General features: G+C 35.9%; 3 protein-coding genes across 8 annotated transcripts; 1 reads left to right on the top strand and 2 right to left on the bottom strand.

The window, feature by feature from the left end:
• Positions 1 to 27,553: 27,553 nt before the first annotated feature.
• LOC136029580 (uncharacterized) lies at positions 27,554 to 45,930 on the bottom strand. Its single transcript, XM_065708075.1, has 4 exons — positions 44,289 to 45,930; positions 43,807 to 44,009; positions 42,902 to 43,233; positions 27,554 to 27,837 (listed from the first exon to the last, which is right to left on the bottom strand). Exons 1-3 carry the CDS (start codon positions 45,352 to 45,354, stop codon positions 43,168 to 43,170), a joined length of 1,335 nt encoding a protein of 444 aa, XP_065564147.1. The 5' UTR covers positions 45,355 to 45,930; the 3' UTR covers positions 27,554 to 27,837; positions 42,902 to 43,167.
• LOC136029581 (uncharacterized) lies at positions 39,753 to 119,229 on the top strand. Of its 6 annotated transcripts, none has more exons than XR_010618080.1 (4): positions 39,879 to 39,995; positions 41,472 to 41,563; positions 72,565 to 72,745; positions 118,565 to 118,588. XR_010618080.1 is itself a non-coding variant. In XM_065708076.1 (2 exons), exon 1 carries the CDS (start codon positions 115,573 to 115,575, stop codon positions 116,503 to 116,505), a length of 933 nt encoding a protein of 310 aa, XP_065564148.1. In that variant the 5' UTR covers positions 113,940 to 115,572; the 3' UTR covers positions 116,506 to 117,126; positions 118,966 to 119,229. The 6 variants fall into 6 exon arrangements, 1 of the variants encoding a protein (XP_065564148.1); XR_010618079.1 differs by lacking the exon at positions 118,565 to 118,588 and adding an exon at positions 111,107 to 111,962 and having other exon boundaries at positions 39,880 to 39,995; XR_010618078.1 differs by lacking the exon at positions 118,565 to 118,588 and adding an exon at positions 118,966 to 119,229 and having other exon boundaries at positions 39,883 to 39,995.
• LOC136029583 (uncharacterized) lies at positions 96,424 to 121,239 on the bottom strand. The gene is made up of 4 exons (XM_065708077.1): positions 120,792 to 121,239; positions 117,826 to 117,964; positions 113,280 to 113,514; positions 96,424 to 96,714 (listed from the first exon to the last, which is right to left on the bottom strand). Exons 2-4 carry the CDS (start codon positions 117,938 to 117,940, stop codon positions 96,531 to 96,533), a joined length of 534 nt encoding a protein of 177 aa, XP_065564149.1. The 5' UTR covers positions 117,941 to 117,964; positions 120,792 to 121,239; the 3' UTR covers positions 96,424 to 96,530.
• Positions 121,240 to 140,200: the final 18,961 nt, after the last annotated feature.

The following is a 140,200-nucleotide window of genomic DNA, read 5'->3' on the forward strand; positions in this document are numbered from 1 at the left end:
AATTGTATTTATTATTGTTGGTGGTGGTTTAATTTGTTTTTAGTTTAGTGTTTTTCTTTTTATCTTTTGCTAAGGACGCCTAGTTTGGATACAAGCGAAATATCTGTGTTGATTTAGTTTTTCCTCTCTATTGGCCGTAGTCTCATTTGAGGTTTTTTTGTGGAGTCTTATCTCTCTTTGTTGTTTATTGTCTTATCTGACCAGTTCGGCTTAAAAACTTTCATAAGAACCTCTTAAGCTCCTGGAACATAACTTACAGCCCTAGCCCCTGTACTCTTGGAGGTAGCTTCAACCCTAGAGGTATTGTTATTTGTTTTAAGGACTACTTTGAACAAAACGTTTATCCAAGAATTTCGATCCAATTTGTTTGACAAGAAGACGGTTTCGGTGGCTGCCCTGCATCAAATTTAAATCTTAATAGAAAATTATAACTTTCTGTTTCAAGTCAAATGAGGATCCTCAAATGCTTATACAACCACCTTTTCCATATAAACCCTATATGCTCTTGGGGCAAAGCCTAAGACCCTTGCCCCTAGGCTCTAAGGGGTTGTTTAAACAGTGAAGGATTTAAGATATGATATTTAGTCTGTTCTGAACAAAATTGCTATTTAAAAATTTCTATCGGAAATATTTGCTGAAAATTGCAATGGTTGGGGGGGGGGAGGGGGATTGTCACTTTTGACAGTTGAAAATGATACCAAGGTTTCGCGTTTCCAATCAAATGAGACACCTTCGAAGCTTATATGACCACTCTTCCAAAGATTAATGCTAAATTTATTAGCACTAAGTCTTAAACGCTAATATTGGGCAGCTAGCATAACCTCTAGTCATTTCCCTGAGGGCTGTGGTATTGTTGTCATATCTTCAGACATGAAAACTGAGATTTCCAAATATACTGATAAAAATGTCTATCATAAACTTTTGATCGGATATAAATGATGAAATTTTGGCCTGGGAAGGGGGGATAGTTTTCCTCCAATCACTCTTGACTTTTAAAAAGAGCACTAAAAATTCCAATTTAATGAGCACCTTAGGAAATTATATGACAGCATTTACATCTCAATTTACTCCGGCACACACATAGCAGCTAAGTCTTCCTTCCCTTAATGATTTGATATGACGTATAAGTTTTTTGGCGACCCCCTCAAGGCGCAGCTGTTATTAATTTTTTTCAAGACGTAGGTGCATTTTACGTAATAGGGCTCGATTTCTAATATATGCAGGTGTCCGCTACATGATAGAGAGTGATAAAGTCTGCTAGTGAAGCGGGGAAGTTTCGGAGGTATAAAAAATGATCAGTGTCTAATATTTACAGGTGAGAATGAAGTAATCTTACATGACTTGTTTTGAGTCCGGTAGCCCTTTATAGTCCAGCAAAAATATGTTTTGAAGGTCAGCAGAAACGTGAGTTGTTAGATTTTAAGGCTCACTCACCTCAGTATTGAAAAAGAATTCAGTGTGTCAACATTGAGGATATTACTCTTTAGTAATTAATGCTTTTACCCTATTGGATATTGAAGGCACTAGTAATGGAAAAATGAAGGCTAGAGTTCCTAACATAGCAGCAGAAATTACAAGGAATTGCCGGCTAACCATAGAATGGGACAAGAATCCCCTAGAATGGGAGTGAATCAGTATCTCCATAATACACTTGAACTTGCATCCCCTCCGGCCTTTGGTGCTTATATATATCGTAATAAAATTGCAACGTGATTTTCTTGGATATTTCTAAAATGGCACTACCAGCGGCAATGTTTTTATTTAAAACAAAGCTTCTTCTTGAAATTTGGATCTTTGATAATTCAGGCACATTCCTTTGGGTCGGTTACAACATCACAACGACTCCTATTGTGCACATTTTACCGAAGGCAGAATTTAAAATAATTTTAAACGTCTGTTTTTAAACCCTCGTTTGTGCCTCAGAGTGTCTACCGACAGATTTGTCAAAAAACGTCTTCATGTAAGGCTTCTGATCGAATTGGAGGACCTTATGAATATTTTTGACCTTGAAACTGTTGGCCGGCAGCCACCGCAAAAAAACGTGAGATACAACCATATTCAGTTCAAGATGGAGGTCAGCAATTAGCTTTTGTTTTGAAGGTATCCAGTATATAGCCCCATCCTCTACCAAAGAAATATTATAGGGACTCAATGAGTCCCTAAGGACCGGTCTATTTATGCACGGAAAACAAAATTATTTTCAGTATCAGTTTCAAAAAACCATCCTTTCCGTCTTTCTCCTACAACAGAGGCAATGTTGGAGAAACTTTGATCACAAGGATTGTTCTGCCATTTGTAATTCCGACATGGCAAATAGCAGTGAGAAATTGCCAAGAAAGTTCATCTCCATAAAAACCACATTCGACTTTTCACTGGTGCGTTGTCTAGTCAGATCGGTTTCCAGGACACGATCTTGTGAAAAACATACCCTCCCCGCATGGATCTCTACAAAAAGTGCTGATCCACGTCGGTGTTCAGACCTATTTCTAGATTGCTGATCTTAAAAACGAAATCCATCACCAGATGAGGAGTTGAAAATAATAATCCAAATCCAAACCAAATTCCTCGTAAATTTTGTATTTTTTATAGACAATATCCAGAACAGTCAACACATCACTTACAAGGTATGATTTACAGTAATCCTCTCCATTTTTACAACAAACCCTTGGCCCAAATGTTTTTTTTTTTAGCAAAGTCTCTGTCGGCAGTGGTGCATTGACAATCGTAAAATGAATCATAAAACGCTTCGAAGGGTGGCAATTTTTCCTCATGCAGCTTTGAGGCGGAGGTGTAGTAACCATACGGGTATATGCCCGTACTCATTAATAAATCATACATTTTATCATCTGGAAAGTTCTGTTTCCAAGAAAGTCAAGCATATCACCGTACTGGGTCTATTTGAATATTTTTAAAATTGTATTCCGTCAAGAGAAATGCTTAATAAAAATTCAAAACTGTGCTAAGGCGTTATAGACATTAGATGCCAAGCTGATCCATTAAATAATATATTAAAAAGGTAGTCAAATCTGTCATCTTTGACAAATCACTATGCAAAAAGCTGTGAAAGATTTGGTATTAGAGGACAACCTTAAAAGACTTTTTAAAAAGACCAACCAAAAGAGAGCTATTTCAGACGAACACTCCCCTATTCCACCACCTATTATTGGCCCTTAAAGTGATGGTTAGCACTGTCAAAGCTGTGCTAAGACGTTATAGACGTGAGATGCCAAGTTGATCCACTAAATAATATATTAAAAAGGTAGCCAAGTCCGCCATCTTTGACAAATCACTATGCAAAAAGCTATGGAAGAATTTGGTATTAAGATGACAACCCTAAAAGACTGTTTTCAAAGACCAACAAAAAGAGAGCTATTGCAGATGAACACTCCCCTTTTCCAACACCTAGAATTGGCTCTTAAAGTGATAGTTAGCACTTGAATTTGACAAAAAAGATCTTTGAAGGCAAGTGTTCAGTCGTGAGTTAGAAAAACTGGCAGTGTAATATTTTCAGTTCCCTACGGTGCGAAACATACGATACGTATGTCTGTGAAACATATGATACACAGCGCTCCTCTGAGCACATTAAGACCAGCCCAATCAAGTAGAAGGATGAACAGTGGCCTACTTTCACAAACCGTGGAAGACTTCGTAAAAAGACTGATGATAGAAATCGAGCCGTTTTTCTTCTAGACAACCGCAATAGCCACTTAGACGTAATTTGGTCAACCTATGTAAGAGAGTTGGCAGCAAAATGCTTACCTTTCGACCCTATTGGTCACTCAAGACGCAAACTTTGGTTGGTGGAGACTTCGAACCAATTTAGTAGGAGCTAAAAAAATAATGAAATATTGGCTTTGCATGAATCTAGGTAAACACATGTTTATTTACTAGGTGATAGAGCTCTCTTGTGATCCATATTTGAAAAATATATTCCCATGAAATGAAATTTTATTAGTCATATCAACCATTATGTATCCTTTGATTCGTGATATTTTCACAAATTGTCTTTCTTTCCTTGTTTAATTACTGGTAGACCCCTCTTATATGGGAGATTAGCTGATGAATCTATTTTAGAATTACTAGATCTAGATACCAATATTTTTACTGCTAAAAGTCAAGTTTAGTTTTCCAGAGTTGCTTAAACCATTTCCAAGGGCATATTGAACACTAACAACAGGTTTGAAAACGATTTGAGAGGTGGAACTAGAATATTGATTGACACACAAGAAAAAGGTGAACTTAAGGACAAGCAGATAGCAAAGAAAATGATGAGCAAGGGTGATTATAAATTCTAAGAAATTGTTAGATAACTTCATACAACTCAAGACTCCAAGATTGTCTCTTCAAAAAGGTGCTGGGAGCACCTGACGAGTTTCGTAACAAATGATGAATTACATGAAAGAGGTCAAAAACTGGCCACGTATTCGAATGTAATCTTTTGTCCCACAACAGTCGTTAAAACTCAGTCTCAAATTTCTAGTTTAGTGATTGTAATCATTTATTAGCTTGGCTGACTGCATTTTTGTACTTTTATGTTAAATTTGATGTCCATTTGGTCCATATTTGAACAAATAACAGCTGTCTAAAGAATAACAAATATGAACGATGGGCCGAAGAAACTGAAGAGCAAACCAAGTATCCTTCGAAGTCAAAAATCAGTCAAATACGTTCCTGAGCCTAGCTTCCCAAAAGCAGCTGTCCGGGATAATCCCGGTCTCCCCGGCAAAATCTCCCTCAACAAAGTTTTGAAGTTTTATCTTAGAACCAGTAACCCTACGAGTTGCTGTAATCGTAGTGGTAGTAGTATGCACATAGCACCTTTCCGTTAATTCCACCTCAACATACCTTGAAAGTTCAAACTTCATAATCAAAGCCGTTCCTGAGATATTGCTTTTACATCCCCTGAAATTTATTATAGTTAGAGACTTATGAAGTGGAAATTTATCAAGACCCACTCAGGTACAGACACTATTACCATCTCACAAACCAAATTCACCTATTTCACACTCTAGTATACCACTTGTGAGTTGGTTTTAGTGTCTGTGTCAAACTGAATCTTGATAAATTCCCACTTCATATGTCTGTAACTCTAAAAAAAATCCGATTTATCTCTCTCAGGCTTTAGTAAAAACCCAATTCACCTATTTCCGACTCTAGTGTTCCACTTGTGTCAGGGTAGTAGTGTCTGTGTCCGACTGAATATCGGTAAATTCTCACTTCCTGTGTCTCTAACTCTAAAAAAATCCGATTCATCTCTCTGAGACTTTGGCAAAAGCTTATTTGAACTATTTCATACTCTAAAATACTATATCTAGCATATCACGTCGGCAAAATGGAGTATTTATCTTTTTGAGCCATAAATATGCTTCAAAAAAACGTATGTTCATCGAGCTTTGTGCAAAACAGAGTACGAAACATTTTGAAGCACTGGTTTGATTCAAAAAAGAGTATCTTCATAAAACTTTGTGCAAAACAGATTAATAAACATTTTGAACCAGCTTTTTTGAAAATTTTAGGTCCAAAAATTCTCCACAAAAAAAGTCAACAAAAAATTATATCCACAAAATTTTAAATCCAAAAAAATCTGGGTTTGAAAAATTTGAAGTCTAAAAACTTTTAAGTCTATAAAAGTCTAAGTTCAAAAAATTCGGAGTGCCAAAAAAATTCTAACTCCAAAACATTGAGGGAGGGGATACAAAAATTGGGGCAAATAGTTATGAGAGGGGATAAGGGTGGCCTCTTGGAGGTGGGATATTGATGATCATAAGTTCCCACTAAAAAATACTATAGCAATTGGTTTATTGGGGATTATAAATTTGCCGCTTTACTTTGCCCAAGCGCGTGTCACAAGAAAAAAGGGGGAGCAGATTTGTCACTTTTCGATTCATTAAAATTCAGTTCGTATTATAAAATGTGTCTGGTTTACTTTATCTTTTTAATCATACGCAGACAGGTATACGTAAATGAGATGCCGGCTGGATTATGCTATTGATGTATATCTTGTACTTTGTTTGTGTAAGTAGGTCATTGCTCTTATTTTGTGCTAATACGGTTATAAAAATTATATAAGCATGTTACATAGAGGGTCTATAGCCATGGAATAAATTATGTATCTGTATGACTGTCGCCCCTAACATTACTAATAGATTTAGAACTTTCCTTCCGAAAGTTATATGTATATTTGCCACCAGGCTCAGGGGGGTTGAGTTGTCCCCAGAGTTTTTCTAATACGATTTGGTCTTTAATAGGCAACGAAGAAGCACTTCCTAACTGAAGAGTGATATGGGCACAATGTATAATTATTATTATTTTTTTTGACCAAGGCACTTGTTCTAGGAGGAGTTTTTATAGTAAGTTGAATAGCGGCTAATTAGATTTGAAATTGAAAGGGCTAGTATCCTTCTTCGTAGTAAAAAGTGATTGCAGAGCAACTGTCCCCATGCTCATCAAATTCCTGAACGCATCAAATCGAAATTTTGAAATAGCCATTTTGCTCAGAATAGTTGAAAGGTTCAGAAATTAAGTCTTTGAGGATGAACCACTCCCCCCCCAAAGCCCTTAGGTCAAGGGTTGTAAGTTATGCCTTGGGAGCATATAAGGCTTATGTACAGGGATGGTCGTAAAAACCTTGGAGGGAGCTTATTGGACTGGTAATCAGAAGTTTTAGCGTCCTTTTTAATAATCAAAGTGATCGGAGGACAGCCCTTCCCCTTATTGTATTTTCCAAAATACGTCTGACGAAATTTTGAGATAGCAACATGTTCAAAAAATAGTCCAAATACCAGAAACTTTGAAAGGGGCTCATTCTGTTGGAAATTCCATGTTCTTTTGCCCTTTATAATAGTATAAAGTGACTGGAGGGAAACCCGTTACTCCCCACATCACCTAACATCTCTCCAAATACATTCAATCAAATTTGAGATAGCTATTTTGTTCAGTGTAGTTGAAAGGTCCAGTAATTATGTCTTTGAAGACAAGTGTTGCAAGTTGTAACCCGGGGGCATATAAGTTTTTTATGGATTGGGTGGTTCCATCAACTACGGCGGTGGATCACTATTAAGCGGGAGTGATCCGGCTTAATAGTAAGTTTCATCAAGTTTAGTCTTACCCATCAAAAGTTACGAGCCTGAAAAATTTGCCTTATTTTAGAAAAAAGGGGAAACACCCCTAAAAAGTCACAGAATCTTAACGAAAGTCACACCATCAGATTCAGCGTATCAGAGAACCCGGCAGTAGAAGTTTCAAGGTCCTATCTATAGAAATGTAGGATTTTTAATTTTTTGCCACAAGACAGATCACAGATGCGTGTTTATTTGTTTGTTTTTTTTCGCAGGGGTGATCGTATCGACTGAGTTGGCCTAGAATGTCATGAAAGGGCTCATTCTAACGGAAATTAAAAGTTCTAGTGCCCTTATTAAGTGACCAAAAAAATTGAAGGGTACCTAGGCCCCCTCCCACACTCATTTTCCCCTCACTTGCCAGATTGAAATTCTGAGATAGCCATTTTATTCAGCATAGTCGAAAAACCTAATAAGTATGTCTTTTGAGACGACTTACTCCCCCACAGTCCTTTTGGGAGGGGCTGCATGTTAAAACTTTGACATATTGGGAAGTGTAAAGACGCTCTGAGGGAGATTTTTTTGGTTGAGGGGAGGGGTTTACGCGGGGGAGACTATCCATGGAGGAATTTTTCATAGGGGAAGAGAATTTCCATGAACGGGCGCAGGATTTTTTAGCATTAAAAAAAAGCAATAAGAAAATAAATATGAAAATCATTAATTAATCAAACCATCATATCTCGAACCCCGAAGTCATTCAAACATTGCGTGAACACGGACTTTAAGCAGAGGGAATGGCGTCTATGAAACTTAAGGTGATGTCTAAGGTTTAATTCTTTTCGGAGGTTGAATGACAAAAAAGGAGATCTCAAAATACGTTCTTTCTACTTAAACACAACTTTATATTATAGTTTCTGACACCTCGCCAATGCTATGACTCCTGGAACAAAACATTTACTCAATCTATTGGTGATTTACTTTGTCCAAAAACAAAAAAACTAACCAACTCTAATTTTGTTATTTCTAAAAATACAGAATGCGCCAAGAAAAGCTTTTGCGACTTGACCAAAGAACGTTAAACCTTTTATATGTTTATATAGCAAGAACTATTATTTGGTAAGACCAACTGGTTCTGCTTCTATAAAAGAAGCTGAAAAGGAAACTTTACTAGAAAATACAGTAGCCTACTACTTCATTGTGTTAATGCTACAATTTACAATCTTTAAGTAATTACTTTCTTGAAGAACATTTTCCTATCATTAAATGCATATAAACAGGAAGGAAACACAAAAAGGTAGATAGAATAGTGCAAGTGTGCTACACCGTATCCCCTAAAGATAAGCATGAACGGTAATTTTTTTACAATGTCACTCTCCATAAGAGACAAGGAGAAATTTCTCCAAACTACGAACATTTTAAGCCTGCTAGCATCTGAGCCATAAACTCCGACCGTTTTTGGGCCAAGTCTCAATGGCTGTAGATTTCAAGCCATCAAATTTCAAGCGAGGTCAGGTGCTTCCATTGAGCAATTTGTTTTATAACTCAGAATTAGTAAGCCTCTAGGACTATGTACTTCATATCATCTTGGCCCAAGGAGCTTGTCAAAGAGATTTCCATGCATTAGCAGTCGGTCTACCTTTTTGGTGGAAATTTGCAGTAAGAATAGTAATGAAGGGACCGCGAGCCCACTTTCTGCCTACAGTCATAGAGATATTTGAAAACTTTCTGTTAAAAATACGTCATTGGGTATAGACTATGTGCTACTTGGTCTTGGCCTGTTTTTATCATCAGTTAAGGTTTAGCTTGTTCCTCTAACGAGTCAGTCAGGATTTACCCAATTTCTGCACTATACCACAGCTAAAATCTTTTAGAAAGGAAGCATAATCCAATTTTCTTTCTTCAATATGCATTATAACAACGAAGGCCTCTCCCGCTGTATTTTCAAATGCGCAGCTCAGAATGATTGTTTGAACGAAAAAAACATGAAGAAATGCTCCATTTTCGGATGTCTAGATTTTGTATTTATTCCAAAGAAAATATTATGACAATGGGGCCAGGAAAACACTGAATACCTATTAAACCTTAAAATTTAAGCCAAATCACAATTGATTGCTAAAAGAATAAAACATTCCACGAAAAAGGGAGAATATAACTCAAAGGAAATTCTCTATTAATTCCATGCAGAATTTAACGCTAGTAAATGGTCTATCTAACAATTTTCCTGGATTTTCTTGATTTAGGGATAAGGAGATTGAGTTAAAGGACCCCCACTTTGAGTTCACCTGCCTAAAAATGAGAAAAAAAGAGCTATTCTTTCTTAGATTCCAGTTAGTAAAGACACCTTGAGATGTTGATAGAGATATCTATATTAAATAATGATATCTGAGAGAGATAAGGATTTCTTTTGCACTAAATGTGTTTACTAAAACTTCTTTTGTTAATCTGTGTGCTAAATGAACTTGTGGTTCCAGATCTAAAATGTTTATTGCCTTGAATCCCTAGATAACTCCAGGCCTTCTTAGAGAAAAAATAACCTTGGAAAAAAAACATCTTGCAAGTCAAGGAAGTCATCGACAAGTGCAACTACTACTTGCCTGACAATTTTCAAACACTGTAGGATTATTTAGTGTTACTTGATTTGGAAGGATCAATACCTTTATTATTTTCAAAAATTCTCATATTGCGGAGTGATTATTCACAAAACTTGTCAAGTATTTGACTCTATCCCCAAAGTTTCATCAATGTCTTCGTCTTTCCCTTCAAGTTTGATGGGTGAGGGTTTGACTGTTTAGGGTAACCTTAATGATCCACTGGAATTTACCTATTTTACAAATAAAAAAAACAAACAATAAACAAAAAAAAACAATTGCTTCTTAAGTAAACATAATTTTTTCTAAGCGATATTTCAAGTTGTATCTTGGTCCAACTTGCTTGAAATTGATGGCCATGGTGCCTGTTACTATGATTGAGGAAACTAAATTTGTCAATCAAACATTTCGCGGTAACGAATTGCAAGTAAGGAGCGACCTGGCTCAATAGTAACCGAAACTCTAAAAACGGAACTTTGATCCCAATAAATACACAAAGTCCCAAGTCCAAAGTCCAAAAGTTCAAAAGAATTGGATTTTTATGCCGATTTCAAATATATAAGTTTCATTAAGTTTATTTTTACCTACCAAAGGTTACGAGCCTGAGAAAATTTGCCTTATTTCTAAAAAAGAAAAATACCCCATAAAAGTCGTAGAATCCTTATCAAAATTACACCATCAGATTCAGCCTATCCTAGGACCTTATTGTAGAGTTTTCTGTCTTCTATCTGCAAAAATGTGTAATTTTTTAATTTTTTGCCAGAAGATAGATCAGGGATGCGTGCTAGTTTATTTTCCCCCCAGGGGTGATCGTATCGACCCAGTGATCCTAGAATACCGTAAGAGGGATCATTGAAACGGAAATTAAGATTTTCTACTTACCCTTTTAAGTGACCGAAAATATTGGAAGGCAACTGCCCCCTCCCCACCCCTTTTTTACCCCAAAATTGTCCGATTACAATTTTGAGATAGCCATTTTGATCATCATAGTTGAAAGTCCCAATAACTATGCCTTTGGATATAACATGATCCCATGGTCACAGGGAAAAGGTCTTTAAGTTTTAAGAATTGACAGTTGTTTACGGATAGCATTTGTTATTGGGAATCATGCATACGTTTTAGGGTGGGAAGACGAATTTTCTGCTGTTTTTTTTTCACGGGTGAATTTTTCCATCAAGAAGGAAGTTTCCAGGGGGTGAACTTGTTAAAAGAAATTATACACTCTAGAAATTTGCAAGAATTTCTATATAAAATTATTTTTGCATTTCTTGCTTTCTCATGTCCATCTCAATTTTACGAGTGGAGTTGTTAAGGGTAATTGCCTAGGTAAATTTTCACCGGGATTGCATTGTCTGGAGGATATATCCGTGGGTAGGGTATTTCTCGGTGAAGTTGGGGCCAGATTTCCAGGGATTATTTAAAAAACAATCAGAAACTGAATAAAAAAATTGTTTTTTTCAACTGAAAATAAGGAGCAACATTAAAAATTAAAACTATCAGAAATTATTACGTATATGAAGGGGGTTGCCAACCCTTCAACACCTCATTCTTTACACTAAGTTTAAATTTTGCCCTAATTCTTTAAGAACGACTTCTGAAACACATATTCGTTTAATTGGAACAATAAAAAGCTTTTTATACAAAACTGCTAAAACAGAATCCGCGTAAAAAGCGAGGTGTTGAGGAGGAGGCAACCCCTTCATACATGTAATGATTTCTGTTCGTTTTAAGTTTTAATGTTGCTTCTAACTTTCATTTGAAAAAACTTGTTTTTTATTTAATTCTTAAAAAGAGTCAGCGTCTTTCGGTTCTGATTATTTACCAACCGTGGTGGTAAAATCCGTTTTTTTTTCAATCGTCTCACCTATCACAAGATTTTTTAATATGTCTTTTGAGAATTAAATTTTTCTAGTTCACACTACCGAGGTCAAGCAATTGTTTTACCTAAGGATGGAACTAAGAAATTTTCCCAGTTCACACAACCGAGGTCGAGTAATTGTTTCACAAAGGATGGAACTCAGAGTGATCAAGCAAAAATTGACCTATGACATTATATTTTGTATTTAGCAAAATTTTGAAAAGTGTATCCTTTACTCGTTAACTTTTCTTTTTAGAAATTAAAGAATTTTTATAGTTTTTCAGTTTTGCTTCTGAGTATGGCATTGGACTGAGCATGCTTAAGTTACTCTTTTTAAATTTTTTATATTCGTCTTTCGATTCAGGTCTGATTTCTGCTTATATATATATATATATATATATATATATATATATATATATATATATATATATATATATATATATATATATATATATATATATATATATATATATACAGCCACTTGCACAACCAAACACATACAAACAGCCACACATGCACACACACACACACATGTACACACATATACACACACACACACTCACACACACAGAAATGTACTGAAACACACAAATACACACGCACACACATAAAGACACTAAAAATTGTTTTGGAAAAGATGTGTTCGTTCCACACCACCCAAGAGGTCAAGGCAAGTGGCGCGTCTTTTTTAAAGAGGTTCCCCCATAAGGCCTCATCCTCTGTGTCATGTAATATAATAATTAAAAACTATTATATAAAAAACTATTATAGTTTTGTGACTTTCCAGTGTTCTTTGTTCGTCTTCTTCTCTTCTTTCGTTTCTTCTTTTTTTTCGGCTGGTCTGTTGGCAGTTGTAGTCGTTGAGCCGCTGTCATGGACCGAAATATAACAGTCTGGTACATTCCTTGGGTCAAAATATAAGCCGGTCATCTCCGTCAAGTCTCTGCAGAATGTGTGGAGCGTTTTGGACTCTATGAGTGCAGCTTTTACCTGTGACGCTGAGAAGTATGATTTGTCTCTCGTGCTTCTCTTCAAGCTCATCCTTGGCTTTTTCATGAATTTCTTTTACTTCTGCTATGGTCCACGATTCCCCATTAGGTTTTTTACCACATGCTCCTTTTTTGCCAAGAGATGTTTTTCAGGGTATTCAAAAGACCTGTGGCAATTTGGACACACCTTCCAAAAGCATCTTCGCTTTTCTTCTCCTTTGCTGGTGGTGCTGTCGGATTGATCGTGCAAGATTTCTGGGGGTTATTTTCAGGTACGGTCAATGATGGCTGGGGGGTAGGCTGATTCGGTTGGGGGGCAAACGCCGATCCGGTTGCAAGCAAAATCGGTTCGGTTATGGACAAGGGGGGTTGGGGGGGGGGTTATTGAAGGCAATATTAATCCAGGGGCAGCCAAGGCAGGTTCAGCAGCAGGCAAGGTTGGTCCAGGGGCAGACAAGGTCACTTCAGGGGAAGGCAAGGGCAGTCCATGGGCAGGCAAGGTCGTTATAGAGGGTTCTTGGCGAACAATGTTATTAATCTCTCTGGTCATCTAAAAAGGGAAACTAGTGTCAGTTAATTAATAGTATCTTTGAATTATAATGAATTTCTGGTGATTGGCTATTAAAATTATCATTTAAAGTTGTTTTCTCAGAATTCCCCCCCCCCGCCTCTGAATATTCTTGACCAATATTGGACATACAAAAAAATTTCTAAGGACTTGTGTTGAATCGGCACGATTCAAATTCTGGAATCGGCACGATCCCAGAATTTTTAGTAACATATGATTGCCTTATTTTGTAGGAATTATTGCTTTCTGTCAATTAATAACAATGCATTGTAAAAATTGGAACCGTGAGGGTAGGCCAGGTAATATTGTGATCGTTTCTCTTCTAAACTAGCTAAATTAACAATGAAAGAGTAATTTAGTACAATCTTTTCAAATGCGCCACGTTGACAATTGTATCCTAACCCCACTCCTAATACTAGGAATAGGCACCAGGCTGTAAAAAAAAAGAATATTTGCTTATCTTTTTGCTTATTTTAATTGTATATATATTTTTTTCAAACTATTATCAGATTAATGAACATACCATTTAATAATAACCAGGACCGTATCCAGGATTTCTTTTCGAAGTTTGTTTATTCAATATAATTAGGGGGGAGTATAAAAATCTAAAAAAACTAAAAAAAATTTACTAATTTTTATTACGCTTCTTAAGAGTCGGACAAACGTGTCGGGTATGGTTTTGATACTAATACACTTTACAGTTCGTGGTAACAAACTGTAAGGCGCGACCCGGCTCAATAGTAACCGAAACTAAAAAAATAGAATTTTGATACCAATAGATACATCAAAAGAATTAGATTTTAAGCTGATTTTTAATATGACTTTAAATGATAAGTTTTATCAAGTTTAGTTCTACCCATCAAAAGTTACAAGCCTGAGAAAATTTGCCTTATTTTCGAAAAACAATGAAACATCCACTAAAAAGTCATATAATGTTAATAAAAATCATGCCATCAGATTCAGCATACGAAAAAACCCTACTGCAGAGGTTTCAAGCTCCTACTTGTAAAAAGGTGGAACTTTGCATTTTTTGCCAGAAGAAAGATCACGGATACATGTTTATTTCTTTTTTTTTCTTTTTCGTCAATACGTCACTATTTACGCCAAAATATATTTAGTAATTTCAACAGAGTTATTTATTCTAATTCAACGGCCTTTGAGATTTAGGGGTCATTCATAAAGAAATGGAATAACATCTTAACTTCAGCGTAAAGAGCTAGGTAAAGTAAAGAGCAGCATTATAACTTAATACGAACAGAAATTATTACGCATATGAGGGGTTTACCTCCTCGTAATACCTAGCTCTTTACGCTAAAGTATTTTCAACTATTTATTCTACGGCCTTTATGATTACGCATATGAGGGGTTTACCTCCCCGTAATACCTCTCTCTTTGCGCTAAAGTATTTTTAGTATATTTGTTTTTTGGAGGGATTTGAAGGGAGGGAGAGGGAGCTACGTGGTATGGTCTTTCAATGGAGGTATTTGTCTTGGGGGTAGACTGAAAACTGATTTTCAGAGAAAATCAGTGAAAAATTCACTGAAAACTGAAGACTGATAAAAACTGATTTTTAAAATCAGTGAAAAAATAAATATGAAAAAGTTTTTTCAACTGCAAGTAAAGAGCAGCATTAAAACTTAATACGAACAGAAATTAACACATACCAACACTATAAGCCCAAAACCCTTTTGGCTCATCTGAAAACTAAGTTCCTAGCAGTATTTGCCACCCCAAAGAAATTTCCTAGTGGGGTTAATGATGGTCTGCCTTTTCATTCCTACCCCCCCACCCCCTACCTCATTCAACATTTATCTGAAGCCTTATGAAGAACAAGCAGTTTGTCCATTAAAATGTACTTTTTAGGAATTTACCCCACCCCCACCTAAACACACCTCGACACTTGCGTCCCTTCCTAACACCTGGATATAGCCGTAGGCTATTTACTTAACTACTATTTTTGAAATTAGGCTGTTTCCAGAGTTGCCACCTCTAGTGCTAATCAAACAGTTCGTGGTAACGAACTGTAGTAAGGAGCGACCCGGCTCAATAGTAAACGAAACTCTAAAAACGGAATTTGATGCTAAAAGATACATCAAAAGAATCAAATTTTCATGCTGATTCTAGATGTATAAGTTTCATCAAATTTAATCTTTGTCATCAAAAGTTACGAGCCTGAGAAAATTTGCCTTATTTTGGAAAATAGGGGAAAACACCCCCTAAAAGTCATAGAATCTTAACGAAAATCACACCATCGTGTTCAGCGTATAAGAGAACCCTATAGCAAAAATTTCAAACTCCTATCTACAAAAATGTGGAATTTCGTATTTTTTGCCAGAAGACAGATCACGGGTGCGTGTTTATTTGTTTTTTTTTGTTTTTTTTTTCCCAGGGGTCATCGTATCGACCAAGTGGTCCTAGAATCTCGCAAGAGGGCTCGTTCTAACGGAAATAAAAAGTTCTAGTGCCCTTTTTAAGTGACCAAAAAAATTGGAGGGTACCTAGGCCCCCTCCCACGCTCATTTTTTTCCAAAAGTCAACGGATCCAAATTTTGAGATAGCCATTTTGTTCCGCATAGTAGAAAACTATATTAACTATGTCTTTGGAATGACTCACTCCCCCACAGTCCCTGGGGGAGGGGCTGCAAGTTACAAACTTTGTCCAGTGTTTACATACAGTAATGGTTATTGGGAAGTGTACAGACGTTTTCAGGGGGATTTTTTTGGTTTGGGGTGGGGTTGAGGGGAGGAGGCTATGTGGGAGGATCTTCTCTTGGAGGAACATGTCATGGGGGAAGAGAAATTCGATGAAAAGGGCGCGGGATTTTCTAGTATTACTATAAAAAAACAATGAAAATATAAACACGAAAAAGTTTTTCAACTGAAAGTAAAGAGTAGCATTAAAACTTAAAACTAACAGAGATTATTACGCATATGAGGGGTACTAAAAATACTTTAGCATAAAGAGCGAGGTAATTAGGAGGAGATAAATACCTTGCTCTTTATGCTAAATGTTTTTAGTAATTTCAACTATTCATTCCACGGCCTTTCTGATTCAGGGGTCATTCTTAAAAGAATTGGGACAAAACTTAAGATTTAGTGCAAAAGGCGAGGTATTAACGAGGGGACAAACCCCCACATATACATAATAAAAAATATAAGAGCATAAAAGTTTGTTACGTAAGTTAATTCTTAAGTTACGTATATTTTTTACTACTAAAAACTTTCGTTAAAAATTAAAAGTTCTAGTTGCCTTTTTAAGTAACCGAAAAATTGGAGGGCAACTAGGCCTCCTTCCCCACCCCTTATTTCTCAAAATCGTCTGATCAAAACTAAGAGAAAGCCATTTAGCCAAAAAAAATTAATATGCAAATTTCATTTTACTAATTAAAGTGCGGAGAGACAAAATCAAAAATGCATTAATTCAAAAACGTTCAGAAATTAAATAAAAAAAACTAGTTTTTTAAACAGAAAGTAAGGAGCGATATTAAAACTTAAAACGGACAGAAATTACTCCGTATATGAAATGGGTTGTCCCCTCCGCAATCCCTTGCTCTTTACACTAAAGTTTGATTCTTTGCCACAATTCTACTTTTTAAAACAATTAAAAACTTTAGCGTAAAGAGCAAGGGATTGCGGAGGGGACAACCCATTTCATATACGGAGTAATTTCTGTCCGTTTTAAGTTTTAATATCGCTCCTTACTTTCTGTTTAAAAAACTAGTTTTTTTATTTAATTAATAAAAAAACGACAAACAGTTATTCACAACGGTTCCTAATATGTTCCAGATTAGCATTTATGAAAATATACCGCCTTGGAAACTTCCGATTTACCACCATACGTCGATATCAGATATAGACCCCAGGGCCTTATCATAAAGATAACAGATGAAGCTAGTTAATCCCAAAATTGTTCTATACTTCCTATTTAACAGGATTTGTTCAGGTTGAATTTTTGTCTCCATATTAAGAACTCCAATACAAACAGAAATTAACACATACCAACACTATAAACCGTAAGCCCTTTCCGAGATAGCAAGAAGTCAATTAACTAGAATTTCACCGCAATTCCTGTTATTTGAGTAGAATTTTGAGCCATATCAATGTTTTTTTTTAATTTAGGAAATGTATTTGCATATTTTTAAAACCTTATAAAATGGAATTGAGCAAAGCTATGATTGGGGGGAGGGAGAGATGTTGAGGGATGGAGGGAGGGCTACGTCGTATGATCTTTTAATGGAGGAATTTGTCATAGGTGAAGAGAATTTTAATGAAGGGGGTGCTTGATTTTCTAGCATTATTTTAAAAATCAAGGAAAAAATAAACATGAAAAGTTTTTTTTTCAACTGAAAGTAAAGAGCAGCATTAAAACTTAATAGGAACATAAATTAACACATATCAATACTAATCAATATTACTGATTAAACACTAACTAATTAAAAAAGAAATTTCCTAGTGGGGTTAATGATGGTCTGCCTTTTCATTCCTACCCACCCCCCCTTACCTCATTCAACATTTATCTGAAGCCTTATAAAGAATAAGTAGTTTGTCCATTAGAATGTACTTTTTAGGAATCTACCCACCCTTAGTGCTAATTAATAAAAATGACAAACAGTTATTCACAACGGTTCCTAATATGTTCCAGATTTGCATTTATGAAAATATACCGCCTTCGAAACTTCCGATTTACCACCATACGTCGATATCAGATGTAGACCCCAGGGTCTTATCATAAAGATAACAGGCGAAGCTAGTTAATCCCAAAATTGTTCTATGCTTCCTATTCAACAACATTGCTCAGGTAAAATTTTTGTCTCCGTATTACGAACTCCAACACGAACAGAAATTAGCACATACCAACACTATAAACCCTACGCCCAACACCTAAACCCTTTCCGAGATAGCAAGATGTCAATTAACTAGAATTTTACCGCAATTTCTGTTATTTGAATAGAATTTTGAGCCATATCAATGTTTTTTTTTTCAATTTAGGAAATGTATTTGCATATCTTTAAAACCTTATAAAGTGGAATTGAGCAAAGTTATGATTGGGGGAGGGGGAGGGGCGACGTGGTCTGATCTTTCAATGGAGGAATTTGTCATGGGGGAAGATAATTTCAATGAAGGGGGCGCATGATATTCCAGTATTATCTTAAAAATCAATGAAAGAATAAATATGAAGTTTTTTCAACTGAAAGTAAAGAGCAGAATTAAAAATTAATATGAACAGAAATTATTACGCATTTGAGGGGTTTACCTCCTCGTAATACCTCGCTCTTTACGCTAAAGTATTTTTAGTATATTTGGTTGGGGGGGAGTTGAAAGGAGGGGGAGACGACTGAGTGGTATGATCTTTCAATGGAAGAATTTGTAATGGGGGAGGAGAATTTCAATAAAGAGGTGCTTGATTTTCTAGCATTATTTAAAAAATCAATGAAAAAATGAATATGAAGTGTTTTCAACTGAAAGTAAAGAGCAGCATTAAAACTTAATACGAACAGAAATTATTGCTCATATGAGGGGTTTATTTCCTCGTAATACCTCGCTCTTTACACTAAAGTATTTTTAGTATACTTGTTGGGGGAGGGGGCTACGTGGTATGATCTTTCAATGGAGGAATTTCTCACGGGGGAAGAGATTTTCAATGAAGGGGGCGCATGATTTTCTAGTATTATTGAAAAAATCATTGAAAAAATAAATATGAACAGTTTTTTCAACTGAAAGTAAAGAGCAGCATTAAAACTTAATACGAACAGAAATTATTACGCATATGAGGGGTTTACCTCCTCGTAATATTTCGCTCTTTGCGCTAAAGTATTTTAAGTATATTTGGTTTGGGGGGAGTTGAAGGGAGGGGAAGGGGGATACGTGGTATGATCTTTCAATTATCTACACTATACCAACCTATAACACTATAAACCCTAAACACAACACCTAAACCCTTTCCAAGATAGCAAGAAGTCGAATTAATTAGAATTTTACCGCAATTCCTGTTATTCGAGTAGAATTTTGAGCAATATCAGTGTTTTTTTTTTAATTTAGGAAATGTATATGCATATCTTTAAAACCTTATAAAATGGAATTGAGCAAAGTTATGAAGCTGAAATCTTCAGAAAAGCAATTTTGCAATATTTCACTTTTATAACACACATTATTTTAAAGGTCATAAAAGGTCAGGGCCCTCTAGAAGGAGTGGAGGTAGTTGCTTCAAAATACATTCCCAGGACATAGTTTAGTCTGTAGATTCATCACTGAAAGTTTCATTTTCATAACCTAAACCCTTTTTGAGATAGCAAGAATTCAATTAACTAGAATTTTACTATAAAACGGATTAAATAGGGGAACTATGTTTATGTTAATGTTAAAGAGGGGGTTATTGACGAGGGAAGAATCCCCTCATATACGTTAATTCGTAAGTTACGTATTTTTATTACCAATAAAAACTTTTTTTTAAATTAAAAATTCTAGTGGCCTTTTTAAATGACAAAAAAATTTGAGGGTTTGATCATTTTTTGGTTAGACAAATTTTTGTAAAATAATGCCTCGGCTATTGTAATAGACTCAGAATTTGTGGGCCCATTAAACTGAAATTTTGAGACAAGGCAATTCCAGCTTATACATATCGGCGAGTGTTCTGAACATTTAGCTTTTGAGTTTTGGTTCGCAAGATATAAGGTTTATTCAGAAAGCTAGCTATGAATTTCAGCGAAAAACAAATAACAATTCTTGTTATTTGAGTAGAATTTTGAGCCATATCAATGTATTTTTTTCAAAATTTAGGAAATATATTTGTATATCTTTAAAATCTTATAATACGGCATTCAGCAAAGCTATGAAGCTGAAAAAAAAAAAAATTTTTTTTTGATTTTATTTAAGCAGAAGATCTATCTTGCTAGGTTTCACTTTTATAACACACATATTTTTTAAGGTCATCAAAGGTCAGGGCCCTCTAGAGGGAGAAAGAGTAGAAGTAAGTACTTCAAAATACATTCCCAGGACAAACTTTAGTCTGTAGATTCATACCTGAAAGTTTCATTTTCATAATCTAAACCCTTTCTGAGATAGAAAGAAGTCAATTAACTAAAATTTTACTATGGAACGGATTAAATAGGGGAACTATCTTTATGTTAATGTTAAAGAGTGAGTTATTGACGAGGAAGGAATCCCCTCATATACATTAATTTGTAAGTTACGTATTTTTATTACCAATAAAAACTTTTTTTTTAATTAAAAGTTCTGGTGGCCTTTTAAATGACAAAAAAAATTGAGGGTTTGACCATTTTTTGGTGAGACATTTTTTTGTAAAATAATGCCTCGGCTATAATTGTAATAGACTCAGAATTTGTGGGCCAATTAAACTGAAATTTCGAGAGAAGGCGATTCCAGCTTATACGTATCGGCTTGTGTTCTGAACATTTGATACTGATTATTAATTGGTTTGAAACCTACCCTCTGAATATTAATTGGCGGCTTGGACAAATGGTTATTTTAATCAGTTCAATGATTATTTTAATCAGTTAAATATGCATATCCTATACTTCCTCTTCCTGGAATAGCCTGGGATAGCTTGATATCTTCCTTCTCATGGGAAAAGCTTGAACGATGATTCAAAGAATGGGAACTAAGATCCTCCAGAGCCATTGCTGCCCCATAGGGCTTCAAATTGACGCTTCAGTTGCTAAATGGGAAAGGCTTGAACGAAAAAGACAAAATGGAGAAACTGCTCAGAAAATGTGATAGCAAATAAATGAACAACAAAAATGAATACAGCATAAAAACTAAGTTAGAATGGTATATGATTTGCAAGCATACCAAGGAAAATTGATTGATTTAGGGAGGGGGGGGAATTTGTGGGATGGGGGGAGGTAATTTCTCCATCCCCCTTAAAATTATATCAAAGGCAAAAATTGCAAAAGGATCCAGTATCCTTGGGCATGTCTGGGAAAATATGCTGGCAAATCCCCCCCCCCCCTAGTGTAAAATATTCTCTTAAAAGGAAGCAAAAGGATCCAGGGCCCTCTAAAACATTCCTAGAGCCTTCTGGGGAAATTTGCTTAGGAATGCTGGCAAATCCCCCCCTCCCAGTGTAAAATATTCCCTTAAAAGGATGCAAAAGGATTCAGAATCCTCTAAAACATCCTAACGACTTCTGGGGCCTGTCTGGGGAAATTTTCTTAGGAATGCCAGCAAATCCCTCCCCCCCCTCAGTGTGAAATATTCCCTTAAAAGGGCCCACTAAAATGGTCCTAGTGCCAGCTGGGGCCTGTCTAGGGAAATTTCCTTAGGAATGCTAGCAAATCCATGCCCCCCCACCTCAGTGTAAAATATTCCCTTAAAAGGATCTAGGGCCCTCTAAAATGGTCATGGGGCCTGTCTGTGGAAATTTGTTTGGGAATTCTGGCCAATCCCTCAGGGACTGACAAATCAATATGCAAAAAACTGTGGAAGAATTTGGTATTAAGAGGACAACCTTAAAATACTGTTTTCAAAGACCAACCAAAAGAGAGCTATTGCAGACGAACACTCTCCTTTTCCATCACCTAGTATTGGCTCTTAAAGTGATGGTTAGTACTTTAATTTGACAAAAAAAGACCATTCAAGGCAAGTGTTCAGTCATGAGTTAGAAAAATTGGCAGTCGAATATTTTCAGTTCCCTACGGTACACTTTGTGAAACATACGATACAAAGCGCTCCTCCGAGCACATTAAGACCAGCCCAATCTAGTAGAAGGATGAACAGTGGCCTACTTTTACAAACGGTGGAAGACTTTGTAAAAAGACGGATGATAGAAATGGAGCCGTTTTTCTTCTAGACAACCGCAATAGCCACTTAGACGTAGTTTGGTCAACCTATGTAAAAGAGTTGACACCAAAATGCTTACCTTTCGACCCTATTGGTCACTCAAGACGCAAACTTTGAGCGGTGGAGGCTTCGAACCTATTTAGTAGGAATTAAAAAATGAAGTATTGGCTTTATCTGAATCTAGGTAAACACATATATATTTGCAAGATGGTAAAGCTCTCTTGTGATATATGTTTGAAAAATATTTCCCCTTGAAATAAAATTTTATTAGTCAGGCCTACCGCTATATATCCTTTGATTCGCGATATTTTCACGAAAGTGTCTTTCTTCCCTTCTTTAATTACTGGTAGACCACTCTTAAATGGGGGATTAGCTGATGAATCTACTTCAGAATCGCTAGATCTAGATAACAATATTTTCACTGCTAAAAATCAAGTTTTGTTTCTCCAGAATTGCTTAAGTCATTCCCAAGGGCATATGGAACACTGACAAAAGGTATAGAAACCATTTCAAAGATAGAACTAGAATAGTGATTGACACACAAGAAAAGGGTGAAGGACAAGCAGATAGCAAAGAAAAGGATAAGCAAGCGTGATTATAAATTAAAAAAAAAAAAAACGGTTAGACAACAGTCTCAAATCTCTAGTTTAGTGTTTGTAGTCATTTATTAACTTGGCTGACTGCATCTTTTTGCTTTAATATTCAATTCGATGCCCATCTGGTCCATATATGAATAAATCAGAGCTATATTTAATGTATTCAAATTCACCCCTAGGAATGTCCAAAGTTTCCCCACTATGTGGGGTGACCTAGGACAGTGAGCAAAAATGAAAAAAAAAGATGTTACGACGTTTTTAAAGAAGGAAAAATATGAACAATGGACCAAAGAAACTTCAGGACAAACCAAGTAGTTGGACCCTTTGATGTGACCAATCGGTCAAATATGTTCCTGAGCACAGCTTCCCAAGAGCAGCTGAACGGGATAATCCCGGTCTCCCCTACAAAATCCCCCTCAACATAGCCTGGAAATTTATCTTAACACAAGCATTCCTACTAGTTGTTGTAATCGTAGTAATAGCAGTATGCACATATCATCTTTTGGTTAATTCCATCTCAACATACCTTGAAAGTTCCAACTTAATAATCTAAGCCGTTTCTGAGATATTGCTGGTATATTCCCTGAAATTCTTTATAGAGTTAGAGACATATGAGGTGGGAATTTATCAAGATTAACTCAGGTACAGACACTACTACCATCTAACAAACCTAATTCACCTATTTCACACTCTAGTATACCACTTGTAAGTTGGTTGTAGTGTCTGTGTCAGACTGAATCTTGACAAATTCCCACTTCAAATGTCTGTAACTCTAAAAAGGATCTGATTCGTCTCTCTCAGACTTTAGTAAAAGCCTAATTCACCTATTTCAGACTCTGGTATACCACTTGTGTCAGGGTAATAGTGTCTGTGTCTGACTGAATCTCGATAACTTCCCACTTCATGTGTCTCTAACTCTAAAAAATCCAATTCATCTCTCGGAAACTTCGGCAAAAACCTAATTCAACTATTTCAGACTCTAGCATACCACATCTAGCATATCATTTCCTTTCCGTCTAAAAGTTATACGGATATTTCCCCCCAGGTTCTGGGGGGTTGAGTCATCACCAGAGTTTTTCTAAAACAATTTGGTCTTTCATAGGCGACGCAGAAGCGCTTCCTGAGTAAAGAGTGATATGGGCACAATGTATTATTGTTAATTTTTTTTAGACCAAGGCACTTTTTATAGAAGGAGTTGTTGCAAAAAAAGTTGAAAAGTGGCTCATTTGATTGGGAATTGAACGGGCTATTACCTTTTTTCATAGTCACAAGTGATTGGAGAGCAACTCTCCCCATGCTCATCAAATTCACGATCACATCCAATGGAAATTTTGAAAAAGCCATTTTGCTCGGAATAGTTGAAAGGTTAGGAAATTATGTCTTTAAGAATGAACTCCCCCCCAGAACAGTCAGTAAAAGGGTTGTAAGTTATGTCCTAGGAGCATATAAGGCTTTTGTACAGGGATGGTCGTATAAACCTCGGAGGTAGCTTATTGGATTGGTAATAAGAAGTTTTAGTGTCCTTTTTAATAGTCAGAGTGATTGGAGGGCAGCTGGCCTCCATTTCGTATTTTCCAAAATATATCTGACAAAATTTTGAGATAGTAATATGTTCAAAAAATAGTCTAAAGACCGGAAACTTTGAAAGGGGCTTATTCGGTTGAAAACTCTAGGTTCTGTTGCCCTTTATAATAGTAAAAAATGATTGGAGGGCAACCAGTTCCTCCCCAAAACATCTATCGTTTCCCCAAATACATTCAATCAAAATGTGAGATAGCTATTTTGTTCAGCGCAGTTGAAAGTTCCAGTAGTAATGACATTGAAGACAAGGGTTACAAGTTGTAACCTGGGGGTATATAAGGTCTTTACGGATTGGGTGGTTCTGTAAACTACGGAGGGGGCTCACTAGATTGGAAATTGAAAGTCATAGTGTCCTTTTAGTAGTCAAAAATGATTGGAGGGCGATCCCCCCTCGCCAATTATTTTTCCAGATTACATCAAATTTGAAAGAAAGCCACTTTGTTAATAATATTTGAAAGGTCTGTTAGTTAAGTCTTTGGGAATGAAACCCCCCCTCTCCCTCAGATTGCCTTCGGGGAAAAGATTGTAAGGTGTATCATAAGCTCGTTATTTCTATGAGGTTATTATGGAAAAGGTAATCGTACAAAGTTCGGGTGTGGCTAATTCAAATGGAAGTCGTAAGTCCTAGTGTCATTTTTAAGAGTCAAATTGATAGGACGGCAGATAGCTCCACCTAACATTTTCATTTCCCTAGGTAAAGAAACGAAACGAAAAGATATGGCATGCAAGTTTTCAAAAGGGCATATCAGCAAATATCATAAGGTAGAGTCGCTCTATTGAAGGTAAAAATATCATTGAAACTTTTAAAGGAGCTAATTAAATCAAGATTAAAGTGTCTACTGCCCCTTTTAGTGTAGAAAGAGATTTTGGGGAAAAGCAGTCCTCCTCCCAAGTAAATTCATTTTCCAAACACTTAATATCAAAAAGTTGAGACAGCCATTTTGTTCAGCATAGTAGAACAGTCAAGCACCTATGTCTCAAGGGATGGTAGACATGTAAAATCTCCCCTCCTCACAATTATGCAGTTGGCTCATAATGCTTTAAAATTAAATTTTGCTTTAAAACTAAATCAAAAGGCACTGTGTATATGGTTGTCAATAAAAACCTTAGCAGTATATCAAAATCGAGTGGGGGCATTAATTTGAAACTTTCGGGGCTAGTACTATTACTACTTCTGCTCTTATAATTTAGATAAAGCAAAAGAGTGTAAGTGTATACAGGTTTTACAAGACGATAAAATGACATTAGTTTTAGAATGACATTTTCGGGAACGACATTAAGTTCTATTTTCCAGGTCAACCTGAGAAGGTATAAAATGAAATTAAACCATACTATTTTTGTCAGGATTAAAAAGTGCTGAAAAAGATTCTCAAAAAGACTACAAATAGTAAGCAAAGCCTTAAATTCCTGTAAAAAATGGAAAGATATAAAATATTATTTTTTTCCATGGGAAGTACTACTTCAATAAAAACATGGACCTAAAAAACTTTTTCCAAGAAATAGTTTTTTGAAAGAAAAGTAAAGAGCTCCACTAAGCCAAAAATGAGCAGAAACAAAGTCGAAATAAACTTTCAAGCAAATCACCATCAATAAATAAATGAAACCTAAAACAAACAATAATTACAATAAACAATCTATTCAAACTAAAAACAAACAACAGTGAGTAGGGCTTGTAACCCCCGTGCCTTCTCAAGACCTGAACATAATTCGTATTTTGCTTAAAACAAAATACATTTAAAATGCTTTTCCTTTTCTTAATTTAATAAATAAATAATTGTTAAAACTTTAAGGAATAAATATCAGTATATGTATATAGAACTGACGATCCATGGTCGTTTTTTTTTCAATAAAGTGCAAAATATATTCAGAACTTGAGAAGGCATGGGGGTTTTCAGCCCTTCTCATGTTAATTTTTGCTTGTTTTGAGTTCGACTCGATTGTTTATTATAATTTCTGTTCGTTTTGAGTCATTTTTTTATTGATAGTGATTTGTGGTGGTTTTACGTATGAAAAGTTATCTGACTTTATTTCTGCTCATTTTTAACGTAATGGAGTTTTTTACTTTTTTTGAAAAACATACAGTGTGGAAAAACTTTTAAATTAATTTTGAACAAAATGGCTATCTCAAAAATTCTATCTGATGCTTTTGGGTAGAGGAGAATGTGAGAAGGCTGAGTTCAGATTTAACCGGCATTCGCTAGCTAGCCTTTTCAATGCAATAGCTCTCACTCACATTCTGTATATTTCACCCTTTTGGAAACTGTTAACTACTACTGACAAAAACAAAGAATAAGCTCGATCTTCTTCCGTTTTGCAATATATTTAGTCCCCCTTCCACCCTGGAAAAGCTACTAAAAAATTGTCCGTCAGTTTAAAATTGCTGACCCGAATATTGCAGTGGCTAGAGTAATAGCTAAACACTATAAAAAAGTGAATATGACTGCCCAGGAATGGTATTCTGTACTACTTCAGTAGTCTGAGCCTCTTTTTTATGTTATTGCTGTTTGTTTTCCTTTTTCTCTCTCTCTTTTGCTCCATCTTGTTCAAAACTGTATTTTTGTATGTCTGTGTCATAACCTTATATCGTGCAGTAATTTTTAAATTAATCACTAATTTATGGTTTATTTTCATGCTTATGATTCCTGTTTGCCGAAGTTTAACCATCTCTGGGCATCAGTATTGGCCCAGTAGTTAAGATGCTTTTGTTGTGTTTTTTTTTAAGTGTTTGTTTTCGCGCTCATTGTTTATTTCTTCTCTTTTTTTTCTTTTGTTTATTGCCCATTCTTCTGCTTTCTTTGTAAGACGGATTTTCCAATAAATAATAACAATAATATTAAGGCCTTAAGTACTTAGTGGCTTTAGCCATAAGGGAGGTTGGGATATTGTTTTTTATTATGGATGATTGATCACTGAAGGAGGACAGTGCCCCCCTTCAATGTCCTTTGATGGTACTTCTTTCTTCTGAAAACAATCTTCAAATATGATTTAAAGAAAAGTTCTATAATTCAAGCAGAATTATTCCCCCTGACCTAGATGACCTGTTGCAATTCCCTCTCCCTCAGAGAGAAAATCTATAATAATTCTCATTTTTTTTAATTGGACGAATTTGCTCTGGTCAAAAGAATAAGACCAGTGCTTGGGCTTTGGCAGACGTTCAGTGAGCCTAGTAAATAAATCAACATACACAACGAGAAATAAACTCGGCTGCGTCTGCTTAATTCCAGGAGATTGAGCGCCTCCTCAATGATTCTCGACTTAAGAACTTTCTTGCAAAAAAAATAAAGTTTTGTTGTTATGCTTGGTTTGATAAACAATTGCTTTCTCTAGAAAATAGGTTTGAATTCAGAACCAGCAATTGTTTACATTGTGGGATATTGTGCAGCACATAATTGCCACATTTTATTTGCAGGCAAATCAATTAAACTCTGTGGACACACCAAACTATCCACACGAATCTATGAAGCAAAAAAAAAAAAATCATCAAACTTTGATAGCAAAACAACTCAAGCAATAAAAAATAGGTTTAATAAGTATGTGATATACCATTTATTTGCTCAAATATATATAATAAGAAAAAATCATGACAAACGAAAAAATAGGTCGGAGTAAAAATATTCACAAGTTTATGACCCGTTTTTTTACTGAGGTAGCCTGGTTTCTTTATTGGCACACCTGAAGCTGGATTTGAAGGAATGAACATCTGAGATACCATGCTCGACCTTGATCTACCTCTTTGAGATCCACCACTGGCTCCAAGTTTTAATTTAGGATAGTCAAACCCACTTGATCCAGCGAATGAACTGTAAGATACACTAAGTTTAGCGGATTAAATTCTGACGAAACAGTTTTTCAATTTTTCATAATTGAAAATATATTGGAAGCCCGAAGATAAATTTGTGCTCCAGAAAGTGCGTTTAGCTATTAAAAACCTTAAAATAGTACGTAGGAAGTATTTCCCTAATATTATCATCAAGTGAAAAGAATAATGAAATATTTGCTTGATTCTAGTAAACAAATTTTACAAAATAAACACTTGTTGGTGTGACTGAGTGGTTTACACTAGTGAAATGACACATCAATAGTTGCAGAATTTACCAAGCAAAGTTTTTACTTTGGATTTGAAATCTTCTTAACTTTGCTCCAGTAGCTACTGTCAGAATTAATTATCTGCAATAAATAAAAATTAATATTGACAAATGGGGTGAAAAACCAGTACGTATTTCGACTGAATATGTGATGCATTATTTATGCTGAATAGGTGAAGTTATTTCAAGTGTGTCTTTCAAATTTTTGATTTCGTTATCCTTTAGTGAATTTCTAAGTCCTGTGGTAGCACAGAGGATTTGGTCTTAGCTTCATAATACGGGACTCAAAGGTCAGAACACAGCTGTAGCAATTCCCAAAGGGCCAACAAAAGGACTATAACAGTCAAGAAGCGTCGCTAATCTGATACAACATAACAATTCATGAGGTCGTAATTAAAATAATTTAAATTACGAGATAGTGAGCCTAGTAACTACCCTGCCAAAATTTAGTTTCAAATAAACCGGGTCTAGCTAGAATTATTATAAACAGCAAGTCACATGGCAAACATACCCGCCCATTTAAATGCCATGATAGGTGTACAGCATGCTCTGCTTAATCAAACAGTTCATGGTAACGAACTGTAGTAAGGAGCGACCCGGCTTAATAGTAAGTTTCATCAAGTTTTGTCTTACCCATCAAAAGTTGCAAACCTGAGAAAATTTGCCTTATTTTCGAAAATAGAGCGAAACACCCTTTAAAAGTCAGAGAATCTTAACGAAAGTCAAACCATCAGATTCAGCGTATCCGAAAGTCCGGCAGTAGAAGTTTCAAGCTCCTATCTATAAAAATGTAGGATTTTGTATTTTTTGCCACAAGACAGATCACGGATGCGTATTTACTTGTTTGTTTTTTTCCCCAGGGGTGATCTTATCGACCCAGTGGTCCTAGAACGTCACAAGAGGGCTCATTCTAACGGATATTAAAAGTTGTAGTGCTCTTTTCAAGTGACCAAAATAATTAGAGGGCACCTTGGCCCCCTCCCGCGCTCATTTTTTCCCAATAGTTAAAAAATCCGAATTCTGAGATAGCCATTTTATTCAGCATAGTCGAAAAGCCTAATAACTATGTCTTCGGAGACGACTTACTCCCCCACAGTCCCCTTGGGAGGGGCTGCAAGTTACAAACTTTGACCAGTGTTTACATATAGTAATGGTTATTGGGTAGTGTAAAGACGCTCTAAGGGGGATTTTTTCGGTTGGGGGAGGGGTTTACACGGGGGAAACTATCCATGGAGGTATTTTTCATGGGGGAAGACAATTTTCATGAAGGGGCGAAGGATTTTTTAGCATTAAAAAAAACAATGAGAAAATAAATATGAAAAAGTTTTTTAAACTGAAAGTAAGGAGCAGCATTAAAAGTTAAAACGTACAGAAATTATTACGCATACGAGGGGTTCACCTCCTCCTACTAACTCACTCTTTACGCTAAAGTAATTTATTAATTTCAACTATTTATTCTACGGCCTTTGTGATTCAGGGGTCATTCTTAAGGAATTGAGACAAAATTTAAGCTTTAGTGTAAAGAGCAAGGAATTGACGAGGAGGCGTACCCTTTCATAAATGTAATAAAAACATACGAATATAGAATTTCGTTACTTAAGCTAATTCGTAAGTTACACATATTTTTACTAATAAAAACGTTCGTAAAAAAAGTTCTAGTTGCCTTTTTCAGTAACCAAAAAATTGGAGGGTAACTACGTCTACTCCCCTGCTGCTTTTTTGTCAAAATCGTCCGATCTAAACTCTGAGAAAGCCATTTAGCCAAAAAAAATAATTAATACGCGAATTTTGTTTTAATTGTTCATGTACGGAGAGCCAAAATAAAAACATGCATTAATTCAAAATCGTTCGGAAATCAAATAAAAAAACAAATGTTTTTAATTGAAAGTAAGGAGTGACATTAAAATTTAAAACGAACAGAAATTAGTTCGTATATGGAAGGGGCTGTTCCCTTCTCAACGCCCCGCTCTTTACTCTAAAGTTTTTTGCTGTTTTAAAAAGTAGAGTTGAGAGAAAGAATCAAACTTTAGCGGAAAGAGCGGGGTGGTGAGGAGGGAACAGCCCCTTTCATATACGGAGTAATTTTTTTTCGTTTTAAGTTTTAATGTCGCTCTTACTTTCAGTTAAAAACACTTGTTTTTTTTTATTTATTCCTAAGAAGGATAATCAACCATAGAGTGTGACATTTGTAAAAATTGGATTTGTGGTAAATCTCTCGACCTATCTCCTGCTGAATATAGAAACTGTTAAGCAAAGTGATGTAGTTCTTTAATTGTAACTGGTCTTGCCCAGATTACAAAGTCAATCCTTCCTCTCCTCCAGCTGTGACAGAGCTATGATAGCAAAATTAGCGTCTATTATGGATAATTCCTTGAGGATTTTCCAGTGAAATCTCAAGGAATTTGCCACAGCCATTCAGTTGTGTCAAACCCTTTCCAAGACAAAAACACATTTTCAAAGTGACTTTATCTCCAGGTCAGTGATTCTGCGAACAGAGTTTCGTAGATTGAAAATCCCTTCAGTCAGGATGCTTCGTATTAACTGATCAGGACCTAGTTGGATCCGCAGTGTCTACAGAAATATCAAACTTGCTTATACCCCTTTAACTAAAACTGATTATTGTACGAAACACACGTTCTGAGCGTCAGCCTTTTGAAGACATTTTAACATTGTGGCGTACGGATTTCCTTCTCCCCCATCTCTGATGAAGGACTCAAGCTTGTGGAATGTACATCAGCGCGCATATTGAACGGGAAAAAAACTTTTGAATAGCTAACAACCCTATATTTACCCACCCCCTCATCTCTCTTTCTCTGTACTATCAAAAAATTTAGAAAATATTTTCTAGAAGAATTCCTTAAAACTAAATTGAGTTTCTGTTTCTATGGTTATAGCCCAAAGGAGGATCGTGAAAAGCTCAAAGTTCTAGCAGAGGAGTTGAAACACTGACAAGCAAAAGGAGAAGTGGATTTAGTAAAGTGTCCAGGGGCGTGGTACCAAAATGCCATAAGACTTGAGATCCCTTCCTTACCGTGATGCTCACGAAATTGAAAATTCCAACTATTGTTTACCGAATGAAAAGGGGTGATGTCATCACAGCTATCAAGCATCTGAAAGCCAATCCTAGCTTACAACCTTCGCTTAGCCTTCCCTTACAACCCCACAGAAACACCCAGAAAATAACCAAGCAAACTACCAACAGATGACAACGGTATCACTTCTTTTCATCCGCGTTCCCCCACTTCGGAACTCATTAATTAATCAAACCATCATATCTCGAACCCTGAAGTCATTCAGACATGGCGTGAACACGGACTTTAAGCAGAAGGAATGCACTCTAGATTGGGACGCCCCCAAGTCCTCAGCCTAACTCTGAATTTAACACTGGCAGGTGTATCAAAAGGAACTATCTTTTCACATCTGCATAATGGAACTTAAGGTGATGTCTATGTTTTAACTCTTTTCAGAGGTTGAATGACCAAAAAAAAAATACCTCAGAAGTTCTACTTAAACGGAACTTTATATTGTAGTTTTTGACACCTCGCCAATGCTATGACTCCTGGAACATAACGTTTACTCAGTCTATTGGTGATTTACTTTGTCCCAAAACATAATACAAACCAACTCTAATGTTGTTATTTCTAAAATACAGAATGTGCCAAGAGAAGCTTTTGCGACTTGACCAAAGAACGTTAAGCCTTATATATGTTTATTTAGAAAGAAGTATTATTTGGTAAGACCAACTGGTTCTGCTTCTATAAAAGAAGTTGAAAAGGAAACTTTACAAGAAAATACAGTAGCCTACTACTTCATTGTGTTAACACTACCATTTACAATCTTTGAGTAATTACTTTCTTGAAGAACATTTTCCTATCATTAAATGCATATAAACAGGAAGGAAACACAAAAAGGTAGATAGAATAGTGCATGTGTGCTACACCGTATCCCCTAAAGATAAGCATGAACGGTAATGTTTTTTAATATCACTCTCCATAAGAGACAAGGAGAAATTTCTCCAAACTACGAACATTTTAAGCCTGCTAGCATCTGAGCCATAAACTCCGACGGTTTTTGGGCCAAGTCATAATGGCTGTAGATTTCAAGCCATCAAATTTCAAGCGAAGTAAGGTGCTTCCATTGAGCAATTTGTTTGGTAACTCAGAACTAGTAAGCCTCTAGGACTATGTACATCATATCATCTTGGCCCAAGGAGCTTGTCAAATAGATTTCCAGGCATTAGCAGTTGGTTTACCTTTTTGGTGGAAATTTGCAGTAAGAATAGTAATGAAGGGACCACGAGCCCATTGACTATGTGCTACTTGGTCTTGGCCTGTTTTTATCATCAGTTAAGATTTAGCTTATTCCTCTAACGAGTCAGTCAGGATTTACCCAATTTTTGCACTATACCACAGCTAAAATCTTTTTTACACGAAATTAAAAGGGAAGGATAATCAGATTTGCTTTCTTCAATATGCACTATAACAACGAAGGTCTCTCCCGCTGCATTTTCAAAATGTGCAGCTCAAAACAATTATTTGAACGAAAAAAACACGAAGAAAGGCTCGATTTTCCGATGTAGATTTTGTATTTATTCCAAAGAAAATATTATGAAAATTGGGCCAGAAAAACACTGAATACCTATGAAACTTTAAGATTTCAGCCAAATCACAATTCAAAGCTGGTACCTAACTGCTTGCTAAAAGAATAAAACATTCGACAAAAAGGGAGACTACAACTCAAAGAAAATTCTCTATTAATTCCATGCAGAATTTAACGCTAGTGAATGGTATACCTAACAATTTTTCTTGATTTAGGGCTAAGGAGATTGAGCCAGAGGACCCCCACTTTGAGTTCACCTTTCTTAAAATAAGGAAAAAAATAGCTATTCTTTCATTGATCCCAGTTATTAATGACACCTTGAGATGTTTGTAAGAGATATCTATATCAAATATTGACATCTGAGAGAGATATGAATTTTGTTTGCAATTTGACTTTTATATGTTTACTAAAACTTCTTTTGTTAATCTGTGTGCTAAATGAACTAGCGGTTCCTCATCTAATATGTTTATTGCCTTGAATCCCTAGATAACCCCAGGCCTTCTTAGAGAAAAATAAACTTGAAAAAAAAACATCTTGCAAGTCAAGGAAGTCATCGACAAGTGCAACTACTACTTGCCTGACACTTTTCAAACACTGTAGGATTATTTAGTGTTGCTTGATTTGGAAGGATAAATGCCTTTATTATTTTCAAAAATTCTCAAATTACGGAGTGAATATTCAGAAAACTAGCCATGCATTTAACTCTATCCCCAAAGTTTCATTTCTGTCTTCGTCTTTCCCTTCAAGCTTGATGGCTAAGGGTTCGACTGTTTAGGGTAAACTTAATGATCTACAGGATTTTATCTATTTTACAAATGTAAAAAAACAAACAAACAATTGCTTCTTAACTAAGCATAATTTTTTCTAAGCCATATTTCAAGGTGTATCTTGGTCCAACTTGCTTGAAATCGATGGCCATGGTGCCTGTTACTAAGATTGAGATAACCAAAATTGTCAATCAAACACCTCGCGGTAGCGAACTGTAAGTAAGGAGCGACCCGGCTCAGTAGTAACCGAAACTCTAAAAACGAAACTTTGATACCAATAAATACATCAAAAGAATTGGATTTTTATGCCGATTTCAAATAGATAAGTATCCTTAAGTTTAGTTTTACCCACCAAAGGTTACAAGCCTGAGAAAATTTGCCTTATTTCTTAAAAAGAAAAGCACCCCCTAAAAGTCATTGAATCTTAATCAAAATTACACAATCAGATTCAACGCATCAGAGGACCTTATTGCAGAGTTTTCAGATCAGAAAGAAAGATCAGGGATGCGTGTTTACTTGTTGCCTTTTTCCCAAGAGGTGATCGTATCGACCCAGTGATCCTAGAATACCGTGAGAGAGCTCATTGAAACGGAAATTAAAATTTTCCAGTAGCCATTTTAAATGACTGAAAATATTGGAGGGCAACTGCCCCCTCCCCATCCCGTTTTTACCTCAAATTCGTCCAGTTACAATTTTTAGATAGCCATTTTGATCATCATAGTTGTAAGGCCCAACAACTATGCCTTTGGATATAACATGACCCCATGGTCACAGGGGAAAGGTCTTTAAGTTCTAAAATTTGCCCATTGTTTACGGATAGTATTTGTTAATGGGAAGCATGCGTACGTTTTAGGGTGGGGAGACGAATTTTCTGCTTTTTTTTTCACGGGGAATTTTCCATCAAGAGGTAAGTTTCCAGGGGGTGAACTTGTTAAAGGAAATTATACACTGGGGAAATTTGCAAGAATTCCTATACAAAAATGTTTTTATTTTTCTTGCTTTCTCATCTCCATCTCAATTTTACGAGTGGAGTTGTTAAGGGTAATTGCCTGGATAAATTTTCACAGGGATTGCAGTATCTGGAGGATACATCCGTAGGGAGGGTATTTCTCAGTTAAGGTGGGGCCAGATTTCTAGGGATTATTTAAAAAACAATCAGGAATTAAATGAGAAAAATTGCTTTTTTTTCAACTGAAAATAAGGAGCAACATTAAAACTTGAAACTAACAGAAATTATTACTTATATGAAGGGGGTTGCCTCCTCTTCAACGTCTAATTATTTACACTTAGTTTAAATTTTGCCCTAATTTTTTAAGAAAGACTTCTGAAACACTTATATTCGTTTAATTGGAACAATAAGAAGCTTTTTTTTTACAAAGGTACTAAAAAGGAATCCACGTAATAAGCGAGGCGTTAAGGAGGAGGCAACCCCTTGATACACGTCACGATTTCTGTTCGTTTTAAGTTATAATGTTGCTTCTAACTTTCATTTGATTTTTAAAAAGGGTCAGTGTCTTTTGGTTCTGATTATTTACCAGCCGTGGGGATAAAATACGTTTTTTTTAAACGTCTCACCTATCACAAGGTTTTTTAATGTCTTTTGAGAATGGAAATTTTCCAGTTCACACAACCGAGGTCAAGCAATTGTTTTACAAAGGATGGAACTCAGAGTGATTAAGCAAAAATTGACCTATGACATTATATTTTGTATTTAGCAAAATTTTGAAATATGTCTCCTTTACTCGTTAACTTTACTTTTTAGAAATTAAAGAATTTTTTCATAGTTTTTCAGTTTTGCTTCTGAGTATAGCATTGAACTGAGCATGCTTAAGTTACTCTTTTAAATTTTTTTAAATTTTCTACATTCGTCTTTCGATTCAGGTCTGATTTCTGCTGCTATATTTTTGGACATCCAATTATTTTTTGATCCATTGAACCACAAAATTTTATTTTCTAAATTATATTTTTACGGTATAATGCTGGTTTTTTATTGCCTTAAGTATTCTAACTTACGAGATTTTACTTGGGTATCTTCACAATGAAATTTTCTTATTCACACTTGAACATAAGTATTGTTTTAATTTTTATATTTAAAACAGCGTTTAGGATTACGCAAATATTTTGAATTTTTACGAAAGAAAGTAAACGAAAAAAAATATATCTATTAGATTTTTTAAAATTCATTTGACCTACATTCCCCTAAATTTTGTCAATAGATGCCCTTGTTTACTACAATGTTCTATATTTCAGAGTGAATAGTGACATCTTTCCTCCCCAACGACTGAAAAATACAAATTCCTTGTCAAACAAATCGTGGTAACGAACTGTAGTAAGGAGCGATCCGGCTCAAGAGTAACCAAAGCTCTAAAAAATTGAATTTTGATATCAATAGCTGCATCAAAAGAATCGCATTTTAATGCTGATTTATATAAGTTTCATTAGTCTTGCCCCTCAAAAGTAACGAGCCTGAGAAAATTTGTCTTGTTTAGGAAAATAGGGGGAAACACCCCCTAAAAGTCGTAGGATCTTAACGAAAATGACACAATCAGATTCAGCGTATCAGAGACCCCTACTGTATAAGTTTCAAGCTCCGATCTACAAAAATGTGGAGTTTTGTATTTATTGCCAGAAGACAAATCACGGGTGCGTTTTTATTTATTTATTTTTTTTTTCCCAGGGGTCATCGTATCGACCAAGTGGTCCTAGAATGTCGCAAGAGGGCTCATTCTAACGGAAATGAAAAGTTCTAGTGCCCTTTTCAAGTGACCAAAAAATTGGAGGGCATCTAGGCCCCCTCCCACGCTCATTCTTTTCCCAAAGTCAACGGATCAAAATTTCGAGATAGCCATTTTGTTCAGCATAGTCGAAAACCATAATAACTATGTCTTTGGGGATGACTTACTCCCCCACAGTCCCTGGGGGAGGGGCTGCAAGTTACAAACTCCGACCAGTGTTTACATATAATTATGGTTATTGGGAAGTGTACAGACGTTTTCAGGGAGATTTTTTTTGGTTTTGGGGGTAGGGTTGAGGGGAGGGGGCTATGTGGGAGGATCTTTCCTTGGAGAAATATGTCATGGGGGAAGAAAAATTCAATGAAAAGGGCGCAAGGCGAATCTGGTCACGTTAGAAAAAAACGTCAAATTCAGAGCTTAATATAGAATGCTGGGTGTTCGGAACCTCTCTATTATGGAGCATAATTTGAAAATAACACAACTATACGAGCGATAAAACATATATACCACAACCATAACTCAACTAACGAAAGAACTGCTAAGAGATAACAAAACTATAAAGCGAAAACAGGTGAAAACTAACGGGAAAATAAACGAACTAAAAGGTGGAAGGGGCCCAGAGAAAAAATATAATCCTTTTCCAATTTTGAGCCTAACTTTCGCAAAGGAGAAATAATGTCAGAAGCCCCGAAATACCGAATTATTTTCTTTTCAAACAGTTCGTGGTAACGAACTGTAGTAAGGAGCGACCCGGCTCAATAGTAACCAAAAGTCTAAAAAATGGAATTTTTATACCAATAGCTACGAGCCGGCTCAATAGTAACCAAAACTCTAAAAAATTGAATTTTGATATCAATAGCTACATCAAAAGAATCGCATTTTAATGCTGATTTTAAATATATAAGTTTTATTAGTCTTACCCATCAAAAGTTACGAGCCTGAGAAAATCTGCCTTGTTTAGGAAAATAGGGGGAAACACCCCTTAAAAGTCGTAGGATCTTAACGAAAATGAAGTTTAGTCTTATTATATTTCATATATAATATATGAAATTTCTTGATGATGTTTCATCAAGGTTAGTCTTACCCATTAAAAGTTACGAGCCTGAGAAAATTTGCGTTATTTTAGAAAATAGGGGGAAACGCCCCCTAAAAGTCATAGAATCTTTCAAGCTCCTATCTACAAAAATGTGGAATTTTATATTTTTTGCCAGAAGGCACATCACGGATGCGTGTTTATTTGTTTGTTTTTTTCCCCCAGGGGTGATCGTATCGACCCAGTTGTCCTAGAATGTTGCGAGAGGGCTCATTCTAATGGAAATGAAAAGTTCCACTGCCCTTTTTAAGTGACCAAAAAAATTGGAGGGCACCTAGGCCCCCTCCCACGCTAATTATTCAACGGAATTCTGAGATAGCCATTTTATTCAGCTTAGTCGAAAAACTTTATAATTATATCTTTGGGGACGACCTACTCCCCCACAGTCCTCGTGGGAGGGGTTACAAGTTCAAAACTTTGACCAGTGCTTACATATAGTAATGGTTATTGGAAAGTGTACAGCCGTTTTCAGGAGGATTTTTTGGTTGGAGGCAGGGGTTGAGAAGAGGGGGATATGCTGGGGGAGCATTCCATCGAGGAATTTGTCATGGGGGTAGAAATTTTCCATGAAGGGAGCGCAGGATTTACTAGCATTACTTAAAAAAAAAAATGAAAAAGTTTTTTTTTCATCTAGAAGTAAGCAGCAGCATTAAAACTTAAAACGACCAGAAATTATTACCCATATGAGGGGCTCACCTCCTCCTAATACCTCACTTTTTACGCTTAAGTATTTTTAGTAATTGAAACTATTTATTCTGCGGCTTTTGTGATTCAGGGGTCATTCTTAATGAATTGGGACAAAATTTAAGCTAGAGCGAGGTACGGACGAGGGGGCGAACCCCCTCATATATGTAATAAAAACATAAGAATACAAAAGTTCTTTACGTAAGCTAATTTACAAGTTACGTATATCTTTAACTTATAAAAAGATTCGTAAAAAATTAAAAGTTCTAGTTGCCTTTTTAATTAACCGAAAATCGGAGGGCAACTAGGCTTCCTCCCCCGCTCTTTTTTCTCAAAATCACTCGATCAAAATTATGAAAAAGCCATTTAGCCAAAAAAATAAATATACAAATTTCGTTTCTGCGAAGAGCCAAAATCAAAACATGCATTGATTCAAAAACGTTCAGAAATTAAATAAAAAAAAACAAGTTTTTTAAATGAAAGTAAGGAGCGACATTAAAACTTAAAACGAACAGAAATTACTCCGTATATGAAAGGGGCTTTTCCTTCTCAACGCCCCGCTCTTTACGCTAAAGATTTTTTACTGTTTTAAAATGAAGAGTTAAGAGAAAGAGTCACACTTTAGCGTAAAGAGCGGGGCGTTGAGAAGGAAAAGCCCCTTTCATATACGGAGTAATTTCTGTTCGTTTTAAGTTTTAATGTCGCTCCTTACTTTCATTTGAAAAACTTGTTTTTTTTATTTAATTAACGTTATACTTCGATAGTGTACCGATCACTGGCACCTAAAAATACAGTTTTGTCATTAAATGAAGCTAGGCTATTTTCGCCTATAGTCCATAAAAACTCAAGGAGAAATAAAGAATTTCATAAATTCTTCCTAGTTTTGCAAGTACTTCTATGTTGAAAAATTCTTGACAATTGGCAAAACTTTACCATAAATTGTTGCAGAATTCGGCCTCTACTGCTTTTCTGTAGTATTTACCAGTAACGACCGAAAATTATCTGAAAACCTTTTAGTATCTTACTATAGTTTTCCATTAATAGTAATGATAATAAACAAAAATACAATAAGGTACCAGAGAAAAGGAAGCCAGCCAGTAGCAGACTCCTACTTATCAAATAATTTAGCTTGTATTTTGTTAAACAAATTTTTAAATTTAATGATTCCATAGACCCATTTCTAAGATTTTATTCACTAATAATGAAAAAAATCGATAGATTGAAAGGCCACAATCCTAAAATCACCGTGTGACCACGGCAAAATTATAGATAGGCTGCCCATCTTAGAAAATGTCTTTGTTATTTTCACTCTTTGATATTTTCACTCTTTGATATTTTCACTCTTATGCACTATTTTGAATAGAATCAAATATCATATTTTCAATTAGCCTAGATTACTTGAGCTAAATGAAAGTATTTATTTAAAGTAAATTAAGTGTGTTTTCCCTGTCGATCCGAACAGTACGGAAAACCAATGTGCATCCGCCATAGCACGTATAGCACTTGGTTTGCTTCTAATTTGTCTGGAAGGGGTATTTATGAGGATTCTCTTTTTCCCTCACCGTCTCAGAATGAATTCGGTATCCCAAAAGGGTGAGTTCTAGGGCCATCTATGTTCTTAATTTATGTTAATAATCTTATTTTTACGCTTATGAGCCAAAAACAAATAGTTTGCTGTGGTCTATATCTGCCCAACTCTTTCCATATCCACAAACTGGAATGTCTTTCACCCAGTTTTTAAATTCAAGTTACGTTTGGCAGTACTGTTAGTACAGAACCAGAGATCTGCATTAATTTTACCAGATTAATTCTGAGGTTTGATGTTAGTTCCCTGGCACTGCATATAGCTACGTATGAACTCTCAATTTTCTTGCAAAATTCTCTGACATGCGCCGAGCTTTCAGAGCTAAATCTTTCATGCGGTTCTCTCAGTAGACACAGTGATCATTATGTACAGTTCTTGAGTATTTTGCTTGATAAGAATCTCTCGTTCAGGTATTATATTAGTCAAAATTAAAATGAATTTATCTTGGAATCCTTATTACGCTCAAACATATTTATCTTGGGTGGATACTAAAATTCTATTTCAAAGTTTATTTCAACATCATGTCACATATTGCCCCATTATATGGATGTTAACATTTTCTTCTGTTTTGACACACCTCTCTAGATAAATAGCAAGAAACCTTATCATTGATAAAAATAATCCCATTAAGGGACCGTTGCTCGATTTGAATTCACTTTATATTGTTTTATGTGTGTGTCTTTGGTTTTTCTTCAATTGCCCTGTGAGGTTCCTGCAGCCCTTAAAACTAGATCCACTTTTGTCTCCGACCTTTCTAAATACTATCTTCGTAATCATGATAATATTCGGGTTCAATTCAGTCCATGAGTCAGATTAGATTTCAACTTCTGAATGTCAGTCAGTCTGGCTGGAGTACTTTACCTGATTTGGCTAGAAAGTGTCATTCGTTTGGTGCCTGAAAAGGATTTTAAAAACATTTCTCATCTTAGAGTAATTATCTTATTTTTTTTTCTATCTTTTCTTTTTAACATCCATATGTAGTTGATATCTCTGCTCAAAGCTGGAATTGTGTGTTGTTTTGTTTACTTGGCAAATTATTTTCCTCCCGTTTGGTTTTTGGAGTACTTCAAAAATTATTTTCCTGAATGAATGATAAGTTTATTTTTTCTATTCTTTCCCAAGAAATATCCATTTTGTTTACTTTAGTGGGAGAAATTCGTACTTGCAAACATTTTTGAACCAAATAGGGATATAATCCAAAAGTGGCACTTAACTAGTCCAGAATTAAGCGCTGGATTTTAAATTATTTTCTGTTAATTTCCAGATTGGACCGGAGAAGCTTTATTACATGTCTTAATTTACTTACTTTTAGTTTTCCTGTTCAGTTTCTGTCTTAAATTCCTCATTTTATTTTAATTGTTCAAGTCCACATTGCTTTAAACTGTCATTGCTTTGATTCTATTTTATTTTGTTTAAAAAACACAGTCCCATATGTACAAAACTGATTGCAGGGTTGACAGTTGCCATTTAGGCAAAGACGGCATCCAAACTGTTTTTATCAAAATCCTTTAGTCCGCAAAAAAATCCTTTAGTTGCTCGTTGTTTTAATCCTGTTTAATAATTTTTCTTTTTCTTGAAGACACAATATTGATTATTCAAGCAAATCATCCGGACTGTAAAATTCTTCTGCAAATTCTACTTGCCTTACACCCATTTTCTTAATTTTTCTTATTACTAATCTGAAATTTTATGGGATTTCGAAAATATTTATATTTATCTAAGCGTAGTTTTTGCTTTTTTATGATTTTTGTGTTATTCTTTAATACCTCATTGGTCAATGAAAGATGCTAAAAGAAAAAAACTAAGAAGACACACTCGTTCTCCTCCGCTTTTTCCACGCCAACGTTTAAAATCACCTCTTTTACTTGTGGCTTTTCTTTTTAAAGCTTGACTGGCATTTCCATAGTCTTGTGCATTTGGTGACAGACCCGAAGAAGTTGCCGACTGCTATTCTTGGTCACTGTCTGAGTCATGGAAGGTAAATATCGTTTTTGATTTGTTAGTCTTGGAGTTAGCCATTGAGATTCTCCTCTTTTCTCTTTCAGCCATTATTAGTAAAACAGAAAAGAATATATAAAGAGCTATTGGTGACAAGGACCACTCGATCCTTGCCAAGTAGTTAGCAGACTAGACTTAAATTCTGTGTCGATAACAACAGGGAGCCAAGCCTTGATGTCAACAGCACATAGGCAGTTTTAGGGAAGAGACACTTGCCCTGGGCAAAAATTTCAGAAGGGAAATTTTTTTTAATAAATGATATAACGGTTATAAATAGCGTGTGCATTCGCAAGAACTCAGTGGAAAGCAAAAATGGCTTAAACCAGCGGGTCAGTTTATGAGAGATCGGGTGGGGCATATTTGTCATTTCTTCCGATTTTTATTAAACACAAACAAATGTTTTTGGGGGGGACTCTCCCCATCCCACAAACAAACTTTTTTCCTTCTTTCCTTCAGATTCTTGATGAGCTTTTGGAAATAATCCGACTTCCTTCAAGTGAACCTGTCGTTATGGGAAACTTCAACCTTAATTTATGAGACCGGAGGTCATCCTAGTCCTTGGATTTTCTTTCAACAATGCTCGCTTGTGGAACATTGCCTTTTGCATGAATTCCAACTCGCATAACTAACACTAACGCTTCTTTGCTTGATCATATTTTTTCAACGTTGACCTTGGTGCAAAATTCTGTATTGACGAGTGATATCTACCATTTTTCTGTTTTTTCCATGTATGATTTTTCCGATTGGTTGCCTAGGAGGAGCCAAAGAGCTGATTTCCTCTTTAAAATTTAATGATCAGGGTTTGCATATTATTAGGTCACGGTTGGCGGGGTGTTCGTGGAATATTTATGAAAATTAATCTGATATAGATTCTTCGTTTAATTCGTTTTATAATTCCTTGAAACAAGTTACCTTAGATAAATGTGATGCACCCAGTCAAATCCGTCATTGAAAAGAACAGCCCTTTGAATCCTTGGAAGACTCCTGAACTCCTTAAAAGTTGAAGGAAGAAAAATAATCTTTAGAAGGCTTGGAGGTCCTCTAAGCCATTTTCGCGTGATTCTTGGCTTCGACTTTTCAAAGCTTATAGAAGAGTTTAAAATTTACTTCGCCAAAATTGTCTGCGTGCAGTAAAGACATTAGGAAAACATGGCAAGAAATCAATTCTGTTATCAGGCCATCTTTTCTTCCGCCTTCTGTCCCTTCATGTGTTGTGATTGATGGCAAAAATTAAGAGGGAGAGCTAAAAGTTCAAGATGCGTTTAATTCCTATTTTGCTAATATCGGCTCTTCTTCTCTACCTGATTTTAGGACTTACCTTGGACCGCCTTTTCCTAAATCCATGGCATTTGAACTTGCCTCTGAAGCTAAAATAGACAGGATTGTCAATGGTTTGAGCCTTAGCGACGTTCTCTTCTGTGAGGGCTTCCGAAATATCCGTGTTAAGACCATGCTTCTCTGAAATTGCTCTGAGGATTGCCTGAAGTCGGACCTGCCTAAGTCCCTCGGGATAAAGATCCTTAACTCACTTCAGTAGGCCCAGATCAGTCATGTTAAGATTGCAGTGTCGTATTAGAGAAAGAGTCACCGTTTTGAAATCAGTAGGCTAGATGCATCTAGGGGACTTATTATGAGAACGCGGTTGAGAGCCTAGAAAGAAAGAAAAGGGTCAATTAAATACCAAGTTAAGTTTAGAGCCTAAAAGATAAGATAATATTTATTTTCAAAAGACTATCACAAGCTATAGAGCCAAATTCGCTTTATATGTCAGTAAAAAAAAAAAAAAAAAAAAAAAAAAAAAAAAAAAAAAAAAAAAAAAAAAAAAAAAAAAAAAAAAAAAAAAAAAAATCAGTACATTAAGTCAAACATTTAAAATTAAAAAGAAATTAAAAAGGCAAGATCATCAAAGATAAAGGGCAAATCAGTAAGCTTGAAAATTAAATTACAAGAACATTATAATAAATCAAAAATAAAAACGGTAAAAGAGAAAGGGGGAATTTGGAAAGTACATAATCACAAATTATTATCCAGAATAAAGGGGATAAAACTTTTACGAAACTCTCTCTGTAACAGCACGGATCGGAGAGTAAGTTGGGATTGCTAAGGAGGCTGACCGGGGGAGTCGGAGTCTAATGGGATTGTGAAAATCAGGGAGTAAGTAAGAAAAGGGTCAAATAAGACTGTTTAAGAAGCCTATATTACATAATGGAAAATAAAACTTACGTCATTGACCACCCTTTTCCTCGTTGCCACGTCCATGAATTTAATTTTCATGGTCATTGACTCCTCCTCTTCTTCGTCTGAATATTCAATGGCTTCTGAAGCAGAACACTTTTGGACTTCTTCGGAACAGCTCTGTAGTAAATTTCTGCTTGCGGCAATCCTCTTGAATTCGTAGGCTTCGCAATGATTTTTTGAAGTTATTTCTGAAATAGACAGAATGGTTAGGAAAATCCTTCAGGAGGAACTAGACACTTATATAGTTTTTACAAACTAGAGGTAGACATTCTAACGAAAAACAGCCCTGCAATTTAATTCAGTTCTGGAGGAGGTAAGAGCGGCTAAGAGCCTCAAGAAAATGGCAGCTTGTTCCCTGAATTAAATTTACAATAAGTTCATCATCAATTTTTGACTATGGTAAGTGGTGAGCTCACCTGGAAAGAAAATTTAAATTATGAAAATTATATAGAATGAGCGAAACTTACCTGAGTGACAAAGATATTCGTGCATCATTTGGCACTGCTCCTGAGTTTTATTCGTCGCTCTTCTGTTTATAGCTGTTATGAGGTGGCGGACAGTTGTTTGGGTGGGGACACTAACCCCCAGCCTCATGCCGTTTGGGAAAATCTTCCTCAGAAACTTGTTCATTATTTTCGAAACATTCTGTAGCTTTCTTCCCTTCTGTGACACCAAGAAGTTTTTTGGGCCCGCCGCACCAGACTTGAGCAGAGCCGGCCGAGCAAATTCGAGGTACTCCAGAAAAGTCTTCTCTTCCTCAAGGCTGATTGCTACTCCAGCAGACTTTAAACTTGTAGTTTTGTGCTTTTCTACAAGGATAACGTACACTCCTTCATCCTCTACTAACTGACGATTCATCAATTCCTCGATAGTCATATTTTCCGGGACGCCAGGCCGATGACCAAACATGAACGACACCTGGAAGCAAAGGTAGGCCGTCAAGTTTGGTATGTCTTCGTTAAGTAATTGATTTCTCGACAAACGCCAGAGGATAGGAAGCATGAAATTTGCGACGCCATCCTTCATATTTCTGTAATCTTCATTATTAAATGAGTGGGTACTGAAAGCCCGCTGCTGTTCCTTCTGACTCTTTTCAGCAGTGGCGAGGGAGCACTGTCTTTTGTCTAAGTAAATCAGGGCCTTCACGACGGAGTTGACATATTGTATATCCAAGTTCTTCGGTCCCTCTTTACCGCGTGTGCTGATGAAAGCGACGAATTTTCTGAAGCCCTGGGCGTATTTGTTTCTCGAGCTTCCCTGCATTCTACACTCAGCCAATTTTTCAAAGAATAATTCCACTCTTTGGGCTGAGTTGAAATTCTCCCACTTGTATTTTGTGCCCTCCAGCACAAAGAAGACAATCTTTTGCGCACATCCAAATGGATTTGTAAACTTCTTTGTCTGTAGGTCTCCGCACATTGAAGCCCATTTCTTGAGATCTTCCAGTAACTTCACTTCGTACGCCATCTTTTGGGCTTCCTCTTGAGATTTGGTATTAGTATGGTATACGTAGTAGAAACCCAAATCCTGCATCTTTTTCCTTATGTCAGACTGCCAATTGAAGAAGGTTACCTCTTTCTTGGAGGAGGTTATTAACAGCTGTGTGTGCTCTTCAGGCTCGGACTCGGATTCTGAAGATTCCTGTACAGTTTCTATTGGGTCGTAAACACTACCCTCCTCGTCACTATCTATGATGTCCTCGGGGTCCGATTCAATATTTGTCCATCAAACCTTCTGATGGGGTCGAGAAGGCACCATCAGTAGCTCGCTGGAGAAAAGGTCTCTCTTTGGCATCGCAGAGGTTGATGGCTCAGGGGCTGACGGTGGAGCAACAGGAGTTACTGGTCTAATGGAGACAGTTGGAGCTGCTGGCTCAGGTTCATGGATTTGAATTGCACAGTCCCGTGCATCTCTGGCGTAAAAATACACGCCGGTCATCTCCGTCAAGGCTCTGCTGAATGCGGGGAGTGTTTTGGATGTTATGAGTGCAGCTTTTAGCTGTGAAGACGAGAAGTAGGATTTATCTCTCGCCGTCTCTTCAAGCTCATCCTTGGCTTTTTCATGAATGTCTTTTGCCTCTGTTACGCTATACGAGTCTCCATTAGGTTTTTTTTAACACAGGCTCCTCTTTTTAACAAAAGATATTTTCCTTAGGACACCTGCGTTATCATTTGACAGATGTACCGCCCCAGTCAAACTCCCCATCCGGCACTGTCCTCAGCACGGATCGAGAGCGCCACCCGCAGGTGGACTCCCTTGACACCACAAACAAGTCCCCAAAGGGCCTTGCCTCCGCTTCACTGAGTAAGTGAAGCGACCATGAAAGTAGTGGTATTTCATTGCCGACGTTACCATCTCCCACTTATGCTACACCTCTCATGTCACTCCACAATACCGAACTAGAGTCAAGCTCAACAGGGTCTTCTTTCCCCGCAGACGTTACCAGGCCCGTTCCCCTGGCAGTGGGTTCGCTAGACAGTAGATAGGGACAGTGGGAATCTCGTTAATCCATTCGTGCGCGTCACTAATTAGATGACGAGGCATTTGGCTATTAAACATATGTATTCAGTTTCCCCATCTTTGGGTGGGGGATCTACCCTTACAAAAAGGATGAGGTGCCAAAAATGAACACCTCATAAAACATAAATAAATAAATACACTTAAAAGAACTCTTCGTTGCCACTTAATTTATAACCTTCTATGCGGGATTCTTCATCTTGGTTCGCATGGCTCTGGTCTATCTGACTTTGTTGCTCTATTAACTTCATTGGCAGGTAAGACAGGTATTCAGAAGAGGGAAACAGGTAATCAGGGATAAAGGTATGGTGTACTGACTTCGTTGACTCTCTCGGCACAATTCAGTGATATCAGGTACTTTGGAGAGGGTAAAGCAGGAGCAGGTAGAACACGAACAACAGGAACTGGAGAGGCAGAATAGGTAAAACAGGACCAGAGGGAAACAGCGTTGACTCAGGTACCTTTGGGTGGTGGGGTTTTTCGGGGTAAGCAGCTGGGATGGGGTTAATCAGGAACTATATGAGTAACACTAATACAGTAGGGAATTCACTATAGAGGGTTAAGCTGCTACAACAGAAATCTTCAATGATGGTTGATGCTTCTTCGTTGGGTATGAGGGGGTATGCTGCAGGGGTTGGTTAAACTGGAACTATATGGGTACTACTAAGGGAAGTTCACCTCTTCGGTTGTGAGGGGGGGCAGACTGCTATGCTGGATCATGGGGAAATGTTGGGTCGGGAGCATTGGATCTTCTGGTATTACTAGGTGGTGTGATTCTTCGGACTGATGAGTTCCACGCCCACCAAATGGTAACATCTTCGTGTAGGACGACTCTGGATAGAAACCCAAGCTGACGGGGGTTAAAGTATACTCCTAGTGCCTTATAGCACTTAGGACTTATCTGGCCTCGTCTGGCGAAGGTTATAGCTTCACATTTTACTGTCTCAAGGTTATGTAATTCTTTGATGGTATCGATCAGCCCGGGGGCTAATCTATACTTATCCAGTTTATCGTTGTGAAGCCTATCCAGGTCGTACCCCTCGGCTCTAACCTGGGCGTCGAATATAACCCCATCCTTGCCTTTTATTGCAAGGATATCAGGTCTCCAACGTCCCATGGCTCGTTTGGTGCCGGGGGTTAGGGTGGTGAAGGATGGCTCCTTAATCACTCGGAACCCTTCTTGGTCTAACCATTTGGCGGCTATGTCTCTAATTCGGTCATGCCTTTTGACGCGATTCGGATGGGTGCGTATGCAGCCCATCGAGACGTGATTCGCTGTCTCTGGAACGAGGCAGCCGGCTCGACAGGTCCTTGGCATATCTTGACCCCTTGCAGTTCGGCTACGGGTCGGAATCGCATTGATTCTGTGGTGGATCATTCTAATGTATCTTCTGCTATCAAGGTCGGCAGGAGGTTTATCCACCCAGTTTTGAGATAACGGAAAGGACCCGAAGCCTTTAAGGGCCGCTCCGTCAATAGATTTGTATAGTTGACTTGAGTGGTATTTATCATAGTGGGCCTTCGACATAGCATAAGTTTCGCTGACGTTCAATAGTTTCCTTAGGTAATTGCGGTGTCGGTCCATTTCGTCAGTTCTACATACCGCTAAGAAGGGGTGTGGTGGTTCAAAACAGGACACTTTTTGGATGGACCTGGCGATTCTACTGGCTCTAATTCGAGGAATTGAGAGCCTGAGTTCTGGGACGCCAAGGCCGCCGTCGCAGACTCTGGCGTGTAAGTACGCGTTAGGGACATCGTGTGGGAGGTCCAAGAACGCTCTCACAGATGATCTAACGGACTTATCGAGCGCGGCAAGTGAACCTGCTGAGAAGGGACTTAGGGTTAGCGTATGTATGAACCTTGGAATGATGAACTGTTTTAGACAAGTAAGGCGTTGATATGGGGTTAAGGGAGCCTTCTTAATCTTGACGAGTAACAGGTTGAGGTCACTATGGGTTGCTGGGTTCTTCACCCCGTATAGAGCTATATCAACACCTAGGTAGGAGACATCCTGGTCAGCTCTCAGAGTCTTCACAGGGATGTTATCCACTGTAACAAAGGGGGTAGTTGAAAATTTGGTCATTTTTAATTTAGGACTAGCCTCAATGCCTACTGACGTGCTTTTAGTGCTATTTATGTCAAGTCCCCGTCTCTTTTTAGTACATTCACTATAATGTCCGCTGATTTTTGTAGACCGACCTTGGAGGACGATGCGATTACTAGGTCGTCCGCATAAGCGATGGCCGGAATCAGGGTTTCATTGATAGTGAAGCCGACCCCGTGAGGAATGGCTCTCAGAGCTTCGTCCACCACGAGGTTGAAGAGGATGGGGCTAAGCGGGTCACCTTGCTTTACACCCCTCGTTAGTTTAGTAGGCGTCTCTTCCCTGCCGTTCGGGAGCTCAAGGATTGAGGTGGTTCCTCGGTACGTCGACTCTATATACTCGAGGAAGAAAGGCGGAAGGCCTTGAGCTTTACAAGCCCGGATAATAGAATGGTGGCTCACTGAGTCGAATGCCTTTCGGACATCCAAACTCAGTAGGTACACCGACTTATAGGATGCTTTGGCCTTTCTCAATATACTATTGATAATTATAGTATTAACAATAGATCCATCGACTTGAGAGAATGCCGTTTGGGCAGGGGAGATATCTACAACTTTGGAGAGGCGGGTAGCGATGATTCTGTGTAGCCATCTTTGCAACATTGGGGCTATAGAAATAGGTCTAAAGTCAGCAGGGTCAGTAGCTCCGTCAGATTTGGGGAGAAAGACAGTTCGTGATTTAAGGAAGGGCTTGGGTGTGGTTCTTAGGAAAAAAATGGCTGTGAACAGTATAGAGAGAACCTCATATCCAAAATGGATGCAGTCGACAATCCTCAGCCCGTCCGGTCCCGGAGATGGGTCTCCGGATGGGCGAAGTTTAACTATTTCGGCTACTTCGATCGGAAGCCATAAGGTGGACACGTCTAGTTTATTTCCGATATGAGGGAGAGGTTCTGTGTCTGGTGGCGAGGGACGCTCAAAGACGCCGGTCCAGAACTGCTTAAAAGCATGGTTGTCTACCGGGCCTGGTTTCTTATTCATATCAAGGATAGCGTCGGCGGCGATGGAAGGATTTTTCTTCCATAACCGTTGAATTCTGGCGTATTGCTGTCGCCTATAGGCGCGCTTGGCCTTCCGACTCTGGTGCCCGTCAAGCCTCATTGGGCCCTCTGATCGACTGACCCCTTTAGGCTTGGTGGGCTTGAAGAAGTATTCTACCAGGATCTCATTTATTGTTGTAATACCCTCGCTGGGTTTATTCGACAGGCATAGATTGATTAAATCATGCAATTTTGCATCTAGGGCCGCATTCTTGGCTAAAGTTCTTTCATTAGCAGATCTAAAGAAATCATTGAAAGACTCTATTGGGGAATTGGCCGGGACAGGGGGTATAATATCAGACGGTGAAGGAGATCTGAGCTGTTTTGGGTGAAGGGGGCTAGATTCTGGGGTATCAGTAGGTAGGACATAAGGGTCATCTTCATTGTTCTTCGTGGGGATTTCAGCTATGGTGCGAGTTTCTACCATATGGCTCTCATTACTTAGGGTGTCATTATTCTGCCGGGACTGGCTTCTGGTTTTTCTTATATTATCAGGGATAGGTCGTCTGATGGGCCCGGGCTTTCATTTCAGGGGCAGGTATGATTGGTCCAGGGGCAGGCAAGGTAATTTCAGGGGCAGGTAAGATTAGTCCAGGGGCAGGCAAGGTCATTTCAGGAGCAGGCAAGATTGGTCCAGGGGCAGGCAAGGTCATTTCGGGGGCAGGCAAGGTTGGTCCAGGTGCAGGCAAGGTCATTTCGGAGCCAGGCAGGGGCAGGCAAGGTCGTTTCGGATAGTTGATGGCAAATAATATTCTTAATCGTTCTGGTCATCTAAAAAGAGAAAATAGTGTCACAATGGGGAGAAGGATTTTTTTGGTGGGAGGATGTTAAGGGGGAACTAAGTGGGGGGATCTTTAAATGGAGGAATTTGTCATAGGGGAATAGGAATTTGAATAAAGGGGGACAATTTTTTCTAGTATTATTTAGGAAAATAACGAAAAATAAATATTTTTAAGTGACCAAAAAATTGGGGGGCAACAAGGCCCCCTTCCACGCTACTTTTTTCCAAAAGTCACCAAATCGAATTTTGAGATAGCAATTTTGTTCAACGTGGTCGAAACATCTAATCACTATGTCTTTGGAAACTATTTGAGCCCCCATAGTCCCTGGGAAGGGCTACAAGTTGTTAAATTTACCCATTGTTCATATATAGTATTTGTTACTGGTACATATATATACTTTTTCATGGAATTGTTTTTTGATGGGAGGCGAGGGGAATGGGTTACGTGGGAAGATTGCTTTTCGAGGCTTTTTTTAAATTATTCTTTTTTGTTGAGGGGAGGGGGGGATAAAAACGAATAGAAATTATTATCTCTATAAAGGGGCTCATCCCCTTGTCAATACCTCGCTGATAACGCTTAAACATTTTTAGTAATCTCAATAGAACTATTTATTCTAATTTAAAGGGCCATTGTGATTTAGTGGTTATTCTTAATAAAATGGAAGAAAATTTGAACTTTAGCGTAAAGAACAAGGTATTGACAAGGGGGCGAGCCCCTTCATATTATGTATATGAGGAAGTTCGCTCCCTCGTCAATCAAAAGGGATTATTAAAATTATCAATTGAAATTGTCTTTTTATAATTTTTGACCCCCCCCCCTCCGAATATTCTTGACAAATATTGGATACCAAAAGCAATCTATAGGCCCTTGCATACAAACAGCACTGCATGTATTTAAATGTATGCAAAGCACTTGCATATATTTTTGTGATTTAGTGGTTATTCTTGATAAAATGGAACAAAACTTAAACTTTAGCGTAAATAGCAAGGTATTGACAAGGGGGCGAACCCCTTTATGTTATGTATATGAGGAAGTTCGCTCCCTCGTCAATACGAGGGATTATTAAAATTATCAATTGAAATTGTTTTTTTATAATTTTGACCCCCCCCCCCCGGATATTCTTGACTAATATTTGGTACCAAAAAAAATCTATAGGCCCTTGCATACAAACAGCACTGCATGTATGTAAATGTATGCACAGAACTTGCATACATTTTTTGTGATTTAGTGGTTATTCTTAATAAAATGGAACAGAACTTTAACTTTACCGTAAATAGCAAGGTATTGACAAGGGGGTGAGCCCCTTTGAAGGAGAGCGAAGCGAGGGAGCGAAGAAGTTCGCTCCCTCGCCAACACAAGGGATTATTAAAATTATCAATTGAATTTTTTTTATAATTTTTTACCCCCTCCCCCCCTCCGAATATTCTTGACTAATATTGGATACCAAAAAATATATAGGCCCTTGCATACAAACAGCCCCGTATTTGTATGTAAATGCCACAGCACTTGCATACATTTTTGTGATTTAGTGGTTATTCTTAATAAAATGGAACAAAACTTCAACCTTAGCGTAAATAGCAAGGTATTGACAAGTGGGTGAGCCCCTTTATATTATGTATATGAGGAAGTTCGCTCCCTCTTCAATACGAGGGATTATTAAAATTATCAATCGAAGTTGTTTTTTACACACAAAAAATCTAAAGGCCCTTAAAAAAAAAAAAACAGCACTGCATGTATGTAAATGTATGCACAGCACTTGCATACATTTTTGTGATTTAGTGGTTATTCTTAATAAAATGGAACAAAACTAAAACCTTAGCGTAAGTAGTAAGGTATTGACAAGGCGGTGAGCCCCTTTATATTATGTATACGAGGAAGTTCGCTCCCTCGTCAATACGAGGGATTATTAAAATTCTTGAATAAAAGGCACCTTTTGAGGCACATAAAAATTCCCTAAAGCAGTCCCAAGGGGGCGTGGAATAGCTCTAGGGCCCTGGGGTTGCTATAGGGGAAAGCAGGACCATTCAGAAGGACCCTACTGCAGTCCCAGGGAACTCAAAAGGGCCCTAGAGTGTTCCCAGGCATCCCTGGGATCGCTCTAGGGTCCTAGGGATGATTTAGGGGAGCCGCTTTAGGGGCCCCCTATTGGGCTCCAGGGCCCTGGGGCTGCTTTAGGGGAGCGGTCCCCTAAAGCACCAGAGGGCCAAGAGTGGCTTTAGGGCCCTGGGGCTGATTTAGAGGAACCGCTTTAGGGGCCCCCTAGGGCCCTTGGGATGATTTAGGGGAACCGCTTTAGGGGCTCCTAGTGGGCTCCAGGGCACTAGGGCTGCTTTAGAGGAGCGGCCCCCTAAATCAGTGGGGGGACTAGAATGGCTCTAGGGCCCTGGGTTGCTTTAGGAGAAACTAGGACCATTCATAAGGACTCTACTGCGGTCCCAGGGAACTCAAAAGGGCCCTAGAGTGGTCCCAGGGATGCCTGCGATCGCTCTAGGGTCCTGGGGATGATTTAGGGGAACCACTTTAGGGACCCCCTAGTGGCCTCCAGGAACCTGGGGCTGCTTTAGGGGAGCGGTCCCCTAAAGCAGTGGGGGACCTAGAATGGCTCTAGGGCCCTAGGTTGATTTGGGGAAACCGCTTTAGGGGCCCCCTAAGGCCATGGGGATGATCTCGGGGAACCACTTTAGGGGCCCCCTAGTGGGCTCCAGGGCCCTGGAACTGCTTTAGGGGAAGCTAGGACTACTCTAGGAGCACTTGAATGGTCCCTGGGCACACAAACATTCCCTAAAGCGGTCCCAAGGGGCCCTAGAATGGCTCCAGGGCCCTGGGATTGCTTTAGGGGAAACTGGGACCATTCAGAAGGACCTAAAAAGGGCCCTAGAGTTGTCCCAGGGATGCCTGGGATCGCTGTAGGGCCCTGGGGATGATTTAGGGGAACCACTTTAGGGGCCCCCTAGTGGGCTCCAGGGCCCTGGAGCTACTTTTGGGGAAACTAGGACCATTCAGAAGGACCCTACTGAGGTCCCAGGGAACTCAAAAGGGCCCTGGAGTGGTCCCAGGGATGCCTGGGATCACTCTAGGGTCCTGGGGATGATTTAGGGGAACCGCTTTAGGGGCTTCCTAGTGGCCCCTACTAGGACCATTCAGAAGGATCCTACTGCGGTCCCAGGGAACTCAAAAGTGCCCTAGAGTGGTCCCAGGGATGCCTGGGATCGCTCTAAGGCCCTGGGGATGAATTAGAGGAACCGCTTTAAGGGCCCCCCAGTGGGCTCCGGGCCCTGGGGCTGCTTTAGGGGAAACTAGGACCACTCTAGGAGCACTTGAGTGGTCCCTGGGCACACAAAATTCCTTGTATCGGTCCAAAGGGGGCCTAGAATGGCTTCAGGGCCCTGGGATTGCTATAGGGGAATCTAGGACCATTCAGAAGGACCCTACTGCGGTCCCAGGGAACTCAAAAGGGCCCTAGAGTGGTTCCGGGGATGTCTGGGATCGTTCTAAGGTCCTGGGGATGATTTAGGGGAACCGCTTTAGGGGCCCCCTAGTGGGCTCCAGGGCCCTGGGGCTTCTTTAGGGGTAACTAAGTTCATCCTAGGAGCACTTGAGTGGTCCCTGAGCACACGCGAATTCCCTAAAGCGGTCTCAAGGGGGCCTAGAATAGCTCCAGAGCCCTGGTATCGCTTTAAGGGAAACTAGGACCATTCAAAAGGACCCTTACTACGGTCGCAGGGAACTCAAAAGGGCCCTAGTGGTCCCAGGGATGCCTGGGATCACTCTAGGGTTCTGGGGATGATTTAAGGGAACCGCCTAAGGGACCCCTAGTGCGGTCCCTGGCCCCCCGAATTGGTCCTAGACCATTCTCAGGGTGACCTAAGATGACCTAGAGCTATCTTAGGGGCCCAAAAACCGCTCTAGGAGCACTCGAGTGTTCCCTGGGCGTACAAAAATTCCCTAAAGCGGTCCCAAGGGGGCCTAGAATGGCTCGAGGGGCCTGGGATTGCTTTAGAGGAATCTACTACCTTTCAGAAGGTCCCTACTGCGGTCCCACGGAAATCAAAAGGGCCCTAGAATGGTGGAAGGGTGTAAACACCACTGAGCTCCTCGCCGAGCGATTTGGTGGCCAACGCGCTCCGGGTGACCCACAAGACTGGGGACCCTGCGGTCAACTCTATTCCCAAGAAACATTGATGGATCTGAGCCCTAGAAGAAAAGAAGTAACGGCTACAGCGTCCCCGGCAAGCGACGCGGCCCCCGTATTGGCGCGAGTGTCGAGAAGTAAGCTAGCCAACCATACTACGGCGTTCCCGGCAGGAAACGCGACTTTGAATATGGCGGCGAAGTCGAAAAATCCTTTCAACGCCATAAATCTAGAAAAACCACAGTCATTAAACAGGCAAAATCCAGAATAAATGTTGGATGCTGGAATGTAAGATCCGTTAAACAAGAAGCCACACAAGCTTTTCTTGTCCATGAGATGGAGAAGTACAACATAGACATACTTTGCATATTCGAGACCAGAATCTCCGGTTCTGGCTCTATAGTTATAACGGCTCCTGAAACACTACATCAGTTCCACTTTTTCTATTCTGGAGTAGAAGATAATTCAGGACTCCCCAGAGTTGGTTTCATCATGAACCAAAGAACCAGAAACACTATCCTAGAATAGGAACCAGTCTCCTGTAGACTTGCTAAAATCAGACTAAAAGGAAACCCTGGAAATGTGTCAATAATTTCTACCTATGCCCCCACCCGTGACGCTACTGAAACGACCAAGGATGATTTCTACAGCAAACTGCACCAGTTGTCTTCTTCTATAGCCGCACGTGATTACTTGATTGCTGCTGGAGACTTCAACGCAAGAGTTGGTCCGTCTGACCAGACCACAGGACAAATCCAGGGAAAATTTGGACAGGATCACAGATGCGAGAATTGAAGAAGTGCGGCAGGCCCTCAACTTGGAACTAACTAACCGGTTTGACGCCCTCAGCTCTGATGAAAACCTAACCCCCGATAAGAGATGGGAGACCTTTAAAACCGTGATGACAGAGACTGCCGATGAGATCCTAGGCCGAGCAAAAATCAAACGACAACACTGGATAACCGCTAGGACCCTGTCAATAGTCGGTGAGCGAAGACAAAAGATGGGCGGCCCTAAAGAAGAAACAAAGGAGTTACACAGACAGGTAAAACGCTCTGTTCGGCTGGACCGCCGCCAAATGTGGGAAGATACTGCCGAATCATTAGAGAAAGCAGCACGCTTACATGACACCCACAAGCTTTACCAGATCCTGAAGGAATCCGTTGGTAAGAAAGCTGCTGTCTCAGAAATAATCAAAAACAGATGAGGAAAAATCATTAGTTGTCAGAAGGAACGTTCAGAAAGATGGAAGGATCACTTTCAGTTCCTCCTCAACCCATCCCCTTCATCTGCTCATGATGCCTTCCCACCTTCCGTCTCTAAAGAGCCTTAAGATATCGAGCTAGATACACCGACCAGAGCCAAAATACTAAAAGCGATCAAGACCCTAAGAAACCACAAAGCCCCTGGTGAAGACGGCCTCCCCCCGGAACTATACAAACGATGCCCTGAGGTCACTGCTGAAAAGCTCCATGGCATTCTCGAAGAAGTGTGGAGGACCAACACTTTTCCAAAAGATTGGAAGACATCAGTCATCCTTCCTTTCTATAAGAAAGGAGACAAAACCGAATGCAAAAATTACCGCGGAATAAGTCTCATAGACATTGCCGTCAAAACATTTGGGATCATACTCTTGAACCGCTTCAAAGGAGCAAGGGAGAAAAGAACTCGAGGAAATCAAGCCGGCTTTCGACCAGGTAGAGGCTGTACTGATAATATCTTCGCCTTTAGCCTCATTATCCAGCAGTTTGAAAGGTACAAAATACCCCTGATCTTGATGTTCCTGGACTTCATTGCCGCCTTCGACTCTGTCACTCGCCAGAAACTTTGGAAGATCCTAGAGAATGACGGAATGCCGTTGAAGTTTGTTGAACTCATGAAGGCATACTATGAAGCGTCAGTGGGCCGAGTTAGAGTCTATGGCGATGAAACCGAAGAATTTCTGGTTGAGTTCGGAGTAAAACAAGGGTGTGTCCTCTGTCTGACTCTGTTCAATTATTGCATCGATTGGGTGCTTGAAAATGCTCTATCGTCTTATCCAGGAGCGCAGATTGGACAGAATCTCTCGCTGACTGACCTCGATTATGCGGATGATTTTGGCCTCTTGTCAGACCCTGTAGAAGCCCAAAACATGCTTGACAGCGTTGTAGCTTGGGCAGACCTGATCGGCTTGAAAGTCAGCACAGTGAAAACGAAATTCACGGCTATTAACCACAACACAGGACCATTCCCACTAACTGTCAACTAAGTCCAGCTGGAAAAATTCAACTGTTTCACATACCTAGGCTCCCAGCTTTGTACTGACGGATCTTCCGACGCTGATATCCAACAGAGAATATAGAAAGCGCAGACAATCTTTTCCTCTCTTCGGAAACCCTTATGGAATAGCCGCGAAATCAGTGTCCGGACGAAAGTTCGAATTTACATGGCACTAGTCCGTACCGTTCTCCTTTACGGGTGCGAAACATGGTCGGTAAAACTGCAGCAAGAGAATACACATAAGATGTTTGAGCATACTTGTCTGCGAAGAATTCTCAGAGTACAGCTACGTGACCGTATCTCCAACGCGAATATACGTCGAATGTGCAATGTTCAGAGAGATGTTGTGCTCACTATTAAAGAACGCCGTTTGAAATGGTTGGGCCATGTATTACAGAAACTGCCAGAGTACCTGCCTCGCCAAATACTTCTAGTTGAGCCTATTAGCTGCTGGAAGAAATGCCAAGGAGGACAGAGAAAGAACTGATTAAACCTGGCCAAGTCAGACCTTGAACCGATTGGGGGTTTCAGAAAATTCGGTCACAGATGGTCAATATAGTGGCTCGCTTTTGCAGAGGAGCTGGCACAAGATCGAACAACATGGTCCAAGAAGGTCTCTAAGATCATCGATGCCGGGCGAGGTGGAAACGCCTGATTCCCTCCACAAATACAAGCACAAGTAAGTACTTTTTAGCTAAAGAAAATGAAACCTGAAAAGAATTTGAACTGGGGCAATCTGAATTGGCCTTTACAAGAATTGAAGGGTTCTGGCACTATTGAGTAATAGCATTGTCTCAATGAATTAAAATAAAATTAAAATACAAAAACAATAGGAGTACAGAAGTGGAAAAACATATTTAGATCTCAAAAAGACCTCAAAGGCTTCAAATACATCACTAGGAACTTTTACCCTGAAGATTTACTCAGATACGCTGGATGTCATTACTTCTCTTTTTTTAAACCAACTTGAATTTTCAGTCTTATCATTCCTCACTCTTTAATCTGGCATCAAATTAGTATCCATCAAAATTAGCTAGACCTTGGTAAATTTTACCAAATAAAAAAATAATTTTCAATAGAATGCATTACCTCAGTTGTTTGTAGCTCTACTTGAACTTACTCCTCTTTTCCTTCAACAGGGGTTTGCAATATAGTCTCAAGCAACAACACCCCTCCTATGACATGTCTTAGACCCAAAATTTGGCCGTTAATAGCGCAAAAATGGCTGCATTACCTGGCAAGGAGACAAGGGTAGCATCTAAAAAAAATAGATGAGGTATTTCACAAACATTTTGAGTTTAAATTTGGCAGCATTATTAAAAAGAATAGCTGCAAGAAGGTTCCAAACTTGGACAGCGAGTGGAACCTTTCAGGAAAGGAGGGCTGAAAACGTATGAACCTATTTTTTACACCCTTTTTTAGTGTAGTTGTCAATATTATCCTGGTAGATTCCAGCTTTGTTTGTCAACAAGATCATTAATTCTTTGACCACAAAAAGGTAAGAAACCATTTTTTACTGCTTTTGACATCAGTGTTATAATAATTGAACTAAAGGAGTATCTGTGTTGCCGTATTAGTGTTGAATGGTAACATAAAGGGTAAAATGGAAAAATTTTTGTTCAGTTTTTCTGGCACTTTCAATTAGAGCAAAGCAATAAAAAAATTTCTAAAGTAGTAGAATAAGAATAAAGAGAAATAAATTCAGACAATTTTATAAAACTAGAAGCAGAATAAGGAAAAATTATACTGGTTACTCCTTATTTCTTTTACTGTGTTGCACAAAGAGAGTTGCATTTGTATCATTTTTCATACCAACAGAATACTTGCATGTAGAAAATTTTTTTGACAGTTGTCATCAAAACAACAGTTTTCAGAGAAACATGACACTTCGTAGTAATTTCTCCTTCAGAGAATGTAAAAAGCATTAAATGTGTATATTTTTCTATTTTTCTTTAGTTCTTCCTTGTTCAGTCTGACTAAAAAATGTACATAATTTTAATTAGTTTCATTTTTCATGTAATTCAAATTCTCCAATGCCCTTTAGTTCTAAAATATTTGGACAATGTCTGCTGGACTTGCAGGCAAAATGGGGGACTGAAGCTACCTGGACTCAAAGGTGAACAAGGAACCTAAGCTTAGTAGGCAACCCACCAAGAGTCTCAAAGGGGCAACTGAGTTTTAGGATTAACACATGACTAACAAGTCCCCTTGACTTGAAGGAAAACAGAGAAACCTTAATTTTTTACACTGTTTGAGTTTATAGCAGAGGTAAATGGTGGGAATAACTATGACTCTTGGCAGGAGTAACTCAAATACTTGTGTATTTGCCTTTGTAGAGGTTTTACTTGAATTAAGGATTTATTGGATAAATCCTTAATTCAACATTTAGTTCCAAAACATCTCTCAGATGAGCAAAAAGAAAACCAAAAACAGATTGCCACTGATTTGCTAGTGTTCTGAATCTGATATATTTTTTTTTAATCAATTGTAACTGGTGACAAGACTTAGGTATATGGCTAAAATCCCAAAACAATGGTACGATGGAGGACACATGATTCACCACAACCCAAAAAAGCTTATCAACTGAAGATTAATTTGACTGTTTCCTTTGACTACAAAGGTGTTGTTCATCTTGGGAATGCTCCAAAAGGACGGAACATAAAGGAATACTATATTGATTCTTCTATACCATTTGTAAGATGCTGTATGAAGAAATAGAGCAGAGTTTAAGGAGTCTGGTACTTGGAAATTCATTACAATAAAACACCAACCCATTTAACCCACGTTGTGTAGCAGTTTTGGCCAAACATAATATCCCAGTTGTTTTTCAGCCTCCTCCTCCCCCCCCCCCAATTCACTGGACCTAGCTCCATTTGATTTTTTTGTTCCCAAAGATAAAAATGGCAATTAAGGGTAAACGTTTTCAAGATGTAGATGAAATAAAACAGAGCAGCCACAAGCAGTTTCTAAAAATGACGTCAAGGTGTGTAGACTCAGGAGGAGCATATTTTGAAGGAGATTGAATGTAAATAACTTTATCTAATTAAAAGTGTGAAAGTCTGTTTCAACAGGCTTGTACTCTACAAATCAAATAAACTACTTTGCCACAGTTGATTTAACTAGCCTTGCTCAACAACTTTGTGATGTAGCCCAGTAAACAGATACTGATCTCCAATTTTAACAAGGGCTGTGGTCAAATATGGCTCTGAAGCATAGGCACCACAAAAAGCAGATGAAGATTTACTAGATGTTTTCCAGAGAAATTGTCTATGGATTGTTCTGGGTACCTGGCTGACTGATCGTATTACAAACATTAGGCTGTATGAAAAGTGTGGTTCAGTCCCACTTTCTAGGGCTATAATGAAAGAAAGGTTAAGATGGTTGGGACACATTCTACAGATAAAGGTTGACAGATTGCCAAATATTGTTCTTTTCAGCCAACCATCTAGGGCTAAATAGAAAGGAGGTTGTCCTTGTCTGGCATGGGAGAATATCATAAAAAAAGATTTAAAGGACATGGGAACTTCTAGGGAGGGTGTAAAGAGGGAGACTTTGAACAAATTGGAATGGAGGAGAAGCAAGCGTAGCTGTGTTGGGGTGAGTTGTAAGGAGGGCAGCTTGGTATTGGAGTGAGTTGTAAGTAGTATAGAAATAGTAGCAATGGTTACTACTGCGACAGTATATCTTGTCTCCAATTTAACAGGGTCAAATATGAACCTAGACAATATAGCTATCCAACTTTTTTTTATATACCTTGGACTATTCAGAACATCTTTAGGCATCAATTTAGGATTTCTTCTCTCCATAAGGAAGAAAAATTGAAAACACAACACAATTCTTGTTTCATAATAGACACAAAAATTGTCCTCAGCAGGTTTGCTACTTATGAACCACTTGCAATCAATCTTTTTTACTTTTTTTTAAATAAATGAATGCTTATAATAATATTTTCACAGACTGGCACTTTTCTCTTTTACTCCTTGTTGCTCTCTAGTAAAGATGCCATTCAATTAATTTAAGAAAAAAATTGGTCTCTGGGAAATTCATTCAATTAAGAAAAAAAGTGGAAAAGGGCAAATAAAAGTGGTTTATACCTTGAGAATCTAGGCTACTATTTTTGTGAATATCATGAAATGGGGAATTTTTTTTAAAGGTTTTCTTCTGGAAAGTAGAAATTTAGTTGTTGAGCTAGAGAATTGAAACTTTCAGGGATGTGTATACAGGCTAAAGTATATCCCGGGAAGTTATTTTGAGATCTTTTATTGCAAGAAATTTTTCAAAAATTTCTCACAAATATATTAAAAATAAGAATGCTAAAATACCTTATAACTTCATCAAAAGCTCCTTTCAGATCCTGGAAAGCTGTTCCGGCTTCCAGGGGAATTGTTATGTCACTCGTAATTACCTTTCCATGTGTCATCCAGTATTTTAAAGAATAATTAATGTGGAGTTCAAATATTGAGAAGAATGTTCATTTTAATGAGAATATAAATATGTGGGAGGTTGTGAGAAAATTAATACAATCTTTTCCCGTTAAATTCAAATAGGCTAGGAAAAAACAAGCCGTATCCAGGAGGGCTAAAGGGTATGTACCCCCTGTCCAAAACCTTTCTCAGACTCGTAAAAACGTAACAAAACGAATATAAACAAGTATTTCATGCCTTTCATAGTTTTTGTTTTATAAAGATTCCTCAAAAAAACTGTAATACCCCTTCCCCCTTGGAAATTTCCTGGATACCTGGACACCCTATGAAAGAGATTTAGAAATGTGAAAAATACCAGTTTTCAAATTTTAAGGGGTGTGTAACATTTCTAAATTTTCTATATTGGTAAAACGCAAACAACTGGGAGAAGGAATTGTTGAAACACAAATATTCAATCAACAAAGTCATAATTTGTACCAAAGGCCCAAGAATTTTGATTCTGCCTTGGCCCAACACGTGCACAATAACCCTCACCACTTCATTTTGTTTGAAAACACTTCCATTATTCAGAGGTCCTTGTCGAAATATTTGCTTGATTTTCGTCTTCATATTTTGCTACTGGCTGATAAAATTCTCATTTTCTCAACTATTTGATTTTTTTCATTAATTATATATTATCCTTTCCTGGTTTCTAAAAAAAAAATTGAGCTTTAAATATTATAGGAATGTGTTGAAGCTTGTCTTAAGTTTAATATGGTTCTTTACTTTCCTTTGTAAAACTTCTTTTCTGGATAGTTGTGTTGTAATTAATGTTTATTAAGGGCTTATTTTTGGTTTATTTTGATAATTTTATATAAATATTTATAAAACTATGGTATAAATTAAAAAAAAAAAGTGTTTTTAACTGAAAGTAAGGAGCAACATTAAAACTTAAAATGAATAGAAATTACTCCACATATGAAAGGGCCTTTTCTTCCTCAACACCCCGCTCTTTACGCTAAAGTTTTTTACTGTTTTAAAAAGTAAAGTTAACAGCAAGTGTCAAACTTTAGCATAAAAAGCGGGGTGTTGAGGAGGAAAAACCCCTTTCATATACAGAGTAATTTCTGTATAAGCATCTATATTGAGCATCTCAGACATAAGATCTTTCTACATATCAAGTTTCATTAAGATCCGACCACCCATTTGCAAGATAAAGATACCTCAATTTTCACGTCTTCCAAGATTTCCGGTTTTCCCATCCAACTTCCCTCAATGTCCCTGGATTTGGTTGGGATTTAAGATTAGCTCTGAAGCACAAGATCCTTCTAAATGTCAAACTTCATTAAGATCTGATCACCCATTTGTAAGTTACAAATACATCTTTCTAATTTTTTCAAATGCGTTATATAGAGGAAGGGGGAAGGGGTATAGTTAGGGATCTCAAAATAACTTCCTGGGATATACTTTAACCTGTAGACACATCCCTGAAAGTTTCAATTCTCTAGCCCAACAACTTTCCAAGATAGCAAGAAGTCAATGGACTAGAATTTTACCAAAATTTTATACTTGTCCTTATCTTTATTAACAAGCATTTTATTCTTAACTTGATCACTAGCATCATGTTATTAGCCTACAAAAGATTGAGAATAGTTGAATAAATAAATTATTTAAAAAAGGCTTAAAAATATGGAAAACAAGGTATGGAAACATGACTAATAGAAACTTTATAGATGCTATACAATAAAAATTTTACTCTTATTGAATTTTTTTTTGCATTTTTGAATAGGCTATAATAAAGGCTTATATCTGACTCTATTAGGGGAAGGTTTTTTCTCACCATAGCCAGCATTGCATTTGGAAAAGATATTGGTTGAAGAATAAAGAACCTTTGGCTTTTGTTAATTTAGTGTTTGCTTCAGATCAGCCTACAGGAAAGTTCAACCCAGGCTTTATAGCTCTAGGTAAACGTTAAGCATAGCAGCTCTCCAGAAGGAGACACACTAGAACAAAACAAGACATTTTTAGATTGATAATATTATGATATTTTTTATGGTTTTGTTTTCATTTCTGAAAATCCATTAACAACCCCTCCCCCTCTCATTAATGGTCTCAATTAGCCCTGGACTATACAAAAAATATTAAAAACATTTATATTTTGACTTTTTAATATACATCATATTTAAAATTATCATGTTTCTATCAGTAATCATGAACATATAGATAATTTAACATCATATTTTTTCATCTAATATTCAGAACAATCACTCAGGCTAAACTGGATATCTCAGAGTCCACACAGAATAACCAGTTTTACAATAGATCAGTCAATGCAAAGAACAAAATCAAATATAGTATTAGAGTTAGACATGTGTCCATCGAGGTTACATTGCAACATAAACCATGTAGCTGAACCCTTGTGATGTTGATCTCTTGTGCAACTAAATACTAATAAAACTGAACCCATATGCAGTTCAACCCTATTTAACTGAATCTTTGTGCAAGTCAACCAGTTCTACAACCTATGTTTAATGGAACCCTAATGTGACACAACTCATATCTCAGATCCATAGAGCTGAACTGTATTCATTTCAACCTCAGTGTAATTCAACTCCCATGAAACTTAATTCCTCAATTTCGACCTTAATTCAACACAACCCTCATTTTATTCAATCCCTGTCTAAACCTAAACCTGTCTGACTCAATCCCCATACAATAAACCACATTCAGGTCTACTCCCCTCAAATCAACAATAGAACCAGAAGATGAAATTTAGCTGATTTTGTCAAAGATGACAAAAATAAAATTTAACAAAATGTTCTTTATTTATTGGCCAGTCCTTTTTTATTTATTTCATTTTATGCTGCTTCAACAAGAAACTATCCCTTCTCTCCTCTAAATACAATAGTATATCTGTTGGTTTTATAGCCTATACTTGAAAATTAGCAAAACCATTTAGCCCAAGGCCTAAGCCTACATGAAAGATCATAGTTGCAGCAATAGGTTCAGTTAAATGGGGTTGAGTTGCATAGGCAGTTCAATTTCATGGGGGGAGGGTCAGTTCCATGGGGCTTTAGTTAAAGGGGGTTGAGTTGCATTGAGGTCCAATTAAATGAGGCTACATTGAACAAGGATTCAGTTACATGCACCCTACCCATCAGGGTTGGGGAGCGCATTCTCAAGGTAACAACTATTGTGTTGAAAAGGGGCATAAAATAAGAAATTTAAAGGTAAAATTTTATTTCATTTTGTATGTAGCCTAACCTATGGCTATGTAAATGGGGGGGGGGGGGTGAATTGCCAAACATGCAAGCAAAACCAAACAAAGTGAACAAGATCAGAGGTAAACAGGGAGATTTTCCCATTTCTGAGCTATGAATCAGATAAAAAACTGGACCAATACCTTTTTATTCTCTTGCTGGATGTTATAGCCTAATGGCTCTGCTTGAAAATTCAACTTTAAGCCCTTTAGTGAACATTCAAGATGCCAATTATGTCCTATTAGAGGATGAATTTTGACATGTGTCATTCTTGCTTCTATCCATGTAGGCTACCCAAAAACTGAATAAAATGGGACAAAAATAAGAACCAGTAAACATAAGAAATATATTTGGGATATACATAAGTACATTAGGGGAGTGGGGTTAAGCTTAATGTAGCTGTAGTCAAAATATGTTAACTAAAAATATTTTGCAAATTGAAAAGAAAAAAAGAGGTTGTTTCTATACCTTTTCTAGCTAAAACAAGAGGGTAGGGCATCAATTTTAATCTCTATAAAGGGGTTTAAATTTAATCCCTGAGCATTCTAAAGTGATAGTTATATTTAGAAAGTGCATAAGAAAGGTAGGCTATTGGGTGGTTTTTCCCCTAGTTCATAACTCATCAACAGAGTATGCACCAAATTAGCAATCTAAAAATGAATCTTTTTTTTATCATGCCTGCTTCTGGATAGCCACAATTATTAGCTTCTACCCAACTCTACAACAAATTTCCGGTTCTGTTTGATCCTTGAAGAGGGTTAAATAGAGAACTGATTAAATGAAAACCCTGATAGAAAAGCTGTTTATTTACTTTGCCACTTGGCTGGCAAAAGTATTCTTACATAAAGAGTTTATTACCATTGGGGACAAGACTTCCAACCTTGGGTGGTGAAATATCAGCTGAATGCCAGATCTATCATACACCAGAACTTTCCCATTGTCAGATGTAGCCAATAATACATTGAAGAGACTTGTGACAAACAATTGACTTGAGTTTCTCTTCTTTTGAAGAACGACCAATATCCTCAAATAACAAACCCATAGTTACGATTCTTCTTTAGCCCAACTGCATTGAAATATTTGCTCTTGTTTATTTCTTATTCCTTCTTCTTCTTCTTATTCAGCAGACGGGCTTTTCAGTTGATACTATTTAGCCCTTTTCCTTTTGGCTCACTCTGTGAGATCGACAGAGCTATGGAGCTGGTTAATCTTATATGATTTGTATCTGCTCAGATTTCTTGAAGTATATCTTTTGATACCAGTAGTTGAATTATAAGAGAGTATATATTGATCTCTGTGCTCTGCGGGAGAGTATGGTCAGCAAGACTCTTGGCTGTTAGTGGAATTTTGTGGTGTTTGAAGCATTCTAACATTTTACATCGCAGGGTATACTGTGCAGACGTCAGCATATTACATTCAAATAGGCAGTGATCTATTGTTTCATTCTTAACATTACATGACCTGCAAAGGGGGGACGAGGGAACTTCGCCACTTGAATTAGGGATCTGATATGAAAATGCCTGAAAATTTAGCCCATTTGAACCTGACCGAATCCTATGATAAATCTTGGAAAGGTGCTTACTTGGGAAGGGTGATGGGGTAGGATTCTTATTATTTATCAGTACCTCTGTAAATCTCCAGCGGTAAATATATCTAATGGGAATTGGTCTCCCACTTGGCTGGTCAATATTTAAAGCATTTTTTGCTATTTCATCTGCCTTATGGTTACCTATTATACCCGAGTGGCTTGGAATATACTGTATATGAGTTAAAATACCTTTTGAAGCAAAAATATCAATAATCCTAAGACAAAGAAATGTGTCAATATCCATCTTATTTTGAGAAGCTGACGAAAGAAGCTCAAGGCTTGACAAAGAATCAGAATAAATTATAATATTTTTAATATTAACTTTCATATATTCATTAACCATGAGGAAATCTAATGCCATGATTATGGCATTTAGCTCGGCAGACATTACAGATGAATTATCTTGTGATCTCTCTCCTAAAGCGATATTATGGGTTGGGAAGAATGCTCCGCTTGCCACTTTCTCATTCATTTTGGACCCATCTACAAAAATTTGGAAATGGTTTTTATAAGCAACATTATTTAGTTCGGCAAATTTTTTCTGAATAAAAGAAATGGAGGTAAGTTCTTTGGTCCACTTTGAGAAGTCAGTCTTTATTATGGGGGTTGACCAACTCCAAGGGGGGGTTTGGGGGAATGTGGGTGCAATAGATTTTACTGGCACTGGGAACTTCTTCTGGATATTTGCATATTCATTTGCAACGCCTCTAAACATAGATGGATTTCTTAACCAGTTATGCAGGGTATGAGAATCATTGGCTTCAATTTTTGTAAGGTACTTAATTAGTAGAGAGCTGCTTCTATCATTTATTGGTGATAGTCCACTCTCAGTAAGCAGAAACTTAGTTTTTGTTGGTTTCCTAAGACCAAATATAAGACGAATTATATCATTTTGTGTCGTTTCGATTTTTTTGCATGTGGGTCTTAGCACAAGCACCATAAACTATGAGGCCATAATCAATATGGGGTCTTATATATGATTTATAAAATTGGAGTAGTGTTTTCTCATTACAGCCCCAAGGTGTGGCTAGTAGCCTTTTAATTATTCTTATTTTTCTATAGCACTTTTTTATTGTATTTGTGATGTGGAGGTGGAAATTTAGTTTTTGGTCAAGTATGAGCCCTAGGTAATTAATTTGATTGTCCTCTGGGATAAGTATTCCATTTAATGTTAGCCTAGCATCATAATGATTTCGCTTATGGTGGAATTGGATAATTTTTGACTTTGTGGGTGCAGTAGGTAAAATGGACTTTTGGGAGAACTTTTCAAATTGGAAAAGTGCATTTTGCAACTTTGAATGCGCAATCTCGAAGGTATTGCCAGTTGCCCATAATACCAGATCGTCAGCGTACTGTAGATTGGTATGTGGGAGGTTCATGTCCCACAGAAAAAGTGAAAATAGGAGGCAGCTCAGGACTGCACCCTGTGGAAGGCCTTTGGTTATTGAAGTTTTGGGTGAAGAGGCTGAACCTACACAAACAATGAAACTTCGGTTTTCTATAAAGGATTATGTGAAGGATACGAATTTGGGGGGTAGTCCAAGGTTTGTAAGTTTAACTAATAGAATCTGGTGGTCAACATTATCATAAACTCCTTCAAAATCTAGGAATGCAGCAGTTAAGACATTATTTTTTGATAGGGAGTCATTTATTGCATTTGTTAACACTATGAAAGCATCTGTTGATGAGTGGTGTTTCCTGAAGCCAGTTTGAGTATGAGGTATCAGATTATTCTTCTCAACAAACCAAAGCAGCCGATGGTAAATCATTTTCTCCATTAATTTTCCCAGCACTGGGGTAATCATTATGGGTCTATATGACTGAGGGTCATGTTTAGGTTTATTTTTCTTTAAAATTGGTATGAGAGATGAACATTTCCAGTTATTAGGGAATGTGGATGTAGCCCATGCATGGCTATAGCAATTTAGGAGCTCCTGTTTGTACAAAGGGGAAAGATTCTTTATCCATATAGGGTGTATATTATCATAGCTACTTGTGGCATTGGCCTTGATATGCTGAATTGCATTATTCAATTCATGTATTGAGAAGGGATGGTTTATATATTCTGAACCTGGTCGGGGCTGGTAAATAGGATTTGTCATGATTTGTGTGGTGATATTTTGGTTTTTTGATGTTAGCTTTTTTGAGAAAAGGGAGGCAAATAATTTTGTCTTATCAATGTCATTATCATAGTGGGAATTCTCATGTATTAGTTCATACATAAGAGGGTTGGAGGATGTTTTTTTCCCACAGATTTTGCTTATAAGTCTATGTATTCTTGGCTCAGATGTTTCTCTGGAAAGATTATTTGCAAAATTATTCCAATAATTATATTTGGCATTAGTTATTGTTCTCTTGAGGTTAGCCTCTGCTTGTAATTTACTTAAATATGTGTCAGGGGATGGTTTTCTTAGGTGTGCTATCCTAGTTGCATTTTTTATTCTCCACATAATTTGGCAATCTTTTGTCCACCATGCTTTAGGGGTGTGTTTAGGGATGGTTTTCCTAGGTGAAGTTCTGGGGATAGCTTGATTAGCTGCATTTGCTAATATTGATGTCATAGCTTCAGCACACGTGTCAGCAGTTACAACTGAGGTATGAGATTTCTGGGTTAAACTTAGAACTTCTTCATTAAGCTTATTTCTAAACATGGTCCAATTTGCTTTGGTGTTGACATATTTAGGGATATGTGGGAGAATATTGGCTGGTTCATTTAAGGAGGATACTATTGCAAAATGGTCAGTGCATAGATTTTCAATTTTCTTAATATAAATTTTATTTAGTATATTTATTGAAACAATTTGTAGGTCAATAGTTGAAAATTTACCACTTTTGGGGTTAAAATATGTATTTAGATTAGGAGGGGTAGCAATTGCTAAATCGGCATTATTTGAAATCAATCTTTCAATGAGCTTACCAGCTTTATTTGCTGGCTTATCCCCCCACAGAAGACTGTGGGCATTAAAATCCCCGCAGATGATTATGTTTTTTAGCATATTAGAATTAGTAATATAAGTGAAAAAATCCATGGCATCTGTAGTCTGGCCATTGGGGTTATAAAGTCTTAATATGTATGTTTTTGTATTATTTATCCAGACAATGATGCCAATAACATCAACATCATTTGAAAAATCTGGGAAATTAATACCGCAAAATTTAATATTATTATTTAAAATTATAGCTATGCCACCTCCTTTTCTCTGAGAAGACCTATCCTTTCTCAGGATAGTATATCCTGGAAACTTTGTTTGTTGGTTATTAGTCAAATGGGTTTCTTGAAGGCAAGCAATATCAATGGAATTTTTATTCATAAAAGATTCCTTTCACTAAAAAATTCACTTTTCTTTGATTTCTTCAAGAAAAGGTTTATTTGGTTATGACAAAATAAAGGCCATAGTACGTGAACGGACGATCTTCAAACTGGAAACTTTTTAGCAAGGATTTTTTTCTTACATAAGGAATCTGCTTCATAGACACAAGACAGGTTTTCTTTTTGGCTGTGAAAAGTTGATATTTCGAAAAATAGTGGTATGACATGGCGCACTGATCTTTCTTCAGCAGCACGCTTTAGCTGACGCCAATTTTTTTTTTTTTTTACTACGAAACAATTTCAAATCTCTTCAAGAAATCTTCGTGACATGTTGGTCCAATCCTAATGAACAGAAGGGTCTAACAAAGCCCCTTACAACTTCCATGCATTATGTAACGATACACGTTAATTTCTATGTAAAAGTCCTTATTTATTAATTTTTATACTCATTCGCCATTTAAAAGACTTGAAATTAACCAAGTGGCTGAGTTTGTTTTATGAAAACTGCTTTTTTGTTAAGTTTTGATATTCAGCCACCAATTGAAACGATTTGGAATTTACCTTGTAGCTGAATTTTTTCTATGCAAAAGTGCTTTTTTATTAATTTTTGAAACTCAGTCACTAATTAAAATATTTGGAATTTACCAAGTAGCTAAGTTTGTTCTTTGCAGAAGTACTTTTTATTAGTTTTTGCCACTCCGTCACGAATTAAAAGACTTGGAATTTACCAAGTATCTGAGTTTGTTCTATGCAAAAGTGCTTGTTATTAATTTTGATACTCCATCACCAATTAGAGGATTTGGAATTTACCAAGTACCTGAGTTTGTTCCATGCAAAGTGCATTTTTTAATTAATTTTGATACTCAGTCACCAATTAACAGGCTTGGAATCTATCAAGCAGCTAAGTATGTTCTATGTAAAAGTTATTCTTTGATAATTTTTCAACATGATTTTTTTTTACAGTTAGAGAGATATGAATGGGTATTTTTCAAAATGATGCGGGTTTTTTAGTTAGAGGTATATAAGTTGAAGTTTTTCAAATATCAGAGGCAGGTGAAAAGGAATTTTTCAAAATTCAAACTCATAAACAGAAAATTAAAAGATTTTTACGAAAGTCAGAAAAGAAAGAATAGGAATAACTTTTCAAAAGTCAGCAACATGTGGACCAGATTTTTTTTTTAAGTTGAAAAACACAAAAAGAATTTCTTCAGGAAACTCAAATGTAAATAATATTTGAATAAGATTTTCAAAAGCTAGAGACGAATCAACAAGATTTTTCAACAATTGGACACACGTGAATGGGCTTTTCTTCCGACAAAGTTGGCGAACCGGATTTATTTTCTTAAAAGTTATGAGCATATGAATTGGAGATTTATCATGATTCAGAAGCAGATGAACAGGAATTTTATCAAAAGTTGGACACGTAAACAGAATCTTCAGGTTTTTACCAAGTCCAGAAAAACAAGAACGAGAAATAATTCTTAAGTTAAAAAACAAATCTTTTTCAAAACACATTTTTTCAAAAATCAAAGGCTCATGAATTATGTTTTTTCCGAGATGTAGTGAGATATGAGTTGTTTTTTTTCCAGAGAAATGATAAATGAACCATATTTTCCGGTATAGTTATATATGGTCACATAAAAAGAATTTTCAGGGTTTTTACCAATGTCAGAGAAATAAGAACGGAAACTAGTTCATAATCTAAGAGAAACATACAAAATGTTTTTTTTTTCAAAAGTTAAAGCCACATGAATGATGCTTATTTTCAAGGTGCAGTGAGACATGAAAGTTTTTTTAAGAGATAAAGACAAGTGAATTGCAGGTTTTTCAACAGTCAATGACGCGTGAATATGATTTTTTCAACAGTTGGAAATAGATACAAGGGAATTTTTCGAAAAGTCAGAAATGTACATTTTTTTAGTTAGTTTTTTCAGCCATTTGAAATAAGGTTTTCAAAAGTCAGGGGCTTTTAAATGAAAATTTTTCTTAAGTCAGGCATATAAACAGGATTTTCCAAGTTTTTGTTTTACCAAATTCAGAGAAACAAGAACAAGAATTTTATTTCAAATGTCAAAGGCATTTGAATGATAATTTTCTAAAGTCAGACACATAAACAGCATTTTCAAGGGCTTTTTCTAACCAAATTCAGAATAGAAACTTTTTCTAAGGTCAGGAACATGCTAACCAGCTTTATTCTGCTCCAAAAGTTGAAAAACAAACAATTTCTTCCATGCGCTCAAAATGAATTGAATTTGAATGGGTCAATAATCGGGCACACATGAATAGGTCTTTCTTCAGACAGTGACTTGCGAACCAGAATTTTTAAGAATAAAAGGCAGATGAATTGGGATTCATCATGACTCAGAGGCAGATGATCGGGAATTTGATCAAAAGTCGGAGACATAGACAGAGTTTTCAGGATTAGTCAAAAGCCCATGAATGATGTTTTTTCCAAGATGCACTGAGACCTTAGTGGTTTTTTTTTTCAAGAAAAGAGAAAAGTGAACCATATTTTCCAATATAGATATAGATGGCCACAGAAACAGAATTTCTAGGGTTTTTACCAATGTCAAATAATTAAGAACAAGAATTAATTGATAAGTTACAAGAAATATACAGTACAGAATTGTTTTTCCAAAATCAAAGCCATATAAATGATGCTTTTTTCAAGAGGCAGTGAGGCATGAGCGTTTTTTTAAAGAGATAGACACACATCAATTGTAGTTTTTTCAAGAGTCAGAGACATGTGAACAAGCATTTTTCAACAGCCAAAGATATATAAAAGGGAATTTTTTACAAAAGTCAGAAATGTATATTTTCTTTTGTTTAGAGGCAAATCAATCAGTCAATCAATTTATTAATACTGAAATACTTTTACCAACTTAAAAAAAAAATTTGGCCCAAGAAGCTTTGCTTGTTATAGGTCAATATGAATTGAGGTTTTTCAAAAGTCAAAGCCATGTGGATGGAATTTGTCTAAAGTCAAACACAAAAAAAGGATTTTCAAGTGTTTTTACTAGAGTCAAAGAAACAAGAACAGGATTTGTTTTAGAAGTTGGAAACAAGTGAATCAGATTCATTTTTCTTTTCAAGAAGTTGAAAAGTGCAAATAGAGACACATCAACAAGATTTTCAACAATCGGACGCGCTTGAGATGGCTTTTCTCTGACAAAGATTTGTAAATCGTATTTTTTTCTAGCATTTAGAAACATATGAGTTAGGATTTATCATTATTCAAAGGATTTTCAAGTGCTGGAGACACATCAACATAATTTTTCAATCGACGGGAAGATGCAAATGGTGTATTTTAGAAAAAGAAAACGAGTGAATTGGATTATTTTTTTTTCAGGAGTCAGAGGCACGTGAATGGGATTGTCAAAAGCTGGAGGCAAATCAGCATAATTTGTCAGCAGTCGGAGGGATACGCATGGGATTATTTTCAAAACAGAAACGTTGGAATTGGATTTATTTTTGTCAAGAAAGGCAGATGAATGGATTTTTCTGCTTTATTTTTCCAAAGTCAGTGACAGGTAAACGACATTTTTCAAAAGAGAGAGACATGCAAACCTATTTTTTCTAAAGCTTGACGAATGCAAAACATAATTTCTTCAGGAAAGTCTATTAGCCAATACATTTAAATGGGATTCTCAAAGGCTAGAGATGATTCAACAAGATTTTTCAAAATCGAATACACCTAAATGAGACTTTTATTCAAAGTCAGAAGCTCGTGAGCCAGTTTTCTATATTTAGTTAAAGCCATATGAACGGAGGTATTTCAAAAGTCAGGTGAATCATAATTTTTCAAAAGTCAGACACATAAACGGGATTTTCAATGGGTTTTTACGGGAGGTAGAGGGATAAAAACATGAATTATTTTCAAAGTCAGAAACCTGTAAATCCAATTTTATTTCAAAAAGTTGAAAAACCCACACTAGCAAAGTTTATTCGGGACGCTCAAAATTGAATGAAATTTAAATGCGGTTTTCAAAAGCTAGAAAAGCATAAACAAAGTTTTTCAACAATAGAACACACTTGAATTTTCTTTTCTTCAGACACAGATTTGCGAGTCAGATTTGTTTTTTTGTTTATAGAAGCATACCAATTAAGATGCGTCAACAAGGTTTTTCAACAATCGGATCCACCTAAATGAAAATTTTCTGTAATGTCAGATGTGTATGAACCAGATTTTTTACCAGGTATTTTTAGGCATCATTCATGCGTATTTTACTTTTGAAAAAAATTCTGTTTTGTATGTTTCGTTTAACTTATGAATTGATCCCCTTTCTTGTTTCTCTTACATTAGTAAAAACTGCGAAAATTCTGTTTATGTTTCCAGCTTTTGATAAAAGTCACGTTCATCTGCCTAATTCCTAATCCCGGTAAATCCTTATTCGTATAACTCTAACTTTAAAAAAATCAGGTTCGTACGGCACTGTCTGGAGAAAATCCAATTGACGTGTGTTCGAATGGTTAAAATCTTGTTGATGTGTCTCTAGCTTTTGAACATCCCATTAAAGTATACTTCACTTGTGAGTTTTCTGAAGAAATCCTTTCCGTTGGTTTTCAAGGTTTTTCAAAAAAATCTTGTGCCCATGTTTTTCTCTTGTCTTTCTCTGATTTTGGTAAAAAACCTCGAAAATCCTGTTTATTTTTATGACTTTTGAAAAGTTTTCTTCCACCTGCCTCTGAATTTTGGAAAATTGCAGTTCTTGTTTCACTGACTATGGTAAAAATCTGACTACTCTTAGAATTTTAAGAAATTCCCATTCACCCGCCTCTGAATTTTGAAAAACCTCAACTCATATGCCTCTTAAAAAAACCCCATTTATTTCTGATAAATTCCCATTCATATTTCTCCGACTGTAGAAAAATTTATGTTCACCTTTCTGTGACTGTTTAAAAAGCTGTAGTTTACTTTTCTCTGTCTCTTGAAAAAACCCTGCTAGTATAGAGTAATTGCAAATTCTTCCCCACCTGGATGACCCCTTCAATTTACATCATTTTCAGTCCATTTTACATTTTAAAATAAAATATTGCCAATTTTGAAGATGTTACATCCCTACATTCAAAATGGAAACAGGTCTTTGGAAATCAAATTTGGTCTCATCATACTTTTCATAATGTGAACAAGCTTTCTAGATCCCAATTAGATCATCCCAGTAATGTACCCCATTTTCACTTGAGTTGATACCCTTTTAAATGAAGATTTTTGAAATTTTTGTACTTTTCAATCATAAGCTTTGAGATAAAAAAGGGTCTTGTGAAATACAAATATGTTTAATATGTGAAATAAAAGTGTAATTATATTCCATTTTATATACTACTGATAAAATGTAATAATTGAATAATTAGTGGATAGTTCTATATCAATATATAAATACTTTATATTATCTTTTTTTCTTTCATTAACCTTTAAAATCGCATCTTTATCTATTTTTTTCAATTTAAGCTGATTTGGCATCAAAAGGCTTAGGTGCAAATAGACCAGCCATTTCACCTTTAAAATCAATAATAGTAATGAGTTTTTTTTTCATATTTAGTCGTTACAAATTTAGTTCTCGTAATCGTGTATCCCATTTCAATGACTAAGTCTTCTTTCCTACTAGTTCGACTATATTTATTTTCTTTTTTCATTTCGCATAAAAGTTTCTCCATTTATTAGTATATAATTTTATTGAACAAAATCTCCAAATTGAAAAGAATATATATATTAACATATGATTTACTATCAATGACATCCATGATTACTTTTCTCTCAGAAAATATAACACAGTAGATATTATATGGATTAGCAGGTACTTGATCTAATAAAAGTTTATTTTTATATATCAGCAGTGGATCCTCTTCGATAAATGTTTGATTCATGCTTTAAAACATAAAAAATAAAGGATATACTGTTAAAAAATAATTATAACTTACAATTGTTCCACTATCCTGGAAAATTTTCTTTCATAATAGAAATTTTTTTCCAATGGAAAACGGACTTTCCATTATAATGGAAAATTTCATTATAATAGTAAATTTTATTATCTATCATAATGGACTATTTATAATGGATATTTCGCAAGGAGAGCGGCAAAGGTAATAGGAAGTTGGACTTGTACTTAAAAATGTAGATTATGCTTTTACATATTTTCCATTACAATTGATAGTTAGAAATTATAGTGGATAGTACGCAGGGAGAGCGGCAAATAAAATGGTAATTTGGACTTATAATTCAAAATGGATCTCAATTTGTTTTATACTTGTGCCTATGTCGTTGGCTAAGATAGATCAAAATTACTGCCTAAGTTCGATACTAAGCAGCTATTCTTGTTGGTGTTTAATGTCGTATAATAACTCTTTACTAAGTGTTGCATTCTTCCTGGTCCATAAAAAATTGTGTTTTTATGGACCAGGAAAAATTGATAAAATCAGACAAAATCATGGATCTGACTTGAAAAAAGGAAAAATTTATCAACTATCATAATGAAGAAACAAAGAATCACGGATTTTTACAAACTGATTTGAAAACAAATGATGCAACTTTCAAGTACTGAAAGAACTTGAATATTCGATAAATAAAATTTGTGTTTACTAGATGAACAAGTTTGGAACCTTAGGAAGTAAATATCGGAAGTATACATATAATGACAGCAGATTACTGGATGATGATGGTAATCTTGATTTACAATTGAAACGATTAACTAATCTAGGTGATCCAAAATTAGAGAAAGGTGCTATGAATTTGCAAAATGTGAAAATTATTTCAAGCAATTTCAAGGGCAAAGTTTGTTAATAAACAAATTCTTACAAGTCAATATTTAAGTGAGAATATTAATAGATTATTTCAAATTTATCAATCACCTGATAATATATATTGACTAGATATGAAAATAATACGTTCTGAGACCATACTGGCTGTGTAAGATGTATGAAAACAAAGAAAGGAAATTATAAATGAAAAGAGAAGAATCAAATAGGTGAAAAACGAGAATTTTATTTTCCAGTAGCAAAATACGAAAAACAAGCAAATGTTTTCGACAAGGACCTCCGCCAAGTCGTCCTCAGTGCTAAAAAAATAAGGAAGAGGAAAAAGAAAAAAAGAAACAAAGAAGAAGCAAAAACAAAATCTAACCTTCTTAAATGAACCGTACGAGAAGAAAAAAGACACTGACTCGAACAACAAAAACCAACTTGAAATCAACGAAAGAAAAGTTACCAATTAGATAGAATGAGTATCCTTTGCCTTGCAAAAGATTTCGCCTGTCTACAATGTCGGTTTTCATTAGATATGCGGACAGGTAGTCTTAAATTAGACTGGGCAAAAATATTCATAGATTCTTTTAATAATAAATAGTTATAAATTGGGCTTAAGGAAATATCTCCCGTGTCTCTATTTATAGCCAAATTTCGCCCAGTCTAATTTAAGACAACCTCTCCGCATGTCTAATGAAATTTATTATTTCCTTTCTTTGTTTTCATATGTTAAGAGTTGAAAATAAGGGACTATTAGAAAAACTACCTTCAAAGTAAAAAAAGAAGATGTTAATTAGAAAATAGAAGAATTAGAAATGTTGAAAATCCAAAACATGGTGCAGATGCGGTTAATTTTTCAAATTTATTTGTATACTCGAAGGGCATTATGCAGCTATCTGAACGCTTAGATAATTTGAAAAATGTTTAATAAATATACTTGAAAAGGATCCTGATGAAGCATTTTAAAAGAGAATGAAAGGAACGTTGAAGTAAAAATCAAGCCTATTAAGTTTTTTGAAAAGAGCATTACAAAAACCTTTACCTAGGAATTTTATTTTTAAAATTAATTCTGTAATAAATTGAAGAATATACAATTTACTCATCAGAATTTCAAAAAGAAAACATTAAAATGTGTTCTGATGCAAAACAAAAATCTAAAGTAACGCATACAAAAATGACTGAACTAGAACCTTTTAAATTATTACTTCATAAAAGACAGGTAACTTAGATTGAAAAATATAAAAATTAAAATAAAGGATGAGATTTTGACTTATTCTACAAACAAACTTCTTCAATACCATACAAGATTAATCTTGATAAATCTGAAATCTATAAGAAGGCTAACTTTATTGAATAAACAATTCATTTATGCCATCTTCAAAAAGTAGTAAACAGATGTTTTAAGAAAACGAAAATTGCCAAATTCGAATAGAAAATATCTTCTCAAGTCCAGAATTTTAACAAATTGATTTGTGTTCATTTGTGTGTTGATTATATAGAAAGAAGATTCAAGGGATTGGGTCCACAGAATTTTATATAAAATTTATTTTCAAGTATAAATGGAAGATGAACTAGAAAAGGGATTATTTGTTTTTGTGGAAGTTTTAAATATTATTTAAATGTTAATAATTCTTTCCTAGCATCCAAATTTATCTTTAGCGTTTCAGGTTTATATGCTTTTACTATGTTATCCCTTGTTTCCTCAAGTCTTGGGACAGTTCTGATTGAAAAACCTGAAAAAGTGTCTAAGAATAGAATAAAAAAAGGCTGAGTAAGAAACTGCTTAATAATTCTATTTAGGATTGCTGTCTATGTATAAATCCAGTGAATTGGTTAATGACGAAACAATTAAACGAGAAACTGAATTGCGCAAAATGTTACAGTTTTTGCTCGTGAAAAATATATGAAGTAAGTTAGATTAAAGGATTATAAATATTGTGTTAATCTTAAGCCATTACTCACAAGCCTGTGGACTCTTATCCATTTTTACTATTTTTTATTTATTTATGTAAATTCTTTACATTTTTCAATAGACAAATTAATAGAATATACAATAGGAAGCTCCTCTGATTCTTACTCCTTAATCTAATGCCCCTTGCCCAAACGTATTGACACTATCAGCTGCTACACAATGTAAAAGCGAGAATGTAACTGTTGGATCGCGACCGAGGATCAGTCAATCGCTTTACCAACTCGGCCATGCTGGCCTGTAAGCAGATTTCATATAATATTTTTGTGTTTCATTTACAGAGTTCTGACGCGTGTTTAAATATCTTCCCAGAATTCCGAATAAAAGATTCTTAGGAAGAGAGCCAGAGGTAATTAAAAGAAAAATTATTTTCAATCTAAAGATTTGTTTAATATAATCAGCTACTAATAAACGGAGAAAACTTTCGGTGAAATGAAAATGGAAAATAAATATAATCGAAATATTAGGTAAGAAGATTTAGATATTGAAATGGAATGCGTGATCACAGAAATGAAATGTCTTACAACTATATATGAAAAGAAACTCGCCGTAATCATTGATTTTAAAGGAATGATGGTTGGTCTATTTGCACCAAAGCGTTTTGATTCCAAAGCAGCTGATATTGAGAAAAAATTTTAAAAATTAGATAAAGGTGTAATTTTAAAGGATATTGAAAGAAAAAATAAAGGTAATATAAATTATTTAAACACTTATATCGAACCATCCACTGCATATTGAATTATTACATTTTGTTGCTAATATAGGGAAAACTGAAGATAGTTAAACTCTTATTTCACAAATTAATCAAATTCTTATTTCACAAGCCCTGTTTTGATCTTAATGCTCATGAAGGGAAATTGTAAAAATGTCAGTAACCTTCATTGAAAATGATCTGAAATCAATCAAAATGCTGTACAATGATGGGGAGATCTAGGGGGGTCTACAACCCGGATTCATATTATGAAAAGTATAAAAGTGAGACTAAATTTAATTTTCAAAGACCTATTTTCATGTTGAATACATGGATGGAAATGTTCAAAATGTGCAATATTTGATGTAAAAAAGATATAGAATGGGCTGAAAGTAAGTTAAATTTATTGGGTGATCTAGGTGAGGAAGAATAGGCAATTACTTTACTATTCCTGCTCATGTCTCATTGCATCCTAAAAAAACATCACTCAGGTGCCTTTGAATTTCAAAAAATTATGTTTTGCATATTTCTTTTAACTTATTAACAAATTCCAACTCTTGTTCCTCTGAAATTGCCATTCACCTGCATCTTACTTTTGAAAAACCTCCATGCATATACCTCTAATTAAACAAAAGAATCGCGATCGTACTTTAAAAATAATGGAAACATAACAAAGTTTTGCAAGGAAATATTTCTATTGAAATATCGCCATCTAGAACATCGCCATTACAAAAAAATAAATCATTTGAAGCCATTCCATAGTATAGTTCATTATGTTTTCTCTTGACATTGCACTTATTCCTTTTCGGTGCTATGCACAAGCTGTTGAACAAATCTCAAAGCTCCCCCCCCCAAAAGAAGTTAGAATTGTTTTTTAAAGAAAAAAAAGAAAAAAATATCACTACAAAACAATATTTTTCTGGAGGAAAAATCGCGACTAACATATGTATATCAGCTTCATTTTGTATTTCAAAAAATCACTAGTAAATTTATTTTATAATTATGTATAATGTTATTTTAAGAAATGAGAAAAAAAGTTTAAAAAGTTTTTAAGTCCCCCCAAAAAGTTGGAGAAATGTCTAAGTTTAAATAAAATAAAAAAGTTAAAAACATAATTGTGAGTTAAAAAAAGGGAGGCGGAAGCTGGGGATGGGCATTGGGGGTTCTTGGATGTAAGACTAGAAAGACCATACGTTCCCTCTAAAAAACGCCATAATAATTGATTCATTGGGGACAAAAGTTGGCCGGTTTACTTTACCCAAGCACGTCATGAGAAAAAGGGGCTGCAGACTTTTCGCTTTTTGATTTATTAAAATTCTGTTCGTATTATAAAATGTATTTTAGGTGATCTTGTTGCTATGGAAGGTCATTACCAGATCTGGCTTCTAAGTATGCTAATAATGTATTCATTGGAATAGGCAAATGAGGTGTATCCTTTGTATTCAGAAGAAATCTGGTTGGTATTTAAACTAGTTAAGGAAATGATGTATCCACTGGCCCTGTTGACCTCATACTACTTAGATAAATTATTTTGACAGCTGTATTTGGACTGTATATTCCAAATGGAGCATATTCAACAACAGCGGCTTTTTACTCCTTAAAATAATTGCAACAGCATTAACACCTTTAAGGGGCTATTAATATCAATTATTCCAAACAAATACACTGTCTTTTAATTTACAATTGAAACGAAAATATATTAATTATGGCTAAAATTTCTCAATAAGACTCTCAAAAATAAAAAAATAGCTTTTGACACACGAATAATGGCAAAAGTTCGACTATTTTTGCTTCACATCTGGGAGTAAATATAAATGCAGTAATAACAAAACAAATAGTCTAAGCAAAACATATAAAGAAAAACACAATAAACAGTTTACAAAAACCAAACGAGAAGTAAATGAAAAGTCTCAAACAGGTTCCAGCATGGTGAAGAACAAACCAATAATAATGACCAAGCAAGGCGAAATGTCCTGTGTATCTAAACTATTGCAGATCCCAAATATCTTCTTATATGGAATTATTCAAAGAGGAAACAATGTTTTTATTTTAAAAATCTATTTTCCGCCCTATATTGAAATAAAATACATATTTAATACATATTAAGGAAATATCATATTTGGAAAATTGAGCAAATCTTTAATTTCAAAATAATTCTGTAAAAACTTTTTGATCTTACTTTTAAATAAAAGAAATTCGATTTTTGTCCGCTGAAAGTAACAAGATATCCCTTCTCTCTACAGAAAAATTCTCCCCCGAAAATTCACCCTATGGAATGTTTTCCTTGGACAAATTTCCATATTTTTCATTTAACAAACACTATATGTAAACAATGGTCAGATTGATTAGCTTACAATCCTTTCCCTATGCAAAACTTGCCTTAGAAAGCTAACACCGGAAAATTTCTTCCCCACTTAAAATTCTCTCAGTGGGATATCACTCTCCACCCTCTCTCCCCGAGAAACTTCCCCCTCAAAAATTTCCGTATATCTTACAATAACAAATACTGCAAGTGTGATTTTAAGAATTTAACTTAAAATCTAAACTTTTAAATTTTCATGAAAAACGAAAGTCTCTCCATCGATACTAGCTATTTTAACGTAAAACCAAGTTATTAAATAAAAAAAACAAGTTTTTTAACTGAAAGTAAGGAGCGACATTAAAACTTAAAACGAACAGAAATTACTTCGTATATGAAAGAGGCTGCTTCCTCATCAACGCCCCGCTCTTTACGCTAAAGTTTGACTCTGTCTCTCAATTCTTCTTTTTAAAACAGTAAAAAACTTTAGCGTAAAGAGCGGGGCGTTGATGAGGAAGCAGCCTCTTTCATATACGAAGTAATTTCTGTTCATTTTAAGTTTTAATGTCGCTCCTTACTTTCAGTTAAAAAAACTTGTTTTTTTTTATTTAATTTCTGAACGTTTTTGAATCAATGTATGTTTTGATTTTGGCTCTCCGCAGAGGAATAATTAAAACAAAATTTACATTTGTTTTTTTTTGGCTAAATGGCTTTCTCATAATTTTGATCGAATGATTTTGAGAAAAAAAGAGCAGGGGAGGAAGCCTATTTGCCCTCCAATTTTTTGGTTAATTAAAAAGGCAACTAGAGCTTTTAATTTTTTATGAATATTTTTATTAGTAAAAGATTTACGTAACTTATAAATTAGCTTACGTAAAGAACTTTTGTGTTCTCATATTTTTATTACATATATGAGGGGGTTCGCCCCCTTGTCAGATCCTCGCTCTTTACACTACAGCTTAAATTTTGTCCCAATTCATTAAGAATGACCCCAGAATCACAAAAGCCGTAAAATAAATAGTTGAAATTACTAAAAATACTTTAACGTAAAGAGCGAGGTATTAGGAGGAGTTGAGCCCCTCAAATGGGTAATAATTTCTGTTTGTTTTAAGTTTTAATGCTGTTCCTTACTTCCAGCTGAAAGAAATTTTTCATATTTATTTTTTCATTGTGTTTTTAAATAATGCTAGTAAATCCTGCGCTCCCTTCATGGAGATTTTCTTCCCCCATGACAAATTATCGATGGAAAGTTCCCCCAGCATATCCCCCTCTTCTCAACCCCTCCCCCAACCAAAAAAATCCTCCTGAAAACGCCTGTACACTTCCCAATAACCATTACTATATGTAAGCATTGGTCAAAGTTTGTAACTTGTTGCCCCTCCCATGGGGACTGTGGGGGAGTAAGTCGTCCCCAAAGACATAGTTATAAGGTTTTTCGACTACGCTGAATAAAATGGCTATCTCAGAATTTTGATCCGTTGACTTTGGTAAGATAATTAGCGTGGGAGGGGGCCTAGGTGCCCTCCAATTTTTTTGTCACTTAAAAAGGGCACTAGAACTTTTCATTTCCGTAAGAATGAGCCCTCTTGCAACATTCTAGGACCATTGGGTCGATACGATCACCCCTGGGCAAAAAAACAAAAAAAAAACAAGTAAACACGCATCCGTGATCTGCCTTCTGGCAAAAAATACAAAATTCCACATTTTTGTAGATAGGAGCTTGAAACTTCTACAGTAGGGTTCTCTGATACGCTGAATCTGATGGTGTGATTCTATGACTTCCAGGGGGCGTTTCCCCCTATTTTTTAAAATAACGCAAATTTTCTCAGGCTAGTAACTTTTGATGGGTAAGACTAAACTTGATGAAACTTATATATTTAAAATCAGCATTAAAATGCGATTCTTTTGATGTAGGTATTGGTATCAAAATTCCATTTTTTAGATTTTTAGTTACTATTGAGCCGGGTCGCTCCTTACTACAGTTTGTTACCACGAATTGTTTGAAAAGTATCGAACACTCATCAGTTATTCATGACCTGGCTAATCCCTCTGATCTTGTCTCATCTCTGAACAATTATATTTCTACTAATTATTGCAGGGCCCTCGTTAACCCTATCCCAGATATCACACGCTGTTTTGAAAGTAGTGAAGTGAATAATCTTACGAATAAGATAGTTGTTTTGTCTCACATTCATTGATGTGCAAATATGATTTTGTTGGGTGGTCATTGTTTTGGTTGCACTAAGGGTCATGTTAAGGTTCCCCTTTCCTATTATCCACCCCTAGGGAGAAAATTGCACCAGTCTGTTAAAGATAAAAATTGTGAGAGTCACTCCTCCCTCTTTAGCCCCCCTTTTCTAGTGCATTAAACCCAGGCAAAAATGCCCTAAACAAAGTTCGTCGAGCACTGTTCAACCCCTAGGAAACCTTTTAATCTGCTCCCGTTCTGAACGCATGAAAAAGAAATATCCTCCTCGTTCCGATACTATACTCAGCCTCTCAGAAACGTCAGTTCCCATTCCTCCTTCTCCTATTTTGCCAAACAATATCCCTGCGCTATGTTCCTCATACAAAAGCCTTATCCCCTCCCAAATTACAGACCGTGGCCCTACACCCTCCCCTACTCTCCCATAAACCAACGGCTCCTCGACGGACATGAATCACCATTCCCACCATGAAAATCGCCAAGTAACAGGCGTTTTCACAGATTGTCTACATTCCGCTGTATATCCCTGCCAAATTAATTATATTCCAATAAATTGTCTTTTCTCCTCCTTTTTGCTCAGACCCGATTACATCCCACTTTTTGATCCTGCTTCCAAAACGAACCCAGTCTTCATTCAGAAAAGATGGCTCTCCTCGCCAAGATCCACGCCCCTTCCACTCTTTTCTAGCTCCCACAATTAACAAAAACTAGACCTACGTTGCCCGGGCAACTTGAAGTGTTGCGGCAACATTTGTCCAGCTTCGCCGACTAAAGAGTTGCGAGAGCAATACTTTGGTTTTGTTTCTTCGCTAGCGACCAGTAATCACATTATCAAAAGCTATTCCTCAGCGTTGAAAAAACAACAACAAAATAGTATCGAAAGAAGGGATTAAATTGACTTTGCAGCCACTTGAACTTTATCCTTTTCAATCTTAGACCTCGTGCCGGATGGCAACTCGGAACAATAATCTAGTTGGTATTATAAAGCTATCCCTAATTTTTCAGGATCGAAATACCATAGATGACATTTTATTATTTATTACGAAACTCATGGTTTTACTTTCTCGTTTGTGCTTGTTTTTTCACTATTGGTTAAATGATGAAGTTGTCAGCCTATCGAAGTTTTTAATCTTGTATGTCAAACAAGAACGCAATAAGTTATCATATGACCAAAGGCGATTCCTCCACGTTGAAAAAACAACAACTATGAAATAAGGGTTTAAAATTTTGGGGATAGAATTTTTTGTTGACTCAGAATTTTTTGAACTTGAATTTTAAAAGAAGCGAGTTCGAAATGTTTTCTACTTATTTTGGTGCGAAATTCGATGAAAATACGTTTCTTTGAATCAAATGTGCTCTTCAGAATGTTTTGTGCTCTGTTTTGCACAAAGCTCTGTGAACATACGTTTCTTTGAATCAAATTCGTGGTTCAAAATATTATTTACTCCGTTTTGCAGACAACATATGCTAGATATGGTATTCTGGAGTCTAAAATAGTTGAATTAGGTTTTTGCCAATGTTTCAGAGAGATGAATTGGATTTTTTAGAGTTAGATACATGAAGTGGGAATTTATCAAGATACAGTCAGACACAGACACTATTACCCTGACACAAGTGGTATACTAGAGTCTGAAATAGGTGAATTAGGTTTTTACTAAAGTCTGAGAGAGACGAATTGGATTCTTTTTAAAATTACAGACATATGAAGTGGGAATTTGTCAAGATTAAGTCTGACACAGACACTAAGACCAACTCACAAGTGGTATAATAGAGTGTGAGATAGGTGAATTAGGTTTGTTAGATGGTAGTAGTGTCTGTATCTGAGTGAATCTTGGTAAATTCCTACCTCATATGTCTCTATAAAGAATTTAAGGGAATGTACCAGCAATATCTCAGAAACAGCTTAGATTATTAAGTTGGAACTTTTAAGGTATGTTGAGGTGGAATTAACCAAAACATGCTATGTGCATACTGCTACTACTAAAATTACAACAACTAGTAAGACTACTGGCGTTAAGATAAAATTTCCAGGCTATGTTGAGGGGGATTTTGTAGGGTAGATCAGGATTATCCCTTTCAGCTGCTCTCGGGAAGCTGTGCTCAGGCACGTATTTGACCGATTGGTGACTTCCAAGGCTCCAACTACTTGGTTTGTCCTGAAGTTTCTTTGGTCCATTGTTCTTATTTTTCCTTCTTTAAAAACGTCGTACATTTTTATTTTTTCTCACTGTCCTAGGTCACCCCAAATAGTGGAGAGACTTTGAACAATCCTAGGGGTGAATTTGGATACATTAAATATAGCTCTCATTTGTTCAAATATGGACCAGATGGACATCGAATTCAATATTAAAGTAAAAAGATGCAGTCAGCCAAGCTAATAAATCATTACAATCACTAAACTAGAAGTTTGAGACTGAGTTTTAACGACTATTGTTAGAAAAAAATTACATTCTAATGGGTGGCCAGTTTTTGATCTCTTTCACATAATTCATAATTTTTATTAAACTCATCCGGTGCTACCAGCACCTTTTTGAAGAGGCAGTCTTGGAGTCTTGAGTTGTATTTAGTTGTCTAACTGTTTTCTTATAATTTATAATCACGCTTGCTCATCCTTTTCTTTGCTATATGTCTGTGTGTTTGCTTTTCTTGTGTTTCAATCAATATTCTAGTTCTATCTCTCAAATTGTTTCCATACCTGTTTGTAGTGTTCCATATGCCCTTGGGAATGGTTTAAGCAATTCTGGAAAAACCAAACTTGACTTTTAGCAGTGAAAATATTGGTATCAAGATCTAGTGATTCTGAAGTAGTTTCATCAGCTAATCCCCCATATAAGAGTGTTCTACCAGTAATTAAAAAAGGAAAGAAAGACGCTTTCCTGAAAATGTCACGAATCAGAGGATATATAGCGGTAGTCATGACTAATAAAATTTTATTTCAAGGGGAAATATTTTTCAAACATTGATCACAAGAGAGCTCTACCATCTTGTAAATATATATGTGTTTACCTAGATTCAGATAAAGACAATATTTAATTGTTTTTAAGTTCCAACTAAATAGGTTCGAAGCGTCCACCATTCAAAGTTTGCGTCTTGAGTGACCAATAGGGTCGAAAGGTAAGCATTTTGATGCCAATCGTCTTACATAGGTTGACCAAACTACGTCTAAGTGGCTGTCGCGGTGGTCTAGAAGAAAAACGGCTCGATTTCTATCATCCGTCTTTTTACGAAGTCTTCCACTGTTTGTAAAAGTAGGCCACTGTTCATCCTTCTACTTGATTGGGCTGGTCTTAATGTGCTTGGAAGAGCGCTATGTATCGTATGTTTCTCAAAGTGCACCCTAGGGATCTGAAAATATTTCATTGCCAGTTTTTCTAACTCATGACTGAACACTTGCCTTCAAATGTCTTTTTTGTCAAATTAAAGTGCTAACCATCACTTTAAGAGCCAATACTAGGAGGTGAAAAAGGGGAGTTTTCGTCTGCAATAGCTCTCTTTTGGTTGGTCTTTGAAAAAAGTATTTTAAGGTTGTCCTCTTAATATCAAATTCTTCCACAGCTTTTTGCATAGTGATTTGTCAAAGATTATGGATTTGGCTACCTTTTTAATATATTATTTAGTGGAGCAGCTTGGCATCTTACGTCTGTAACGTCTTAGCACAGCTTTGAATTTTTATTAAGGATTTCTCTTGACGGAATACAATTTTAAAAATATTCAAATAGACCCAGTACGGTGATATGCTTGACTTTCTTGGAAACAGAACTTTCCAGATGATAAAATGTATGATTTGTTAATGATCAATCTCTGAATTCACCACCACCACCGCCGAAACAGGAAGAAGATTTATCTAAGGCTTTATCAAATGTTGTATATCTAATTCCACAATCCTGTTGTAAGCAAAGTAAAAGACTATTGACTTATCTCGCTGAAGATGAACATGTGCAAATTGATGACACAAACAGTGAAGTTACTCCGCGGCAAGAGTTAAAATTTAATTGATTTGGTATCAGATTTGACTGCAAATTATAAAATGCTTGAATCATTCTATAGTTATTTGTATAAATTTTTTTAGTCTTCAAACTTTCCAAAAAGTCTGATTGGGAATGAACATATTGTAAACTAAATTGAGGCAATATGGTCAAATATCAAAAATTGTTCTTAAATCGTTTTCGGAAAATACTAGCACGCTAATTGACGATGATGATTTAAAAGGTATCAAACAAATACTTCTTAATATCAGTGCATCACCTATTAGTATGCAAAATGCAAGAGGACACTTCAAATCGCTTTTTGGTTCATAATGGATCAAGTTTTGAAACGTTCTTATGATAATATTGACGAAATGAAAAGTTTAACCTCCCTCACAACACTAACAAGAGTTCCTGGAGTTGAAAGTAGGTTGGCGACAGAGTATATACATAATGAACCCAGTTACGCTCTTCATCGAAATCAAAGGATTTTTTGTAGTCATTATCGAAAAACTAAAGCACAGCTTCTCAAGAGCAGCTGAAAGGGATAATCCTGATCTCCCCTAAAAAATCCCCCTCAACATAGCCTGGAAATTTTATCTTAACGCCAGTAGTCTTACTAGTTGTTGTAATTGTAGTAGTAGCAGTATGCACACAGCATGTTTTGGTTAATTCCACCTCAACATACCTTAGAAGTTCCAACTTAATAACCTAAGCTGTTTCTGAGATATTGCTGGTACATTCCCTTAAATTCTTTATAGACATATGAGGTGGGAATTTATCAAGATTCACTCAGATACAGACACTACTACCATCTAACAAACCTAATTCACCTATTTCACACTCTAGTATACCACTTGTGAGTTGGTTTTAGTGTCTGTGTCTACTTAATCTTGACAAATTCCCACTTCATATGTATGTAACTTTAAAAAGAATCCGATTCCTCTCTCTCAGACTTTGGTAAAAACCTAATTCACCTATTTCAGACTCTAGTATACCACTTGTGTCAGGGTAATAGTGTCTGTATCTGACTGAATCTTGATAAATTTCCACTTCATGTATCTAACTCTAAAAAATCCAATTCATCTCTCTGAAACATTGGCAAAAACCTAATTCAACTATTTAAGACTCTAGAATACCATATCTAGCATATGTTGTCTGCAAAACGGAGTAAATAACATTTTGAACCACAAATTTGATTCAAAGAAACGTATGTTCACAGAGCTTTGTGCAAAACAGAGCAAAAAACATTCTGAAGAGCACATTTGATTCAAAGAAACGTATCTTCATCGAATTTTGCACCAAAATAAGTAGACAACATTTTGAACTAGCTTCTTTGAAAATTTAAGTTCAAAAAATTCTGAGTCAACAAAAATTCTATCCCCAAAATTTTAAACCCAAAATATTCTGAGTCCCAAAAATTCAAACAACAAAAACATTTAGGGATGGGATAACAATATTGGAACAAAAAGTTGGGGAGGGGGGTATTGGTGGCCCCTTGGAGGTGGCGTATTGATGATCAGAAGTTGAAACTTTGAAAGGGGCTTATTCTGTTGAAAACTCTATGTTCTGTTGCCCTTTATAATAGTCAAAAATGATTGGAGAACAACCAGTTCCTCCCCACAACATCCATCGTTTCTCCAAATACATTCAATCAAAATTTGAGATAGCTATTTTGTTCAGCGTAGTTGAAGGTTCCAGTAAGTATGTCACTGAAGACAAGGGTTGCAAGTTGTAACATGGGGGCATAAAAGGTTTTTATGGATTGGGTGGTTCTGTAAACTTCGGAGGGGGCTCACTAGATGGGAAATTGAAAGTCTTAGTGTCCTTTTAGTAGTCAAAAATGATTGGAGGGTAAACACCCCCCTCGCCAAATATTTTTCTAAATTATATCCAATCAAAATTTGAAAGAAAAACATTTTGTTAAGAATATTTGAAAGGTCTGATAGTTAAATCTTTGGGAATGAATCTCCACCCCCCTGATTGCCCTCAGGGCAAAGGTTGTAAGGTGTTTTATGTGCCCGTTGTTCTATGAGGTTATTATGGAAAAGGTAATCGTACAAAGTTCGGGTGTGGCTAATTTAAATGGAAGTCGTAAGTCCTAGTGTCATTTTTATGAGTCAAATTGATAGGACGGCAGTTAGATCCATCTAACGTCTTCATTTCCCTAAGTAAAGAAACGAAATAAAAAAATTTGGCATTCAAGTTTTCAAAAGGGCATATCAGCAATATCATAAGGTAGAGTCGCTCTATTGTAGGTAGAAATATCATTGAATCTTTTAAAGGAGCCAATTCAAATCAAGATTAAAATGTCTCCTGCCCCTTTAGTGTAGAAAGAGATTTGAGGGAAAAGCAGTCCTCCTCCCAAGTACATTCATTTTCCGAACACATAAAATAAAAATGTAGAGACGCCCATTTTCTCTCCTCTCCTCACAATTTCTCCCCAGAAACTCTCCCCTCCTCACAATTATGCAATTGGCCCATTATGCTTTAAAATTAAATTTTGCTTTAAAACTAAATCAAAAGGCACTGTGTATATGGTTGTCAATGAAAAACCTTAGCAATATATCAGGAACGACTGGGGGCATTAATTTGAAGCTTTTGGGGCTAGTACTATTACTACTTCTGCTCTTACAATTTAGATAAAGCCAAAGAGTAAAAGTGTATACAGGTTTTCAAAGACGAAAGAATGACATTAGTTTTAGAATGACATTTTCGGGAACGACATTAAGTTCTACTTTCCAGGTCAACTTTTTAAAGTATAAAATGAAATTAAACCATACTATTTTTGTCAGGATTATAAAGTGCTGAAAAAGCTTTTCAAATATACAAATAGTATGCAAAGCCTAAAATTCCTGTAAAAAACGGAAAGATATAAAATATTATTTTATTCCATGGGAAGTACTACTTCAATAAAAAACATTGATCTAAAAAACTTTTTCCAAGAAATAGTTTTTTGAAAGAAAAGTAAAGAGCTCCACTATCCCAAAAATGAGCATAAACAGTGTCAAAATAAACTTTCAACCAAATCACCATCAATAAATAAATGAAACCTAAAACAAAAAGAAATTACAATAAACAATCTATTCAAACTAAAAAAAAAACAACAGTGAGTAGGGCTTGTAACCCCCATGCCTTCTCAAGACCTGAACATAATTCGTATTTTTCTTAAATCAAAATATATCTAAAATGCTTTTCCTTTTCTTACTTTAATAAACAAATAATTGTTAAAACTTTAAGGAATAAATATCAGTATATGCATATTGAACTGACGATCCACGGTCGTTTTTTTCTTAGTAAATTACAAAATATATTCAGAATTTGAGAATGAATGGGGGTTGTCAGCCCTACTCATGTTAGTTTTTGCTTGTTTTGAGTTTGACTCGATCGTTTATTATAATTTCTATTCGTTTTGAGTCTCATATTTTTTATTGATGGTGATTTGTGGTGGTTTTACGCTTGAAAAGTTATCTGACTTTATTTCTTCTCATTTTTAGCGTAATGGAGTTTTTTACTTTTCTTTGAAAAATATGCATTGTGGAAAAACTTTTTAATTAATTTTGAGCAAAATGGCGATCTCAAAAATTCTATTTGATGCTTTTGGGTAGAGGAGAATGTGAGAAGGCAAATTGCCCTCCTCCTACTTTTGACTCTCAAAAAGGGCGCTTGAAATTCCAACTTCCAATTGAGTAAGCCAGTGCTGACACATTGCTGATAAACAACTTTGACAATCTGTAATCATTTAGTATGTTTCGATTTAGTTCAATTTTCACCCAATATTTCAACAAATTTTTACCTCAATAATTCAGCTTTAGCAGCAGTTACGACAGAAGCAGTAATTGTAGGGGTAGTAGTAATAGTAGTAGCATGCAAATAGTGCCTTTTTAGTCAATTGATAATCCCCCTCATCGTTCTTTGAAAGTTCCAAGATAAAACCCTCAGTCATTCCTGAGTTATAACCTTTTGACAACCTGTATGCATATACTGTTTCTTTTTATCTAGTTCAAATCTCCCCTCAACAGTCTCTGAATGCTTTATCTGAGTGCTCTTAGTCTTTTCGAACACATCTTTTTCAATAGAAAATACTACATAAAAACAATGGACAATTTGGTGAAATTACAGCCCTTGCCCTGAGGGCTGTGTGGGGTTGACATCCTTAGAGACATAGATAATAGATTGACAAACTATGCTAAACAAAATAGTTAACTAAAAATTTGGTTGGATACTTTTGGGGAATTAATGGGAATGGGAGAAGGGCTGGGTGTCCACAAATTACTTTAGACCCTTTAAAAGAACAGTTTGAGTTTTCATTTTCAAATCCAACAAGCTAATTCTGAAATTTCTATGAAACATCTTTCTATGCTAAGAGTTTTGGTGAAACAAAAATAATAAATTGTGCACTTATTTATAATTTTAGAAGAATAAACTGCATCAAAATAGTAAGAAAAAAAGATACTGTTAAATCGGGAAGCACCCAAGAATGACGTTTCTTGGATGAGAAGTGCGTAGGGAGGCTGCCCATGCATGGAAAACATATAAATTCTTCATATAAATATTGTGGAATTTACATCCAAACCTCCCGTAATTCTTAGGTCATATCAAACAGTTCGTGGTAACGAACTGTAGTAAGGAGCGACCCGGCTCAATAGTAATCAAAACTCTAAAAAATGGAATCTTGATACCAAAAGCTACATCAAAAGAATTGCATTTTAATGCTGATTTTAAATATATAAGTTTCATCAAGTTTAGTCTTACCCATCAAAAGATACGAGCCTGAGAAAATTTGGTTATTTTAGAAAATAGGGGGAAACACCCCCTAAAAGTCATAGAATCACACCATCAGATTCAGCACATCAGAGAAGCCTACTGAAGAAGTTTCAAGCTCCTATCTACAAAAATGTGGGATTTTGTATTTTTTGCCAGAAGGCAGATTACGGATGCGTGTTTATTTGTTTGTTTTTTTTTCTTTTTCCCAGGGGTGATCGTATCGACCCAGTTGTCCTAGAATGTTGCGAGAGGGCTCAATTTAACGGAAATTAAAAGTTTTAGTGCCCTTTCTAAGTGACCAAAAAAATTGGAGGGCACCAAGGCCCCCTCCTACGCTAATTATTTTCCCAAAGTCAACGGATCAAAATTCTGAGATAGCCATTTTATTCAACGTAGTCGAAAAACCTTATAACTATGTCTTTGGGGACGACTTACTCCCCCACAGTCCCCGTGGGAGGGGTTACAAGTTACAAACTTTGACCAGTGCTTGCATATAGTAGTGGCTATTGGGAAGTGTGCAGGCGTTTTCAGTAGGATTTTTTGGTTGGAGGGAGGGGTTGAGAATAGGGGGATAGGCTGGGGGAACTTTCCATCTAGGAATCTGTCATGGTGGAAGAAAATTTCCATGAAGGGAGCGCTGGATTTACTGGCATTATTGAAAAAAAAACAATGAAAAAATAAATGTGAAAAAGTTTTTTCAGCTGGAAGTAAAGAGCAGCATTAAAACTTAAAACGAACAGAAATTATTACCCATATAAGGGGCTCACCTCCTACTAATACCCCGCTCTTTACGCTAAAGTATTTTTAGTAATTTCAACTATTTATTCTACGGCTTTTGTGATTCAGGGGTCATTCTTAATGAATTGGGACAAAATTTCAGCTTGAGTGTAAAGAGCGAGGTACTGACGAGGGGGCGAACCCCCTCATATATGTAATAAAAACATGAGAATACAAAACTTCTTTACGTAAGCTAATTTATAAGTTACGTATATCTTTTACTAAAAAAAAGATTCGAAAAAATTAAAAGTTCTAGTTGCCTTTATCTTAATTAACCAAAAAATCGGAGGGCAACTAGGCTCCATCCCCCACTCTTTTTTCTCAAAATCATTCGATCAAAATTAAGAGAAAGCCATTTTGCAAAAAAAAAAAAAAAATATAAAAAAATATGCAAATTTCGTTTTAATTATTCCTCTGCGGAGAGCCAAAATCAAAACATGCATTAATTGAAAAACGTTCAGAAATTAAATAAAAAAACAAGTTTTTTAACTGAAAGTAAGGAGCAAAATTAAAACTTAAAACGAACAGAAATTACTTCGTATATGAAAGGGGCTGCTTCCTCACCAACGCCCCGCTCTTTACGCTAAAGTTTTTTACTGTTTTAAAAAGAAGAGTTGAGAGAAAGAGTCAAACTTTAGCGTAAAGAGCGGGGCGTTGGTGAGGAAGCAGCCACTTTCATATACGAAGTAATTTCTGTTCGTTTTAAGTTTTAATTTTGCTCCTTACTTTCAGTTAAAAAAAACTTGTTGTTTTTTTATTTAATGTCTACTAAAGATGCAATGCAGGTGCAGTGATGGTGGTAGATCCCTAATTACTTCGACAATATTTTGAGCTTGATAAAGAAGATTATATTCATATGCGTGCCTGCAGAAAGGTGTAAAGAGCAGGGTATCCTCCAACAACAAGACTTAAAAAAAACCCGGCGCTCCTGGAAAATTATAACTTGGAGGTTTTGTTTTTGTATTTCAGACTTCCTCATAGATTTTCTTAAGGTTACAAGTTTTTAAGAGTAGTTGCAACGAACGAAAATAGAGATAGGATCACTCAAATAAAATCTGTTTAACTCCAACGGCCTTTTTAGGCAGAAAAAAATTTACACCTGCACAAACTATTGTTTTATGCCAGTTCCTGCTTCAGAGCGAAATTACCTCCAAAATTCTTGGAAAAACAAAATCCATAGAACTTTTGAAGTACAGTCATGCGCGACCATGGTTTCTTATGGAATTTTTAGAGTAATTCTAATCTTGTTTTTTTTCTGAATAAACTAAAAATAGGAACTAAATTAAATAAAAACAAACATCAGTTTTAAGACGAGAAATTAAAGAGCAACATCCAAAGTTTAAACGAATAGGAGTACTGTAAAGGCGTGGGGATGTGGTCACCCTTTCAGCTTCCTGCTCTATGCACTAAAGTTTACCACATATTTTACTGAAAACTTATTGGAATTTATTGCACATATCAATTCTGAAAATTACTACTGTATTACTGCCCATTATTTTGGAAATATTTGAACCAAAAAGGTATCATTTCTGAAAAGCTCATGTTTCAAAATGGTTTATACCAGATCACAAATTAATTCATTAATAAGAGCGAAGGTTTGAGAAGCTGTAAGAAACTAACCGTAATTCTTCTAGTTTTAAGTTTTATTGTGTCTATTTCATTTGCGTAAGAAGAAAAAAACAATAATGTGCTTCAGAGAGATGAACATTCTCAATAGGAAACACATTGTTGATATAAATTTACCTAATATGTAATCCAAATAGCTTAGGAGTAGCTAAATGAAGGAGCCAATGTTTGACCTCCTAGAAAATTATCTCTCCAAAGTCTTGCATTAGGCCTATCGCTGAATTTGGACACATGCTTCATGCAGAAGCTCCTAAAATCGTATAGGAAATATCGCAAGGATCCAAAAGACCGATTGAAGAGGGAGTTGTAGCAATGATTTGACACAACTAAAACGTCTTAGGAGAAGATTTTAAAGGGAGTCAATGGAGGTTCTCTACAAGTAGATGCCCTAACGTCTCTGACGATTATCTTAACTAGTACATCTTCTTGCCGAGGCAATACGCTAAAGACTCAAAAGCACACTATGCACAGACCACCTAAAAGCAGTGACGACTACCGAAAAATTTTTGAAGAACATCTTTCTGAAAACCTACATTTCCAATCGAAACGATCTCCAAGGTTACGTTATACCTGAGAATCTATCCATCGATTACCTCAGACAAAGACTCAAAAGCAAAACCACCTTGGATAAAAAGAGGTTGACTAAAAGCATATAAAGTCTACATTTCAATTCGACAAAGTGGGAAATAGTCCTTTTTAACTGGAAGAGCGACTAATAAATTCAGTCAAACCTGGGAATTCTTTGGTTCAACCTGCCAATTACCCAGTCTATCCTGGTCTCCCTATAGGCTCATCCATACACCACACTCGGTACATCCTTATTGAACATACAACCCGCCGCATTTCCGCATCTTATGCGACAATAATTTCCTGCAAGTTCAGATTTAACCGGCATTCGCTAGCTAGTCTTTTCAATGCAATAGCTCTCCCTCACAGTCTGTATATTTTACCCTTTTGGAAACTGTTAACTATTACTGACAAAACATGTTTTGCAAAATATTTACTCCGCCTTCAACTCTGGCAAAGCATCTAAAAAATTGCCCGTCAGTTTAAAATTGCTGACCCGAATATTGCAGTAGCTAGAGTAATAGCTAAACTCCATAAAAAAGTGAATATGACTGCCCAGGAATGGTATTCTGTACTACATCAGTAGTCTGAGCCTCTTTTTTATGTTGTTGCTGTTTGTTTGTTTTCCTTTTTTCTATCTCTTTTGCTCCTTCTTGTTCAAAACTGTATTTTTGTATGTCTGTGTAATGACCTTATATCGTGCAGTAATTTTTAAAATTGTTACTAATTTATGGTTTATTTTCGCGCTTATAGTTCCTGTTTGCCGAAGTTGAACCATCCCTGGGCATCAGTATTGGTCCAGTAGTTAAGATCCTTTTGTTGTGTTTTTTTTTAACTGTTTGTTTTCGCACTCATTGTGTATTTCTTCTTTTTTTTTCTTTCGTTTATTGCTCCGTCTTCTTTTTTCTTTGTAAGACGGGTTTTCCAATAAATAATAATAATAATAATAATAAAAATAATAATAATAAGGCCTTAAGTTCTTAGTGGCCTTAGCTATAAGGGAGGTTTGGACTTTTTTTTTATTATGGATAATTGATCACTGAAGGAGAACAGTGCCCCCCTTCGATGCCCTTTGACAGTACTTCTTTCTTCTGAAAAACAATCTTCAAATATGATTTAAAACAAAGTTCTATAATTCAAGTAGAATTATTTCCCCTGACCTAGATGATCTATTGCAATTCCGTCTCCCTCAGAAAGAAAATCTATAATAATTCTCATTTTTTAATTGGACGAATTTGTTCTGGTAGAAAATGTAAGACCAGTGCTTGGGCTTTGGAAGACGTTCAGTGAGCCTAGTAAATAAATCAACAAACACAACGAGAAATAAACTCGGCTGCGTCTGCTTGATTCCAGGAATTTGAGTCCCTCCTCAATGATTCTTGACTTAAGAATTTTCTTGCAAACAAAATCAAGTTTTGTTGTTATGCGGGCTTTGTAAAACACTTGCTTTCACTAGAAAATAGGTTTGAATTCAGAACCAGCAATTGTTTACATTGTGGAATAGTGTTCAATTAAACTCTGTGGACAAACCAAACTATCCACACGAATCTATGAAGCAAAAAAAAAAAAAAATCATCAAACTTTGATAGCAAAACAACTCAAGCAATAAAAAATAGGTTTAATAAGTATATGATACCATTTATTTGCTCAAATACATATAATAAGAAAAAATCATGACAAACGAAAAAAAATAGGTCGGGGTAAAACCATTCACAAGTTTATGACCCGTTTTTTACTGAGGTAGCCTGGTTTCTTTATTGGCACACCTGAAGCTGGATTTGAAGGAATGAGCATCTGAGATACCATGCTCGACCTTGATCTACCTCTTTGAGATCCACCACTGGCTCCAAGTTTTAATTTAGGATAGTCAAACCCACTTGATCCAGCGAATGAACTGTAAAATACACTAAGTTTAGCGGATTAAATTCTGACGAAACAGTTTTTCAATTTTTCATAATTGAAAATATATTGGAAGCCCGAAGATAAATTTGTGCTCCAGAAAGTGCGTTTAGCTATTAAAACCTTAAAATAGTACGTAAGAAGCATTTCCCAAATATTGTCATCAAGTGAAAAGAATAATAAAATAATACCTTGATTCTAGTAAACATGTTTAAAAAAATAAATACTTGTTGGTGTGACTGAGTGGTTTACGCTAGTTAAATGACACATCAATAGTTGCAGAATTTACCGAGCAAAGTTTTTACTTTGGATTTGAAATCTTCTTAACTTTGCTCCAGTAGCTACTGTCAGAATTAATTATCTGCAATAAATAAAAATTAATACTGACAAATGGGGTGAAAAACCAGGACATATTTCCACTGATTATGTAATGCATTATGTATGCTAAATAGGTGAAGTTATTTCTAGCGTGTCTTTCAAATTTTTGATTTCATTATCCTTTAGTGAATTTCTAAGTCCTGTGGTAGCGCAGAGAATATCTCTAATATTAATTAATCTAAGAAAAAATACGAAAAAATTATTTAAATTAACGAGATAGTGAGCCTAGCACCTACCCTACCAAAATTTAGTTTTAAATAAACCGGGTCTAGCTAGAATTATTATAAACAGCAAGTCAAAGGGAAAACATATCAGCCCATTTAAATGCCATGATAGGTGTGCAGCATGCTCAGCTCAATCAAACAGTTCGTGGTAACCAACTGTACTAAGGAGCGACCCGGCTTAATAGTATGTTTCATCAAGTTTATTCTTACCCATCAAAAGTTGCGAACCTGAGAAAATTTACCTTATTTTAGAAAATACAGGGAAACACCCTTCAAAAGTAAATGAATCTTAACGAAAGTCACACTACCAGATTCAGCGTCACAGAGAACCCGGCGGTAAAAGTTTCAAGCTCCTATCTATAAAAATGTAGGATTTTGTATTTTTTACCACAAGACAGATCACGGATGCGTGTTTATTAGTTTTTTTCCCCAGGGGTGATCGTATCGACCCAGTGGTCCTAGAATATTGCAAGAGGGCTCATTCTAACGTAAATTAAAAGTTCTAGTGCCCTTTTTAAGTGACCAAAAAATTGGAGGGCACCTAGGCCCCCTCCCACGCTCATATTTTTCCAATAGCTACCAGATCGAAATTCTGAGATAGCCATTAGTCGAAAAGCCTAATAACTATTTCTTTTGGGACAACTTATTCCCCCACAGTCCCTTTGGGAGGGGCTGCAAACTTTGACCAGTGTTTACATATAGTAATGGGTATTGGGAAGTGTAAAGACACTCTGAGGGGGACTTTTTGGTTGGGGGAGGGGTTTACGCAGGAGAAAATATCCATGAGGAATTTGTCATGGGGGAAGAGAATTTCCATGAAGGGACGCAGGATTTTTTAGCATTTAAAAAAAAACATTGAGAAAATAAATATGAAAAAGTTTTTTCAACTGAAAGTAAGGAGCAGCATTAAAACTTAAAACGTACAGAAATTATTACGCACACGAGGGGTTCACCTTCTCCTAATAACTCGCTCTTAACACTAAAGTAATTTTATTAATTTCAGTTATTTATTCTACGGCCTTTGTGAATCAGGGGTCATTCTTAAGTAATTGAGACGAAATTTAAGCTTTAGTGTAAAGAGCAAGGTATTGACGAGGGGGCGTACCCTCTCATATATGTAATAAATACATACGGATATAGAAGTTCGTTACGTAAGTTAATTCGTAAGTTATACATATTTTAACTAATAAAAACGCTCAAAAAAAAAGTTCTAGTTGCCTTTTTAAGTAACCAAAAAATTGGTGGGTAACTAGGCCTACTCCCCTGCTCCTTTTTTTTTGTTCAAAAGCGTCCGACCAAATCTGTGAGAAAGCCATTTAGCCAAAAAATTAATTAATGTGCGAATTTTGTTTTAATTGTTCATGTGCGGAGAGCCGGAATCAAAACATGCATTAATTCAAAAACGTTCAGAAATAAAAAAAAACAAGTGTTTTTAATTGAAAGTAAGGAGTTACATTAAAACTTAAAACGAACAGAAATTACTCCGTATATAGAAGGGGCTGTTCCCTCCTCAACGCCCTGCTCTTTACGTTAAAGTTTTTTACTGTTTTAGAAAGTAGAGTTGAAAGAAAGAGTCAAACTTTAGCGTAAAGAGCGGGGCGTTGAGGAGGGAATTGCCCCGTTCATATTTGGAGTAATGTTTGTTCGTTTTAAGTTTTAATGTCGCTCCTTACTTTCAGTTAAAAATACTTGTTTTTTTTTATTTATTCCTAAGAAGGATCATCAATCTTAGAGTGTGAGATTTGTAAAAATTGGATTTTTGGTGAATATCTCGACCTATCTCCTGCTGAATATAGAAACAATTAAGCAAAGTGATACAGTCCTTTAATTGTATTTGGTCTTGCCCAGCTTACAAAGTCAATCGTTCCTCTCCTCCAGCTCTGACTGGGCTATGATAGCAAAATTAACGTCTATTATAGATAATTCCTAAAGGATTTTCCAGTGAAATTTTAAAGAATTTGCCACAACCATTCAGTTGTCTCAAACCCTTTCCCAGACAAAAACACATATTCAAAGTAAACTTTACCTCCCGGTCAGTGATTCTGCGAACAGAGTTTCACAAATTGAAAATCCCTTCAGTCAGGATGCTTCGTAGTAACTGATCAGGACCTAGTTGGATCCGCAGTGTCTACAGAAATATCATACTTGCTGATACCCTTTAACTAAAACTGATTATTGTACGAAACACGTTCTGAGCGTCAGCCTTTTGAAGACATTTTACCATTGTTTTAAAAAGCAGAATTTTGGCAAAGAGTCAAACTTTAGCGTAAAGAGCAAGGGATTGCGAAGGGGACAACCCATTTCATATACGGAGTAATTTCTGTTCGTTTTAAGTTTTAATGTCGCTCCTTACTTTCAGTTAAAAAAGCTAGTTTTTTTATGTAATTCCTGAACGTTTTTGAATTAATGCATGTTTGATTTTGGCTCTCCACACATAAATTATTAAAATGAAATTTGCATATTAATTCCTTTTTTGGCTAAATGGCTTTCTCTTAGTTTTGATCAGACGATTTTGAGAAATAAGGGGTGGGGAAAGCCTAGTTGCCCTACAATTTTTGGTTACATAAAAAGGCAACTATAAATTTTAATTTTTAACGAATGTTTTTATTAGTAAAAAATATACGTAACTTAAGAATTAGCTTACGTAACAAACTTTTATATTCTTAAATTTGTATTATGTATATGAGGGGGTTAGTACCCTCGTTAATACCTCGCTCTTTGCACTAAACTGTAAGTTCTGTCCCAATTCTTTAAGAATGACCCCTGAATCTGAGAGGCCGTAGAGTAAATAGTTGAAATTACTAAAAATACTATAGCATAAAGAGCGAGGTATTTATCTCCTAAATACCTCGCTCTTTATGCTAAAGTGTTTCTAGAACCCCTCATATTCGTAATAATCTCTGTTCGTTTTAAGTTTCAATGCTACTCCTTGCTTTCAATTGAAAAAACTTTTCCATGTTTATTTTTCATTGTTTTTTTATAGTAATTTTAGAAAATCCTGCGCCCTTTTCATTGAATTTCTGGTCCCCCATGACATATTTCTCCAAGGAAAGATCCTCCCACATAGCTCCTTTCCCTCAACCCCACCCCCAAAACCAAAAAAAAAAAAAATCCCTGAAAACGCTGTACACTTCCCAGTAACCATTATTATATGTAAGCACTGGCCGAAGTTTGTAACTTGCAGCCCCTCCCCCAGGGACTGTGGGGGAATAAGTCATTCCCAAAGACATAGTTATTATGGTTTTTGACTATGCAGAACAAAATGGCTATCTCAAAATTTCGATCCGTTGATTTTGGAGAAAAAATGAGCGTGGGAGGGGGCCTAGGTGCCCTCCAATTTTTTGGGTCACTTAAAAAGGGCACTAGAACTTTTCATTTCCGTTAGAATGAGCCCTCTTGCTACATTCTAGCACCACTTGGTCGATACGATGACCCCTGGGAAAAAAAACAAACAAATAAACACGCACCCGTGATTTGTCTTCTGGCAAAAAATACAAAATTCCACATTTTTGTAGATAGGAGCTTGAAACTTCTACAGTAGGGTTCTCTGATACGATGAATCTGATGGTGTCATTGTCGTTAAGATCCTACGACTTTTAGGGGGTGTTTCCCCCTATTTTCCTAAATAAGGCAAATTTTCTCAGGCTCGTAACTTTTGATGGGTAAGACTAAACTTGATGAAACTTATATATTTAAAATCAGCATTAAAATGCGATTCTTTTGATGTAGCTATTGATATCAAAATTCAATTTTTTAGAGTTTTGGTTACTATTGAGCCGGATCAATCCTTACTACAGTTCGTTACCACGAACTGTTTGATAACAGTTTAGCATTTGAATTTTCACAATGGGCAGAAAAAAAAACGAGAACAGATAAGGGACAGGAAAACCTGAGACATTGGTAAGTTCTATCTCAACGTTATAGTAGAATATATTACTTTTATTCATTTACAAGTTACATTTTCAAACAGTTCGTGGTAACAAACTGCAGTAAGGAGCAACCAGGCTCACTAGTCACCAAAACTCTAAAAACCGAAGTTTTGGTACAAACAGTTACATCAAAAGAATTGCATTTTGATGCTGATTTTAAATATATAAGTTTCATCAAGTTTAGTCTTACCGGTCAAAGGTTACGAGCCTAAGAAACTATGCCTTATTTTAGAAAGTAGGCGGAAATACCCACTAAAAGTCACAGACTCTAACAAAATCACACCATCAGAGTCAGCGTATCCGAGAACCTTGCTGTAGAAGTTTCAAGCCCCTATCATAAAAAAGGTGGAATTTTGTATTTTTGCCAGAAGACAGATAACGGGTACGTATTTTTTGTTTTTTTGTTGTTGTTTTTTCCTCAGGGGTGATCGTATCGACCTGGTTGTCCTAGTATGTCACAAGAGGGTTCATTCTAACGTAAATTAAAAGTTCTAGTGTCCTTTTTAAGTGCCCAAAAAATTGGAGGGCACCGAGGCCCCCTCCAACGCACATTTTTCTCCAAGGTCACCGGATCAAAATTTTGAGATAGCCATTCTGTTTAACTTAGTCAAAAACCTAATAACTATGTCTTTGTGGATGACTAAATTCACCACAGTTCCCGGGGGAGGGGTGGCAACTTAAGCTTTGACCATTGTTTACACATAGTAGTTGTTAATTATGAAGTGTACAGACGTTTCCAGGGGGACTTTTTGTGTTGGGGTTAGGGTGGGTCGGGGGGGCAGGTTACGTGGGAGGATCTTTCCATGGAGCAATTTTTCATAAGGGAAGAGAATTTCCATGAAGGGGTCGCAGGACTTTTTAGCATCATTTAAAAAAAGACAATGAGATTTTTTTTACTGGAAGTAATGATAAACATTAAAACTTAAAAACGAACATAAAATATTACTTATATAAGGGGGTTCGTCTCTTCCACAATACTTTGCTCTTTACGCTAAAGTATTTTCAGTAACTCTAACTAGTTATTCTACGGCCTTTGTGATTCAGGGATCATTCTGAAAGATTTGGGACAAAATTCAAGCTTTAGTGTAAAGAACGAGGGATTGATGAGGGGGCAAACCCCCTCATATACGTAATATAAATACACAAATATATAAGTTCGTTACATAAGTTAATTCGTAATGTACGTATGTTTGTTACTAACAAAAACGTTTGTAAAAAAAATAAAACAAATCTAATTGTCTTTTAAGTAACCAAAAATTGGGAGGTAACTAGGCCTCCTCTCCCATCCCCCTTTTTTTTTAGCAAAATCGTCCGATCAAAACTATGAGAAAGCATTTAGCTTGTAATTAACATAAAAATTACTTCTCCAGACTAAACGTAGATTATTGCAAAATATATCGTGCGAAGAATACTTTCCGGCAGAATATGCTTCAATCTTTTGACGATGCCAACTCCACGTGCAAGTTTGGTTGAGATAATGGTGGAGATATGATGCTTCTACGATAGATTAGAAGCATTATGGAAACCGAGGTACCGCAGTGATATAACTTGTAAAATAGGCTTTTCACAATAGAACTTTACTACTTACATCAACAGAATCACCCACTCTAAAGAATGTCAGTAAAAATTTTTCTTTACATTCACACACAGGAAACTTACATTTGTAAACATCTCTAATCTTTTGAGAGTAATACGAGCTTTTGCTATCAAATTATCTGCGGATTTTGGAAATTTTGTTAGCAATAATGTTAGTAATATATGTATCCTTTAGATAAACGCGCATCATGTTCACGTAAACTAAATAAAGTAAAGGGCCCAGCAAAGACATTTTGCTATCTATAATGTTAGATATTGTCGTATGAGTGTCTACACCAGGAAACTACTTTACCCCATGAAATACAAGGCTATCAAGCATGGACTCTTGAACTTAATTATCAAGCTTTTTTTCTATTCGACCAATTCTCTCCTCCAAATTTTCAATTTGAAATCTCAGACTACCTAGTAGAGTCTGCTCAATTTTTGCAAACTTTGGATTAAACTCGAGCGTGATTGAATCATAAACCTGGCTGATTATCAGTTCAGTACCTTCTTTGTTCAATTAATTTGGGTCATTGAACTTTTCAGTAACTGAAAGTAAATGAAAGTAAGGAGCAGCATTAAAACTTAAAACGAACAGAAATTACTCCGTATATGAAAGGGGCTTTTCCTCCTCAACGCCCCGCTCTTTACGCTAAAGTTTGACTCTTCTCTTAACTCTATTTTAAAACAGTAAGAAACTTTAGCGTAAAGAGCGAGGCGTTGAGGAGGAAAAACTCCTACCATATACTGAGCAATTTCTGTTCGTTTTAAGTTTTGTTGTTGCTCCTTACTTTCATTTAAAAAACTTGTTTTTTTATTTAATTTCTGGACGTTTTTGAATTACTGCATGTTTTGATCTTGGCTCTCCGCACATAAATAATTAAAACGAAACTTGTATATTAATTAGTTGCAATTAATCAGAAGATTTTGAGAAAAAGGAGCGAGGGATTAGGCCTAGTTGCCCTCCAAGATTTTGATTGATTGAAAAAGCAACTAGAACTTTTATTTTTTTACAAACGTCTTCATTGGTAAAAAATATACGTAACTTACGAATTAACTTACGTAACGAACTTCTATATTAGTATGTTTTTATTACGTATATTAGGGGGTTAAACCCTCGTCGATACCTCGCTCTTTACACTAAAGCTTAGATTTTGTCGCAATTCCTTAAGAATGACCTCTGAATCACAAAGGCCGTAGAATAAATAGTTGAAATTACTAAAAATACTTGTAGCGTAAAGAGTGAGGTATAACGAGAAGGTAAACCCCTCATATGCGTAATAATTTTTGTTCGTTTAATTTAATGCTGCTCCTTACTTTCAGTAGAAAAAAACTTTTCATATTTACTTTTTCGTTGTTTTTTCAAATAATGCTAGAAAATCCTGCGTCCCCTTCATTGAAATTCTCTTCCACCATGAGAAGTTTCTCCATGGAAATATCCTACCAAGTAACCCCCCCCTCGACTCTCCCCCTAAACCAAAAAAAATCTCCCTGAAAACGTCTGTACACTTCCCAGTAACCATTACTATATGTATACACAGGTCAAATTTTGTGACTTAAAGCCCCTCCCACGGTGACTGCGGGGGAGTGAGTCGTCCCTAAAGACATAGTCATTAGGTTTTTCGACTATGGTGAATAAAATGGCTATCTCATAATTTTGATCCGGAGACCTTTGGGAAAAAATGAGCGTGAGAGGGGGCCTAGGTGCCCTCCAATTTTTCGTTCGCTTAAAAAGGGCACTAGAACTTTTAATTTCCGTTGGAATGAGCCTTTTTGCGACACTCTAGGACCACTCAGTCGATAAGATCACCCCAGGGAAAAAACAAACAAATAAAAACGCATCCGTGATCTGTCTTCTGGCAAAAAAAAGCGAAATTCCACATATTTGTAGATAGGAGCTTGAAACTTCTATAATAAGGTAACGGGAACAATAAGGTAACAATAAGGTTCTACGTTAAGATTCTATGACTTTTAGGGGGTGTTTTCCCCTATTTTCTAAAATGAGGCAAATTTTCTCAGGCTCGTAACTTTCGATGGGTAGGCCTATAACTGGTCTTGATGAAACTTATATATTTAAAATCAACAATAAAATGCGATTCTTTTGATGTAACTATTGGTATCAAAATTCCATTTTATAGAGTAACTATTGGTATCAAAATTCCATTTTATAGAGTAACTATTGGTATCAAAATTCCATTTTATAGAGTTTCGGTTGCTATTGAGCCGGGTCGCTTCTTACTACAGTTCGTTACCACGAACTGTTTGATTGGTTATATTTTCCAACAGATGACTTTTTATTTTCTCCAGCTGGGCTTCAGTTGTAGCTAATTGTTCGTAAATCGGGGCGATACTTGAAGACACCGAATTAGACCATAATTTTTCTCTTGCTTTCAGGGCTTAAAAGGTCTTAGAAAAATTTTCGTAAGTTTCTGTGGTATTAACAAGTTTTTGTGGCACTTTGTATTTACGAAGTGACATATAGTGATAATAAATTCTGTCGGTCTGTCTGTCTGTCTTTCCCTGTTTTACTAGTTTAGGCACTTTGAGATAAGCTAGGACGATGAGATTTGGCAAGCGTATCAGGAACCAGACTAGATTAAATTAGAAATAGTCGTTTCCCAAATTCGATCATCTGGGGGGAGTGGGGAGAAGGTTAATTCGAAAAAAAAGAGCGGGATGAAACTTGGCGATAAAAATGAGCACAAATCCTAGATACGTGATTGACATATTCGGAACGGGTCCGCTCTCTTTGGAGAAGTTGGGGGGAGGGTTAATTCTGAAAAATGAGAAAAATCAGTACCAGACAAGATTAAATTAGAAATATTCATTTATCCGATTCGACCGTCTGTGTGGGGGGGGGGGAGTGGAGTGACGGTTAATTTGAACAAATGAGGTGTTTTTAAGTTACGAAGGAGTGATCGAATCTTAATGAAATCTCATATTTAGAAGGATCTTGCAACTCAGATCTTTCACTTTAGATCTGGATGAATCCAGTTTCATTGGGGAGAGTTGTGGGAGAGGGGGGGGTATCAGCAATCTTGGAAAACACTCAGAGTTGAGAGGTCAGGATGAAATTTGGTGGCAAGAATAAGCACACATCCAAGATACGTGACTGACATAACTGGACCGGATCCGCACTCTTTGGGAGAGTTGGGGGGGGGGGGGTAATTCGGAAAAATTAAAAATGAGGTATTTGTAATTTATGGACGGGTAATCAAATCTTAATGAAACTCGATATTTAGAAGGATATTATGCTTCAACACTCTTATTACAAATCCCAACCAGATCCGGTGAGAGTAGGCGGAGGTGGAGGGGGAAACCAAAAATCTTGGAAAATGATTAGATTGAAGAGATCGGGATGAAACTTGGTGGGTAGAATAAGCAAATATCGCAGATACGTGATTGACGTAACCGGACTGGATTCGCTCTCTTTGGGGGAGTTGGGAGGGGAGGGTTAACTCTGAAAAATTAGAAAAAATGAGGTATTTTTAACTTAGGAAAGTCATCAGATATCAATGAAATTTGATGTTTGGAAGGATATCGTGTCTCATAGCTCTTATTTTGAATTCCCACCGGATCTGGTGACATTGGCGGGAAGATGGGAGCTGAAACCTAAAATCATGGAAAACGCTTAGAGTGGGGGGATCGGAATGAAACTTGGTGGTAAAAATAATCTTAAGTCCTAGATATAAGATTGACGTAACTGGAACCGATCTGCTCTCTTTAGGGGAGTTGGGAGGAGGAGGGTTAATACTGAAAAATTAAAAAAATAAGGTATTTTCAACTTACGAAGGAGAGATTGGATCTTATTGAAATTTGATATTTGGAAGGATATCATGTCTCGGAGCTCTTATTTTAAATCTCGACCGGATCCGGTGAAGAGGAAGTTGGGGGGAGACCTAAAATCTTGGAAAACGCTTGGAGTATAAGGGTCGGGATGAAACTTGGTGGTAAAAATAAGTACAAGTCCTAGAAACGGGATTGTGATAGCTGGAACGGATCTGCTCTCTTTGGGGGAGTTGGGGAGGGGGGGTAATTCTAAAAAATTAGATAAAATTAAGTATTTTAACTTATGAAAGAGTGATCGCACCTTAATGAAATTTCATATTTAGAAGGATCTCGAAACCCAGATCTCTCATTTTAAATCCCTACCAGATCCAGTGTCATTTGGGGGGGGGGGGGCAGGAAATATTGGAAACGCTTAAAGCGGAGAGATCAGGATGAAACTTGGTGGAAAGATTAAGCACAAGTCCAAGATAGGTGACTGACATAACCGGCTCGGATCCACTCTCTTTGGTGGAGTTGGGGGGGAGGAGGGTAATTTGGTAAAATTAGAAAAAAAATGAGGTATTTGTAACTTGCGAACGGGTGTTCCGATCTTAATGAAATTTGATATCTAGAAGGATCTTGTGCTTTAAAACTATCATTTTAAATCCCAACCAGATCCGATGACATTGAAGGGAGCTGGAGGGGGAAACTGGAATTCTTGGAAAACGTGAAAATCGAGGTATCTTACGAATGGGTGATCGGATCTTAATGAAACTTGATATGGAGAAGAATCTTATGTCTCAGATAATCCATTTTCAATTAGAATTGGATCCAAGGACATAGAGGGCTGAAGGGAAAAACAGAAACCTTGGAAACCGGAAATCTTGGAAAACGCTTAGAGTGGAGAGATCGAGATGAAACTTGATGGGAAGAATAAGCACAAGCTATAGATACGAGATTAACATTATTGGTACAGATCCGTTCTCTTTGGGGGAGCTGGAAGTTGTTAATTTGGGAAAATTAGAAAAATTGAGGTGTTTTTAACTTAAGAATGGGTGACCGGATCTTAATACAATTTGATAATTAGGAAAAAATCATGTCTCAGAGCTCTTCTTTCAAATCCCAACCAGATCTGTTGACATTGGGGGGGGGGGGAGGGGGGAGTTGGAGGGGGAAACCGGAAATCTTGGAAAACGCTTATAAACATAGTAGATACGTAATTGATGTAACCGGACTGGATCCGCTTTCTTTGGGGGATTTAGGTGGTGTGGTTCAGCGCTTTGGTGAGTTTAGTGCTTCTGGACGTAATAGGACGATGAAAATTGTTAGGCATGTCAGGGAGCTGCACTAATTGACTCGTTACAGTTGTTTTCCCCGATTCGACCATCTAGGGGGGCTGAAGGGAAAGGAAAAATTAGAAAAATTGAGGTATTTTTAACTTACGAGTGGGTGATCGGATCTTCATGAATTTTGATATTTAGAAGGACCTCTTGACTCAGAGCTCTTATTTTAAATCCCGACCGGCATTAAGCCTCTGATTTTCCTTTTAAAGAAATCTATTGATTCTTAGAATGTTACTACAGGTCCTATCATATGAGCTCTTGGCTCCTCTTGACCTCGTCACAAGTGCGATATGAGCTCTTAGCTCTTGTTTTTGACGAATAGTATATAAATATAAGTAGTTTCAAAAATTTATTAAATGCCCCTAGGGGTTTCCTTCCTCCCTTACTTGTATTTATGACCCCAGGGCAAGGTTGCCAAATGTTTATTATGTACCTTCAAGAACATATTACTTTAAACGACATTAATTTAGTAGTATATGAATTACTCCATAAAGCAAAGTATATGATTACCCCGGTTCCAAACCGGGGTAATCAATCATTTATGAACGAGCCTATAAATTGTCAACTATATGAGATGATGGGGAAAACCAAAATATTCTAAGATACGGCACTATTAGTAATGAAATGAGATCCCGTGGAACTAAAATTGACAAATATCCTACAACTTTAGATTAAAAAGAAAAATAATGTTCGTATATTTTATAGGCCTACAATCGGCGTTTCTTTACTTTTAAGAGCCAATAATGTTTAAAATAATGTGTTTTAAAGAATAACGTTCTTTTTAGAAAAGATATTCATACATTTTATAGGCCTACAATCGATGTTTCTTTACTTTTAAAGGCCAATAATGTTTAAAATGATGTGTTTTTAAGAATAATATTCTTTTTTAAAGTAATGTTCATATATTTTATAGGTCTACAATCGGCGTTTCTTTACTTTTAAAGGCCAATAATGTTTAAAATGATGTGTTTTTAAGAATAATTTTCTTTTTAAAAATAAGATTCATACATTTTATAGGCCTACAATCGATGTTTCTTTACTTTTAAAGGCCAATAATATTTAAAATGATGTGTTTTTAAGAATAATGTTCTTTTTAAAAATAATGTTCATACATTTTATAGGCCTACAATCGGTTTTTCTTTACTTTTAAAGGCCAATAATGTTATCTGCTTTGTAACAGCTTTGTAACCTAAAAAATGCTATGAAGTGTTAAATATGATATTGCCTCAAGGTGTTGTTGCCAATTATACATGTTTTCAACTTCCTTTTAAATCTGGTCGCAATGCTAAGGAGATGTCAACATTCTTAATGATATTCTGGCAAACCCCTCAAGGAGTGGTTAAGCCAATGAGAAAGGAGGAAATCTTGAATACTAAGAATTATTGCTAAAAATCATTCCACATAACTACAAACTTGAGAATCTTTGGGATGATTTATCGGTATAAGATCTACAAAACGACCCAAAAATCAAGGCTTGATGGCTGAGGGTTCGACTGTTTAGGGTAAACTTAGGATCCACAGGATTTTACATATTTTACAAATGTAAAAAAAACAAACAAACAATTGCTTCTTAAGTAAGCATAATTTTTTCTATGCCATATTTCAAGTTGTATCTTAGTTCAACTTGCTTGAAATTTACGGCCATGGTGCCTGTTACTATGAACAAGAAAACGACATTTGTCAATCAAACGCTTAGCGGTAACAAACTGTAAGTAAGGAGCGACCCGGCTCAATAGTAACCGAAACTCTAAAAACGGAACTTTGATACCAATAAATACATCAAAAGAATTGGATTTTTATGCTGATTTCAAATATATAAGTTTCATTAAGTTTAGTTTTACCCACCAAAGGTTACGAGCCTGAGAAAAATTTGCCTCATTTCTAAAAAAGAAAACACCCCCTAAAAGTCATAGAATCTTAATCAAAATTACATCATCAGATTCATCGTATCAGAGGACCTTATTATAGAGGTTTCAAGCTTCTGTCTGCAAAAACGTGTAATTTTGCAATTTTTTTGTCAGAAGAAAGATCAGGGATACGTGTTTATTTTTTTCCTAGGGGTGATCGTATCGACCCAGTGATCCTAGAATACCGTAAGAGGGCTCATTGAAACGGAAAATAGAATTTCTAGTTACACTGTTAAGTGACCAAAAATACTGGATGGCAACTGCCCCCTTCCCATCCTTTTTTTACCCCCCAAATCGTCCGATTACAATTTTGAGATAGCCATTTTAATCATCATAGTTGAAAGGCCCAGTAACTATGCCTTTGGATATAACAAGACCCCATGGTCACAGGGGAAAGGTCTTTAGGTTCTAAGAATTGCCAATTGTTTACGGGTAGTATTTGTTATTGGGAAGCATGCATACGTTTAAGGGTGGGATGACAAATTTTCTGCTTTTTTTTTTCACGGGTGAATTTTCCATCAAGAGGGAAGTTTCCAGGGGGTGAACTTGTTAAAAGGAATTATACACTGGGGAAATTTGCAAGAATTTCTATACAAAATTCTTTTTATATTTCTTGCTTTCTCATGTCCATCTCAAATTTACGAGTGGAGTTGTTAAGGGTAATTTCCTGGGTAAATTTTCACCGGGATTGCATTGCATGGAGGATATATCCATGGGGAGGATATTTCTCCATGAAGGTGGGGCCAGATTTCCAGGGATTATTTAAAAAACAATCAGAAATTAAATAAAAAATAGGTTCTTTCAACTGAAAATAAGGAGCAACATTAAAACTTAAAACTATCAGAGATTATTACGTATATGAAGGGGGTTGCCTCTTATTCAACACCTCGTTCTTTACGCTAAGTTTAAATTTTGCCCTAATTCTTTAAGAACGACTTCTGAGACACTTATATTCTTTTAATTGGAACAATAAAAAGCTTTTTTTTAAAGTATTAAAAAAGAATCCGCGTAAAAAGCGAGTTGTTGAGGAGGAGGCAACCCCATCATACATGTAATGATTTCTATTCGTTTTAAGTTTTAATGTTGCTTCTAACTTTCCTTTGAAAAAACTTGCTTTTTATTTAATTCTTAAAAAAAGTCAGTTTCTTCGGGTTCTGATTATTTACCAACCGTGGTGATAAATTTTTTTTTTTTTTTTTTTAATCGTCTCACCTATCAAAAGATTTTTAAATATGTCATTTGAGAATGCAAATTTTCCAGTTCACACAACCGAGGTCAAGCAATTCTTTTACAAAGGATGGAACTCAGAATGGTCAAGCAAAAATTGACCTATGACATTATTGTTTGTATTTAGCAAAATTTTGAAAAATGTATCCTTCACTCGTTAGCTTTTCTTTTTAGAGATTAAAAAATTTTTTCATAGTTTTTCAGTGTTGCTTTTGGATATAGCATTGAACTGAGCATGCTTAAGTTACTCTTTTAAATTTTCTACATTCGTCTTTCAATTCAGGTCTGATTTCTGCTGCTACATTTTTGGACATCCGATAACCTTGATCCATTGACCCACGAAATTTTACCCTTTAAAGTATATCATTACGGTATAATGCTGGATGTTTATTGCCCTAAGTAGCCTAACTTACGAGATTTTACTTGGATCTCTTCACACTGAAATTTTCCTATTCACACTGGAACATAAGTACTGTTTTAATTATAGTAGAAAAGAAAATTTAGGATTACGCAAATATTTTGAATTTTTACTTAAAAAAGTCAACGAAGAAAAAAAAAATTATCTCTGTTAGATTTTTTAAAATCCATTTGGCCTACATTCCCCCACATTTTGTCAACTGATGCCCTTGTTTACTATAATGGTCTATAATTTTGACTGAATAATCACAGCATTCCTCCCCAACGACTGAACAATACAAATTCCTAGTTAACGTTATACTTCGATGGTGTACCGATCACTGGCACCTAAAAATATAGTTTTGTCATTAAATAGAGCTAGGCTATTTTCACCTATAGTCCATTAAAACTCAAGGAGACATAAAGAATTTCATAAATTCTTCCTAGTTTTGCAAGTTATTCTATGCTGAAAAACTCTTGACAATTGGCAAAATCTTACTATAAATTTTTGCAAAATGTGGCCTCTACTGCTTTTCCGTAGCAGTTACCAGTAACGACTGAAAATCATCTGAAAAACTTTTAGTAACTTACTATAGTTTTCCATTAATAATAATGAGAATAAACAAAATACAATAAGGTACCAGAGAAAAAGGAAGTCAGCCAGTAACAGACTCCTACTTATCAAATAATTTAGGTTATATTTTGCTGAACAAATTTTTACAATTTAACGACTCAATAGACCCATTCCTAAGATTTTATTCACTAATAATGAAAAAAAGTCGAAAAATTGAAATTGAAATTAAATTAATCGAGAAATTATTGTTTCATGCGTGTCTTTGGTTATTCTTCAATTACCCTGTGACGTTCCTGCGGCCCTTAAAACTAGATCCACTTATGTCTCCGACCGTACTAAATACTATCTTCGTAATCATGATAATATTTGAGTTCAATTCAGTCGATGAGTCTGATCAGATTTCAACCCCTGAATGTCAGTCAGTCTGCCTGGAATACTTTACCTGATTTGGCTAGAAAATGTCATTCGTTTGGTGCCTTGCAATGATTTTAAAAACATTACTTTATTTTTTTCTATCCTTCATTTTAACGTCCATATGTAGTTGATGTCTTTGCTTCAAGCTGGAATTGTCTGTTGTTTTGTTTAATTGGCAAATCATTTTCCTCCCGTTTATTTTTTGGAGTACTGCAAAAATGATTTTCTTGAATGAACGACAAGTTTATTTTTTCTATTCTTTCCCAAGAGATGTCAATTTTATCTACTTTTGTGAGAAAAATTCGTAATTGCAAACATTGTTGAGCCAAATAGGGAAATAATCCAAAACTGGCACTGAGCTAGTCCAGAATTAAGTGCTGGATTATAAATTATTTTCTGTTAATTTCCAGATTGGACCGGAGTAGCTTTATTAAATGTCTTGTTTTACTTACTTTTAGTTTTCCTGTTCAGTTAGGCAAATACGGCACCCAAACTGTTTTTTATCAAAATGTATTTTCCGCAACCTAGAAATTCTTTAGTTTCTCGTTGTTTTAATCCTGTTTAATTATTCTTCATTTTTTGAAGGCACAATGTTGATTATTCAAGCAAAACACCCGAAATACAAAATTCTTCTGCAAATTCCACTTGCCTTACACCCATTTTCTTGATGTTTCTTATTACTTTTTTGAAATTTTATGGGATTCCGAAAATTCTTATTTTTATCGAAGCGAATTTTTGCTTTTTTATGATTTATGTGTTATGATTTAATACTTCATTGGTCAAGGAAAGATGCTAAAATAAAAACTAAGAAGACACACTCACTCTCCTCCGCCCTTTCCACGCCAACGCTTGAAGTTACCTCTTTTACTTGTGGATTTTCTTTTTAAAGCTTGGCTGTTATTTCCATATGATTGTGCACTTGGTGACGGACCCGAAGCAGTTGCCGACTGCCATTCTTGGTCACTGTCAGAGTCATGGAACGTAAATATCATTTTTGATTGGTTAGTCTTGGGGTTACCCATTGAGATTCTCCTCTCTTCTCTTTCAGCCATTATTACTGAAAAAAAAAGAATATATAAAGAGCTATTGACGTCAAGGATCAATCGATCCTTGCCAAGTGGTTAGCAGACTAGACTTAAATTCTTCGTCTGTACGACAGGGAACCGACTCTTGATGTCAATGGCACAGAGGCAGTTTAAGGGAAGGAACACTTGCCCTGGGCAAAAATTTCTGAAGGGAAAATTTTAATAAATAATATAACAGTTATAATTGTTCCGCAATTCTTGAAATTTAATTTTTCAATTATCTTCATCTCCATTCCTTGAAAATAAAACAAGTAGCAATAAAAACCAAAAGTTGCGATTAGTTAGAACCCATTGAGCTGCTCCAAGAACCCCAAGATGTGAAAAAAATTCAACCCTGACATATTTCTTAAAAAAAACTGTACTTGTGTTAGAATTAATTGTGTGATACTGTGTTGAAGACATCGAAAACGTTAGAGTTGCCATAAGAGTGGCCAGTAATTAAGCAAGAATCAGAAGCAATAAATTGTGATGAGACAACCAATAATTTACCAGAGGCTAAAGTAAGAAAAGTCAGATTTAAATATACGGAGAATTTCATTAATAAACGATAATTTTATTTAAATTTAGCCTGCAAATTTTTGTTAAAATGGGGGAGGGGGACGCGGTACTATTCAAAATTGTGCGGCGGGTGCAAGAGGACACAGCTACTAATACGATGACAATTTGGTCCAATACGGGGATCAGCAAAGATACTCAGCAAGCTCAGCCAGAGTCAACCTATTTCGAAATGGGTACCTGAAGAAATTTTGGGAGGAGATTCATGATACGTCGGGGATTTGTTCAAACCACGCATGCCTCTTTTGGCCAAAGGTCGAAAATCAGGTGATCGGTACCTGCGCTACACTGACCATTGTTCAGCGTATTAAATTGTTATGCTTTGTGTGCATTTGCGAAAACTCAAAGGAAAGCAAAAATGGCTTAAACCAGCTAGGTCAGTTTATGAGAAATCGGGGGAAGGGGGCATATTTGTCGTTTCTTCAGATTTTTATTAAATACAAAAAAATTCTACACGGTTTTCAAAACTACTATTCACAGATAATTGTATATTTCCAAAATAAAGAAAATAGTGAAACTTATAGGGTGTCCTAGTGGATCTGTTCCTTCTTCCCTTCAGATTCTTGATGAGGTTTTGGAAATAATCCAACTTCATTTATGTGAACTTGTCGTTACGGATTACTTCAACCTTAATTTATGTGACCGGAGGTCATTCTTGTCCTTTTATTTTCTTTCAAAAATGCTCACTTGTGGAACATTGCCTTCTGTATGCATTCCAACTCGCATAACTAACACTACCGCTTCTTTGCTTGATAACATTTTTTCATTGTTGACCTTGGTGCAAAATTTTGTATTGACGAGTGATATCTAAATCCATTTTCATGTTTTTTCCATTTATGATTTTCCGATTCGTTGCCTGATGTTTCCTCTTTAAAATTTATTGATCAGGGTTTGCATATTCTTAGATTATAGTTGGCGGGTCGTTCGTGGAATATTTATGAAAATTAATATGATATAGATTCTTTGTTGAATTCGTTTTATAATTCTTTCAAAGAAGTTACCTTGGATTCATGTGATACATGGCATCGAAAAGAACAGCCCCTTTGAATCCTTGGATGACTCATGGACTCCTTAAAAGTTGAAGGAAGAAAAACAATATTTAGAAGGCTTATAGGTCCTCTAAGTCATTCTCACATGATACTCGGCTTCAATTTTTCAAAGATTATAGAAGAGTTTACCATTCACTTTGCCGAAAGGATAAATCGTTATTTTATTATAGAAAATTCTCGCATTGCGGTAAAGACATTGGGAATTCATGGCAAGTAACCAATTCTGTTATCAGGCTATCTTTCCTCCCTCCTTCTCTTCCTTCAAGTGTAGCAATTGACGGCAAAAATGTAGAGGGTGAGCTAAAAGTTCAAGATACGTTTATTTCCTATTTTGCTAATATTGGCGAAACTACAGCCTCTTCTATAAGTCCTTCTTCTTCTCTACCTGATTTTAGGTCTTACCTTGGACCACCTTGTCCTAAATCAATGCCATTGGAACCTGCCTCTGAAGCGGATAAAGAAACAGAAAATCTGAAGCTGAAACAGGATTGTCAATGGCTTCAGGGTCATCTTCTGGCCCAGACCGTATTCCAACTAAGGTTGTCAAGTTCATTCTTCCTGTCATCATGTCTGCCCCCACGAAACTTCCCAATCTTTCTTTTGAAAATGGTGTCTTCCCAAGTGCTTGAAAGCGTGATCGTGCTATTATTCTTTTTAAAGGTGGATCAAGGAATTATCCTGCAAATTATCGTCCCATATCTCTTTTATCAGTGTTTAGTAAAATTTTTGAAAAAGCTATGCTCACTCGACTTCTGGATTTTCTTAATTCTAAACACTTTTATCATGATTTTCAGTTTGGTTTTATGGCCAAGCACTCAACTGAGCATGCACGTGCAACTCTTGAACTATTTACATTCAGCTCTTGATTCTGGGCTGATACCATCTGCTCTTTTTCTCGACGTTCGAAAAGCACTTGACTCATTAATGCACAAGATTCTTCTTTTGAAACTGTCCCATATTGGTATAAGAGGGATTGCTTATTCTTGGTTTCTATCATACTTATCTGGTCAAGTCATCTCGGTTGATTCGCACTTTTCTAACCCTTCTGGAATAGAATTTGACGTTTCACAAGGATCTGTCATAGGACCGATACTCTTTTCAATCTACGTCAAAGACCTTAAAAATGAGATTAAAAATTTAAAATCAACCATTTTCTGTCGTCTTTGTCAACCAGTATCCGTCACTAATTGTGACAGGAGTTCGTCCCTACTGGATCCGCTTATTGCTTTTGCTGATGACAGTACTCTTGGAACAACTGGTAGAACTGAGTCTGATCATGCTTCAAAGATGATGGCCCTTTTTGAAAGAGTTATCCAGTGGTTTGATGTAATTTATCCTGCCTTAAATATTGGAAAATAATGTTTTCTTATTTTCTCCAGAGTCTCAAAGGCTTGCCCTAACCTAAATGAAATACACGTAAAAAGAGGTTCTCTAAGTAAACCTAAGGATCGTTACGTTCGATTCATAGGCATCTTGCTTGACGAAAATCTTTCCTTCAAATACCCTAATGATCTGATTAAAATAAAAGTCTCCAGGAGTCTCAGAATCCTTAGAAAGCTCAAATACATGTTTCCACAGAGTCGATTCTTAGAATCTTCTTCTGCAGCCTAGTTCAGTCTTGTGTTTGATATTGTTCTGTTATTGGGATGTCAACTTTTCCCTCGTCTCTGTAGCCACTTTCAAAACTTTATGATAAAGCAAGGACTCTTATTCAGGAAACTAACCGATCTTCAATTAAACCCTTGCTTGATTTGAAATCTCTGTATATTTTTTTTCTTGTTCTTCATTAATTTTTTACAATTGCACGGCCATCTTCCAACTGTCCTATGTTTCTGATCAATCGACTTATAATCTATGCACTTCCAACAATTTACAGATTCTTCTCACTCAAATCAGTGAGGTCCGACTTCAACCCTCTGACAGCTTGCAACAGGATCTGGAACACGCTCCCAGAGTTTGCACGAAGCTACCACTCGTTTGGTATGTTGAAAAATTATATTAAAGAATTTCTAGCGAGCAAATAAATTTTTTTTTCGGTTTCCCATGGAATTGATGTCGCTGGATTGAGTCAGATATTTAATTGAGTTGGTGAAATCATGTATTACCTCCTGCCTCGCTTGTCATTTTTGGGGATTATTAAGGTGGGCGATTGGACTTTTGTATTTTGTTTGTACTTTTTTTCTCCCCTGTTCTTTCCCAGCCATGCAACATTATGGGGGATATTGTCTTGGAGTAGTTTTTTGTTTATAAAATTAATTTTTAAATAAAGAACTCAGAACTCAGAACATGTAAAGAATATAAAAGGCTTATACCTCGACAATTTGTAGCAATAAAGATACTTCACAGCTAAAAAAAATAACAACAAAAAAATATCAAAAACTTGAGCAGCCAATAGGAGCTTCATTAAATTCTTTTAATATTTCGAAAGAAATTCGTATTCTCTTTTCTCTCAGCAATTTTTATTGCAAAAAAGTCAGTTGGCATTGTGGGTTAAGATCTATAAGTATATTCTAATTTTTGTCGCCTTTTGTTGCTTAGGATACAATATTAGCTGAATCGTTTTCATTTTGTTCAATGGTATGTCAACTTTAAAGAATGACTTTTCTTTTTAAATTGACAAAATGTAAAACATTAATAATGAGCAAAAAACAAGTGAGCATGGGTTAGGTAGAAACTTACAAATTTTTCTTTTACTATAGGCCTTTGATATTTCTAGAAGGGTATCACCATGCATTTCCAAATCAACTCGAGTTGAGTCAGTTATTGCCAACATGTCTTCAAGTGTTTCAGGCATTCTTCTTGAAATTTTACGAAGTACCTGAAAAAAGACAAAAATCAATATTTTAGATTTATTTTAAGTAAAACTGAAAGTACATTCATGCCTTTTTGATTTAAGAGAGACTTGATACAATTAGTGGTTATGTCATACAAATAACAAGACGATGAACGATTCTATGGGGAAATATCAAAAAGTATTTTCTAAGTCTTTTGTGCATAGTTCAATTACCTTAAGTGCAAATCCCAAGTTTCTAGCTTGGTAGTCTCTACCAAAAAGTATAACCAACTTCGAAAGAAATTTGTCATGCCTAGTCTTGTTATGTTCGATTTCAGTAAACCTCTCCTGCATGGTTTTCAGGTTGAACGATAAGATCTAGAGACATTGTCAACAAAAACAGATTTATAAAGCTCCTTAATTTCTTAGAGTCTTTGTCCAACACTAAGAGATGGGTCCTCCCGGCCAGGACTTTAGTAAATATACGTGCTTTTTGACCTGGATACATGGAATTCTTATTAATTTTAGATATTTTGCATTTTTTTTTTAAACAGCTCACTATTAATGGATAATATGCTATATCGTTTGTTAACTGAGCTCTAATATTTGTTTAGATACGGATCTTTGAAATAAAACCTTTCGCAGAATCATAAACCACATGTAGAAACATCTCAAGAATTCGCATGCATCCTTTTTGTCCTGTATGGCACCCAGGTTTAAGCACAACCATTCCTATATCCTTTATGTAGGTACTATTGAGAAGAAGGATGTTATAATTCCCTCACACCTTATTATTCTATTTACGAAGTAATATTTACTTAATTGAATTCAAAAGTCTTGGAAATGCAGCTTCATCAACTGACATAATCTTTGGACCAAAATATCTTGAATCCAAATTGCGTCGATGGATTCTCCCCCTACCCATTCAGAAAACAGTAAAATAATTCGAGCCCCTAGAATGACTAACAAAAGTGTCAGATCTGAACTAATTGGTCATTTAACATTAAAAGCAGCCATGCATTTTTAACTTGATCTGAATTTTATAGAGCATTTGAACATTTAACTTCTCCTGTCATCGGCTCCATTGATGTGACATCATGTACAAACTGGGATGAAGGAGGTAGCTTGGGCAATAGGCTTCGTACCTTCTCCTGTAAAAAATAGCTGGCAAAGAAAAGAAAACAGCACCATCTTCAAGACAAAATTACTGCAGCATTGCTTCGGGACGAGTAGAGACGCTTCAATGATACTTCATGTGACCACCAATTGGTATAGAGGAAATCAAATTGTCAAATATATTTTCTCTTTTACTTTATGACTAGCCATGTTTTTATGTTGGCCAATTGCTTGTGAAAGGTTGTTCTAGAGCAATATTTTGATTTTTATTTGGTTTACCTGCATACTGTGATTTGTTTTGTTATGGCATATTTTCGGTAGCTTACTAGCTATTCTTCTTCATTAATATACATTTTGTTCAAAACACATTTTTCAAAATGAAAAATGAATAAAGTGAGCAAGTATTCAATCGGGAGTAATCAATAGTATACAACCAGCACACTAGCATATATGGGTAAATATAAAATTTATGTATATAACAGTGTGAATCGCTTTCCATAACTTAAGAAAACTAACAGAAGTAGAAAAGTATAACGTAATTTCTTATTTGTCGATGTAAATGTTCAATTCTAGTCACTTCATTTTTCTATATGTGGGTCTATATTGTTTGAACCTTTCAACACTATCATGTTATAAATAGTATGCGTGAAATATGTACATAACAGTGTGGTAAGGTATCCCCAACTAAAAAGACAAAAAAACAGTCAAACTTAGAATATGTAACTTAACTTCTTATTTGTATGTGTTAAAGGTGTATTTATAGCATTCCATTTAATGAAATTCAGCAGTACTACTAATTCCTAACACATTCCGATGGCAATGAATACAAAATGATGAAAAATTCTTAAGAAAAGACAATTAAAAAAACAGTACTAAAACAAACATTTTACTCTTGGAAGGGCAGCAAAGGAAATTGATTAACTGGAAAACAATTTTAAATGCTAGAAATGAATGCATATAAGGTGATAAATATTACTGATATGTCTGATTTCTAATATATTCCTAAGTCAGAAAGAGTAAGAAACACCGTTTTCAGATAAACAAGTTAAGGGAATAGAAATTAATATATCCTATAACGCTAAATATGCCAGCCTAAGATGCTGATTAATTAGAGAAGCTACTTTTGCGTTACGAATAGAAGTATACAGTATACTTGGTTTCTACTCCATTTGAAACACCCAATTTCTAACACATTTCCAAGAGAAAAACTAAAAATACAATTCTTAGGACACCGGTCTTACCTTAGAGAGGCATTAAAGTTTAGTCGCTAATTTAGAAACTTAATCGAACATACACAAACTTATTACAAGAAGGATAAAAAAATTTCTAGCACATGAATTTTTTTTTAGATATACGCCCTACTTATAGAATAGCAGCGTAAGATGTTAATTAATTGAAAAACTTACCGAAAATTAAAAATAAAATCACAACAAGCATAGATATTTCGAGGACATTTCTGAGACAAAAGACTAAAAAATACAGTTCTAAGACAGGTAAATTACAACAACAACAAAAAATCGAAGCAAACACTTCATCCTCAAGGTATAATAAGGAATTCAGTTATTTAAAAGCCCACTAAAATGTTTCAAAAAAATAACAAGAGATTAAAAAACTGTAACACATTCCCAGGACAAAAAGATAGAATAAACTATGTCTAAGAGAGGCAAATTATAATAGTAAAAAAAAAACAACAAAAAAAAACACACACTCTTCTTTCAGAACGGCAGCATAGGATAATGATTATTCAAAGACTTACCTCGATATTAAAAATCGGAATAGATGTGACTTTAAGCGAATTTGCGATAGCTTTGGTAGCATCTATGAGTTCATTGTAGCAACTAGTTTCCAAGTTCGTCAACTCATCATCGGTTGCAAGATTTATATGCAAGAGATAGTTGCAACCAATATTACTATTATATACTTTATTGCTCAAGGATTTGGTTGTCAGTCTCAGCGAAAATTCAATCTGAAAATGTTGATGCTATCAAAAAATGACAATTTGATTTAAAAAGATAAATTTTGTTCATACAAATTTTTCATTTGCAGAAATTCAAATTTTGCACATCAAGAAGTATTTGAGGAAAATATGAGACAAAACAAAGTGCTGAATGATAATTCATGCTCTTTTTTACTTTCTCATTTCTAAAGTGTCACTTTATTTATATGCACATTATTTTGTTTATAGAAGTCGCCCAATAATAAATAAATACTGACTATTCAAAGAAATGGGGATTTACTCTCCTATCTAAATCCTAAACTTGGCTCTAGGTTTCTTGATTTTTATGTTCAATCGTCAGATTTAAAACACTTTAATCCCCCCCCCCTACAAAAAAACGAAAAAGCAAAAAACATAGTTGTATAATTTATAACTTTTGAACTGACTTAGTAAAAAGACTACAAAAGTAGTAATTTTGGTTAAAATCACTGTATGATAAAAACTATCAAATCATTAAATGTAAATTAGGGCGTGTCGACTAAACTGAGAAATCGGAAAAATATATGAAGAAGACTCATTTCAATAGCTCATATCAATATGCAATTTCAATAAAATTTACATTATTATTTCTTTGAAATCCCAAACTTCCGTAAGTTTCAACAAGAATATTTATCTCGTTCTATATATGAATTCTCATTGTCGCTTGTCTTCTAAACGTAGACAATTTGAGCATTTTCTTGATGTCGTGAAGTCCAAATTTACCTTAAATTGGAAGTGGTGTCAGCGCCACCCCAACAGCTAGTATATATATATATATATATATATATATATATATATATATATATATATATATATATATATATATACTAGCTGTTTGTGTGGTGCTTCGCAACCCTCTGCGCGCGTAAGCCGTTACGCGCCATTGTAGTTGTGTCCCTGTGTCCTACCTGTAAATATATATACATATAGATGTTTTTAACTTCGTAAAACTTGCGAATATACAACATTCTTCGCTGTCCCATTGTCTGTGCATAAAAATAGATTATCAGGTTTACCGATTCTTGAACATGCAACATATAATTATCCATGGAAAAAAAAATCCGTATTCAGATCTATACCGCATTTTTCTAATTATTGCCCTTGAGCTTTGTTGATGGTGATTGCTAATCGAATGTTCCCTGTTTTCCCGTCGTCATTTATATATCCCCCATGTGCCCTTCCAGCGTCCCCGTTGTAGCTTTGTCCCTGTGTTCTGGTCGTCATTTATATTGCCTGTGTCCTGGTCGTCATTTGTGTCCCGGTCTGTAATTTCTCTTTGAGTGTCCCGGTCGTCACTTATAATCCCTGTGTCCCGGTCGTCATTTGTGTCCTGGTGTCCCGGTCTGTAATTTCCCTTCGAGTGTCCCGGTCGTCATTTATATTCCTTGTGTCCCGGTGTCACCGTCTGTAACGTCATAAAGTCTTCAATGGCTCTGGTGGTGCACCCAGTTGAGGAAGTTTAACTTTTCCTGAGGCGCAAAACATTCCCATTGTTTCACCATTAAAATTTCACCGTTTCTTCGCTGTCCCATTGTCTGTGCATAGAAATAGATTATCAGGTTTACCGATTCTTGAACATGCAACATATAATTGTCCATGGAAAAAAAAAATCCGTATTCAGATCTATACCGCATTTTTCTAATGATTGCCCTTGAGCTTTGTTAATGGTGATTGCTAATCAAATGTTCCCTGTTTCCCCGTCGTCATTTATATATCCCCTGTGCCCCCCTGCGTCCCCGTTGTTTCCCAGTGTCCCGGTCGTCATTTGTGCCCCGGTGTCCCAGTCTGTAATTTCTCTTTGAGTGTCGCGGTCGTCATTTATATTCCCTGTTTCCCGGTGTCCCGGTCGCCATTTTTGTCCCGGTCGTCATTTGTGTTCCGGTGTCCCGGCCTGTAATTTCTCTTTGAGTGTTCTGGTCGTCATTTATATTCCCTGTGTCCCGGTCGTCATTTGTGTCCCGGTGCTTTGTTGATGGTAATTGCTAATCGAACATTCCTTGTGTCCCGGTCGCTTTCTGTTTGAGTGTCCCGGTCGTCATTTATACCCAATCCAAACCCCCAAGCCCCCCCGCGCGCGGGGGGGCTTGGTAAAACTAGGTAAAACTTGCGAATATACAACATTCTTGGCTGTCCCATTGTCTGTTCATATAAATAGATTGTCAGGTTTACCGACTCTTGAACATGCAACATATAATTGTCCATGGGAAAAACAATCTGTATTCAGATCTACACCTCATTATTTTAATGATTGCCCTTGAGCTTTGTTGATGGTGATTGCTAATCGAACATTCCCTGTGTCCCCGTGGTCATTTATATATCCCCTGTGCTCCCCGGCATCCCCGTTGTTGTTGTTTCCCTGTGTCCCGGTCGTCATTTGTGTCCCAGTGTCCCAGTCTGTAATTTCTCTTCCGAGTGTCCCGATCGTCATTTGTGTTCCGGTGTCCCGGTATGTAATTTCTCTCTAAGTCCTGGTCGTCATTTATATTCCCTGTGTCCCGGTCGTCATTTGTGTTCCGGTGCTTTGTTGATGGTGACTGCTAATCGAACATTCCTTGGGTCCCGGTCGCTTTCTCTTTGAGCATCCCGGTCGTCATTTATATTCCCTATGTCCCGGTGTCCCGGTCGTCATTTCTGTCCCGATGTCCCGGTGAGTAATTTCGTCAATCAACAAACATGACGTCAGTCGACACACAAACACGACGTCACTCGACGTCATATATATATATATATATATATATATATATATATATATATATATATATATATATATATATATATATATAAATAAGTTGTCTGTGGATATGTGGATCGTGGATCAGGTGACGTCACCTGAAAAAACTGGATCAGGTGACGTCAAAACTGAAAAAACTAAAAAAAGGCAAAAACTACAAAAAAAACTAAAAACTAATAAAAAAAATAAAAAAGCTAAAAAACTAAAAAAAATAAAAAAAAAGGCAAAAACTACAAAAAAACTAAAAACTAATAAAAAATCTAAAAAACTAAAAAAACTAAAAAAAGGCAAAAACTACAAAAAAAACTAAAAACTAATAAAAAAAAATAAAAAAGCTAAAAAACAAAAAACTAAAAAAACTAAAAAAAGGTAAAAAACTAAAAAAACTAACTACAAAAAAAACTAAAAACTAATAAAAAAAATAAAAAAGCTAAAAAACTAAAAAAACTAAAAAAAGGCAAAAACTACAAAAAAAATTAAAAACTAATAAAAAAGCTAAAAAACTAAAAAAACTAAAAAAAGTCAAAAACTACAAAAAAAACTAAAAACTAATAAAAAAAATAAAAAAGCTAAAAAACTAAAAAAACTAAAAAAACTAAAAAAAGGTAAAAAACTATAAAAACTAAAAACTAAAAAAAACTAAAAAAAGGAAAAAACTGAAAAATAAGCTAAAATAAAGGTAAAAACCGATAAAAAACTAAAAAAAAAACTGAAAAAACTAAAAAAAGGCAAAAACTACAAAAAAAACTAAAAATTAATAAAAAAAGTAAAAAAGCTAAAAAACTAAAAAAACTAAAAAAACTAAAAAAAAGGTAAAAAACTAAAAAAAATAAAAAATAAAAAAAAACTAAAGAAAAGGAAAAAACTGAAAAATAAGCTAAAATAAAGGTAAAAACCAATAAAAAACTAAAAAGAAAAAAAGGAAAAAAGTAAAAAAAATTTTCATCTAAAAAACTAAAAAAAACTAAAAAAGGTAAAAACTAAAAGAACTAAAAAAGAAAAAAATAAATGACGACACTCAAAGAGAAAGCGACCAGGACAAAAGGAATGTTCGATTAGCAATCAACAAAGCACCGGGACACAGGGAGTATAAATGACGACCAGGACATAAGTAAAAAAAAAACTAACAAAACTAAAAAGAAGGTAAAAACTACAAAAAAACTAAAAAGAAAAAAAAAACTAAAAACAAATAAAAAACTACTAAAAAATCTAAAAATCTAAATAAACTAAAAAAGAAAAAAAAGGAAAAAAATAAAGGAGAAAAACAAAACTAAAAAACGAATGTATATACAGACCGGGACACCGGGATACAAATGACGACCGGGACACAGGGAATATAAATGACGACCGGGACACAGGGACACAACTACAACGGGGACACCGGGGGAAACAGGGGGATATAAATGACGACCGGGACACCGGGACAGGGAATGGTCGATTAGCAATCACCATCAACAAAGCTCAAGGGCAATCATTAGAATCATGAGGTATAGATCTGAATACAGATTGTTTTCCCATGGACCATTATATGTTGCATGTTCAAGAGTCGGTAAACCTGACAATCTATTTGGATCAGGTGACGTCACCTGAAAAAACTGGATCAGGTGACGTCAAAACTGAAAAAACTAAAAAAAGGCAAAAACTACAAAAAAAACTAAAAACTAATAAAAAAAATAAAAAAGCTAAAAAAACTAAAAAAACTAAAAAAAGGCAAAAACTACAAAAAAAACTAAAAACTAATAAAAAAGCTAAAAAACTAAAAAAACTAAAAAAAGGCAAAAACTACAAAAAAAACTAAAAACTAATAAAAAAAAATAAAAAAGCTAAAAAACTAAAAAAAAAATAAAAAAAACTAAAAAAAGGTAAAAAACTAAAAAAACTAACTACAAAAAAAACTAAAAACTAATAAAAAAAAATAAAAAGCTAAAAAACTAAAAAAACTAAAAAAAGGCAAAAACTACAAAAAAAACTAAAAACTAATAAAAAAGCTAAAAAACTAAAAAAACTAAAAAAAGGCAAAAACTACAAAAAAACTAAAAACTAATAAAAAAAATAAAAAGCTAAAAAACTAAAAAAAACTAAAAAAACTAAAAAAAGGTAAAAAACTAAAAAAACTAAAAACTAAAAAAAACTAAAAAAAGGAAAAAACTGAAAAATAAGCTAAAATAAAGGTAAAAACCAATAAAAAACTAAAAAAAAACTGAAAAAACTAAAAAAGGCAAAAACTACAAAAAAAACTAAAAACTAATAAAAAAAGTAAAAAAGCTAAAAAACTAAAAAAACTAAAAAAACTAAAAAAACTAAAAAAAGGTAAAAAACTAAAAAAATAAAAAATAAAAAAAACTAAAAAAAAGGAAAAAACTGAAAAATAAGCTAAAATAAAGGTAAAAACCAATAAAAAACTAAAAAGAAAAAAAGGAAAAAACTAAAAAAAAAAATTTCATCTAAAAAACTAAAAAAAACTAAAAAAGGTAAAAACTAAAAGAACTAAAAAAGAAAAAAATAAATGACGACACTCAAAGAGAAAGCGACCAGGACAAAAGGAATGTTCGATTAGCAATCAACAAAGTACCGGGACACAGGGAGTATAAATGACGACCAGGACATAAGTAAAAAAAAAAAACTAACAAAACTAAAAAGAAGGTAAAAACTACAAAAAAACTAAAAAGAAAAAAAAACTAAAAACTAATAAAAAAACAAAAAATCTAAAAATCTAAATAAACTAAAAAAGAAAAAAAAGGAAAAAAATAAAGGAGAAAAACAAAACTAAAAAACGAATGTATATACAGACCGGGACACCGGGATACAAATGACGACCGGGACACAGGGAATATAAATGACGACCGGGACACAGGGACACAACTACAACGGGGACACCGGGGGAAACAGGGGGATATAAATGACGACCGGGACACCGGGGCAGGGAATGGTCGATTAGAAATCACCATCAACAAAGCTCAAGGGCAATCATTAGAATCATGAGGTATAGATCTGAATACAGATTGTTTTCCCATGGACCATTATATGTTGCATGTTCAAGAGTCGGTAAACCTGACAATCGATTTATATGCAAAGACAATGGGACAGCAAAGAATGTTGTATATTCGCAAGTTTTACGTAGTTAAAACCATATATATATATATATATATATATATATATATATATATATATATATATATATATATATATATATATATATATATATATATATATATATATATATATATATTCACAGGTGGGACATAGGGACACAACTACAATGGCGCGTAACTATTATGGCGCGTAACGACTTACGCGCGCGGGGGGGCTTGGGGGGGCGCGAAGCGCCCCCACCAGCTAGGTGTTGGGGTGGCGCGAAGCGCCACCCCAACAGCTAGTATATATATATATATATATATATATATATATATATATATATATATATATATATATATATGACGACATACAGCTCAATCCTTATAATGACGTCAGTCGACACACAAACATGACATCACTCGACAGACATACAGACAGATAGACAACTTATTTATATATATATACTAGCTGTTGGGGTGGCGCTTCGCGCCACCCCAACACCTAGTTGGTGGGGGCGCTTCGCGCCCCCCCCAAGCCCCCCCGCGCGCGTAAGTCGTTACGCGCCATAATAGTTACGCGCCATTGTAGTTGTGTCCCTATGTCCCACCTGTGAATATAGATATATATATATATATATGGTTTTAACTACGTAAAACTTGCGAATATACAACATTCTTTGCTGTCCCATTGTCTTTGCATATAAATAGATTGTCAGGTTTACCGACTCTTGAACATGCAACATATAATGGTCCATGGGAAAACAATCTGTATTCAGATCTATACCTCATGATTCTAATGATTGCCCTTGAGCTTTGTTGATGGTGATTGCTAATCGACCATTCCCTGTCCCGGTGTCCCGGTCGTCATTTACATCCCCCTGTTTCCCCCGGTGTCCCCGTTGTAGTTGTGTCCCTGTGTCCCGGTCGTCATTTATATTCCCTGTGTCCCGGGTCCCGGTCATCATTTGTATCCCGGTGTCCCGGTCTGTATATACATTCGTTTTTTAGTTTTGTTTTTCTCCTTTATTTTTTTCCTTTTTTTTCTTTTTTAGCTTATTTAGATTTTTAGATTTTTTAGTTTTTTTTATTAGTTTTTAGTTTTTATTTCTTTTTAGTTTTTTTGTCCCGGTCGTCATTTATATCCCCCTGTTTTCCCCGGTGTCCCCGTTGTAGTTGTGTCCCTGTGTCCCGGTCGTTATTTATATTCCCTGTGTCCCGGTCGTCATTTGTATCCCGGTGTACCGGTCTGTATATACATTCGTTTTTTAGTTTTGTTTTTCTCCTTTATTTTTTTCCTTTTTTTTTCTTTTTTAGTTTATTTAGATTTTTAGATTTTTTAGTTTTTTTATTAGTTTTTAGTTTTTTTTTCTTTTTAGTTTTTTTGTAGTTTTTACCTTCTTTTTAGTTTTGTTAATTTTTTTTTTTACTTGTGTCCTGGTCGTCATTTATACTCCCTGTGTCCCGGTGCTTTGTTGATTGCTAATCGAACATTCCTTTTGTCCTGGTCGCTTTCTCTTTGAGTGTCGTCATTTATTTTTTTCTTTTTTAGTTCTTTTAGTTTTTACCTTTTTTAGTTTTTTTTTAGTTTTTAGTTTTTTTAGTTTTTTACCTTTTTTTAGTTTTTTTAGTTTTTTTAGTTTTTTAGCTTTTTTATTTTTTTTATTAGTTTTTAGTTTTTTTGTAGTTTTTGCCTTTTTTTTAGTTTTTTTAGTTTTTTAGCTTTTTTATTAGTTTTTAGTTTTTTTTGTAGTTTTTGCCTTTTTTTAGTTTTTTTAGTTTTTTAGCTTTTTTATTTTTTTTATTAGTTTTTAGTTTTTTTTGTAGTTTTTGCCTTTTTTTAGTTTTTTCAGTTTTGACGTCACCTGATCCAGTTTTTTCAGGTGACGTCACCTGATCCACGATCCACAGATCCACAGACAACTTATTTTTATATATATAGATAGTTTTTTTTTTTTACTTATGTCCTGGTCGTCATTTATACTCCCTGTGTCCCGGTGCTTTGTTGATTGCTAATCGAACATTCCTTTTGTCCTGGTCGCTTTCTCTTTGAGTGTCGTCATTTATTAGTTTTTTCCTTTTTTTTTAGTTTTTTATTGGTTTTTACCTTTATTTTAGCTTATTTTTCAGTTTTTTTCCTTTTTTTTAGTTTTTTTTTATTTTTTATTTTTTTTTAGTTTTTTACCTTTTTTTAGTTTTTTTAGTTTTTTTTAGTTTTTTAGCTTTTTTACTTTTTTTATTAGTTTTTAGTTTTTTTTTGTAGTTTTTGCCTTTTTTTAGTTTTTTCAGTTTTTTTTTTAGTTTTTTATTGGTTTTTACCTTTATAGTTTTTTTAGTTTTTTAGCTTTTTTATTTTTTTTATTAGTTTTTATTTTTTTTTGTAGTTTTTGCCTTTTTTTAGTTTTTTCAGTTTTGACGTCACCTAATCCAGTTTTTTCAGGTGACGTCACCTGACACATCCATCCATCCATCCACAGACAGACAACTTATTTATATATATATAGAAGACTAGCTGATGTTTTTAACTACGTAAAACTTGCGAATATACAACATTCTTCGCTGTCCCATTGTCTGTGCATATAAATAGATTGTCAGGTTTACCAGCATATAATTGTCCATGGGAAAAACAATCCGTATTCAGATCTATACCTCAAGATTCTAATGATTGCCCTTGAGCTTTGTTGATGGTGATTGCTAATCGAACATTCTCTGTGTCCTCGTCGTTATTTATATATTCCCCTGTGCCCCCCAGCGTCCCCGTTGTAGTTGTGTCCCTGTGTCCCGGTTATTTATATTCCCTGTGTCCCGGTCGTCATTTGTGTCCCGGTGTAATTTCTCTTGGAGTGTTCATCATTTATATTCCCTGTGTCCCGGTCGTCATTTACGTCCCGGTGTCCCGGTCTGTATATACATTCGTTTTTGAATTGGTATATGATGAAATAAATTTTTTGTTTTTTTCTTTTTAGTTTTTTTTTGGTTTTTACATTTTTTTATTTTTGTTTTTTTTTAGTTTTCTTTTTCTCCTTTGTTTTTCAGTTTTTATCCTTTTTTAGTTTTTTTTCTTTGTTAGTTTTGAAACAAATTTTTTGTCTTTTCCCTTTTTTTCTTTTATTTTTTTTTGGTTTTTACCTTTTTTTTTTAGCTTTTTTAACCTTTTTCTTCTTTTTTCTTTTTATTTTTTTTTGTAGTTTTTACCTTTTTTTAGTTTATTTATTTTTTTTTAGTTTTCTTTTTCTCCTTTATTTTTCAGTTTTTTTCCTTTTTTAGTTTTCTTTTAGTTTTTTTAGTTTTTTAACTTTTTTTGTTTTATTTATTTATTTATTTTTAGCCTTTTTTAGTTTTTTTATTAGTTGTTAGTTTTTTCTTTTTAGTTTTTTTTATTAGTTGTTAGTTTTTTCTTTTTAGTTTTTTTGTAGTTTTTACCTTTTTTTTAGTTTGTTTAGTTTTTTTTTCTTTTTAGTTTTTTTGTAGTTTTTACCTTTTTTTTAGTTTTTTTTCTTCTTTTGTATTAATACTAAAGCCAAGGTTCGAACCTGGAGCCTCTCAAACCTAGAACCCGGAACATAACGCGTTACCAACTCAGCTACATCGGCTTGAATACATTCGTTTTTGAATTGGTATATGATGAAATAATTCAGACGTCATATGCGGACAAACATGACGTCACTCGACAGACAGTTTTTCAACTATATATCTATCTATCTATATAAATAAGTTGTTTGTCTGTGTGTCTGTCTACTGACGTCATGTTTGTGTGTCAACTGACGTTATGTTTGTCAACTGACGTATCTATATCTATCTATATATATGAAAATAACTTGTCTGTGTGTGTGTGGGTCTGTCTGTCGGGTGACGTCATGTTTGTGTGTCGACTGACGTCATGTTTTCAACTGACGAAATTACAGACCGGGACATCGGGACACAAATGACGACCGGGATACCGGCACATAGGGAATATAAATGACGACACTCAAAGAGAAAGCGACCGGGACAAAAGGAATGTTCGATTAGCAATCACCATCAACAAAGCACCGGGACACAAATGACGACCGGGACACAGGGAGTATAAATGACGACCAGGACATAAGTAAAAAAAAAACTAAAAAAACTAAAAAAAAGGTGAAAACTACAAAAAAACTAAAAAGAAAAAAAACTAAAAACTAATAAAAAAACTAAAAAAGCTAAAAAACTAAAATAACTAAAAAAGAAAAAAAATAAAAAAGGAAAAAAAATGAAAAATAAAGGAGAAAAACAAAACTAAAAAAACGAATGTATATACAAACCGGGACACCGGGATACAAATGACGACCGGGACACAGGGGATATAAATGACGACCGGGACACAGGGACACAACTACAACGGGGACGCCGGGGGGCACAGGGGGATATAAATGACGACCGGGACACTGGGACACAAGGAATATAAATGACACCCGGGACACTCAAAGAGAAATCACAGACTGGGACACCGGGACACAAATGACGACCGGGACACAGGGAATATAAATGACGACCAGGACACAGGGAATATAAATGACGACCGGGACACAGGGACTCAACTGCAAAGGGGACGCCGGGGGGCACAGGGGGATATATAAATGACGACGGCGACTCAGGAAATGGTCGATTAGCAATCACCATCAACAAAGCTCAAGGGCAATCATTAGAATCATGAGGTATAGATCTGAATACGGATTGTTTTCCCATGGACCATTATATGTTGCATGTTCAAGAGTCGGTAAACCTGACAATCTATTTATATGCACAGACAATGGGACAGCAAAGAATGTTGTATATTCGCAAGTTTGACGTAGTTAAAAACATATATATATATATATATATATATATATATATATATATATATATATATATATATATATATATATATATATATATATATATATATATATATATATATATATATATATATATATATATATATATATATATATATATATATATATCATGAAAAGAGAAATCACCAATGCAACAGCACAAACACACACAAAAAAAAACAGAGAGAGATAGAAGGAGAAAAGGAAGACTGTTTTCCTAAATTAGTGATTAATATAGACCAGCACTTGAATGAGGCCTTAACCCTACTCATCCATACAATCACATAGGTCAAACAGCATAGCCACACACAATTAACCATAAAGAATAATCCATGGACAGGCAGTCATGTCGTCAATAAGTATAAGTCGTCATTTACCGAACAATAGAAAAAATAATATAGACAAATAATTCAGAGGCAGCACCCAACATAAGGGCTCATCAGGAGAATACACTGGCCTATATAGGGTTTCGCCACTCTAAATTCTCTACCCAGCACAGTGTTGTGGCTACCACAGAATATCCATGGCATCCCCGCGTCAGGTATCACCCCCAAAATACATGCCTATGAAAAAAAACCCAGCAAATGTAAAACAACCAAGTAAAACCAAAACAAGCTTATCCTGTTAATATATCCCTCCCTTTAGCAACAATAGGTAAACTAAATATTATAAATTTTACCAAATCGCAAATATTAACACATTGCAAAAAACCTGAATGAACTAAACAATAATAGAATTCATCTTTACCATGTGGCTAATTTTTTAAAAAATGCGCTCAATTAGAAACACAATTCAAAATAAATGGCGCAGTGACAACATTTCTCGAACCTCCGAAATTAGTTAAAAATTTCTTTAAGTATTTGTAGATAATTCTTTTGATATTTATTTAAAAGTTCGTTATAATGAAAACTAAATTTTTTAAATTGCCAAGTTAATTTATTTGCAGAAAAACCTCTTGATATCAATTTTTGGCTTAAGATTTTACATCTATTTTTAAAATCAATATAATTACTACAAATCCTTGCATAACGAAGTAACTGCGAGAAAAACGCTGAATATGTGATATTTGAGTGTATATTACTTTCAGGGAATGGGAAACTAATCTCTTCAAAATCAAAATCATCCGTTTTATTATACATTTTAAAACTTAATTTATTATTATCACAAATCTTAATATTTAAATCTAAGAAATGATCTTCATGACCAGCGCCATGACTAGGCTCAAGAATAAGCTCTGATGGATATATATTTTTAGAAATATCAATGAAATCCTTACAATTTAAGACCAAAATATCATCTAAATATCTTTTATTATTTGACAAAGCATGTTTTAAATTAATTGGATTATTCTTATCCATCATATATTTATATTCTAGTTGACTTAAAAACAAGTCAGCTATAAATGGGCTGGCATTCCCCCCCCCCATGGGAATTCCCATAATTTGCTTGTACAAATCACCCCCAAATCTTATATAAGTATTGTATAAAACAAATTCCAATAACTCAAAAATCATATCCAAGCTGTAACATCTCAAGTTAACTGTAGTATCAAAGCAGTTTGTCCATATGGCTTTTTTATTATAACTGTCTATTTTTAAGAACCTTTTACTAGATAAGAGGAAAGATTTCTTTATAACAGTTTTTAAATTATCAAACACTAAATTAAGTGATAAATTAGTATACATTGTCGCAAAATCGAAAGACTCAATTCTTTTAGCTGAAACCATTGTTAAAGAATCCATCACCTGCAGTGAATTATTAACACTCCAATATGGATTAAAATTCGAAATTTTTTTAATACCAGAACAATAGGTTTTAAGGTTATTTACAATTTCCTTTCAAATTAAAGAGAGGTCAGTAGCAGCAAAGCGGGTTGGACATTTAGCTGCTCCAGCAATAAACCGTGGTTTAGGGGGATTCTTATGAAATTTTACAGTCCAATATAGGAAAGGGAACTTTTTATCATTGTCATTTATTTTAATATTAAATTTTTTAAAAAGTATTTCTTCAGTCTTTTCAATTAAATTCTCTTCAATTCAATTAATGTATATATATCTATATTCACAGGTGAGACATAGGGACACAACTACAATGGCTCCCACCAACTAGGTGTTGGGGTGGCGCAAAGCGCCACCCCAAAAGCTAGTATATATATAAATAAGCTGTCTGTGTTTCTGTCAAGTGGCGTCATGTCATCAGGTCATGTCGTCATGAAGTTAGTTGTCGTCATGTTTGTTATTACGATGACGTCATTAAAGGTATTTAAGACATTCGTTCACGGAAAAATGTTTAATTGTAAAATGACTGAAGAACCTACAATGGCAACAGCCGAGGAAGCTGCTCAAAGAGTCTATGCCAAAAAAATTGCTGCTGATAGAGAAAGTAAGAAAAGAAAGCGTGCCGAGGAATCACAAGAACAGCAAGAAAACAGGCTTGCGGCTGATAGAGAAAGTAAGAACAGAAAGCGTGCCGAGGAACTACCAGAGTAACGCGAAACCAGACTTGCTGCTAAAAGAGAAACTGAAAAAAGAAGGCTTGCCGAGGAATCACAAGAACAGCAAGAAAACAGGCTTGCGGCTGATAGAGAAAGTAAGAAAAGAAAGCGTGCCGAGGAATCACAACAACAGTGTGAAATTAGGCTTGCGTCTCAATGAGAAATCACCAAAAGAAAGCGTGCCGAGGAATCACAAGAGCAACATGGGTCAGTGCGATGCTGGATGTACTCAGTGGAATGGCAAAAACGAGGTTTGCCACACGCACATATACTAATCTGGTTACATTATAAAATAACTTGTAACGAAATTTGTGATGTGATTTCCGCTGAAATACCTGATGAAAATGTCGACAAGGAGTTATATGATATTGTTTAAAAAAATATGATACATGGACCTTGCGGTGCACTGAACGAAAATTCACCATACATGGCCAAAGGAAGGTGCACAAAGCAATATTCTCGACTTTTAGTACCCAACACAATTACTGGCAATGATGGTTACCCACAATATAGAAGAAGATCTACTGAAGATGGGGGTAATAATAAAGAAGCGTAACAGTACAACCATCGAAGTAGATAACCAGTGGTTGTTCCATATTCCCCATTATTATCAAAAACATTTAATGCACACATAAACGTTGAATACTGTAACTCCGTAAAGGCAATCAAATACATATGTAAATACGTCAACAAGGCAGTTTTGTCTGTGTGTGTGTGTGTCTGTCGAGTGACGTCATGTTTGTGTGTCGACTGACGTCATGTTTTCGACTGACGAAATTACAGACCGGGAAATCGGGACACAAATTACGACAGGGACACCGGCACATCAATATCGATCTATCTATCTATCTATATATATAAAAATAAGTTGTCTATCTGTCTGTGGATCAGGTGACGTCATGTTTCTGTGTTGACTGACGTCATGAAATTAGTTGTCGTCATTTTTGCTTTGACGGTGACGTCATCTTCTATATATATAAGAATAAGTTGTCTGTCTGTGTGTCTGTCTGTGGATCAGGTGACGTCATGTTTCTGTGTTGACTGACGTCATGAAATTAGTTGTCGTCATTTTTGCTTTGACGGTGACGTCATTCAAGATATTTAAGACATTTGTTCACGGAAAAATTTTTAATTGTAAAATGACTGAAGAACCTACAATGGCAACAGCCGAGGAAGCTGCTCAAAGAGTTTATGCCAAAAAACTTGCTGCTGATAGAGAAAGTAAGAAAAGAAAGCGTTCCGAGGAATCACAAGAACAGCAAGAAAACAGGCTTGCAGCTGATAGAGAAAGTAAGAAAAGAAAGCGTGACGGGGAATCACAAGAACAGCAAGAAAACAGGCTTGCGGCTAAAGAACGCAAAACCGCGCAGTTAGATGAAAATCCACCTGGACAGCGAGAGTCAAAACATATCAAAACTGAAAATGATAGCGATGATGATTGGCTTGGGGATTTTGACTTGGATAAGGTCATCAATGTCTACCAGATTTAAGTTAAAAAAACAAAGGTTCGTCGATATGTACTTCATAGTGACGCTGAAAAATAAAGAAGAAAAAGAAAACTGAAAAAGGAAAAAAGGTAAAAAACTAAAAGAAAAACTAAAAAGAAAAAACACTCAAAGAGAAATTACAGACCGGGACACAAATGACGACCGAGACAGAGGGAATATAAGTGACGACCGGGAACCTCAAAGAGAAATTACAGACTGGGACACCCGGACACAAATCACGACCGGGACACAGGGAATATAAATGACGACCGGGACACAGGGACACAACTACAACGGGGACGCCGGGGGCACAGGCGGGATATATAAATGACAACCGGGACACAGGAATTGTTCGAATAGAAATTACAGACCGGGACACCGGGACACATATGACGACCGGGACACCGGGACACAGGGAATATAAATGACGACCGGGACACAAAAAGAGAAATTACAAACTGGGACACCGGGACACAAATGACGACCGGGACACAGGGAATGTAAATGACGACCGGGACACAGGGACACATCATTAGAATAATGAGGTATAGATCTGAATACGGATTGTTTTTCCCATGGACAATTATATGTTGCATGTTCAAGAGTCATTAAACCTGACAATCTATTTATATGCACAGAAAATGGGACAGCGAAGAATGTTGTATATTAGCATGTTTTACGTAGTTAAAAACATATATTTATATCTATCTCTATTCACAGGTGGGACACAGGGACACAACTACAATGGCGCGTAACTAATATGGCGCGTAACGACTTACGCGCGAGGGGGGGCTTGGGGGGCGCGAAGTGCCCCACCAACTAGGTGTTGGGGTGGCGCGAAGCGCCACCCCAACAGCTAGTCTATATATATAAAAATAAGTTTTCTCTGTGTGTGTGGGTCTGTCTGTCGGGTGACGTCATGTTTGTGTGTCGACTTACGTCATGTTTTCAACTGACGAAATTACAGACCGGGACATCGGGACACAAATGACGACCGGGACACCGGCACATAGGGAATATAAATGACGACACTACAAAAAAACTAAAAATAAAAAAATAAAAAACTAATAAAAAAACTACAAAAGCTAAAAAACTAAATAAACTAAAAAAGAAAAAAATAAAAAAGGAAAAAAAATGAAAAATAAAGGAGAAAAACAAAACTAAAAAAACGAATGTATATACAGACCGGGACACCGGGATACAAATTATGACTGGGACACAGGGAATATAAATGACGACCGGGACACAGGGACACAACTACAACGGGGACGCCGGGGGGCACAAGGGGATATAAATGACGACCGGGACACCAGGATACAAGGAATATAAATGACGCCCGGGACACTCAAAGAGAAATCACAGACTGGGACACCGGGACAAAAATGACGACCGGGACACAGGGAATATAAATGACGACCGGGACACAGGGGCACAACTACAAAGGGGACGCCGGGGGGCACAGGGGGAGAGATAAATGACGACGGCGACACAGGGAATGGTCGATTAGCAATCACCATCAACAGAGCTCAAGGGCAATCATTAGAATCATGAGGTATAGATCTGAATATGGATTATTTTCCCATGGACCATTATATGTTGCATGTTCAAGAGTCGGTAAACCTGAGAATCTATTTATATGCACAGACAATGGGACAGCAAAGAATGTTGTATATTTGCAAGTTTTACGTAGTTAAAAACATATATATATATATATATATATATATATATATATATATATATATATATATATATATATCTATATTCACAGGTGGGACATAGGGACACAACTGCAATGGCGCGTAACTAATATGGCGCGTAACGACTTACGTGCGCGGGGGGGGGGGCGGGAAGCACCCCCCCGCGGGTGCGGGGGGGGGGGGGGTGCCATCCACACAACTCGTTTTTATATAGATAGATAGATAGATAGATACAATACAAACTAACTGCGTAAAACTTGCGAATATACAACATTCTTCGCTGTCCAATTGTCGCTGCATATAAATACATTGCCAGGTTTACCGACCCTCGAACATGCAACGTACAATTGTCCATGGGAAAAACAATCAGTATTAAGATCTATACCACATTTTTCTAATGATTGACCTTGAGCTTTGTTAATGGTGATTGCAAAAACTAATCGAATTGGGATTTGCAATCTTTTAAATTGAAAAAGCAGATCCGTTGGAATCATGGGAATGCGAGGAATAAGATCAGCCTCACCCTCATAAGGCCCTGTCAAGATTGTGGCCTCTATTAGGTTTTCCATTGTTTTTTTTTTCGGCAAGTCGCGTGCCATTGCAAAGCTTTGGTGGGTTGATATTTCTTAAAAGTATTATTGGTACGCCTATTTTTAGTTGTAGCACGTGTGGTGGAAACCCTGAAGGATCTATGGAATTTAAAAATTCAGATGGATAATTAACCGCTTCATTTGGTTCCAAAACTGTGTCGACTGACTTGTAAAGGACTGCCTGGTCTCGAATCTTGGTCAAAACAATATTGTTGATTTCGTGGACGTCTATATTTTTGGGTGCGAGAATCGCTCTTTCACTTGGCCATTTATTATTTTTATAATTTTTTAGAATATTCGGAAATACTTTTTCAATCAATTCATTTTTGGACGTCACTAAATTACAGAAATCAGCAGGTAGTTGTATACGTCCTGAAATTGAGTCTACTGGGAGCTTTCCGTTTCCAATTGTCAGCAATTGATCTGAAAATGTTTGACCAGAGTCATCGTTTTGCAATCGGACACGCATATTTGTAGTTAATTTTAATATTTTTACGTGCGCCCATAAATTAGAATTTTTCAGGCAAGCATTCATTTCGTCTGCAGGAGTTGATCTAGGTATTATAGGTAATGTTTGCCTGAAATCTCCCGCAAGCAATATTAATGTGCTGCCAAAGGGTTTCGACTTCCCTCTCAAGTCTTTCAAGCATTGATCCAGAGCCTCGAGCGATTTTTTGTGTGCCATTGTGCACTCATCCCAAATAATAAGTTTGCATTGCTGCAATACTTTACCCATCCCAGATGATTTGGAAATATTGCACGTGGGAGTTTCTGTAGAATGCAAATTCAGAGGCAATTTCAAAGCGGAATGAGCAGTTCTTCCACCAGACAGCAATGTTGCGGCTATTCCGGACGACGCAATTGCCAACGCTATATCATTTTTTGATCGAATTGATGCCAGAATCAGTTTTATCACAAATGTTTTACCAGTACCTCCTGGCGCATCCAAAAAGAAAATTTCTCCAACGTTGTTATCGACACAATGCATTATCGTATCATAAATGTCTTTTTGTTCCGACGTTAACTTGGAAATGTTATTTTGTACATACGACAATAGATCACTCGTACTGTAACTTTGTTCACGATCCAATTCTACACATGTCGAAACAGCAGCGATACGGTTAGGTGAAGGCATTCCCAAATCCTGAAGAGGTTTGTTTGCCATACGTACGCACAAATCTTCTATAATAACTAAAGTGTAGTTATAAATTTCTGATGTAAAATCAAAATTCATATCTGACGTCTCTAACTGTTTTCGATGGAGTATATCTTCGGACATTTTTGACTTATATTTTTCCCATAACTCTGTAGGAGCTGATGGAGAGCAAGTTGTTAAAATGATGCCAAACAATGCACGAATTTGACTTGGGGTTGACGTTTCGCACGCGTCATTGATGCAGTTATCCCAGTGTTGGTCATTCTCCAATAAATTCAGAGCTTGGCATGCACTACGGTAAGTGTCATGTATAGTACCGTTTACAGTACTCAAATACTCAAAGGATGTCGGACCGGGTACATTCACCAAAAGCAGGCGTAGAAAGAAGCATTCATGTTGATTGGGGTGAACGGTGTAGAGTCTTCCTATCGTGGTATCTTGAAGATGGTAGGTTGGCCGTCGACAGACTTACCCTGTTTTCGACGTTCAAATACTTTATTTTTAGTATTCCACGTGTAATACGAAGGCACTTCAGTATACAGCAGTTTTTTTGCAAAAGAATCATTTTTGCAAAGCGAAAAAAAAGCTGTTAATGTTGTATCCGGTGGATTCAGGACTCTTTGTTGCACGTTGGTTTCCGTGAAAATAAACACGTTGACCATTCTGTAAATGTACCACTAAGTGAACAACAGCTGGACTACGTTCATGTATCACAAATGAAAGAATTCGCCAAACAGCTTCATTACTGCTTATGTATCTTCCAGCCTGATATTGTACGATTTCGTCGAAATCTTTGATTTCGGGCTGCAAGCCAAAAACTGCATGTCACTGCCTTTGTTGACGTATTTACATATGTATTTGATTGCCTTTACGGAGTTACAGTATTCAACGTTTATGTGTGCATTAAATGTTTTTGATAATATTGGGGAATATGGAACAACCCACTGGTTATCTACTTCGATGGTGGTACCGTTACGCTTCTTTATTATTGCTGTTTTACCGCCATCTTCAGTAGATCTCTTCTATATTGTGGGTAACCATCATTGCCAGTAATTGTGTAGATACTAAAAGTCGAGGATATTGCTTTGTGCACCTTCCTTTGGCCATGCATGGTGAATTTTCGTTCAGT

The sequence above is a fragment of the Artemia franciscana genome, chromosome 7 (assembly GCF_032884065.1).
Source record: "Artemia franciscana chromosome 7, ASM3288406v1, whole genome shotgun sequence".
Taxonomy (NCBI): domain Eukaryota; kingdom Metazoa; phylum Arthropoda; class Branchiopoda; order Anostraca; family Artemiidae; genus Artemia; species Artemia franciscana.

Excerpts from the sequence above, each read along its gene's own strand:
- LOC136029580 (XM_065708075.1), bottom strand. The coding sequence starts at position 45,354 with ATGCAGGATTTGGGTTTCTACTACGTATACCATACTAATACCAAATCT. Across the intron at positions 44,010-44,288 it reads CGAATATCTTTGTCACTCAG|AAATAACTTCAAAAAATCAT; the intron begins GTAAGTTTCGCT and ends TGTCTATTTCAG. Across the intron at positions 43,234-43,806 it reads GGAAAAGGGTGGTCAATGAC|GCTCTCAACCGCGTTCTCAT; the intron begins GTAAGTTTTATT and ends CTTTCTTTCTAG.
- LOC136029581 (XM_065708076.1), top strand. The coding sequence starts at position 115,573 with ATGCCATTGGAACCTGCCTCTGAAGCGGATAAAGAAACAGAAAATCTG.
- LOC136029583 (XM_065708077.1), bottom strand. The coding sequence starts at position 117,940 with ATGCCTGAAACACTTGAAGACATGTTGGCAATAACTGACTCAACTCGA. Across the intron at positions 113,515-117,825 it reads CTATAGTAAAAGAAAAATTT|TAATAATGGCTGAAAGAGAA; the intron begins GTAAGTTTCTAC and ends TTTTTTTTTCAG. Across the intron at positions 96,715-113,279 it reads CGTGGAAAGGGCGGAGGAGA|TTCATTCGCTGGATCAAGTG; the intron begins GTGAGTGTGTCT and ends TGTATTTTACAG.